The following is a 121,896-nucleotide window of genomic DNA, read 5'->3' as shown; positions in this document are numbered from 1 at the left end:
ATTACAAGTTCCTGTTCTAGAATGGAAAGATACTTCTTACCTGACAGCCTTACCACTCCTTTGTATATTTAAAAGGAGCACAACTTCTTTGCCTTTATGATTATCTCATCCATTCTTGGAATACTAGGAGAACTGAGCTGCCCCTGTGAGATGCTGCTGCTTCTCCTGTATCCTCCACACCACTGAGCCTGACCTTTGAGTTTCAGCCTTCACCAAGGAGACAATGAGCACATCAGAACAGAGAAACCATAGGTGATGTCATAATTGCCACCTGCAGAGGTGGGAGCAATGTGTCATCCTTCAGATGTAGAATGGAAATGTAGCTGATGGGCACCTAACTACATGTATGTGTTTTATCCAAGTCCTACCATGGAAGTTCTAGATTTCTGCCCAGCCATTCAGGAATTATTAACCTTTTCATTTCCCATTGATCCCTCTGGGGTAATTATCTGATGGGGCCCATGTTCAATTCTTGCACACAGGCCCCCTCAGAGCTTGTTACGCCACCGGCCAGAGAGCTTTCTGATTTGGCCCCCTTTCCTGCAACTTTCAGCACCACCAAGATCTTCCTGAAGTGAGGCAGTGTGGATCTTTTGAATCCATGTTCTGAACTGCTCAGGACCCTTAGCCACTTCTACAAATCCTGGTAAAGCCTATTTGCCTCCTTCTGCCCCAAGAAGGATAACTAATCACTTCAGAAATCAATACACTTCACCTTTGCAAAACCTAGGACGAGCATACAGATATAACTCTATCTTTCTTCACTTAATCTATCACTCCATCTCTCTCTCCTTCCCCTCTATATTAAGATCCCCTCAAGCTTGTATTTGATAGATCCTGATGCTCCATTTAAAAACCAACATCTTGTAGTTAGCTGTTTCCTCCTGGCTCCCCAAGAGGTTGCTAACTTCTGTTCTTTAATAAAAGGAATCTCTGTTTTCAAGAAAATACTAGCCAACCTGCACAGAGCATCTGTGCTCTCTTTGGGGCTGGCTGTATCCCCCTCCCTCCTTTCTGCCCCACACTCTTGCCCCTCTTCCCCTCCCCTCCCTCGCCACTCTCTCACCCCCTCCCCTCCCTCCTCTCTCTTGCCCCCTCCCCTCCCTCCCTTGCCGCTCTCTCTTGCCCCCTCCCCTCCCTTGCCACTCTCTTGCCCCTCCCCTCTCTCTTGCCCCCTCCCCTCTTCTCCCACTCTCTCTTGCTCCCTCCCCTCCCTCCTTTCTCTTGCCCCCTCCCCTCCCCTCCCACCCTCTCTTGCCCTCCCTCCCCCTACCAGCCCTCTCACCCTCCTGCCCCAGTATCTCCTGTCCTCCCCCTGCTCCTCTCTCCTCCCTCCCCTCTCCCCTCCCCTCCCCTCCCCTCCCCCACTCTCTCTTGCCCCCACTCTCTCTTGCCCTCCCCCCTCCTTTTTGCCCTCCCCTCCTTTTTGCCCACCCCAACCCCACCCCATTCTCTCTTGCCCTCCCCCCTGCCCCACTCTCTTTCCCTCCCCCTCCCCCTGCATTTCATTTCACAGTACCTCTGCCCAGGCGGCGAACACGGAAGTCCCGCCTCCCGGTTCCCTCTCACCCCAGCCTCCAGCGGGCGTCTGGCCTCGGCGGCCGGTTCCACCGCCGCCTGGCTGTGAGCCGCCTCCGCAGCCAGGCCCAGCACCAGGCCGAGTGCCGCCTTTGCGGCCGGGCCTACAAGGCCCGTTGCTGCTGCTTGCTGGCCTCTGCGGCCGGCCTCCTCTCCACCACCCTCTTGCCAGGCTGCCGGCCGAGTCCTGCTGCTCCGGCTGAGTCCCGCGGCTGCGGCCGGGCCCGCCGCCGCCTGGCCTGGGCCCGCCACCTCGCCTCCGCGGCCGGGCCGGGCCTGCGGCCACCATCGCCACTCGCTGCCTGGCCTGCCGCTTGTCAAATTCTCCTGGGTGCGCTGTGCCAGCCAATCAGGCACCTCCGCAGCCCAGCCAATCAGCTGGGCTGCCGGGATGCATTTTCCCTGGCACACCCAGGAGAATTATATATATAGATGACTGGAGTCCATTACTCTCACTCGAGTACCCTAACTCTGACCTGCCTTTAGCCCTGATCAGCTTTCCAGCTACCTTATACAAGATCATTGCTATATGCACGTTTGCACCAATTCAAGCTAAACAGATCCCAAAGCATAGTCACAGGGCATGATAGCATCCACGTGCCTGAGCAAATGTGGTAACACGGAGCTGTGTCCTTGTACCAGGGAGTTTGCTTTTAGTGCAGCTGGAGGCTTCCCCACTATTGGAGTGCATAGGCATGTTTTCCCTCCACCCAATTTATTGTTATATTTCATCCAGTTACCTGCAAATGTTTTTAATGCTTATCCATCCATCCATCCGTCCATCCAACACAGCCTTGATTACTGTTTCTAAAGTTACTGTAAGCTTACTTAAAGGGATCTAAGTTCTTTTTGTGTGAACACACACACATTTTAAGAGCACAATTTATTCAATTCAGTTCAAAATGTCTCTAATTTATCTGCAGTGCTGAGTCTGAAAGGACCATTTCTGCAAATATGAACTTGGCTGTACATAGTGCTAATTGGCTAGTCCCTGTAATGTCACCAAGTAACCTTGTATGCTGTTCTGCATGTTTTGAAACAAAGTTTCTTTTGGATAAGGTGACAGATGTATGGATGGATATATATATGAAAATTCTTCTTCTTCTTTTTTAAAAGGCAGATAGCCTGTCTCATAGATGGGTGGAGAGAGAGAAGTACGTGTGCAAACTGCCAAATTAGGAGAAAGTTCACAAAGCAGCTTCAAAATTTGCTGTGAACTCTGTTTTCATACTATGGCTATCTTTACATTATGCCCCCCGCCCAGTCAATTCTTGCTAACTAGCTTTTAAATAAGGCGAGTACTGCAAGATTTAAGTAATCAATCATGGGATTATGTGGAGTGTAATGCAGGAATTCTCATTATCCCTTTCCCCCTCTAAAAGCAAAGGAATTCTAATTCTTAGTATCCTGAATGTTTATTTTCTTTGAGGAAATGATGGTCTTTATTAATGTTAATTCCATTTGCTGCTCAGTTTATTTGCTTAGTGAGGTCCTAAACAAGAATGGTTTCCTCTGATGGTTGCATTCTTAACTCTGTGTGTGGTTTATCTGCTCCAGATCAGGGGAAAAGACTTCTGTCACCCCTGCCTATATCTACCTAAATAACCTTTCTCTCTCTCTCTTCCCGCCCCCTCCTCCACCCAATATATTCACCATTCCAGTGACTTTTTGGTCAAGGCATTTCACAATAAAAATACAAACTCTAATAAATTAGTGCTAACTAAAAACATAGCCTATTGAAAATACAATTAAAATACCAAGAGCAGCAATAAAAATTAAATACTGATTTTGACCTAACAATCTCTCTCCTTTCCACCAAGAAGAGGATAAAGACGAGCTTAATTAGGCATCATAGATGGCCAGAAGGGAGTGCCAGAACTGGTGAGTACCACCAAAAAGGCTCTGTTGCCAACCAATCTAACCTGATGAGAAGAAACTAGAGCATGGATCTCCATTCTTGGGTTCCCAAATGTTATTGGACTACAGTGTTGGCCATCGTGGCTTGGGATGATGGGAGTTGTAGATCAACAACAAATGGAGAACCAAGGTTGGGGACCCCTGCTCTAGAGCAAGCCTTCTCTCTAATATCTCAAATGTATATGAGTGGACACATACTTAGAAATACATTCTACATGCCTTTGGCAAGTATAAATGTCATCTTAAAGTAAGAAAGCATATTTATGTATCTACTAATCAGCTACAAGATACAGAGAGGCTTATGGATAGCAGTTTTCTCAGTGTTAGAGGTCTTTCCCATCCCTCCTGCTCCTGAGATCTATGTGGAGATGCCAGGTCTTGAAACCTCCACCCTATACATGCAAACTATGTGCTTTACAGTCCCTTCCCATGTTACTTATGTGAATGAAAGAAACGCCACAACAGTTGCATCTGTATTTCTTAAATTTTTTCATATGTGTGTGAGAACAGGATATGAACAGAGCCACTGAATTATCTTTGTTTGAAAGGTCTTTGTCTTTTATGGTAATGAAAGGAATAAGGAACATGTGAAATGGATGCAATGGATTCCATATTTACAGATAGCCCAAAACAACATTCTCGAAATAAAATATTGCATTTCGATGGATGAAACTTTTTGATGTTCAGCTTGAACTTCACATGTTCAAAACGGATCTCACTCTGGCCTAATACATGGCTATTTCAGGGATGGATTGTTGCTATATATTCTATAAATATATAGCCTGAGAGAGTTGTGGGGAGGTAATAATTTCTGACTTAGTAAAGTGTGTGCCGTCAAGTCAATTTTGACTCCTGGCACCCACAGAGCCCTGTGGATTTCTTTTGGTAGAATACAGGAGGGGTTTATCATTTCCTCCTCCCTTGCAGTATGAGCTGATGCCTTTCAGCATCTTCCTATATTGCTGCTGCCCAATATAGTACCAGCGGGGATTTGAACCGGCAACCTTCTGCTTGTTAGTCAAGCATTTTCCCTCTGCGCCATTACTCTTATAATCTTTCCACAGGTTACAGAATGCATGACAGAAAGACTGGTCCTAGTGAAGTTTATGCAAAGCTAGAACAATGATGCTCCTATATAGATGAATAGATGAAGAGTGATGGGCAATGAAATATTTAGTGACATATATTTGAGAGGAGAAGAAGGGACTCACGTGACAAATGAACTCCACAAGTTACAATGTACAATAACACCGTGGGCTCTTGTACACGATCAGAAGGGGGTGGTTTGGGGCTTGGAAGAGTTCTTACCCCATAGTGAATAGACAAGCAGAGCCTCTTCTGGGTTTTGCAAGCCCAGTTCACACACAAGAGCTGTGGTGGCGAGTTCAGAGCCAGGAAGTCTGCTGAGAAGTGGGAGTACCTTCCCACAATGCACCATGTGCCTAGGAGGCAGGAAACCCCTTGGCATCAGCAACCACACTCTGTTTAACCACAAGGGGGCAGGAGGCAGGTAGGGATGTGCACAGAACTGGGTTGGGGTGGTTTGAAGGGGTGGGGGTCAGACTTGAAGGGTGGGGGAGGGTGCACTTACCCCTCCACCCACTTCCCCCCCGCCGTTGCTCGGTTCCTGTAAAATCCTTTGAGGCGGCAGTGTACCTCCCTGCTGCCCCTTCACCTCTTCGGCCAGAAGTGGCCAGAACTACTGAGCATGAGCATGCCACAATCATGCGTGAGCCCATCTGACATGCGCGAGTGTTTGTGTGGCATGCGCACCAGGTACTTCTGGCCGAAGAGGGGAAGGGGTGGCAGGGAGGTATGCTGCTGCCCCAAAGGATTTTACAGGAACCGAGCGACAGCAGGGGGAATGTGTTCCTGTAAAAGAGCCTCCGAAAAGGTTCATGCACTTCCCTAGAGCCTGGCCCAGACCTATTCAAGCCATTGCTAGCATGGGACCACAGAGTGTGCTGTGCAGAGTGGCACATTCACACCTAGCAGCCCCTCAAGCTGCAGCACACTGCTGGGACCTGAAAATACAGGAAAAGCAGACACATTGACAAGCCGAGGTATGAGAGCCCTTGCTCTTCACTAACCTAGATTAAGAGTGAGGATTAGAAACAGGGTTACCCAGAGTTGGACTATCAGGTCTTAGGGCATTTGTCGTGGTTCACATGTGCATGCACATCTGGGTTAGAGGCAGATAACTCAGTTTTAGCTGCTCGTGTGAAGAGACTTTCTGTGGGATACAACCTTTTTTGGTTTTTAGAACTTGATCATGTATGATCATGATCACTAGATCCCTCAGTGATGGATGGTTATAGGCCAAATCTCCCATAGTTGGACAAGGTGATTGAGAGAGTAGTGGCTAACCAACTCCAGGCAGTTTTGGAGGAAACTGATAATCTAGACCCATTTGAAACTGGCTTTAGAGTGGACTATGGGGTTGAGTCTGCCTTGATCGGCCTGATGGATGACCTGTACCAGGGAATCGACAGAAGGAGTGTGACTCTCTTGGTTTTTTTGGATCTCTCAGCGGTGTTCGACACCATCAACCATGGTATCCTTCTGGATCGCCTGGGGGAGTTGGGGACAGGAGGCAGTGCTTTGCAGTGGTTCCACTCCTATATCTCAGGGAGATTCCAGATGGTGGAGCTTGGTGACAGTTGCTTTTTGAAACGGGAGCTATTATATGGAGTCCCTCAGGGCTCCATTCTGTCACCAGTGCTTTTTAATATCTACATGAAACCGCTGTGTGAGGTCATCAGGAGATTTGGTGCAGGGTGTTATCAGTATGCTGATGACACTCAAGTCTATTTTTCCTTATCATCTTCATCAGGAAATTGCATTCACTCCCTAAATGCCTGCCTATGGGCAGTAATGTCACCCCAGTTTGGGGTGAAATTTCATTAATACGCTGATGACACTCAGCTATATATTGCCATCCCAGACCATTTCGGGGATGCTGTTTCTGTGCTTACTCGCTGCCTGGAAGCTATTCAGGTATGGATAAATCAAAACAAGCTCAGAATGAATCCCACTAAGACTGAATTACTTTTATTCAGCCCTCGTAACGGCCAACAGCTGGATGTGAACCTTGTTTTAGATGAGGTGGCGCTGCCCTCAAAAGAGCTTGTTCATGATTTGGGGGTCCTTTTGGACTCACACCTCCTGCTTGAGCAGCTGGTGGAAGCTGCGGCCAGAAGTGCTTTTGCCTAGCTTCATCTGGTTCGCCAATTATGCCCTTACCTTGATCGGCAGGCATTAATGACAGTGACCCATGCCCTTGTTATCTCCCATTTAGACTATTGTAACACTCTCTATCTAGGGTTACCTTTGAGGACGATCGGGAAGCTGCAGCGGGTCCAGAATGCAGCAGCTCATCTACTCATGGGTGCCAGAAAATATGACAGGGTAACACCTCTCCTACAGTCATTGCACTGGTTGCCTGTTCGCTTCCGAGCCCAATTTGGTTCTGACCTTCAAAGCCTTGCGGGGCCTGGCGCCTGTCTACCCACAGACCTGCCTCTCCCATCCAGTTACATCCCGTCCGGTTAGATCAGCTCAGGTGGCCTTTCTGTCGGTCCCTAATTTCCGAGATGTTCGGAGCTCTAGGACCCGTGAAAGGGCCTTTTCGGTTGCTGCCCTGCTCCTTTGGAACTCTCCCCCTACAGATTCAGCTAGCACCTTCCTTACCGATCTTCAAATCGCTATTGAAGACTTTTCTTTTTTGCCAGGCCTTTGCCCTGTAGTTCATTTTTCTGTTTTTTGGTAGTTACTTTAGTTCTTTAATAAGTTTTAATTATTAATGTAATGTAATTTTTAATGTTGCCTGTTTGCCTGTTGTTGTACACTGCCCAGAGTCTTCGGAGTGGGCGGTATATTAAATGTCTCTAATAAATAAATAAAATAAATAAAATAATGGGCTGGATTGGGGATAACAAATTGAAGCTGAATACAAGCAAGAAAGAGGTGCTCATAGTGGGGGATCAGAATTTGAGGGATGGTTCCTCCAGGCAGTTAACCCACCAAACTACCCCTCTTAAACTGGGTTTGCAGAGCGAGCACACCACAAACCTGTTTTTTTAAATTGTGAGTTGCTGTGGCACGGCTCTGCGCTGCGGCTACTCATGAGGAGAACCCCAACCAGGAGGCTCAAAAGCAGCCTTCTGGCTCGGGGGTCTCTCCAGCATGCCCTGCACACTCGTGCAGGGCATGCTGGAGCATCCTGGGGCCGCACAGCCCCCGAACTCCCCAGCCCCCACCGGCTTTGTGACGGAGCTGACAGTCATGTGGGTGGCCACTGTGGCCACCCAGAACCGACTGCTGCTCATCTGTGGGGAGAGTGGGCTTAGCCGGCTCTCCTCACAAACCCTCACCAATCGTGAGAAGAGCCTCATATTCTGTGTAGATAACAACTCATTTCGTACTGTTTAATTCAGAATAATGGAAGTCTATACTTCTAGGGCAGCACTTTTCTACTTCCCATCCTTCCTATGGGAAGGCATTTGACAGATGCAGAAATGAGACCTCTCAGGGATTTTTAAAAAAGAAATATTTTTTGTATCAAAATGCCATATTCAGGATGGGGGTTCACTATCTTACATTACACATCAGTAAGCACTGGAAGTTAAATGGGGGAAAACATTTTCTCTGAATCATTGCTCCTTTGTACTGTTCCATCAATCAATTATACTGTAGATTTTGAGATTCTGCTTCAAGACATTCAAGTCAAGGACTTGACTCCCACTTGCAAAGAAAACATTTCTCCGTAAGACAAAGCAGAAAAAAAGTTATAAATAATCCCATGACTTCCTAATACTTCTGTTTGACCTCAAAGCCAGTGTCTGCAGTAGTCTAATTTTTGTAAAGTCTGCTTTGTTCAAAACAATTTCCTAAAGTAACAAATATTTAGAACACATGTATTTAGACTATCTCACTCATCCGTTGGTTTAACAGTTTTAAATTTCAAAACTTATATAAATGTCAAACAGCTCAATCTGTTTGAAGATTACTGTTGTCATAAAAATTTTAAAAGGCAAGAAACAGTCACATTGTCCAGCATCCTAACACATGAGTCACCTTCCGAGTTTTTAATTTTGGCAAAAGGACCTGCTTACCTGTCAAAGGTAACTTTGTACAGGGCCTGTGTTTTGCTTCTGCAACAAAATTTTCTGGTCACTTTAGGTATACATGCTTCCTTGGAGTTTTGAAAGAGGGATGGAGGATCTGTTGCAAAGGTGATGGTGGAACAGAAAGCAGAGAAAGAGTGAAAATTCTAGAGGAATACAAGGCTGAGTTTGAAGCATGGAAGACCCAAGGGACCACAAATCTGATGAGGAAGAAGGCTGTTGCAGGGATATGGGATGAAAAGGTGTCTGTGAAGGAGGAGGGATAAGTGAAGAGAAGTCTTAGGAAGTTTTTCCCATTTTATATTTCACCTAGTTCCTGAAAAAGCCCTGGCCACTTGGACTTCCAGTCGCTTTAAGTCTGCTATGAGAGGGTGCTGTTGAGCCCCTTTGGGACTGTGTAAGTGTGGTTATAAAAAAGGCAGTTTCCCAAGAAAGTAACAACCACAGGTTTAAAAGACCAATTAAACCATATTTTATTGAATACAGAGTGAGGCTTCAATAAAATAGAACACACAGGGTATTCCCATGTGACAAAGAACACACATGATGATTCATGTGTCTGGGCACTAATACTTGACTTCTGCTATTCCTGCTATTTAAATGTGTATGCTACAATTAGGAGAGGTGGAAGGGAAGAAGGCAGTGGATGTTAAGAGATTGGGGGGTGGGGGAGAGACATATCCAAGCAAGATCAGGTATGAAGGGAAGGTGAGGTTCTGAAAAGATCCTGAGAGGGAGCAGAGGACAGAGAAAGACAGACCCAAATGAGTTTGCGAAAGAAAAGTAGATTGGATTGGTCCAGAGAACAAAGGAGAGGGCTGAGTGGAGTGATCAAGAAGCCCAAACCAGATCAGGCAAGGAGAGAAGGAGAGGCCAATCCATAGAATCAGGAAACAGGCAGTAGGGGCAAGTAGAAGAACCTGAATGAGTTTGGGTAAAGGAGAAAGGATGGCCCACACTTAAGAACTGGTCAAGCATGGGATGGAGGGAAAGGGGAGGGAAAGGTTAAAGGTTGCAAAGTGGGTGAGGGAGGGAAAGTTGACTAGAGGGGGACTGGCTTCTTTTACAGTGGAGAAGAATAGTGGTCAATTCTCCGTTGAAAGACGAATCTGGGGCTGAACTTGTACTAACATTAGGTAGCTGCTGGAAATCAGGGAGTATACATGAGGAAAGAAGCCACTCCCTGTGCTGTTGGAGGCCATCAAGGAGAACGGCTTGGGGCCAGTGACAAAGAACAGAAGAAATGAAAAGGCTGTGTGAGCAAGTTTATTAGGGTCACTCAATGGATGTTCCTGGCTGGTAGATTCAGTTAGGGGTGATTTCCTGGGGTTTATGCCCTGGGTTCTGGCTTCCCATGGGAGGGGAGAGTCTTCTAGATCTAATAAAACCTCAGCCTAGCCTGACAAGTCACAAGCACATGCACACAGATCCATGGGAAAGGAAAGGGGGAATTTAGGGAGGGAAAAGGAGTAGGGATGTGCAAAACTGGTCCATGGTCCAGCGGTCCAGCAGTTTGGTCTGGAGGTTTGGGGGTTTGGGATTGAACCGAATCCCACCCTGGTTCCGTCCAGACCGGAACCAAACTGCCAGACAGGTCCGCGAATTTTTTAAAATAAATAAAATTAAAGCTAAATACTTGTAGCCCCTTCTGGGGGCTTGCTGTAGGCTTTGTGTGTGTGTGTGTGGGGTCCACGAGGGTTCCCTCTCCCCCTGCCAGCTTCCCTCATCACCGCTGCGGCTGGGAAAATGTATTTTTGGCCCTTTCGGGCCTCCATAAAGGCGAGCGGCTGCCATTTTCACTGCCGCCGCGCATGCACAAATGCCCTCTGTGAGGCCTGGCCTGGCCTATGGCCTTGCAGAGGGCATTTGCATTTGTGCGGCGGTGGCCAAAATGGTCACCGCTCACCTTTACAGAGGCCCGAGAAGGCCAAAAATACTACATTTGCCCGGTCGCAGCAGTGATGAGGGAGTCCGGGGGGAGACAGGGAACCCTCACGGACCCCCCCACGGCCTACAGCAAGTCCCCTGAAGGGGCTACAGGTATTTCGCTTTAATTTTAAAAAAACTTAAATTTGCAGACCCCCACCGGACCAGACCAGTGGGGGGGGGGTTGATGGGGACCAGACCGAACTGGCCCGGTTCCATTTGAGGCCAGTCCGGCCTCAAACCGAACCGGGCCAGACGGTTCCGTGCACACCCCTAAAAAGGAGAATTCCTGGGAACAGAGGAGGAAAGAGAAAAAGTCTGCCTAGACAACCTGTTCAAAGTGGAAGAGGAGAAGCCGGGTTCTTCGGGATGCAGCTGAGGTGTGATGAAGCAGATTGGCAACAGCCTGGGATGGATTCCAAAGACTGTTCACCTTGGGAGGGGCCTGGTGTCAATGTTTAAGTTAGAAAGGAACACTGAAAAAGTCTCTGGTGAGTTACTGATTACCTGGAGGTGATTCCCATGTAAAATAATAGAAAAAAGGAATAAAGAAGGAGCTAGACAAAGAGATAGGCTTATCTTGATAGCAAATACTGGTTTCGGGAAGTTGTCCTATTTGCCTTTGGGCATAGAAAAATTTAGAGATGATTCAATAACATTCCTGCCTGGAGGAGGAATGTGGGGATGTGTTGAGAAAAAGGAAGGCTATGGAGACCTGGTCTATGAGTCTCGGAAATGCCTTAGAGGGGCTTTGCAGGAGTCTGGGAGCCTTTTGCCGACTCCCATAGAAATAGGGGGTGATAGTCATGCCTCCTTCCTTGCCCAGCTCCCTAAGCTGCTCTTCAGCTTCAGTGCTAAACACTGTTCTTTCCCAGACTCTACTGCTCTTAAATATACATCAAGCCATGCCAAGCACCTCTTGTATGGGTGCCAAGAGAGTGTACAGACAGGTCTAGATTAAGACCCTGTCACAAGTCAATCACTGCAATCAAGTCAGTTACAGACCAACAACACATAACCAGCACAGATTACTTAAGTCCTTAAAAACTATGTGGTGCTATAGAGGTGCAGAAGACTTTAAGACTGTCTACAGCTCTGATGTCCTGGAATGAGGCAGGGCCCACCCCACCCACAACATTCCTAGCAAATTAGCTCATACAACAGAAGAATTGCAACTCCACATCTGTAAAATGGCAACAACAGTGACTTCATGGGAATGCTGTGGGGATATACGAGAGGCATACTGTAAATCAATTCATACATTAAAACAGTCTATGGAAATGATATAACTCCTCAAGTTGATATGTAAAATGATATATATTGGCTCACGCTTCATTGCTTTTGAGGGCAGCGTGACTCAAAGCAAAGTGGCGAATTACATGGGGAAATGAATCCTAGCCAGTGAAAGTAAGATTCAGATTCATGCCATCCTTTTTTCCAACATCCTTCTAATTGTCCTTTATAAGAAACATATGACAACAGGCAAGACTTCCCTAAAATGCAATGTGTTATGAATTTTAACATGACATTGGGTAAGTCTAGTAATGGGGATATTATACCAGGATTAATAGCTGGGTAGCTCTCTCTAAACATTGCCCTAAGCTATGTCTCTTTCCCAACAACCTCAGAATTCAAAGGTTTCAAGCAGGAAGACTGCCACTACCATGTTTTTTTCTATACGGCAGCCATTTTCAAAAGGTTTGAGTTCTAATTCTGGAAAAGCTGTGTTTCAAAGCTACTTAAGGGCTCTAGTGTGGCAGTACCCCCCAGTGTTTTCCGCATGGAAGATTTTCCACATGGAAGATGCCATGTAAAGTCTTCAATCCCTCCTAGCTTGTTTGGCTGTATGAATACTTTTCTACATATTTTTACATGGATGTCACTTGGATTTGGTGCAAAGGAATCTGGCAAGGTGATGCAGTAGGAGAAACATCTGGTTTTTTGTTTTTGTTTTTGTTTTTGCTTGTGTGGTTGCTGGTTTCCTGTGAAATTGCTTACATGCTTGCTGGTTGCCTGTGAAGTCCAGACAAGGAAGCTGGAAGATGGAGAGACATTCATATTTATGCAGCTTTGTTCCAGTCACAGGCCTTCTGTGAACTGTATTCTGGATTTGCTGCTGATCCTGCTGTGCGAATAATGTCAGTTTAAAATCTGCCTTCTTACCCAGAGGCAGTTCACTACACATGACAGCAAATTCAGGTATCTTTTACCGTTCCCACACCATAAAAGGATGTGAGGTTTCCTTTCTACTTTTATTTATTTAAAATATTTCCTTTTCACTGAAACCTAGTTGTCAAAGGTGATAAAACAACATTTTAAAATACCTAATAACTCTAAAATTAGGCAAGAGCAAAAGTGGACGTTCTGTTAGGCCAGCCACCATGAAGGTGCTATGCCTGCAACAATTGCTATTAGGAGTATCCACACTCCCCTAGCCTCTTTAGGTACTCTTAATTCTCAATGTACCTAGAATGGATAAGGTAATGAACTAACTCAATGTGGATAGCTTGAGGCATCTATGGACTTGGAAAATGCACAGACCTGATAGAGAAATGACAACTTTGAGGAAACTGACATTTTAAGTCTGTTCTCAAGTAGCCAAGGCCAGGCGGATCTTCATCGGCCCGGTTCAGGCTTCTGCGCACATGTGGAAGCCATTTTAATGACCCCCACGCATGTGCAGAGGTCATTTGCCATTGCTATTCTGGAGGAGGCCGGTGGGGGTGGGGTGGGGGAACCGCCCCCGCCGCCCTCTGCAGCTACCACTGCAGCTGGCAGTGGCACTTGTAAGTAGTTACCAGTTTGTGTCTCTGATTTGGGCCTCTGCGCACATGTGGAGGAAAATGGCCTCTGTGCGTGCGCAGAGGTCACTAAAATGGCCTTCACATGTGTCCAAAAGTGCTAAAATGGGCCGCCGCCAGCTTAGCCTACTCTGTGGGAGGCTGGCAGGGGTGGGGGGAGCCACTGCTGCCCCCCTGCGGCTGCCACCACCCCCACCATCAGCACTTGTAAGTAGTTATACTCCTCTCCCACCCACTCTACCCTTAAGCAAATCCCCCTGCCCCTTTATTGGTAAATACTACTAGTAAAGATTCCCCTTTACTAGAAGAGCTCTGGGCAGGTTCGAAGCAGCTTGGTTTGAACTCGAACTGTATCCATTTCGACTGGGTCCAAGAATGAACTGGGCTAGGTCAGCTTGAATCCAATTTGGATTCGAGCTGAACTGGCAAAAATGGTTCAGTGTACACCTGTACTGATCTGTTCATTCTTTCCACTAAGGCATTGCCTCAAGGATGGTACAAGGAGGTTGGCTTCACCAAACAATCAGTCTTTAGCACCAACTCATTAAGAAGGGAAAGCTCACTTGCTACAAGTTGTATGTATGGTTGAAGATGTCAGTGTACCTTGCTTTTGCATTGTTATCCATTAATTATGTAAGGTTTAAGTTCAGTAAGCACTTGATCAGTACTGAGGGCCGCTTTCCATTCAGAAGACATTATCATTCCATGAGTGGATGAAGCTATTTGCACAATTACTACTCTTTCATCTTCTTCATGATCTCCTCTTGGCCTGGAAGTGGAAGTCGAGATAAACAATAGAGCAAGATGTGCAGAGCTTCCATATCAGAGTAAGTATCATTTCATTGATATTGGGTAACTGAGTTCACATCTCTTAAATCTCTTAAGAGACATGTTTTGGGCGGTATAAAAATGTTTTAATAATAAATAAATAAATAAATAAATCTACATGCAGTCAAAGTGTACCATTTGATTTTTGCATAAGAACAATGGGAGAGACACATTCTGATGAATCGGTGTTCTATGTTGTCAGCATGCTGTAGTCTTGAAAACTGCTCTTTATGTAGTTGGTGCAATGCGATGGGTATGTTCCTCACTTTGTGTTGTACAGATATTGCATTTGCTTTCATCTGAATTTTATGTTTGAAATTTATGGCAGTGTCAGGAGAATCAGAAAAAAATATATCCAAAAAATGAGCAATCATTTAAGCATATGGATTCTTCATCATCTATAATACAGATTCGGTGCTATTTGTATCTAATACTATCCGTAGATCTTTCTGATGTTTCCAGACCAATAGAGAAACTCCTTTTTGTGACACATACACTTTCCTTTCTGCAGTATGTCCTTCATATTCCAGGACAGCAGTGAAATATCAATTTATGGCAATAAGGGAAACCCCCTATCCCCATGGGTGGATGTCTGAAGGCTGCAAGTGCAGATCTGATGTAGTAAGGAGTTTCTTGTGAAGCAGAAGGGAAATGTGCTCCCTGCTGAAATAAGAGCATCCCCATCTCTGACAACTTTTTAAAAGCCCCCAAAGACTCATTTTTTCACCCAAGCTTTTTAATTTGACTGTGGTTATAAATTGTTTTAAGGTTTTCATTTTAATTTGTTTTATGTTGTAAATGAGGTCAGTGACCGACTAATATCAATTAGATTTTGTGGACAACCCTTTAACATGACAGTTTTTCAAGTCTATGCCCCAACAGCTGATGCAGAAGAAGAGGAAGTTGATGAGTTTTATGCTCAAGTTCAATCTGAAACTGACAGAACATGCAAGCAAGATGTGATGCTGGTGGTTGGAGACTGGAATGCCAAAGTTGGAAAAGGTAAGGAACAAAACACGGTCAGACTATATGGTCTAGGAAACAGAAATGAAGCAGGAGAACAACTTTTTAGTTTCTGTCAAGCCAATGATCTCTTCATTCCTAACACATTCTTCAAACAACTAAAGCGGTGCTTATACACATGGACATCACCAGAGTACACAGAAATCAAATTGATTACATTGTTGGTGCAAGGAGGTGGAAGAGCTCAGTTATAACAGCAAAGACATGGCCGGGGGCTGATTGTGGAACAGATCACAAAGTGCTCATGTGCAAGTTCCAAGTCAAGCTAAAGTGGAAAAACAAAGCTATCCTGCTTCCATGATATGATCTTGAGAATGTACCCACCATTCTCAAGGAGAACATCAGGAACCGCTTTGAAGTTCTGAACCTCATTGATTGAGGACCAGAGGAGCTGTGGAATGAAATCAAAGAAGTTGTGAAGGACGAATGTGAAAAGAGACTGCCAAAGACCAAGAAACAGAAGAAAGCAAAATGGATGTTAGAACAGACGGTGAAAATTGCCAAGAAGAGGAGAGAAGCCAAAGTCAAGAAAGATAAAGACCTTAGGAAGGAACTTAATAGAGAATTTCAGAAAGCTGTTAGAAGAGACAAGGAGCAATACTACAAAGACATCTGTAAAGACCTTGAGGATGGAAATGGACACGGAAAAACAAGGCAAGTTTTCCAAAAGATCTCTGAACTCAGAGGGGGGTTCCAACCTCGAATTGGTATGTTAAGGGATGCCAAAGGACAGACAGCAACTGATTCAGAGATGGAAGGAGTATACTGAAAATCTGTACAGCAGGGACGTCAACATCCAAGATACTCTAGAAGATATTCCCAACTGTCAAGAACCTCTAGTACAGGAAGATGACGTTAGATTAGCACTCTGGTCATTACCAAGTTGGAAGGCTACAGGAATTGATGGAATAGCAACAGAAATATGGCAGGCAACAGAAGAAGAATCAGTCAAGGCTCTAAACAAACTATGCAGGCAAATTAGGAGAACGACATAGTAGCCAACAGACTGGAAAGGTCAGTATACATGCCCATAACAAATAAAGAAGACTTAACAGATTGCGCAAACCATCATACAATATCCTTAATTTCACATGCTAGCAAAATAATGCTCAGGATCATCCAACACAGATTAGACCTCTATGTGGAAAGGGAAATGCCAGATGTTCAAGCTGGTTTCAGAAAAGGCCGAGGAACAAGAGACATCATTGGTGATGCATGCTGGATAATTGAGAAAGCCAAGAATACCAAAAAGAAGTCAATATGTGTTTTATTGACTAGAAAAGCCTTCGATTGCGTCGACCATGTCAAGTTGTGGAATATCCTTAGGAAAATGGGCATTCCAGAACATTTCACTGTTCTAATGAGAAATCTATAGAAAGGACAGGAAAGGTGAAACAGACTGGTTCCAGATCAGCAAAGGAGTAAGACAAGGCTGTATACTCTCTCCCTCTTTATTCAATTTATATGCTGAACATATACTGAGAGAAGCTGAGTTGGAAGAAGACAAGCGTGGTTTTAAAGCTGGAGGAAGAAACATCAATAACCTGCGCTACGCTGATGACACCACTCTGATAGCTGAGAATGCGGATGATCTGCAAGCTCTAGTAATGAAAGTCAAGGAGCACAGTGAAAAAATGGGGCTACAATTAAATGTAAAGAAGACTAAACTATTGACAACGGGTACAGTAACCAGCTTCAGAATTGACAATGAAGACATTGAAGTGATGGATAGCTTCTGCCTTTTAGGATCAGCTGTCAACAGTAAAGGATTCAACTGTCAAGAAATATGCCACAGACTATACTGGGTAGGATTGCCATGAAGGCCTTGGAAAGGATATTTAGATGCCGTGACATGTCCACACCTACAAAGATTAGAATTGTTTGGACCATGGTTCTCCCCGTGACACTCTATGGATGCAAAAGCTGGACTTTGAAGAAGCAAGATAGAGAAAGCATTGACGCTTTTGAACTTTGGTGCTGGAGAAGACTTTTGAGGATACCATGGATAGCCAGGAAAACAAACAAATGGATCATAGAACAAATCAAACCAGAATTTTCACTTGAGGCACAAATGACCAGGCTCAAACTATCATACTTCAGATACATTATGCGAAGACCCAGCTCCCTTAAGAAGTCCATAATGCTGGGGAAAGTTGAAGGGAAGGAAAGAAGAGGATGACCAGCAACAAGGTGGATGGACTCGATTACAACAGCAATGAATGCACTACTGAGAGACCTTAAAGGCCAAGTTGAAGACAGATTATCCTGGAGAGAATCTATCTATGTGGTCACTAAGAATCGAAACCGACTTGACAGTACTTAATCAATCAATCAAACCACCCAGTGATGGAAGTTGGGGGCGGTCTACAAATTTGGGGAATAAATAAATCCTAATGTATGGAGAACCAGAATCAGCCATCATTCACACTTCATGGCTAATAATTTTTACTTGACAATGTGGAGAAACAGGCTATGGGTCTGTCACACTTAAAATGCTGTCAGGAAGTGGTTCATCTGCCTCATCCTTATCATATAGTGAATCAGTAATGGAGTGGACAGCAGAATTGAAAACCTTAGCAAAATGTCATCTTTTTTTGTACCTGTTGTAAATGACCTTCCATGCAGGACAGTGAGCAAATTGACTTTATGGACCAAGCCTCCACATTGATAATAGCGGTATCTCTACCTTTCTTGTGAAACCACTTTCTGGGGCAGTACCATATGAGAAGATTGGGTTTGGAAGGATTTAGACTGAACAGCCTGGATTTCAAGAAGCTGGTTTTGAAGTACCAAAAAGAGTGATTTGGCACAGTGAAGAGCATTTCCCACCCTCCTAGCCATCTCTATAACTTTATCTAAGTTACGTTTCCGGTCCAATAGCAGTTTTTCACGCAGTTTGGAGCAGTTTGTTTTCATAACAGTCAGATTCCTGATCATTTAATCAGTAAAGCTGGCTAACTCACAGGTTACACTTAAGGCATGCAATGCTGTGACATATTGATCGATAGATTCACCAGGCAGTTAGGCTCTAGAATAGAACTTGTAACGTTCAGCAATCACATTCAAATTAGGGTTGAAAGGATAATTTAAGGCTTTGTAAGGGTTGTTATCCCTTTCCAAATTGTTAGGAAAGGGCAAAAGAGGAGGAGGTCCCCCCCCCATATAACTCAATATACAGGAGGACCTCAATATATGCGGAGGTTCCGTTCTGCGGTTTTACCATGGATACAGAAACTGCTAATATTGAGGCATTGTTTCAATGCAGAACTGAGGTTTAGGTTCCTGGTCAGTGGGGAAATGCCAAAAAATGCCGATTTGGGGGGAAATGGGGGGGCATGGGGGAAAGCTCCTTACCATGCTTTGCTGCCTCCCCTGCATTGCACTGTGCTCCCAGAATGCCAAAAATCTTCCAAAAATTGCCTTTGTTTTGTTTTGTTTTAAACAGGAGTCATTTTGTGGCTTGGAGAAACAAAATGGCAACTGGAAATTACCTCTACGGTAATTTCTGGCCACCTCCGACCGGCAGATACACGTGCCCCCCCTTCCGCTTATGCCAAAGTTGGGTGTCTTTTACTTGACCGTGGATATACGAATCTGCAGATAATGAATCTGAGGTAACATGGTCTCACCATATATTCATTGGCCTTCAGGGCCCAGGCAGTGAAGCAATATAGCCTTCTGCTTTGCTGGAGTAAAACCAGGGGTCTGTATGGTGAGGAGGTAATTGCAGAAACAGGACCTCAATTGTTTCCAGGGAAGAGCAGGTTCTTCTTGGAAAAATGGTGGTGGTGGGATATGAGCCATGCTGCAGTGGGTATCCAGTGAACAAAAGAGTCCAGGATTGAGAAGGAAAAAGTGCCTTCAGGGGTTGTGCAGGTCAGGAAACCGGAGAAGTAGAATTCAGCAGTTCAGGAATGTAGGCCCAGTGATGCAATGAAATGAAGATGCAGGAACCTGCACAAGCTTTGCAGGCTCACGTGCATAGCTGGTTCAAAATCTCATCACCAAATGTTTTATAGCAGCTTCCCTCATAAATGCAAAGCAATTTTATGCTTATTTAACTAAGACTTTATTCCAGAAACAACTTCACTTTCTCTTTTCCTCCCTTTTCTTTCTGACTTCTCCTCCCACACCCTCTACAGGATCCCCACTCGGACAAACTTCTAATCAACAAAGCATAAATGACTGCTAGATAGAATATAAGCAGCATGCAATGTGCAATAGCACAAGAGGTGAATGTTTCCGGTACTGCCCTCTTGTGCAGCAACATGAATGTGAATGTTAGAACCCTGCAGTGGTGTGGGTAGTTCTGCAACACCCATATTATGCTTGGGGCATGTAAGGCAGAGGGAGCTACTTATAGGAAAACATACAATGGATGTGCTGCACATGTGTAATTACAAGTTTTGACTGCTGTAACTCCTTCAGCCAGTAATGCAAGCTATTTGCCTCAAGAACTGTAAATGATGTAGCAGTGAGAACTACACAGAAAACACCAATTGCACACACAATTTGTTTGCTCTTAAAAAAAAAAAATACTCTGCCTTCCTAATAAAAATTCAAGGGGGCTTAGAAGAAAAGTTTTAAAACACAGTATCAAATCAAAATGGTAGTTTTTATGAATACAAAATACATAAATCCAGATCCAAAGCAATGAATTATCTACATGCATATAAATAGATGCTTTATAAGCTATGGATATAATCTTCATAGAAATGAATGGGCTGGTCTTCAGAGTGATTTTATAATATAGGTGCAAGTCAAAAGAACTGTCAGTCAACAGGAAGAAGTCAAAAATTCCACTGGAAAGGTCTAAGATTCTGGGTGGTCTAACATGGCTCTTTGGCTCAGTAAAAACCATGTACTGTATATTCAAAGGCAGAAATACACATACACACACCATTAAATTGTTGCAAAGTGATCAGAAATTTATTTGTTTATTTTTACACTTATATCCCACTCTTCCTCTGAGGAGCTCAGGGCAGTGTACAAGGTTATTATGCACATAGGATTCCCAAGTTGAAAATTATGCAATTTATTAATTTCAAAGGATCTAAAATGAAGGATCCATTGTGGCCTGCTGGCTTAATGCCTAGCCTCTACCTAAAAAGGCAATAATAAAAAAGCAAGAAAACTGAAGTCCTAAACGCAGTAGAGAGTAAGTCCCACTGAAGCAGTAGCAAATCCATTTTTCCACATTTGTGTCTTATGCTCCCTCTAGTGTTTATTTTTGGATGCAAAAACAGATAGGCCTGACAGAGAGAGAGAGATCGAGAGATCCTGGAGTCTTAATCACAAAATGTCCCATTAATAGGATTAAGTACCTTGTCATTAGATAAGCGGTAGATGGTAAAATCTGTGACACTCATGGAAATTAGAACAGCACAGAACCTTGTTCTTTACTGAAGCTGGAGACAGGTTTGCAAGACGAATCATCAGCATTTGTGGTAAATATGATATCTTGGGGGTGATATTACTAAATGGTACCTTTTTCACAAAATGTGCTGGCCACCTGATATTGTTGGGTCAACAAATATAAATCCATGACCTATATCTGTATGTTTGTATGTAACCTTGTAATTGATTTTATTATTGTAAATTTGAAAATGGCACACTTATTTTAAAAAGAGACTAAAACAAAGTTGTAGTATTCCCTTCAGTGTTAAAAGATACCTATGTGATATGTTTTAAAAAGTAAAATGTTGTTTAGATCTATATTAAAAAGGAAATAGAGACTATGAGCATTATCAAGTTAAGTCAAACATATTCACGTCCCATTCATTTTAATGGAAAAATTAAGCAGGTGCTTATGGTTCCCACATGGAAATCAATGGGACTGAAAAGATGTTGGATCATGTCCCAATGAATAATGCATGTAGTCCAGTAGTGTTACAATTAAAGGAGGTTTTGTCATTAACCTCAATAGGTTAGTTGTATCGGGTGCATTTTTACTGATAACTACTTATATGCCTCTTGTAATACAATTAGCCTTATCTGGAATAGTAGCGACAGTAGTATTAGGACTTGGAAGAACCACTAATTTTAAAATAAATTAAGAAATGAGCATGGCATTGTAATATGGCATGTAGATTAGGAGATACATCTCTCATTAGCAATTAGGAATCCTGTGGTTTTAATTTTTACATCTACTTAACCAGAGAACAGAAAGAGCTTTAATTAAAATTTAATATACATTATGAAAAAATAAGTTTTTATGTTAAATGCTGACTCTAGCATAATTTATAACATGGCTCCTCCAACATGGAACATTAGCTTGCAACACTTATAACATTGCTATCATCTTGTTGTAGCAGGATTTGTATGTGTACAAACTATTGCACTGCCATGGATGTCTAAAGTATTTTATGTACTGGCACAAGAAGTCTTTTACTCCTTTTACAAGAAAGGCATTTCTTTATTAATCCTCCTTGACTAGTATATAAGCTCTATCTGGAATTGTAACTCAGATCCTATTGTGTTATAATCATTCTCAATATAGCAAACATGAAGTCTTTACTGCTCTTCATAACATACTTATTATTGCTGAGAGGACATCAGTGTGCACCTACTACTAAGGAGGAAGACATACATGTTGTGGAAAACTTGAAAGGTATGTGTATACCATAAACACTGATATGTGTCCTATACCTTGCCTGTGTGATAGCCACTGAGGCTGTTCTCGCTAGCAGCCAAGACCGGGCTAGGGCAGCTAAGCCCGGTATTGGCTTCCTGTGAGAACCACCAAGAGCTGCCTGGTTCCCGGTGGCACCTCGGCAGCAAACCCATCTAGGGAGCCGGTTGCTTAGCCAGGTGAAGGGCACAAGCACACCTTTCACCTGGGCTAACTGCTCGGCGCTGGCTGCACCCAGCTGGTGCTGACACAAGAGTGGGCTCCTGGCTCTTGCTGGAGGGATGCCCACAATGCACCGTGCACTCGTGCGGTGTATTGTGGGATTTCCAGAGGCCGGGACAATGCATCCCGGCCCCTGAACCTCCGTGCTGCCCGGGGCACCAGCAGCTCATCGGGGTGTGTGATCTGCGTGCCCAGCAACTCTTCTAGATCCGCATGCCCAGTAACTCTTCTAGTCTGTGCAGAAGGTAAGGTGCTGCAGCCTTCCCTCAAGCCCGCTTAGAGGATCGTGAGAAAGAGCTCACTCTCTTGCCAGAAATAAGGGAGTGAAGAAGGGAGCCTCAAAGTTAAATGCACAGATGTCTCTTCTTGACATAGATTATGGACACATACTCAGAATGACTTGATTAGTTATCCCTTCACATTATTTTACTGCCCTACTGTTTCAATAAATGCATAGCGCGTGAGGATTCTAAGCCACGTTAGTGATTGTAAGAATGGAATCGGTGTGTTAGCTATTCTAAAATAGACAACTTGGAATACAAGGGAGTTTGTCTATTACCTGATGATAACATGCTAACATCACTTCCAGTTCAATAATATACTTTCAAATAAGCAAAGTGCGAGGTGACCATATACCTCTATGGTTATTGACCAGATCACAATTTTAATACCTAGCATTATCAAATGTGTGGTTTCTGTTACCATTTTTAATTTTTTGACATCATCTTTAAAATCTGACAGTTGAAAATAATATTATTCAGGATTTGCAGAGAAATTGCAATGTGAACAGTTGTCAAGTGATGATCTGCATCAAATCATCCTGCTTTACCACCCTATTTCCTGCTTCTCATATAGAAAATTTTCTACATGGAAATCATCCCATGCAGGAAAGTGCTTATGTGTACACCACAACTTGTGACAAAAACAGATGTGTGTCTCTTTTTGTTGTGTCTTGGGAAACTATAACTGGTAGCAAAATTGGCTGTACAGCACAGTATACATTTATATGATCAGACTGTGAGCCTAATTCTTGTACCATTCACTGCTTATACCTGTCAAAAAATGAGTCAGCACAGGCGCTTCGTGAGATGTGTGTACTCTGTACCTTAGATTTTTAACTGCAAGATTTGAATCCAAGTTCTGTGCTAGATAAAGGTTGATGTTTTAATGTGCTGAAGAAAAGACGTTCCCTAAAATTATTTGCTATTATGCAGCTATTATTCTACAGAAAGCACATGTATTTTTATGCAACTGAATCCATGGGGCAGGGGATACGGTACAATGCTATTAGTGTTTATTTGAATCGGAAGTAAGCACTTCTCCAGTATCTGTCTTTAAGATTACAGACTAGGAAGAGTGTATGTGCATGCGTGCGTGTAATAAATCTGACTGAGGGGGGAAATATGTGCAGATATAGGGGAAAAAAATGAAATAGCAATTTGCAATTTCATATGTTATATATTATGTACTGTTTGGTATGTTTTTCTTTGAAGATGATGGAATTTCAGTTAAAAGGGAATAAATAGAAATAGGAAGAGGAGAGCTGGTCTTGTGCTGGCAAGCATGACTTGTCCCCTTAGCTAAGCAGGGTCTGCCCTGGTTGCATATGAATGGGAGACTTGATGTGTGAGCATTGCAAGATATTCCTCTCAGGGGATGGAGCTGCTCTGGGAAGAGCAGAAGGTTTCAAGTTCGCTCCCTGGCTCCTCCAAGATAGGGCTGAGAGAGATTCATCCTGCCTGCAACCTTGGAGAAGCTACTGCTAGTCTGTGAAGACAATACTGACCTAGATAGACCAATAGTTTGACTCAGTATATGGCAGCTTCCTATGTTCATATGATTCAAAGTTCTGTATAATAACACATTGTTTGGTCAAAATGGCCCAGCTGAATTTCTAATAAAGTCTATGGATATTTTGCTTCTGGGAACAATGCCAAAGTACCTAAATTCTCATGACAATTTTGCTGACATGTATGAAGTATAATTTACAATATGAGGATTTTGTCACTTTATTTGAAAACAGGTATGTCAGTAAGTTAAAACATATTAGAAGCATGAAGTTAATTACACATGGTCAAAAGCAGATCCTAGTCAAGATTCTCAGCTTGTAGATACATTGAAGATTTAAATCTTATTATCAGTTCAGAAGCACAAAGACCCATTATTATTTATTTTTCCTAATCAGAGTATATTAAGCATTTAGATCTCAACCTAAAATAAATTTCAATTAAAAATATCAAATGACATTTTTTCTCAGTTTTATCTGAAGTTGGGGAGAAATATGTAGATGAAGAAGTAAAAAAAGCACTGGTTGGCATTAAGCAGATGAAAATTATGATGGAAAGAAATGAAGTTAAACACGTGGATCTGATGAAAACCCTAAAGAAGAGCAGTGAAGAAAAAGAGGTAATTTGTAAATAGCAGTCATAGTTTTAGAATTAGTGTGATGGAGATGTATGCCACGCTTAATTCCAGGGCTGGTCTAAAGGTGTTGTCACTAATATATGTCACTTATAAATGTAGTTCATCCTCTATAATAAAGCCCTTGGTTGTAATCCTGTGTCTTTGCGGCCCGTGTCTTTCTTGGCCGTTCTGGGCATGCGCAGAGCGCATGCCCAGAACGTCCGAGAAAGATACGGCCGCAGGGACACGGGCGGCCATGTTGGGAGCAGGGAAAGATGGGGCAGGGAAAGACGCGGGGCAGGGAAAGACGGCGGCGGTGGCGGAACCGGCCTGACCGCGGGGGGGCGGGGGGAGAAACGGCGGAAAAGGGACCGGCCTGACCGCAGGGGCGGGGGAACGGCGGAAAAAGGCGGTGGCAGCGGGACTGGCCCGATCAGAGAGAGGAAACAAACAGCGGGGTCAGGATCCGGACCGAGCGCGGGGAAGGAGGGCAGAAGCGGCCGACTGCTGAGGAGGGCAGAGGCGGCCAAGGGACGGGCTACGGGGAGGGCAGAAGCGGCAGCTGGGGGGCCGGGAGGGCAGAGGGGGTACGCACGCTGCAGCCAGAGGAGGCGGAGATAGGCGGCACCAAAGTACTACTAGCGCCCATTAATTTAACGGGCCTAAAATCAGTAGTGTGACATAAAAGGCAGAATAGAAACATTTTAAATCAATTGTAAGTTCTGGTTGAAATGGCTGTTTTATCTGATTTACAAATGTGAGCACTCAATTCTTAGCTGTAGTCCTATGCATAATCACATGAGAGTAAGTCCCATAAACACAATGGGACTTACTTTTAAGTATATATTACGTAAAAACATTTAATTTTAAGTAAACATTCATAAGATTGGGCTGCCATTAGAAAGATTAGTTTAGAAAGTAGCAGCAGCTGCATTTGTTTGTATTCAATCCTGTTCCTCCTGCCTACTCACCTTCAGTTTTCTATGGTGTCTACTCCATTCTGGATGATTTACTGTCTGGTTTCACAAGCAGACTCTACCCATCAACATACCTTTAAACATTACAAACTTAACACTGGTTAACACTGGTTGAAAAGTAATTTCCTCTTTACATGGAATCCTATGAGCTGTACATGCAAAGAGGGGGACAGCTGAGAATTCTCAGAACTTCAGATTCTTCAGGGATCTCATGATACTTAAAGAGATGCAAAGCCAATGGGTTGGCTTGAATGATACCATCTGCTGGCTCCACCCAATCATATGATGAGGGGTGTGAGCATGCATGATCCTCCCATGGCACACCATCCCACCACTGCATAATCATAATCATGGGTGTGTGTGTGTGTAACCACTCATCTACTACTTTAACGTAGCAGTTAAAATCACACAATAAGGGTGGTCTGGATGTTCTATTCCTATATGTGAATGCAGAATAAAATCACATGCTGACAATTACTTAGGGCTTATAGGTCATAAATAAGCAGTTTGGTACCAGTTAAGCCACATCAAAGCACATGGTAGACCAAATTCAGGCTGGTAGCAACTAATAGCCAAAGGAAGTGAAACTGACAGGCCTGCCCAAGGCAATCTCTTAAGAAGTAGGTATTTAATTGTGTCACTTGATGTCCTGTAATAAAATATTTCAAATAAACAAGTGTCAGGGCCTGGCTGTCATATACGAATCTAGCCCTTTCAGTTCAGGATCTGTGAGTGAGGTTAAGTTATAACTTGAAATGCAACAAGTAGAAGATACAGGTGGCCCTCTTTATTTATGGGGGTTCTGCTCTCACCTATAACCACGAGTACGGGAACTGCAAATAAAGTAACTTTACCCTTACGGGAATCTAGGGTTCCTAACAACAATAACAACAAAAGTCCAAAAAGGTGGGAAGGGCAGATAAATAAGAGTAGACATGCACAGTGCCTTGCTCTCCAGGACTCCAGAAATGCCCCCTCAAACCCTCAAATCAGCCGAATCTCAGAAAATATTTGCTAAAAATGCTTTTTGTAAAAGAAAGAGCCTCAAAATGGATCCGTGCTGTAAAATGGCGCACAAAAGTGATACCGGAAGTAATATCTGGGTCATTTCCAGCCACTCAGCAACCGCAAATAGGCAAATTTTAGCCTATTTTTGTACCACAGATAAAGAAACTGGGTCTCTAAGATCTGTCTACAGATATGCGAAACTGTGGGTGCTGGGACTGTGGATAACAAGGGCCACCTGTTTTGCTCTGTTGACTGTGCAAAGGTAGAAGGCCAGACTTCTAATATTTATACTGCTGGCCAACTGCATGAGGCACATCTCTTTTTCCTTTTGTACCTGCATGGGAGGAGGCAATGGTAAACCCCTCCTGTATTCTACCTAAGAAAACCACAGGGCTCTGTGGGCACCAGGAGTCAAAATCGACTTGATGGCACACTTTACTTGAAGAGGACTCTGAAGCTCTGAGGTTCACTAGATTATACTCTGGTCTTAAAAACTGAAGTTGGTTTGAGCCTGTAAGGCTATGAGAATATGTTAGAAACAGGCAAGCTATGTCATGTAGGATTAAATGGGAACCCTTCTCAGATTTCTAAATCAAATAATGGGAAATCAGAATAAATTATGCATGCAACACATGCAGTCTATGCGCCAGGGGAGTTGGTTGCTTTCTCCTGGAGAGACAAAGGCACCTTATTATTTTGGACAAATTTAGTTAGTCCCTTGGCCTTCTCTTGAATATCACTACATATTCAACCATGCCCCTGAATTCACCAGTGGCTAGAATTCTCCAACTGTGCCCAGGGACTCTACATCAATCACCTACAAAACCTTTATTGGTTAAGTCAGGACATAAGATAGTCAAGCATCTAAGCTTGCTACTGCAACAAACAGCATTCAGTTAATTTCATTAGTTTGGCATTGGCAGCTTCTTTAGTTCACTTCATCAATTCACAATTTGGAAGCACTCACTTTTACTGAAATATTTGTTGGCATCATATTTTAATCCCCCAGTTCCACTATCTTCTTATATTTTAACGTTTGTTGTATAAGCATTAGCAACAAAGAATTTCTGGAGATATCTTAGGCCAGTAAATAAGACAGGGTCCCATATATTTGCTTACTATGGCTGCTGTTGGCAAGTGGGACACACTGCCCTTCGGCGGACATGATGAACAAGCCCCAGCCTTCCAACCCTGAAGCTGCAGAGGAGGCAGGGAGAGTCCTGCAGTTGCATAGCAATCTCTGCCTGCCCTCTCAACAAGGCTAGAAGAAAGGCAGGGGATTGTTGAGTTGCTTTGTTGCTGAGGGTCTCTGAAAGCCTCAGCAGCACAGGGCCAAGCTGATGGAATCCCACTAAATAAGTTCACTGTGTACTCTTACAAACAATTCCATTTAAAATACCTGATGTTTAATCCCTTTACGTGCATACATGCATGTATCAGTTCTAAGAAACCCTCACCCCATAATAAATAAACTGTCCAGGTCTGTCTATATTTGGAAGATGGGTCACTAGAAAAACAACAGATGGGTACCAGATGGGATGAAGCATGGCATACCTGCAAGTCTCTGACTAATTCTTCATATGGCTGCTATTAAGATGCAATCTCTCACTGTAATAGTAAAGTGGATGTTTTTGAGGGCTGACTTAGAGAATGTCCAAATGGGACTAGGGAGATGGCAAGAGAGGATTCCTGCAAACCCTCTAGGAGATCCCAGAGTATGCAGGAACCTTATGGTTTGTTAAAATCCCAAACCTCACCAAACTTCCCAGAGACTGAAGACTGTGAATGCACACTGGCCTCATGCTGCCACGAAACTCAGGCAGCAGAACACAGTGCACAGGCACTGTACTCAATTGCCCACTAGGTGCTAGGCTGAAGAAACACAAGAGGCCCACTCCTTGCTTTCTTTCAGCCTCCTTTCCTAGGGAGGGAAATTTGTCCTTGGAGAATGCATGTTCTCTAAGCCAAATACCCCCACAATGGTTTTGATGACTAAAGGGGAAAGAGAACAAGCTCTTTCACCATCATTTTGGGCCTGATCCCACTGAGTGCCTTGGACTCATGCCCTGCTATGCTCAACACCTCACCTGGAGCAAGGAAAAGCCTCAACCATGGCTCCACCATGTAAGAACAGCCTCTATATATGAGCTTATTCCCACCCTTTGGCCCTTAGGGTCCCAAAAAGTGGAAATTCCCTTCTCTTTGCCATGCCATTCAACTTCACCTCCACAACATTTTGCCACAGGACCCCACTTGTAGTTATGTGTTTGTTGAAATTCCAGTCAGGAACATAAATACATAAATAGCACCATCATTCAATATTTAAATGCAACCACCCGCCCACACACACACTTCTGGAGGATTATTAGCACAAACACTTCATATGATCAGGCCCTAAGGTGGACCAATATTTCAGAATTGAACATGATTATGGAGAAATAATTTATGATTGAGCTCATGCAGATGTTCAAAGTGCCAATATGTACCCTGAAATAAATAACTCTGATGTAAATCATGATTCAGAAAGTATAAATAATTCCTTAATTAGGAAGCTCTGAGACTCATGAATGAAGTGAAAGAGAGACTGGAAGAAGAAGAAGAAATATGCCAAGGGTCTCTGAAATATTTATGGGATGAATGCAAATCTTGCCTAGAAAGTAATTGCATGAGATTTTATACAACCTGTCGGCATGGTCTGTCCACATTTACGAGCAAGGTAAGGAAAATGTATCTTGAATTCTACTAGTGGCCAGGGCTGTGTTCAGTCCATGAAACTTTTTATTGCCTAGGTATTTAGCCACCTAATGGCACAGCGAGGAAATGGCTTGACTGCGAGGAAATGGTTGCCGGTTCGAATCCCCACTGGTATGTTTCCCAGACTATGAAAAACACTTATATTGGGCAGCAGCTTTATCAGAAGATGTTGAAAGGCATCATCTCATACTGTGTGGGAGGAGGCAATGGTAAACTCTCCTGTATTCTATCAAAGACAACCACAGGGCTCTGTGGTCACTATGAGTCGACACCGACTTGACAGCTCACTTTACCTTATTCTTGTCTTACTGACCATATTATTTTAGGATGCTGAGTTTGTTAAGCATTGTTAAAATGGTTATGGGTGTTAAACATTTTGTGTTTCTGTTTTTGTTGTTCATGATTATTGATGATGATGATAATGATGATGATGATGCCCTTCACAAGATAAAAACAGTAATAAAGCTTCAATTAATAATAATAATAATTATTATTAATAATAATAATAATAAAACAAACAAATAATAAAACAAATGGCTAAAATAAAGCAAAAACATAGCTATGTATTAGCTAGAGTATCTAGAGCAGGGGGCTACTCATTGCCCAAAAGCTACTTTAAAAGTGGCAGTCTTCAGATTCCTCTGAAAGCCTGGGAGAGAGGGAGTCATGCAGATCTCAACTGTGAGCAATCTCCACCGCCTGGGAGCAATCACTGAGAAGGCCCTGTCCCTCATGATCAACAAATGAGCCTCAGTAGGTATCAGCACGAGCAGCAGAGCCTTCCCTTTTTATGTAAGCCACCTGAAGAATGGGATCAAAATATAAATAAATATAAATGATTCTGGAAAAACACCGGGGGGAAAGTAGCAAAATTCTGCATACTGGGGGCTAAACTAGTAATGTTGTTGGATATATGTGAATTTTTTGCTGTTGTTAATTGCAGTGGCCAACATCCAAACTAATAAGTCACTAGTGCAGTGATGCTGCACGTGCTATAGGGGAAGGGCAATTTTAATCTACCTTGCCCTCCTTCTGAAGAAGACTGTGTCTCCTGAAAATATGCCCCTGAGGGCCATACAGCCCACAGGGACATATTTTCAGGAGTCAAATTTGGCTTTAGAGGGAAGTGAGGATAAGCTAAAATAGCCTCTTTCCCCCAGGACCAGCACAGTATTAGCAACACAAGTGCAGCTTTAGTCTGGGTGACACTCAGTGTATGGCAGGTGGGGCTGCTTTAGATCACGGCAGCAGTGCAGGGGAGTTGGGCAAAATCCTTTCCCCTGTGCCAGTTTCCCCCATCCAAATATTTTCTCCAGAACTGCTATTAGACACAGAGGGGAAAACATTTAGGCACAATACAGGGGCATGAATGTTCTGCCCCTATGCTCAAGGATACAGAGTGATCTGCATTGGGGAACTGGCCTAGGGTGAGGGTTTTATCCAGCTTCCTCCTGCCCTGTTACTATACAGGTGAAAGAAGGCACTGGAAGATACATTCACACAAATCTGATGCCTGACCCTGAGACTTTCAGCTTTTCCTTTAAAAAAAAAAGTTTATTTCCTGTTCAGCTGTGAAAATAGATTAAACAGTGTGCAGCGATACCTGGTGACAGCACAACGGTGAAGCAGAATTTCCAGTAGCCAGGGATGTGGCTACAGTGCTTTGCACAGCTACTCTGAGTAACAGGAGCTGACCAAAATATGAGCAACACTGTTGGATTAATAATATACACAGCATTCACTTTTTGGGGTGTGTGTGTGTGTAGAATTTGAGTTCGCTTATTGCAAAATGTTGACTGAAAGTCTTGAAAGTGCGGAACAGCTCTCTTAATCCTTTGTGCCACTTGTGCCTACCCATAGTTAGACCAGAATTATCAGTGATTTTGTTGGTCATTACTCATCATCAAAATAGGCATATTTGATTATTTGATCCTCAATTAATTTACGATGTTATACCAGTGTTTACATTTTTTAATTTTAGGTAAAATTAACACAACTGTCCTGGTATAGTGTGATAGTTCTTTATCATATAATAAGTAGGGTCAGATTTGACTCTAAGGAATTAAGGGTGTGTTATATGTACATTTGAAGCAGTCCTTTATGGGTATTTCAAAGGACAATTGATCTTTGTTGATGGCTATTTTTTTCCCCATGCACAGGTTGAAGATTTTTTCAGAAAAATTACTCCATTATCATTTCCCATTTATGATGCTCCAGGGCAAGATCTCCAGCTCAATCAAAAGCCTGAGAAAGAAGATGCCCAGCTAGTGTATATGGAAAATGTGTTTAACCAGCTGTTATCTGACATGGGAACCATGTTTGAAAAAAGCTTTGTTTTTTTCAAACAGATGCAAAAAGAATTTGATCAGTCTTTTCAAATCTACTTTATGTCTAATCAAGACTTAACAGAGCCCTATTTTTTGCCAGCTGTTCCTGAGGATTCTATGAAAACCACAGGTGCCCCAAAAGATGCGGGGATACCAGGCTTCCTTCAGCTAGTTTTTGATTTCAGCAAAACTTTCCTGGAAGGTGTTGGTGAAATGATTACTGAGGCATTTGAAGGATACACAGAGAATGTGAGAGAGATTGCAGAACAAATTAAAGGCAAGTTTTAAATGATATGACAACTGACATTAATATCAGTGGCACTGACTTATTTGCATAGATTCATTTGCAGTAGCATATATGCCTGTGAGACTAGTGTATGATCACTGCACTGCCAGCATAGTACCAGTGATTTGGGGACATTTTTGGAATGATTTGATTCCAGTGTGCATGGCTCTAAAATACCATATTTAATATGATGAAAAATGGCTTGCATATAAAATTAGGTCAGTAAAGACAAACTAGCTGTGGCAGTTCCATGTGTCCAAATATTAATCTTTCTGGAGATTAGTTGCATAGAAAGAAGAGTGCAGGTCCCATTTTAAAAGCAAAGGTGCACATGGGGGAGGAGTATAGAACTCTCCCCCCATATTCCCTCCAGACACTTGTCTATCTGTGCCCAAGTCCAGCAGAGCAAAAACTAAGCACAGAAACATTAATCATGCACTTATTCTTATAACATGTAGTTTGATTCTGAGAGGAAAGTGCTTGGTGAGAAAAGATGAAGGGAGGTAAGGCACAGAAGGGATGAAGTTTCAGCTCTCCTCACCAAAGCAACCCTTCTGCTTTTTAAAATTGGATCCATCCCTCCTATAAGTAATCAGGGCAGTTCCACGTTCCTCAGAAATATTTTTTGTTGCCTTTTATGAGGTGTTTCCCTATCTGTTTTGAGTTGTAAACAACAAGGCCATCATTTAATTACCAGTAATGCTACTAAGTGGCGCAGCAGGGAAATGCTTAACAAGCAGAAGGTTGCCGGTTCGAATCCCTGTTGGTATGTTTCTGTGGGAAACACCATTGCCAATAGGATAGCGATATCGGAAGATGCTGAAAGGCATCATCTCATACTGCGCAGGAGGAGGCAATGGTAAACCCCTCCTACCAAAAGAAAACCACAGGGCTCTGTGGGCGCCAGGAGTCAAAATGGACTTGACAGCACACTTTAATTTAATACTTTTGAAGTTATCATTACAGTGGCAAATTCTGTCTGTGTTAATGATATCGAATGCATCCTGTATTCTTTTTAGATTCTGACAAAAGTGGAATGTTCTCTCAGATCACACCAGGCCATGAGAGAGCTCCATGCAAAAAGCTGCGTCAAAATTCATCAGGATGCCCCCAATTTCATGAGAGATGCCAGAAATGTCAGGATAATCTTATGCAAGGTAAATAATTATTCCATGTAGCCTGTTTATGTTCTACTGATCTGAGGAGCAATTCCGAAATGTGGGCATGTTACTTTAAGTATTTATGCTCTTGTGCAAAAGTGCAAGACTGCCAGCGCTTCGCTAAGAGCAATTCAGTACCCATCTGAACTGGCACCACTCACGTTAGGCTGCACAATATGTGAGCCAGTGGGATTTGTTTTTTACTACAAATGTGTAATCACATTGTGCCTCCCAAAATAAAAAGCTTGTATGATCACTGGAAGAGCATTTGCTTAGTTACGGAAGTGGTGAAAATTTCTCCATGCCCATTGGTAGGCATATGCACAAAACAACAAACACGAAACAATGTTTCGAGCTTGAAACATTTTGCACATCCCTACCCAGTGGGCATAAACTTATGCAGTCCTGCCCTTATTAATCAGCAAAGTACATGTGCCTGCTCATCAAATGTGACAACTTATTATATATGGGTTTCTGAGTGGCAAAAGCATCATATATATGAAACGGCCCTAATATTGATATTCATCTTGCACCAATTTACTCATTCCAACCTCTTGATGTTGCTAGTGTACTCCTAAAAATGAGAAGCCTAAGTTAGCTTGGCTTGAATTGTGTCTGCCTCTTCCCTTGGCTGACCTTAAACCTTTCCTTCTAGCTGGCCTTATCTCACCTGCTGCTTCAGGTTCAGCAAAGGTGAGAGCCACTTTAGTGGGCAGAATCATGGAAGAAGTGACCAAGTCACAAATAAGTTCTATACTAAAAAATTGGAATTATGATGACATGTCTCACAAAACCTTTGTGAGAATGCAAGATAAACATTAAAAAGTTATGAATATTTATTATTACATCTTAAGGTGCTGTCCAGCCATCACTTATGATGTTGGACTTTGCCTTAAGCTTCTTATGTAGGCTAGGTAGTAAATCCAGGACACACACTCTCTCTCTCTGATTATATACATGCCCTACACTACATATTGATAAGCTCATAACAGAATCCATATCAATAGGTACTGTTCTACCAAAACTGAAGATAAGACTCTATATTTGAGAGTGGATATATGTATTCTCATTAAAATAAGAGGCATTCAAACTAATGCTGCCCTTGTCTTGGAATGTTGCTCACACACAACTATTTTTCTCATTTCCCTCTGCTGTTTCCCATATATGCCCCTGAGAATCTCCCAGCTCTTAGGGACATAATTTCAGGGTAATGGAGGGGGGGCAGCAGAGGGAAGGATGGAATTGAGAAAAATCATTACACATGGGCAATATTCTAACATGAGGGCAGCATTAGTCTGGATTCTGCTTAATGATATTTATTTCCAAATGTGTTTAAAATTGATATATTGAAAATAAAGCAATTGGATAACTAACCTAATTAAATAGATACTATTAGATAAAAATTTCTATTATTATTATTATTAATTTACACAGTCAGACAGGTGTTATTGACTGGTTTGTTTTATACAGAGATCGAGTCCTTCCCAAGGACCTGGGATGACTGAATTTTATTATGATTATGATTATTTATATAACACTGTCTATGTGCATGGTACTTTACAAAGAATGAAAGGGCAGGCCCCTGTCCCAAAGGGTTTGTGATTGACAGGCAAGGGAGGTGGAAAGTGAAGAGAAATGAGAGGGAAAGGAGGTAATGAAACTTTTGTGGTAGCGGGGGGTGGGGAAGTATAGTAGAATATTTCTGAAACATCCTAAAAAAGTGTTCCACATTTTGTTTGATTCCTGAAGTGTGCCCCAATGTCCCTGAACTACATATAAAGTTTGATGATGCCTTTAAGTTGGTTAACATCTCTGGTGAGCAGTATCAACAGATTCTACAGGTGGCCCAGCGTCACACAGAAGACACATCCTACTTGTTGAATAAAATGAAAGAAAGGTTTGGATGGGTATCTGAACTCTCCAACATGACCATTGGACCAGATAACATTTTCAATATAGTAAAGGTAAATGCCACACATTAAAAATGGAAGAAACCATTGCACAATGACCTCTCTGTTTCACTGACATTTACTGCCTTAGTATACTTGAGGGAATAAATGTGTGTTATTTTTGTTCTTTAAAATACTAAGCTCTTACTGAGGTGGATTTTAAGTATACTTGATAATCCCTTGATGATCTGAAATTCCAGAGCTTAAACACTAGCCTACTCTAAATCCTTTTAGTGTGATGAGTAACTGACCTGTATAGCCACCTGAGAGGCATGAAATGGCACTAACAAGTTTGAATGGCAGTAGATTACTTTTCCAGATGAAGAACATTTTGCTAGTGCCTGACATATAACTCTGGCAGCTTCTTTAGATCACTATATAACAAAATCAGAAGTAAAGGAAGTGTTATGAATCCTATTGCCATATAGCTGCATGCCATATTGTTTCTGAAAATTTCTAGTAGTTGCTTTCCAAAATTATTTGAACTCATAAAGTTATAAAGAACAGGCCAAACAGTCAATTTTTCAAACTGTACATTTTCAGTTTGAGACCATTTTGCAATGTATGGAAGATTTTAGTTATGTTTTAAAAGAATGGCTATGACCCTAACAATTTGTTTCTTCACTCACTCCAATATGCCTTCTATAACCCTGTAAAGATATTTACAATAGTTGTTACTGGAATTCTAGAGAAAATATCATTAACTGATCTGACATGGTATCTTCTAATTTGGAAAAAGTAATTGGAGACCTGCTGTCAAACATCACGGAAAAAATAAGCAAGATTGACACAAGGGAATTTTCACACAATACCAAAGTCTCCCTCCATATTAAAACACAGCCTTTTAAAATTGGTCAAGAGAGAGAGTACTGAGATTTTATCCACTCTGGGGGCTGAACTAAGTGTTAAAAAACAAGCATACCCAGCCAAATGACATGGTTAATTTCACATCTGGTTTGACCCCAGGAGCATGATCCAGCCCCAAGAGCACAATCCAGTTAAGCACTTTGAATTCCCATGTATTTCAATGAGATACATGGAACCATTTCAATGATTCCCTGTGGAAAGCAATGGGTATTCAAGAGTTTAACTTGAGTTACATTGTGGTCTAATTACTCTTAATTACAAATGTTTTAGAAATTAACTCCCCAACCACCCCTTCAAAACACCACCAGATAACTTTTCTCCTTAATATTATGCTTAAATGGGAGGTGTTTTAGACAAATACCATGTTTAGTTATTGAACCCTGTGAGAATCGTTTCACTTGCTTGACAATATTGAAGCCATTTTGATAGCTTGATGCTAGAGCTGTCTGAGCAGAAACGCTTTGCAAGGAGAAACCAAGAAACCTGCTTAGCAGGCAGGTGTTGGCAATCTGGCCACCTAGAAAGGAAGTCCAGGAAGATAGTCCACAATACAAACTGGGCTGCAGAAACAAAACACAGCTCAGGAATAGTTCTCTCTATCTGGCTTGGGCTGAAAGCTGTCAACATGAGGGTTGACAAACATTATCTTCCAGCGGCTAACCAAAAGCTGTTGATGTGCTTTATAGTCCAAGCTGATAAATTTCAGCTGGCAGGGATTCAAGGCTTATCAGCCCTCTGCAAGAGGCATTTACTTCTCCTGATAGTTTCCAGCTGTGTTCTTCGTCTTGTGACATGCCTCTGTTGTGGAGTCAGTGGGGTTGCCTGCACAGCTCATCTTCTGATTTGTCTGTCGCTGTCTCTGCTGCCTCAGACTGCTGTGCCTGCTCTGAACCATCAGCCAGACCTGCCTCAGCCGTCTCTTGGGAACTGACAGCCGGGCTCTGCCCCTCAGGCACCCCTGCATCGGCTGAAAGGCTGTCAGCTTCCCCTTTCTCCTCGCTATCTGAGAGCGAGGGCATGACACTAGGCAGGAAATGGCAAGCTTGGGGTTTGGCTTGAAATAGATTTCTAGGAAAAGGTCCATAGAGATTTGAATAATGCTTTAGCAGGCAGTAAGGCTCTCCACACGAGCAGTGTGGAGAGCCTGCAGAGGGTTTGCAGGGAGAGCGGAGTTGACCCACTCTCCCCACACATGAGCATGCAGCTTGCCCTGGGTGGCCGGATTGGCCACCCACACGATTACTGGCTCTATCACGGAGCCGGTAGGGGCGATGGGGATCAGAGGCCTCCCAGACCCCAGAAGTCCCAGCATGCCCCATCCAAGTGTGTTGGGCATTTTTAGGAAGCCCCCCGACACTGGGAGGCTGGTTGTAGCTTCTCGGTTGGGGGGGTCTCCTCATGAGTCACCATAGTGCAGAGCCACGCCATGATGACACATGACCAGATAAACAGGGTTAGTGGAGCATTTGTTCCGCTAACCTCATTTAAAGGGGGAATTAAGAGGGCTTACCGTCAGGAGCTGCAAGGTTCCTGGCAGTTCACACATGCAGTAGAAACCGGGCTGGGCTCCCTTAGCCTCGTTTCCACCACGTGTGACAATAGCCTCAGTGACAGCAGCTGCACTTTGCAAAACCATGTCTGGAGCATACTAATCATGCAGAGAAAATATGGCCTGTTACTGTAACTTCCTTGTTTCAATGTACATGCGTAAATGTCCTGCTAACTGATACTTAAGCAACTTGAGTCCAATTATGTAACTTCCTCTTTTGCCCATATAAGAGAGTGTTCTGTATTTTGCAAGTGGTCTTTGGGATCTGATCAGGTTTGTAGCCTGCACAGGCTCTCTCTCACCCATTTTCAGCTGAAACTGTCTTTATATCAATAAAGCAGTTACTTGGATTATAATAAACACAGCATGAAGGCAGCATTTCTTCCACAACCCCATACATCTGTCTAGTTTGCATTTCTCATAAACACATTTGTGAATTTTCTCATAAACACAGCTCATTAATACTTTTGAGTTTGAGTTTTTGAGTTGTTTGAGTTTTGAAGCTCAAACTTAGGGGCCTCAGTCCAAAGAGTATTTGTGCCTAAGTCCTGTTGAAATCATTCCAACTTATATTTGATCAAAGACAGAGTGTCAACAAAAATGGCTTTAATTAAAGTACACAGATAGAATAGACTCCATCTCTATTATATAATAATAATAATAATTATTATTATTATTAATTCGATTTCTATACCGCCCTTCCAAAAATGGCTCAGGGCAGTTTACACAGAGAAATAATAAATAAATAAAATTGATCCCTGTCCCCAAAGGGCTCACAATCTAAAAAAATTAGATCCAAAAATTAAATCCATCTCTAGCCAAGCAGGCAAGAGCAAGACAAGAGCAACTTAAAATTCAAGAACAAACATATAAAGCTGGAATAATGGGATGTAAAACTTTTTCTTTTCCTACCATACATACACACATCCACTGATTTTTATTTTGGTGGATTTTAATTGTAAGTAATTTTAGGAGCCATTCTTGGCCAAAAAGTATAATGTGGATATAATAAATACCTACCCACATACTTCTGAATCTTGGATCTAAGAGAATGCAATAATATGAACCGTCATTTCAAAACAAGAATTGTTACTAATATTTTTAAAGCAGTATTCACTCATTATTTCGAAAGGAAAATATTTCATAAAACTTCATTTCCCTCCTGAAATTTCCAGTTTTCTATGGGGAGGGGGAGACCTTTAAAAATAACCCTCCCCAAAGCACTAGTCATTTTTTCCTTAGGTCTTTATATCATTAGCAATATTCTCAAAGTTACATTTTTTTTCTTCCTGAAAATATTCCATGTGGAAAGCTGAAAGGCAGACCAGATAACCAAACTAAAGAATATTTCTGACTTGTTTAAAAGCAACTAATGTATTGTGCCATCCATTATTCCTCATCTTAAAACCTAAGAAATTATTTTTAAAAGATTAAAAAATACTGGCAGACATCTTGACTAAATTACTCCATAGTACTATTCAGGAGCTACTGTAAAGTAGGCATGTGCCCGAAATGTTTCGGAGGCCTTTACAATGGCCTCCGAAACATTTCGGATTTGGGGCTGTTTCGGCGCCGGCGGGGGTAGCGCTTTAAGGGCGGGGGAGGGTGTAGTCACCCCTCCCGCCGCATTCCCCCCTCCGGCGCGCTGTCGGTTTTAAGCCCCTCGGGGCAGCAGCGTTCCTCCCTGCCGCCCCGTTTCTGCCATCGGCCAGAAGTGGCCGGAAGTCACAAGTGCGCGTGTGCCCGTCGTGCGCGCGCGCACACACAACGGGCACATGCGCACTCGTGACTTCCGGCCACTTCCGGCCGATGGCAGAAACGGGGCGGCAGGGAGGAACGCTGCCGCCCCGAGGGGCTTAAAACCGACAGCGTGCTGGCGGGGGAAATGCGGCAGGAGGGGTGAGTACACCCTCCCCCACCCTTAAAGCGCTACCCCCGCCGGCGCCGAAGATCTTCGTGCACATCCCTACTGTAAAGGTCTACTAAATTTTAATAGAACTTCTTCCAATAAATTTAGTCAGGGTCAACCACTATTCTGAGAAATCATGTACTAAATGTCAAATTGTTCATTTTCAGGTGTCATCAAGTGCTAAGGGAAATGAAGCTACCAATCTGAATGAAACTGTGGTAGATGTAAATATTTTGACTTCACCTACTTTCACAATTAAGGTTCCTCGAGATCTAGACACTGAGAGTTCTGAATTCATTGAATATGTTGCTGGGAAAGCTTTACAGCTTTACAAGAAGAATTTCTAGACATGGCAAGTTGATTCTGTTCTTCACATAATAAATTTAACCTTTAAAATTACATTCAGTTTTCTATGGGTAGGTAGGTAGGTTTATGTTGTATTCTATCTAGTAATATTTTATGTTTTGTTGTTGAGAAGTTTGTCTCAGTGGCAGGGGCATAACAAGGCTGGAGTGTGCCCAGAGACAAAATTTTAAAACGGGCCCCTCGCTGATACACAAACACACACACACTTCACATGTGACTTGCCTCTGGGGGGGCCCTTGAGGCATGGGGGCCCCCAGGCAGCTGCCTCCCCTTGCCTAATAGTAGTTACGCCCCTGCCCAGTGGGGATCCTGGAGAGAGAGAGAGAGAGTGTGTATGTGTGTGTGTGTGTGAGGGGGTGGGGAAGTCAGAAAGGAAAAGGGAGGGAAAGGATAAAGTGGAGTTGTTTCTAAATAAAATCTTAATTAAATCTGCATAAGATTACTTTCTGTTTCTGAGGGAAGCAGCTGGAAAATATTTGGGAATGAGATTTTGAACCAGCTATGCACGTGAGCCTGAAAAGCTTATGAATGTACCTGCAACCTATTTCATTGCATTACTGGACCTACATTCCTGAACTACTGCATTCTACTATTGCTGCTGCTGATTGTTCCTCCAGCTTCCTGACCTGAACAACCGCTTAAGGTCCTTTTTCTCAGTCCTGGACTCTGTTTTTGACTGGGTGCCCACTGCAGCATGGCTCATATCCCACCATCACCATTTTACTTGTCCACCCAAGGAGAACCTGCTCTTCCCTAGAAACAATGGAGGTCCTATTTCTGCAATTATCTCCTCACCATACAGACCACTGATTTTACTTCAGCAAAGCAGAAGGCTGTATTGCTTCACTGCCTGGGCCCTGAAGGCCAAATAATATATAATCATTTCCACTTTCCTGCCAGTGGAAAGGGGATGCCAGTGGAAGGGGATGCCAGTTCTTATTAAACTGCTTTTCAAGCCCTTAATGATCCTTTCAACCCTGCTTTGAATGTGATTGCTGAACATTAAAAGTTCCATTCAAGATCCCAACTGCCTGGTGAATCTATCAATCAGTGTGTCACAGCACTGTGTGCCTTAAATATAACCTGTGAATTTGCCAACTTTACTGATCTTTACTGATTTACTTCAGAGATCAGATTTTTATGAAAACAAACTGCTCCAGTTTATGAAAAACTGCTATTGGAGTAGAAATCTACCTTGGATAGTTATAGAGATGGCTAGGAGGGTGGGAAATGCTATTCACTGTGCCAGATCACTCTCTCTGGTACCACCAAACCCACCTCCTGAAATCCAGGCTGTTCAGTCAATCAATCAATCAATCTTTATTACAGTCCCAGACCAGCACAGGAATAAAAAGCACACAAGGGCATGGGAAGGCCATTCAGTCTAAATCCTTCCAAACCCAATCTTTTGATATAGCACTGCCCCAGAAAGTGGCAACACAAGAAAGGAAGAACTACCACTGCTACCGATGTGGAGACTCTGCCCACAAAGCCAATTTTGCTCACTGTCTTGCACGGAAGGTCACTTGCAACAGGTGCAAGAAAGGGGGAAACTTTGCTAAGGTTTGCAAGTCTGCTGTCTACTTCGTTACTTATGGCAGCTGAACTGCTTCCTGGAAGCGTTTTAAGTGTCACAGAATCAGAGCCTGCTTCTCCACATTGTCAAGTTAAACTTAATGGCCATGAAGTGTGGATGCTGGTGGTTTCTGGTTCTCCGTACACTATCATTTCCCATATGATTTACAGGAATCTCCTCATATATCAGATCTGCACTTGCAGCCCTCAGACATCCACCCATGCGGCTATGGAGGTTCACCTGTTGCCATAAATGTATACTTCACTGCTGTCCTGGAATACAAAGGACATACTGCAGGAGGGAAATGCTGCTTACTCTGAAAGAGGCCTCAGTGTTCACAACTTTGGACTTGTCTTCAGCCTATCATCAAATTCCTCAGCTCAAAAGTTCTCACAAATACACAGCCTTCATTACCCAAGAGGGTATTTTTCAATTCAAAAGACTGCCCTTTGGATTAGCCTCTGCAGTTTTGGTATTTTGAGGAATGATGCATGCAATTTTGGGGGCTACAGATGGCATCACTTACTTTCAGGATATTTTAGTGTATAGCAAAACCATTGAGGAGCATGCAAAACTGACATAACTCCGACAACACAGATTTACTATCTCTGCAGAGAAATGTCAGTTTTGCACACACTTGGTGATGTACTTGTGACACACAATATCTCAGACTGGTGTACATCCCAAAACATACTTGGTGAAAGCTATTCAGGAAGCACCAGAGGCAGAGCCACAAAACAAGGATGCACTTTGATCATTTTTGGACTCTGTATTACTCTAAATTTGTTAGACAATTTGCCTCCAAAGTTGCTCCATTGCATCTTCTTTTAAAAAGGAATATAGCATTTAACTGGGATGCATCATGCAAGGCTACTTTTCAGATTTTCAAATCAGTCATTGCTAAAAGCCATGCTCTCACTTCTTTTGACACCAACAGGCACACTATTGTAACTACTGATGCTTCTGAATATGTTTTGAGTGCTTTCTTGACCCAGCAAAAAGGGGAAAGGGAAGATACAATTGCCTTTGCTTCCATAGTGTTTATTGCTTCAGATAAGATGTATTCTGTCACTGAAAAAGAAGCTCTAGCATATTTTGGGGTGGTGAGGAACTTCAGGACTTACTTGTGGGTCAGAAAATTCACTTTACAGTCAGACCATAAACCCCATCTGTTTTATTTACTACTCGGGGATCAAGTTGAGCAATCCCAAGAATAGCCAAATGGATCACCACTTAGGGATTTTGATTTCCAGGCCTGGAATATCTGCCAGGCCTTTGGAATACAACTGCAGATTGTTTATCTCAACTTCCACTTTCAGGCCAAGAGGAGATTCCAGAAGATGAGGATGAAGGAGTCGTAACTGTGCAAATAGCTTCATCCACTAATGGAGTGATCACGTCTTCTGAATGGAAAGCAGCCCTCATGCTGATCAAGTGTTTACTGAACTTAAAACTAACATAACTAATGGATGACAATGCAAAAACAAGGTACCTCGACATCTTCAACCATATATGCACTTAGCAAATGAGCTGTCTCTTCTCAATGAGCTGGTGCTGATCGTTTGGTGGTACTAACCTCCTTACAAGCAAAAGTGATCAAAATTGCTGACTAAGGTCACCTGGGCATGAGCTTGACTAAAAGGCACATCAGAGAAAGTTTCTGGTGGCCAGGTAAGGACAAACACATTGAAAATGTAATCAGGCACTGTATGGCTTGTGCTGTATCTGACAAAAAGCAGAAAATCTTTATCACTCCCTTGACTCTGGTAGAGTATCCCAATGGTCCCTTTGAAAAATGTGCTCTGGATATAATGGGACCTTTTGATAACCAACTCACAAAACAAATATTTGTTATAGTGATGGTGGATTGCTATTTCAGATGGCCAGAAATTTCATTTGCTGCCAACGTTACTACAAACAAGGTGATCCAGTTCATGGCTACAGTTTTTGCCAGAGAAGGTCTTCCTAAAGAACTAATGAATGATAATGGGACACAGCTTACCTCCTTTGAAATCAAGCAGTACTTGCACAATCATGGGATAAAACACAATACTCTTTCCTTGTATCATCCTCAAGGGAATGGCTTACTGGAAAGAATGAACAGATTAGTGAAAGAAAGTTTACAACTGGCTACTATGCAACAACAACCCTGGAAAGAGGCAATCCTTGAAACTCTATTTCCTTATCAAACTTCTCCTCATTCTACTATCACCTTTTGAACTGCAGAGAGGATATAAAGCTACCTTCAAACTTACCCAATGGCAACAACTGATAGGGCTTCCCATGCCATTTCACTCTGAGATGCAGAGATTAATGCTCGGGTAAGGGAGAAGCAACAAAAATATAAATTGTATGTGGATCAGAAATGGGGTGTGAAACAGCAAACATTGCAGGTGGGCAACTTTGTTCGAGTACAGCTGCCTTATAAAGTGAGAAAAGGATATTACTGATATTCTAGACCAAAACAAATAATCAAAATCTGAGGAGATTCCATCATATTGGATGATGAAAAGAAATGAAACAGTTCAAGGTAGTCCAGCATGCATACCATGAGAAAAGAGGGAAGGGAGTCTGATCTCCAGAGAGCAATTGTAGAGAAATTTCATCTTGCCTCCAGTTTTGATCTCACAAGGTTGATGGACTAACCTCTGTACCAGAAAAACCATAATTAGCAGTTCTTGTGTCAGAGATGCAAAGAATTAGAAGTGTGAGACCACCTAAAAGACTTCAAGACTTTGTCACCAGTTTTAACCAATTCAATTCCATTTTGTTATAAAGAGGAGGAATGTGTTGGATTCCATCTAGTAATCTTTTATGTTTTGTTGTTGAGATGTTTGTCCCAGTCGAGATACTATAGAGAGTGTCGGGGTGGAATCAGAAAGGAAAAGGGAGGGAAAGGAGGAGAAAAAGGCGTTGTTTCTGAAGAAAGTCTTAGTTAAACAAATATAAGATTATTTTGTGTTTATGAGGGAAGCAGATATTAAACAGTTTTATTTTTTCCACCTGCACCCATGTTTATGTTGTCATCTATGGGAGGCTATAGACAATCATTGTTGCACATATGTTGCTACACATCTCCACTAGACGAAACAAAATTATCATCACTTAGTAGGACACTAAGTTATTCCAGGATGATGGAGCTCACTGGCAGTTTGGTTGTCTATACAGTTGCTATGCCACAACATCTCAAAAGTTCAACCACATTGTACTGCAGTGTCTGCTAGGACTGGAGAAAGATTTGCAACTTGCTGTGAAAAAGCATGAGAAGTAGATCTAGGTCCGTGATCGTCCCTGTTTTTCAAGCAGGAGGCTCTCTGGCCAAAAAAACCAAAACCAAAAACCACCTTTCAAGTTAAGAGCCATTTCCCATTGTGTTGACTTCTGCACAGAATTGCACTTTTCTCATTGCTGGGAGGGCCCTTTAAGAGAGATGGAGCCCTCTCTTAAGGGCTTTATAGGGAAAGTGCTGGGAAGGGTTTCCCAGCACTCCATGCACACCTTCTAAGATGGTGCAGGGGCTCAAGAGGGCTCTATTCTCTTAAAAGTACTCCACCAGTACTGGGCAAAATGTAGCACTGCACAATGGCGATGTTCTTTTCTGCATTGTTCCAGGGGAACAAGCTATTTGCCAAAACTTCACACTGGGTGGGTCAATAAACAATCAGTCAGAGGGCTGCATTTAGGGTTGATGGGGGCCACCACTGTCCCCTGGGCCTTACAATGAAGAACACTGATCTAGGCTCTGGAAAAGCACATTGGTCTGATTCTGCCAGAACAATCACAGATCTTGTGTAAAATACACAAATATGGAAGTTACTGAAATTTTTATTGATGACAAGTGAATGAATGCATCCTGCCTATGTGACTACAATGTACCACAGGATGGTATGGCACAAGAAAACCAAAACCAAAAAAGAGTAGCTCAGATCAAGCCCGAGATTCTAAAAAAGAGAGGGTGATAAACAAAATCAAAGATTATCTCTTCCAGTATGTTTAAAATGAATATGTTACACAAATTGAATCAGAGGTCTACTGTGTTTTGCTAAATTAAGGGTCATGCATTATTGCTGGAGAAGGGAGTGTTGCATTAATATGCTACACTGGGGTTATATAATTTTTAAAAAATATTTAACGCTATTAAAGGTTTGTTTTAGAGCTGTTCAGCAACATTAGTTACCCTGGTAAATGTGGTCTTTTTCTTCTTAGACAAGAAGACTTGAAAACCTACTTCACAGTCATCATATTCTCCATTAGCTAACTATGCCAAAGTTCAACCTACATGATCATGTTTAAGAAATATTGCATTCAAGATCGATAAGAATGTAACTCCATGAGCTCTATTTGTATTCTGTTGAAATTAGCAAGTCTAGAGATACAGCTGATTTAAATATTCTTAGCATTTGGGTTGTGTGTCTGAAAGCTGGGATAAGAAACGTATGCATAAATAATTTCAGTTGTATTCTGCACTCTACTGTTATGCAGAATTATCTTCAAACTCAGACACACGTCCTTGCAGAACTCAATAATGCAGTGCCAGTCAATTCAGGGCAGTTTTATAAGTGTGCTCATAATACAGAATTTGTTTTATTTTGCACTTCCACCTCAAGATGGCACAAGACCAAAATATGATAGAATACTTCCACATGACAATTCTTGAAATTCCTGAAAGAATAGACTGTAGCCTTTTTCTGCATGATGGGCATTACTATGCAAAGGAAAACATAGTAGGTATCATATGTGCAAAGTCATCTTCTGCCAAGTCCAAGTATACATAACACGATCCAACCTAGAACATGTGCTTTTTTGGTCAATGTATTTTATATTTATTATTTATACTTTATTCCCCAGATAAACAAGCTCTTCAAACCTCTTATAAACATTATTTGTAGTGTGAATAATTTTATATCTAGAATAAAGGATACAATCATGGGGGGAAGCTCACTTTGTTTTATTAGCCTACTTTTCTTAAGTAAGCTTATGAGATCACCCGGCATTTTGTATGTTTCTCCGTGTGCCCCCCCAACGCCCCCATCAACTTAGCAATGCCTGGACCAATATAAACCAAATTGGGTACAGTTGTAGGGACACATAGGGACACCTCAGCAGCATTGTTTGTGATGATGTCATCCACCCCAATTCAAAATGGTGGATGCATAAATGTTTGAGGTGCAAAAGGGCTAACTTATGAACCACCTAACCAATTTGAACCAAATTTGGTACAGTTGTAGAGGCACATAAGGACACCTCAATGGTGTAGTTTGTGATGATGTCATCCACCATGATTCAAGATGGCAGATGCATAGATGTTTGAGGTGCAAGTGGGCTAACTTGTGAACCACCTACCCGATTTGGACCAAATTTGATACAGTTGTAGAGACACATGTGGACACCTCAGTTGTTTAGTTTGTGATGATGTCATCCACCATGATTCAAGATGGCAGACGTGTAAACATTTGAGGCATAAATGGGCTAACTTGTGAACTGTCTAACCAATTTAGACCAAATTTGGTCAATTTGTAGGGACAGTGAAGAGAAAACGGGCAATTAGTTATTACCAGAACAACTCGTATTTTATGTTTCCTTGGTAAAATTTGAGCAATTTTCCATTGTAAAGTGGCATCCAGGCCACCACTGCACTGGTGCAACAGTGCCTGACATTTACACTAACATTGCACTGTCACATAAGGGAGGGGGGTTAAATTACGACAATCTCCCCTTCCCTTTGAAGCCTACTATGCATCCCAACAATATGTCCTTGGGGCTCACACAACCCTTGGAGTGCAGCATTAGTTTGGATGCCGGGCCTTGCAGCACTAGTGCAGTGCTAGTCTGAATGTCAGTCACTATAAAGTAGACAGAAACATTGTCTTTGTAATGCACAAATAAAGTGTGACTGTTCACATTTGTAATGTGCAAATAGTCATATGTGTAACTGGGGTGGTGGTGGTTTTGAGAGCTTCACTCAGCGGCATATCTCACTTGACCATTCATCATAAATGTATAAAGTTCCTTTGTTTTATTACTTAGAGACATTCACACATAGGAGGAAAAGGAAAAACAATAACATCTTACATTACTAATTCACTTGTAATTACAGCAACGGAAGCATAATAATTGTAATACAGATTCAAAAGAGAACCAAAACCACCACATTACTACTACTATGAATATTTATATACCTCTCTTCAACCAAAGTTCTCAAAGTGGGTTACATAGAAAAATAAATAATACATAAAATAAGATGGTCCCCTTTCCCCAAAGGGCTCACAATCTAAAAAGAAACATAAAGTTGACTCCAGCAACAGCCACTGGAGGGATGCTATGCTGGGGCTGGATAGGGCCAGTTGCTCTCACCCTGCTAAATAAAGAGAATCACCACTTGAAAAAGATGCATCTTTGCTCAGTTAACAGAGGTTCTAACAACACAAATATTATTTCAATAGGAAATAAAAATACTGCCTTTATCAACACATTTGTCATCCAGGTGTTTTTGTTCTTTCACTCTGACCAATTAGTCCAGGGGTTCTCAAACTAGGGTCCCCAGATGTTGTTAGACTACAACTTCCAACATTCCCACCTGAAGGTCATTGTGGCTTGGGATGATGGGAGCTGTAATCCAACAACATCTGGGAGCCCAAGTTTTAGAACCCCTTATAGTTAAATATGATGGGCAGCATCCAGGCTACTCAGTCATAGAAATGTTAAGGCCTGGAAACCCCCCCGAAAAAGGCACCCTCCCCCCATTTTTTCCAGGCCTTCACATCTCTAGTCAGTCATGAGTAAGCAAGCACCACTGAATCAAGGAAGCAATTTAGTCATGACTAACTGAGACATGATTTAGCTACCCATTAAGTCTCAAACTTGGCTTAACTATTTGTACCAGTTGGGAGATATTAGTTCCCCCCACGACCGATTTTACTGACAGCGGGCAGCTGCCGTCAGAAAATCATGCTCAACCTGCGGGCTCTGATTTCAACACAATACATCCTGGTGCCAAGAATTCCAGCTGCAGCCCCACTGACCTGCCACACACATACACTGTGTACACACTTGCGTTGTGCTAGTCAGCACCAACGGGATACCCGAGTAGGCAAGAGCCGATATATAAGACAGACAATGAATCAGGCATACGCAAGCAATCCGCATTCAGCACACAACATCACGGGGGCAGGAAGGAGCTACTACCGGCGCACATTGAGTAACTAAGGCTCCTCAGCAACTCACCGGCATGATGGAAATAGTGGAAACAGGCGTGCCAGTATCAGCAGCAGCGCCCGCCCCTTCACCTCTCCCATTGGCTGAGTGGGAAAGCAGACTCGGCGAGTCCCGCCAATTCGAAAGTTGGCGCCAAGTTACCAGCGGGCGGGCGTTTGTGGAGTAGACGGACAGATTCCCGCCAGCCAGGCTAGCCACTTCCGTGGTGTTCTTCTCTACCATTCCTTGCCATGCCTGCCGAGTCGGATGTGCAGCAGAGCCCCGCGGTTTTTCTGGACTCGGAGGAGCCCCTTAGGGCCGCCCCGCCGCCGCATGGGGAGCTTCAGTACCTTAGCCAGGTCGAGCAAATCCTGCGGTTCGGGCACCGAAAGGAGGACCGCACCGGGACCGGGACCCTCTCTGTCTTCGGGATGCAGGCGCGGTATAGCCTCCGAGGTGAAGAAGCTCGATCTCTTTTCCTGCCGCCCTTTCCTCCAGATTCCTCCTCCAGTTCTTCTGCCGGGGTTTGGGCAGGCTCAGGCGGGTCTGCCTGCCGCCTCTGCGGGGGCTGAAGGGGTCATGGCGATTCGCCTCTCGCATGAAGCCCTTCAGTGTTGTCTACGAATGAGGTTTTATGAAACTGACGAGAGTGTATATTTATCCTTTTTGTAGTCTTCACCGAGTTAGTTTCTGTTTGTGGGGGGTGGGGAGTGCAGTTAGGAGAGAGGGGTAATTCTGCTTCCTCAAACGGCGGTTCTTTCCAACGATAGCAGGAGAGGGAAGGGCACGGCGAGTACCCGCCAAAACTGGGCTATTGAGCCAAACAGGGTGTGGGGGGGGCAGCATGCCCCTTAGCGCCCCCCCTTCCAAGACTATCGAGGGGAGCAAAGTTGGACATCAGGAACACTGGACGTAACAAAGAGGGTAAAGTCTATCCCGCGCACTGGTTGTGTTTTCTACTGTCTTCTTCATCAGATAACGTTTAGAATTGTTGCCACACATTCATTTTAGAAAATTTCTGGAGACAACCGTCAAAAGGGGGTAGGAGGGGCGCCAATTTTAAAGCTTCCCCATTTTTGCTCCGGATTGGAAAGTGCTTGTCAGCTGTTTCAGGTGCTTCAAGTGCTTGTCAGCTGTTTCAACCTATAGAGGTTGTTCTGGGGTTTTTTTTGCCGAGCAGGAGAGGGTTAGCAGTGTTTCACTTCAATAAACGCAACCGTGTATGTGAAATACTGCAATCATACAAATGCAGGTGAAAAATGAGAGACCTGTATTACATGTTGATTTTGCTTAGTAACAGTTTATAAAATAAGATACTTCCTGCTGGCTAAAAGGGACCCTCACAAGGCTGCAGGTGGTGCATCAGGCAAAGAGGGTTCTAGAGAAAAGTGGCACTCCAACAATGCCATTAGAGAAAAGGGGGCTCCTTCTATCCATAGACTTCAAAGCTCATCCCAGATGCCCACTACCATCCTCACTGGCTCTAGAGATAATCCAGAAAGGTGAGGAAGGCTCTATCTGTCTCTATATTCTGAGCCATATACAGGGGTGTAGCTAGTGGAGAGGGGCCCTGTTCATCTCTCTCCCTGGCGGCCCCTCAGAGTGAGGGAGATAATGAAGAAAATAGGGAAGGGTGGAGCTAGGGGGCCCTCAGAAGCTGGGGGCCTCTTTGCACCCATAGTCTCAATTATAGCTATCCCCCTGGCCATATATAGAGAACCAACCTAGCCAGTCAGCAGCATTGGTTCCAGAGTAAAGGTAAGAACATGGGGCTTTTAAACACTAACATCATGTAGCTGCAGTGCCTGCAGAAAAGCGCAAGAAAGAAAGAAAAAGTGTAAAATACATCAAAGCATGCTTCCCACACCAAATTCCTGGACACTTTGTATCCAGGATGACAGTTTTCCTACATTCTGGATGTCTGATTGCTGGACTGCCTATCCTGGACACATAACTCTATATGAAATATGCATGGATTTCTTAGCCCAATTATGCTGCAACAGATGTGTTCATCTTTAAGGTGACTTAAGACTCTGTTGCGTTTGCTGAAACAGACTAACACAACTAACCCTCCAGAAGCGCAACAATTCCTGGACACAAAAGGTGTAGCATAGGACAATAATAACTAGATTTGGGGCAGGAACTCACTTGATCCAGGGTATAACTGCTCTGAAACCTTAAAACTTGAAACTAAAGTGCTTAAAACTATGATAACAATGGATTATTTAGGATTAAGATATCCTCAGACCTTGCTCTGTAGCTTACTATTGTCTTCAGTTTGTATGGTAGCACCCAGAGATCAAGCTTTTTCAGCTGTGGCATCATGTGATGGAATGCCAGCCCTGGGGAGATCAGACAGGCTGTGTCTCTGACAGTGTCTAAAAAGACAGCTGAAGATTCTTCTTTTTAGAGAGCCTTTGGCTTTAGCTGACTTAGTTTGAAATTGTCTGCCTGGCTTTCAGCATTATGTTTTAGTCATAGTTGCTGTGCCTTCTAAAATGTTTTTATATTGATTATGTTCTTAATTACCCTTTGCAAGTTACCTTGTGGAGTACTGTGTTTGTATTAATAGTAAGTGGCCTACATTAAAACTTACATTAAAACTTGTGCACAGTGAACACTTCTGTGCATGTACAGAGGGAAGGGGCAACTTTTGACACACTGTGAACACTTCTGTGCATGCACAGTTTTTGGCTATCTGCCCCCAACTTTCTTCCTGTCGCTCCTATGGCTCTTGAAAATATGATTCTGGGGGTCCACTTTAGAGAACACCTATGTCCATGGCAAAGTGCTGGATAACTGTTGAGCTTATGGTTATGGGCTTATTTGGCAGGCCATGGATGAAATGACAATGTTTTGTTGACTAGAATATTATTTTCACACTGCTGAGTTAAAAAGGAAAAGGTAAATGAAAAAGTAAGGTAAGGAAAAAAGCAAACTTCTTTAATACACTTAACTTATTTTCAGATAGCTTTCCATTGCTAACAACAAAAAGGGTGTTCTGGAAAGGAGTACTCGAAGAACTACTTTGGTTTATCAAGGTATGATTTTATACTGTGTGCGTGTGATATTTCTAGCACATTAATCAATTCCTAATGATTACTTGTAGTTAATATAGTGGCTGACATCCTGACTAATGAAGTATGCATGCTTAACTGTAAATCGCCCAGAGATTTTATATGGGGTTGTATATAAATACAAATGCTTCAAGGGACTGTGGGCACATGATGAGAGCCTTTGTGCAACTTACTCTTACCCTCTGTGCAAAAGCTGTTGCACAAGAATCATTAGACTTGTGAGTGCTTCCTGTGCAGAAACATGTCGCTGAACTCAGTAACATCAGAAATCAGAAACATGACGCTGAACCTCAGTGCATTTAAAACCTTTGTGTTCCTGGGTTTAATAAGGCATAGTGAGGGTTTTTCTGTGTTTTAACTTCTGTTTTACTAGTTCCTCTTGAAAACAAGTCTTATGTTTTGTCTTGTTACAGGATTGTAAAACGTTTTGTATTTATTTAGCACATTTCTATATTGTGAACAGAATGAACCCCATTTTGTCAGAATGTTCCAGCCCATTCCGAACACCATTATGGGATTCAAAATGGTGGTCTTCTGGCCTCTGAGAATGTGCAGTGGCCATTTGCGTGGTGGTGCTGACCACACTAATGGCTACTGTACGTGTGCAGAGGCCAGAAGAGTGCCATTTTAGATTCCAAAATGGTGTTTGGAACGGGCTCTGTGCATGTGCAAGCATTCTAGTGTTCAGAAACTAGTTGGGACGTTCTGCCTTAGAACACCTAAAATGGCCCTTTTTGAGGTGGAACATTCCAACCACAGAATGTTCTGCATACCCCTAGTATGAAGTTCTCGTATATTTAATATTGCAACACAGATCTTCCAGGAGGTCTTGTTCACTCTTTCACATAACACTAGAATCAGGTGTCATCCCATTAAACGGATTGCCAAGAAACTTAGGACTGGTAAAGGGAAGTACTTTTTTGCACAATGTATAACCTATGGTCTGCTGCAAGATGTGGTGACAGCCAACAGCCTAGATGGCTTCAAGAGATATTTAAACAGATTCATGGAGGATATTTAAACAGATTCATGAAAACCCCAAATCCACAATCCCGGAAAACTAGAATATTACATGGAACCAAGAAGACAAGGATTGTAGAATAGAACAATATCAGACCTCTGAAAAGTATAAGCATGCATATGTATTCAGTACTTGGTTTGGGCCCCTTTTGCAGCAATTATTGCCTCAATGCAGCGTGGCATGGATGCTATCAGCCTGTGGCACTGATGAGGTGTTAGGAAGACCAGATGCTTCATTAGCGGCCTTCAGCTCTTCTGCATTGTTTGGTCTCATGTCTCTCATCCTTCTCTTGGCAATGCCCCATAGATTCTTTATGGGGTCAGGTCAGGCGAGTTTGCTGGCCAATCAAGCACAGTACATTGTATACCAATCAAGCACAGTACGCTGTACGCCATGATCATCACAATTATAACAAATTAAGGCTTGACTTATCTCGCTTTGCATGTAATGCGTCTGTCTCATATATCAGTTTCACCTTTTGATTTGCATTACTGAAATTAATGGACTTTTGCACGATATTCTAATTTTCCGAGTTTCACCTGTATATGGGGTGATATAAAAATGTGCAAACTAAAATTTAGTGTTGGAGAATTAAAAAGAATAAGTAGCTGTGTTGGTCCAATAGAGAGAGAGGACTTTTATTGGGACTGGAAAGCTCGCACTCTACTTTGTTTTGGTTGGTCCTAATAAAAGCATTGTTTGATTCTTCCTATATAACCAAGAGTTTTGTGTCATCTTAAATTCTACCAGATTTATTGTTAAAGTATATTCAATGAGAGGAAGTCCACTTTGTTAGATGTGTGAATGCAGTGGGCTCTAATCTTTATCAACATCTATCTGTTCATCTGTCAGAGGCTCCAACACTCCTGGTTATTTTTGCTGGAACAGATTTTTTTTCCCTAGTCCTCTGGATTTTGTCACTGTCATTTTCACATTCCCACAAATGTGCCGTTTTTGCAGCCCTCAAAGTGTGAATTGGCAAAGATCTCGTTAGGGGGCATTCACCCAACTATGTCTTGTAAGGGCAGACCTCAGGAACTTCAACCCTGGAACTTGGCTTCCCCATAGGATTTATGTGCCACTCCTCAAGGGGATCCACCCTTTAGTTTGAGAATGAGTTATGAGGGGAGGCAATATTTAGGAGCGTGCCATTTCTGGTTCTGGGTGGAAGGGGTGAGGTTGCGAAGGTCTTCTTGGAAGGGCCCCTGGACTCTCTGAGGGGGGCAGCCACTGCAGCCTCCCGTCTTCCCCTGCAGCTGTTTGTGTGTGGGGGAGCCGCCAGCGCCTCCTGCCCTCCTCTGCCCCCAGGCCGCCAGCTTCAGTCTCTCTGGGCTGCCAGGGTGGGGGGGAGATCTGCTGTGCAGGCACTGCAAACCTAGACTTACTTGGTTTCATCAGTTGTATTACGTGTCTTCAAATCACACCCTACAATCAATTTTAGAGTTTGAAGATATTTTATTTCCTGAGGGCTCAAGTATAATAGTTCTTCATTTGGTGCTAGCCAGCTGTTTACATGGTAGATGACTACATATTGATATGTTAGGAGGTAAAGCAAAACCCACCTTCTCACTTCCAAGGGAATCAAGGAATATTTTAAATTGTGTTAAATATTGCTGACTAGCATCAGAATCATCCTTGATGGATATGGATAGGAATCTGTTTGTTCTTTTCCTCACACAGGGTTCTACAAATGCAAAAGAGCTTTCTGCCAAAGGTGTCAAAATCTGGGATGCCAATGGTTCTCGTGAATTCTTAGACAAACAAGGATTCTTTTCTAGAGAGGAAGGAGACTTGGGTCCAGTTTATGGCTTCCAGTGGAGACATTTTGGAGCAGAATACAAAGATATGAATACAGGTGAGGATACAGAGTAAACTTTCGTTTACTCTGTTCATGTATCTTCAGTCCTGGAGACAGAATTTATTGCTTAATTGGAAATCCAGTACTCTAGGATAGTGAAAGTTTTATGAAACTATAATAACGTTGCATTAATATCTTGAGCTAGAATATGCAAATTTTGCCTTTGGGGTGCTTGAAGAGAGCTCTTCTCTTAGAAAGAAGTGATGTTCTTGGAAGGATGCATTTCTGTCCATTTGGACAGAATACATGAACAAATATATAAGCTGCTAATATCCAACCTTACCAAGAGCGAACTAAATCACCTGTCATTCACACTAATGGCTCAAAAACATTCATGGATTCAATTCTTACATTGTTTAGGTCCCGCGTAGAATATTCCTGGCTGTTTGGGCAGAATTTTAAATGTATGAGAGTTTTTCACTGTATAATTCAGCATTATAGCAATCCTGTGAGGCAACATTTTTATGGTTAACATGAAATGAAATATTTCTGTAGACAATCTTCTATTTCAAACATTGCCTTTGTATGTCTGGATAGACATTTCCAAGAGACTGTAGTGCAGGCATCCCCAAACTGCGGCCCTCCAGATGTTGCTGAACTACAACTCCCAGCATACCTAGCCACAAAAAATTGTGTCTAGGGATGCTGGGAGTTGTAGTTCAGCAACATCTGGAGGGCCGCAGTTTGGGGATGCCTGCCGTAGTGGGACAGTACCAGCATAAGGGGCATGAATTGCTTCTTAAGAGTGGTTCATTGAACATGATATATCAATTTTACAGACAATTACAAATATACCAATTATTGTACTCTTCCCTCCACCCATTTCAGATTACACTGGACAAGGAGTAGATCAGCTGCAGCAGGTAATTGAAACAATCAGAAACAATCCAGATAACAGAAGAATTATCATGTGTGCATGGAATCCCAAAGGTATAGTATGGCATTAATAATGTGATGTGATTGTATATTATAGTTGTATACACGAAGCAGTTCTCATACATCAAAATATGCTAGTAGTCTATTAAACTTATCTATGCTCATTTCAAGGATTGGCATGTCTTTCAAAACTGCCACTACAAGTTTTCTATGTGGAAGACATTCATGCATGTGAACTGGCTACTCTTATGCTGTTTAATAGCATTTATTTGCCTATTCTAAGACTGGCATGTCACTTCATTGGATACTGGCTAGCTGAGCCAACTATGGAAGGGCCAATAAGATTGCAGTGGGGATTGTATCTTAACCATTGGGTATTCTTATTTCTTATTTATTAAAACAAAAATTGCCAGAGATGGGGAGGATCGTATCTCAGCAGGGAGCGCATTCCACAATCTCGGGGCAGTAGCCGAGAAGGCCCGTCTCTGTGTAGCCACCAAACGAGGTGGCAGCAACTGGAGACAGACCTCCTCAAGTGACTTCAATGGGCAGTGGGGCTCATAGCGAAGAAGACACTCTCTTAAATACCCAGGGCCTAAGCCGTTTAGGGCTTTGTAAGTTATAACTCGCACTTTGTATCTTGCCCGGAAACCTATTGGCAACCAGTGTAGCTCCATCAACAGAGGAGTAATGTGGTCTCTCCGAGATGACCCAAAGACCAACCTGGCTTCCGCATTCTGAACCAACTGAAGTTTCCAGACTACGTACAAAGGCAGCCCCACGTAGAGCGCATTACAGAAGTCAAGTCTGACATTTTTCTGACGTTTATTTTAACGGAATGTTTACTAAGTCTATTTCTGTCCTTGCTTCTCAGATGTTTCTGCAATGGCCTTACCTCCTTGTCATGCTCTCTGCCAGTTCTATGTTTTAAATGGCGAACTCTCTTGTCAGCTGTATCAGCGTTCTGGAGATATGGGACTGGGAGTGCCTTTCAACATTGCCAGTTACTCACTGCTCACTTTGATGATTGCCCATGTTACAGGTTTGAAGGTACAAAAGCTTTTAACTATAAGGTGGTTTTTTTGTTACAAACTATGAATTAAACAAACTGCTAATGATATGGAAAAGAACATAATATTTAAAGACTTAAGCAGGGCGGATTTGATTTAAATCAAATTGATTTAAATCACTAGTCAGTAAGACTAGATTTAAATAATAGTTTTTTTACATAGACTCATTCTTTCTGATATAATCTTAATATTTACAACCAGATGAAGGCTTCATTTTTGGTCCTCCTCTAGACAGAAAAATTGCCCAAAATAATCTTACAGAAACCTCTGGAAGAGCATGATATTGTGAATGGATTAATGGAATTCATTTACCAAAAAATTTAAACATTGCATATATGCAGCCTCATGCTACATAATTAAAAACTAATCTTTATTTCATGATGAATACCTTTGGACTATAATGTATCTTAAATAGAAAACTATCTTTAGATAGATTTTCTCCTCAAAAAGCATTTTATTTTAAAAAATCAGGTTTAAATTTAAAAACTGATTTTTTAAAAAAATCATTGGTTTTTATCCACCCTGGACTTAAGAATACTTGCTTGAAAGGGTGCTATATAAATGTACAACTTGATTAGAGGTGTACATGAACCAAAAAAACACTGTTCAGTTCAAATTTGAACCAAACTGTCTTGTTCTGAACCAGTTTGTTTGAACCAACCATCCAGTCCAGTCCATTAGATCGCTCTGACTTGGGTGGTCTGTGTTGCCAATATACTTGTGAAGGGGAATCTGGTGAGGTACCTGTTCACACATTACAGGGGTGGGGGACTCTGCTAACAGTAAGGGATACCCAGGCAGGGGTGGCGAGGGAGGTAATAAGTAGCTTATGTGGCCGGTGTGACTGCCACTCGCCCTTCCTGGTGCGGCCTCAAGTTCACTCCCACACTCTTTTTACCAAGGTGCCGGCTTGTTCATGCACACCCCTACTTTTGATATCTTGTACCTTGTGTTGGCCAAGTATGTGATCCTTCAATTCAGATCAAGTTTCACTTATTTCTTTTGATTACTATCCAGATGGTCACTTTTTACCACTAACACCTGTAACGATCGGCCAGCCAAACAGTTCTAGCCAGCTAACTCATGAGGGAGGATTTACACTATGATTCACCCCTCCCTGCATCTTAGCATGCTGACTGGATGGTTTACTCCTTATTTTTAAGACAAAAATGTAAAGCAGAGGTTCTGGTAGTTTATTTTGCTGCCACCAAATCACCCATTAATAATTTCTCTTAACGGGAATTGGAGTGACTAAAAATCCCCGTTTCAACTTTGCTTCCCCTTGCTAAGAAGCAAAATTTAAAATAATTGCTTCCCCACATGTATGCCTGCACGTGGAGAGGTAATGATAGATGGGCTAAGCAGCTCTCTTTGAAGATGTTTTGCACTAGAGGATTCTCTCCTTCTCCTTTCTGTGAGAGTTAATCAAATACTTGGGCAGGGCTTTTAAAAACAGAGAAAAACCTTTTATTAGGTTGCTACGAATGAGTGGGTCTTAGACTACAGCTTTTTGGTTGCAATTAGAAACGCTTAACTTGGTTACAAGAATATTAAAAATGCCCAGATCTTCTCAAAGTAATGAAATCTTAGTTACTAGGTTACAAGGAACAGATATTTAGAAAATGTAAAGCAACACACAAAGTAAAATAACTTCTAACACAATCTTACTAGAAATACTTTCTCCTGCACTAACTTCTGAAGCCTTGTGGGGGGGGGGGAATTAGTGGCACCCCATGTGCCAACTACCCCCCAACCTGCAAGGCAGTGGGGGTACTCAGTTTATATCTTAGGAATTTGAGGTGTTTAGACTCTTTGGTGTGTAATGAATCTTCCATAGGGATTCATTATAAGGAAACATTATTACACACCAAAGAGTCTAAACACCTCAAAAATAGTGACTGCACATTTTGCTCCATAACTCCACTTCTACAAGGGCTAGACTTGGCTTTTTTTTTTTAATTTAATGAAAGCTGAAGATCTGGGTTAGGGTTAGGATTAGTGCTGCTTCAAATTCCCATTATTCCTTATGGTGGCAATATAAACAATCAGTAAAAACTAAAAAAATCAGCTGAGTGCCCACTGCATACATGCAATCTTGGGCTGTATTAATAGAAATATAATGTCCAGATCATAAGAATTGTTCCCCTCTATTTTGTACTGATCAGACCTCACTTGTAATCCTTTGTCCAGTTCTGGACCCTAGCTATTAAGGACAATACTGATAAAATGGAACAGGCTTAGATGAGGGCAACAAAGACGATGTAAGGTCTGGAAACCAAGTCCTATGAAGAATGGTGAAAGGAGGTGGGTATGTTTAGCCTAGCGAAGATAAGGGAAAATATAACGCTCCTCAAATGCACATTCTTGCTTGATTTTGTTTAATTCAGAAACCAATGATGTATTTCCTTTTCATATAGTCTGGTGAGTTCATACATACGTTAGGAGATGCCCATATATACCTAAACCATATAGAGCCTCTGAAAATCCAGGTAAGTGTGGGCTGGCTGTTCACATATTTCCATTTTAATAGCTCTACTAGTATTCCATTTCTATCCATAACTGTAGAATTTTGAGGAAGCTGCAGGTAAATTCTCTGATGTAATTCAGTCTAAGCTAGAATATCACTAACCTTAGTTTAACACATAGATCTAAAACTGGTGAGCCTCCTGGTAGTTGTATCTAGATTTTGGATTATGGAATTGGAAGTACCATTCAGCGTGGCCAGTTATTGCTTTGATTATTCAGTTATGGCAAGCTTTACACTTCTCAAATGCTAGTACATGTCACATCTACTCTATGGCATAAGACCCCACAATATATGGCCAACATCCAGACTAACCTTCTGCAGATGCACCAGGCTTTTCCATTGCATGAGGGGCAAGGGAGTTAACTTTGGGAGGCACAGGGGTTTGTAGAGGGAAGAGGAGAGCCAAAAATTTTGTGGAACAGAAAAAATCTGGTGTATCTGGACGTTAGCCACTAGGTTGAAGAATTGGCTTTCTTTCCTCACCAGGATTGCTGTGAAAGGAAACTTTCTTATTCCTTGTACAATGGAGTAGATTAGTCAGAATTCCTGCCACACAGTCCTCCCAGGAAGATGGGAGCTTCTCTTCACTGACCAAAATGCCATGGGTTTTGTAAAGTTTAAATGCCTCTTGCTGGCAAGGCAGGAGACTATAATATTTTAGGGTGCTGTAGTCTGTGGAGACAGAATCTGGTCAAGCCTCAGCTTTCAACATTGATTATTCCCTTGTTGACTACTTTGCATCAGGTTGCAAGATTTGTAGGTACTAAGCCTGCTGTAAAGCTGTTTTTGTAGGAAAGCATCTGATTCAAACATCTGTGTAAAGAACACTGATGCAAATATAGCTTTTGATTGACTATATGCAAGCATTAATGTGCATTAGTTCAGACCAAAAATATTTATTCTAAAATGTATTCTGAAATAATGAACTTTTGAATTAGTTGTCAATTCTACAATAATACTGTATGATTTCCACCTCTGTGGAATAGTTCTAATTCATTCATCCTAAATTTTAGCTCCAGAGGGAACCAAGACCTTTTCCCAAACTCAAAATTCTCCGTAAGGTTGAAAGCATCAATGACTTCAGAGCAGATGACTTCGAGATAGAAGGCTATAATCCTCACCCAACTATTAAAATGGAAATGGCCATTTAGTAGACTTGTCAAAGGTATATTACTTATCTTAATTTTAATAGTATTCAAATCTCTTAGGTCAAAAATATGGCCCATTTTTGTAGTAAATGATCTTGGCTTTCAAATGGATTTTGAAGCTTAGGCATAAATTAATATGTGGTGTATTGTATAGTTCATGTAGCACTTGCTTGTGCAGCAGACTCATTTCAATAAAGTGTGAAAGTTTTGAAGTGTACTGCAGTCAGTGTTTATGAATAACATGCATACACGTTACAGAAACAAAGTGCATTTTCCCAATGTTCTAGTTGATCCTATGAAAAGGTGATGGGCACTAGTGTACTAATCAAGGTTTGGCATATAATGTTTTTTATATATGAAAGTTCTATATTTACAGGTCTTTTTGTACAGCTGTGTATTCTGGTATTTATGAATTCTTCCCTATTTAATGAGATGGAACAGTTACAGGTACTGCAGAATTTCCTTCTCTAAATGTTAGGTAGTAGACAACTTCATCAGGTGTCTTTCTACTGCAGTGTTGGCAGAAGGTACACCCAAATGGGGTCCATCTTAAAGAATACTGGAGTCTTCCCAGGATCTGACAGTAAACCTGTACAGGCAGTGTAGTGGTGTCCTGTTCAGAGGGAAGAGGTAGTTACATCATCATAACTACACTGCAAGAAAGGGCTTGTCCTAGGTCAAATGTTTTCAACCTAAAGTCAAAAATTCAGAGATACAGCTCATCAGAAGTAATCTTTTTCCTCCAGTCTTCTTTTTGTGTGTGTGTGGGTCTGGAGCAATGTACCTGACAGGCCCTCTAACACTCTCATTAGCATAGCTGGAAAAACCCAGCTCTTCCTTCTCCTGGCATTACTGATGATTAGACAGCAATTTATCATGCTTGGCTCTTCGTTCCTCTCCATTTGAGGCTGCTGGCTTGCAGCCCCTACTTTGCTTGAAGCCAGATGAGATCTTTTCCTTTACAATGATAGCTGATTTCAGTCTTAATTGTTCACAGTAGTATGTGTACCTCTAGACTCTGCTTTAGAATTGTAATGATCTATGAGGATACAACACCAAAAGATACATAGATTTATAGCAAAACAAAGCTTTTGGTCCTCCAGCTATTTTATTTGAAACTTCTAAAACTAGCAGACAACACAGAGAAAAGTAAAATCTTTTTCATTATATAATCCTGCAGTTTCTGGAAAAGCTCCAGGAAAAATGAATCACGTATCCCTTAAGCATAAGTATTAAAAGGTTCCTATTTTTTTCCTTAAACTGATCAAAAGTTCTATAATTGGGACTGAATCTATTTTGATTAAAGCTTTTCCTAGCTTACATAAACACATACTTGAATCTGAAATTTTCATGTAGATTCAGCAAAAGCAACTACTTGCAGTTGTAAAAATAGCTCTGGGAAGTTTAATCTTCAGCCTGAAAACTCCTAGGGTTTAAGCTTATTTCAGCTGTATTTTATGTTCAGATAAGAGCTTCTGCCAGACTTCTCCTTGTGGAAACTGGTATTTCCTTGCAGAATCTTCTTTCATTTCAGTGGAATATCCAGCTGCCTTTATAAAGAAATAATTTTACATTTAAAATACATTGCTAAAAGCAACCTCAGATCTTCAGACTAATGCACTGCAGTTTTTGTAGAGTTTATCATATGTGCTCTAACATCAAAATAAGTAGAAAGTGTTACTAATTTTGCCATGCATTTCTGAAACAGTTATCTGGCATTTTGCTTTTAGGAAGTAACCACCTGAGCCTGCAGAGACAGGGGAAAGCTATTAGGAGTAATGTATCTTTTTCATGGTGTGTACTGCAGTTAAGCAAGACCTCATGTGTTGGATTTTACAGGGGGGAAATGATTTTGGATTAATCATGTAGCTTTAAAATGTGATACTATTATAACACTTTATTTTTTTTCATAATGCCCAAAGACAGAACATTCTGCTCCCTCAGCCATCCATGGCTTTGACCATGGTCAGCTGGGCTTCATTAATTTCTAAACAGGTTGTAAAACCTGTTAAAACTTTAATAATTTTATTCTTTTTCTATTGTCATGTATTTTAATTTGTGACTTAAATATTTTAAATTTTGTACACTGCCTAGAGATATACATATCAGGCGGTATTAAAAAAGTTGCTGCTAAAGTATATTTATTCATATTGGGGCCATTCACACGACCTACCAGGCATGGGGAAGGCTTCCCAAACCTTGCCTTTCCCCCAGATCAGAGTTTCTTAACCTTGGGCCCCCAGATGTTGTTGGACTACAACTCCCAGAATCCCCAGCCAAAAAGGCCATGTGGGGATTCTGGGAGTTGTAATCCAGCAACATCTGGGGGCCCAAGGTTAAGAAACCCTGCCCAGATGATTGCTGGTACGGGTGGGATCACAGCATGCGCTCCCACATGATCAGCCCTGCTCCATGCAATGCGGAGCAAGGCAGACTGATCTGAGGCCAGGATTCATCCTGGCCTCCGTGAAGCCCACAATGCACTATGCTACATTTGCAAGGCATTGGGGGATTCCCCCAGGAGGTGGGTGCTCTAAGTGCCCATTTGTCTGCTAGGGCTAAACATAGCCCCCAATGAACACATGAGTACTCCCTTAACCTTTAACAGCTGGGCTTGGGAGCGGGCTAGGTGGCACTGCTCTGCAGGGATTGGGCTCGATCCTGACAATTCTCATGTACAACCTAGCCCGGGCTGGGCAACCCTAGCCCGGGTTAGGCTGTGTATGAGAACAGCCTCACTATCTAAGATACGTATAGATTGAAGCTAGATCAAACCAAACAATTTAATGCTTACATTTCCTGTAGGGTAACTTGGAAAGAAAACCATGAGGTAATTAACACAGTGGGAGCTGTATATGCTCCCAGTTTTTGGTTGTGTGGAAGCAAGGTAGGAAGATGTATAGAAGTGGTTGTGTGGAAGCAAGGTAGAAGGAAAGCCTGGGTAGCTTTCCCTACCTTGCTTCTACACAACTGAAAATTGGGAACACACATGGCTCCCAAACCCAGGTGTGCAGTTTGATTGTATGAATGACCTCATAAGTATTAAAGGTAAAGTGTGCCGTCAAGTCAATGTATTGGGTCAACTCTATTATAGTTTTATAACATCTACTTGAAAACAATGCATTCGAAGGAGGAAAAAAGTTTATCTACAGAGCTGATCTAAGTGCCCCGATAGACAGAAAAGGATATATGCTTTAAAATTCATGACAAAGACATGAGAATGTTCTCGCTAAGGTTCATCTAGTCTTTCCTCTTGCACTTATTAAGGATCATGGGGACACCTGTTAAAAGAACAATGAAGGTATTCTGACTGTCAGTGCAAATACCTGGGGTGGCATGTAAGATGCATTTTTGATTGTCACAGGATACTTGAAATGTTCGTGTAGGTGATCTACATATTCACACATCCTGAAAGGAAAAAAAGTGGAATGTTCAAGATCTATATAACATCCAATATGCTGAGGACTGTCTACAATGCCTACCCAAGTTCACAGTATTTCATGACAGACTAATCAGAACTGGGGAAACTAGAATGTCCTTCCATTACAAAAGTGGGGGTGGGGGGGAAGAACCTACAATATCTGTTGTTAAAGTTATGAAAAGGAAGAAAGTTCATCCTGAATGTATCTAGCCATAAGATGATTGTGATTCAGTCAAATAGGGTATAAGTGCCCTAGTCCTTCCCAACTCCTTGCAATTGCATTACAAGACTGGAAAATTAGAGAGAGATTATTTATTATTATTATTATTATTATTTTATATTTATATCCCGCTCTTCCTCCAAGGAGCCCATAGCAGTGTACTACATACTTGAGTTTATCTTTCACAACAACCCTGTGAAGTAGGTTAGGCTGAGAGAGAAGTGACTGGCCCAGAGTCACCCAGCTAGTTTTATGGCTGAATGGGGATTTGAACTCGGGTCTCCCCGGTCCTAGTCCAGCACTCTAACCACTACACCACGCTGGCTCTCGTAGTTATATTACTCACCTGTTATTAAGGCTACCAGATACTGATATGTAGTCAAATATTATCAAGTGCTGTACCAACTCACAGAGCCCAACCCCTCCAGCATGAGGACAAACAGGGACTAAAAGAAAAGTGATATGAAATTTATTGGTATTGATGACAAACCAGTATAATCCAATATGAAATTACTTTCTGGTACTTATTCATGTCTCCTATTTTACTATGCTTTTTTTTTTAGCAATACATACTCAAGACTAAACTAAATACTATTTCAGCTATAGAAAGGGTTTCCAGAAAAATATAGCAACAAATACTGTAAAAATAATTTACATTGTACTCAGCAGTAAATTATGACCAGTCTAGAAAGAAACAAGTGCAACTTCAGCATTTTCGAAGAGCCTTACTTTGAAACCTCTTGGCCATCAGCAACACAGACAAGTTCTCATTGACGCTTCCCAGCCTGCAACTATCCACCTGGACATAGCTCAAGGCTTGAGCTTGTAGGAGCTGCTTAAATATCACTCTATTATGGCACTGTGGACAAAAAAAACCAGCCACCTAAAAATTGCTTAACTATTTTCTGTACGATTTTATAAGAATATACCAAAGAGGCAGAAATTCAAAACAGCTGTTCAACTGTAGAGGCCATATGCTATTGTAGAATTTCAAAGGAGTCTATTTTAAACTTGTATGCATAAATTGTGTACTTAAGACATCACAAGAGATATATACCAAAATGGATTTCCCTAACATGAAGGCTTCACATGATTAGGGACACACCATATAATGTGTGATGTACCTGCTGAAGAATACACAACACTTGGCATAGCTATGGAGACAGGAGGAAGAATAATATCTTCAGGATTCTCAACTTTTCTGAAATCTAATAGACTATACCTTGAATCTAGTTTATGCTGTTATATGATTTACATTTGATAACTCATCTATTTGATTGTATACACAGGCACATGGCTGCATGGAAATAGATTAGCCTGAACTAAGCTGAACATATGGGGAGCTATTTATATGACTGGCTGCATTTTTTCCAGCAGTCATAAGCACAGACACCTGCTGGATCACTAAATCTCTACTCCAGCCCAATTCACAGTATCAGCTGATATACCATCCAAAGGTACCTCAACCTGGTAACACTGAATGTAAGTTGCATAACTGATATTACACAAGAATAAGCTACTGGACAGAATGGGTTTACTCCTGTAACATTTGCGCAATGTGTTACTGGGCTGATGTATATTTGTATTGTATGTCAGCCGCTCCTCCCCACCATGTAGTTATGTACCATATAGATCATGGAGTAATTTGATAGTACTTAAAATTCAGTTTAATCAGTGTGTTATACAATGTATAGTAATCTATCTAGCATCTTAACTACTCAAAATTACAATATAAATTTGAAAAATGCATGGCATTTTATGGTTGACATAACATGCAAGGAAATGTGGCTGAATGAAGCACCACTTACACTGCTCCATCTGTGCTAGCGGTGTTGCAGAACAAACATGTTCTCAGTCAAAGTTGTGCAAATGCAGTTGCATGACACAGGAATGTGTATACAGGAAGTGGGGGTTAGACTTTTTACTAACTACACATCTCAAGGTAATTGGAATGGCTTCCAAAACACAACGAAAATAAAACATTGGTAAACACACTTACTTGTTCTCCTGTAGCAACACCAATCCCTAATGGTGTTAAAGCCTAAAAAACAAGAACAGCTTATAACATGTCATGGATTTTTCTGTTTTTTTCCAAATTCACAAGGGAAAGACAAAAAGTTATGGTTTGTTGGTCATTCTGTATTATACAGTTAGAAGAAAGCTGAAGGAAACTATGTAATTGTTAGCACAGTTCATTTATTTTTCTTTTGTCTTATCAATTAGGTGTGAAGAATTACATAAGAGGGTGTGTGTGACCATAAGGAATGCACTTGGACTATAACTTACTGCAGTTCTGTACATTGAAATCTGGGGCTTAAGCATGCCTAACTCTTTGTTGGATTTTGGCCATGGTGTACATGTGAGACCTCTGGTGTGCTAATAGGTTTTGATCACACATCCTTGGATAGTATCATATTTCTAGTATAATTTGAACTTTAATCCATACACATTTAAAAGTGGATGAATCACATGCATTTTAGGACCACTGCTAGTTGGCTTGCACATGCAACCATATATATTTTAGCCTTTTATTATAGCCCTCAGGAATACGTTATTCATTTAAGTTTAATGGAACACATGCCATGTGTGTGACAGGATTTTGTAGCAAGTATGTTTTAATGACTTTTGACAACTTTCAGCCTAAACTTTGAGTATTCCAGCAAAACACACATCCCACCACCCCAATCAATAAATCATCATCGTTCTCTGGTGTGTTATCAACTCTGTCACATGACTGAAATGAAAAACAACCCCTCTGACCTTAGAAATGGTTGCATGTCCAAGAATATCATCAGGGGAAGTTGGTTCCTCAATCCATAGTGGTTTGAATTCAGCTAGTTTAGTGACCCACTCTATGGCTTCTTCTACTTCCCATCGTTGGTTAGCATCCAGCAGCTGAGAAGAGTTACAGCCTGAATTCACTCTATGATGGTGTTGAACTCATTGTTATAACAACCGTAAAGTTGATCGGAGAAAGATGGAAAGCAATGAAAATTGGGGCCAAGTTCTTATGACACAATCTAGCTTTCTCCTGCTGAAGTATTAATCAATCTGATGATGTAGTATCTACTGGCTAACATCTCTTAAAATCCATTATAAAAGAATAAAATAATGAAATGAACCAAGCATACAGTTTTAGTAACCTGGTTATCATCAGGGTAGATTTAAGTCATAAAAATGGGAAAGGTTTTTCTATGCCATATATTGTTTAACCCAAGATCAGACATCTAACTGGAAAACTATAGCTGTCAATGGTATTTCACCTAAAGCAAAATTCAAAACAAATGTGGAAATTATTCCTGGGGCAAAACATCTGAGGAATTTTGAGGGAAGTCAAAGATTTTAAACAACACTAGCAAACCACAGTGATTTCAGACACAGCTTTGAAAAACCCTAGAACAGTCTAATGTTTAAAAAATCCCCAGAGATTTATGGCACCATAAAGACTAACAGATGAATATGTTGACTTGGAAATTAGGTGTCACAGAATTAAATGAAATATGCATTTTAGCAAGTAAGTAAACAAACACTATCGGGTTAAACAATCCATTATGAACAAACAATCCCATTTTGATCTAAATTTTCACAAGCCATATTACAACTGATAATGAAATTGATAAAAATTGATAATGACTCTCAAAATATTACACTTAAAATAGAATTTGAGGAAATTTTTGCAAGTTTTTCACTCAGTCTTTTTATACATTTCCCAGTCCTTTTTTGTCTTGAGTTAATGCAAAATCCTGTAATCATGCAACTATATGGAATTTTATGTACACGAAGACAACAATCTGGTTTTTGCTGTTATCTACTCATTGTACTGGGATGTGTGTGTCTCTCCCCCACCCCGAGACTGAATTTAGCAACACTTTTCATTATTTGCAAGACAAACATTCAATTTCTAGTTAGGTATAATGACAGAAATTTGGAAGTCCAGTGCATCCAACCTGACAACAGACTCCAAAAGATACTCCAAAGACAAAGGCCAAAGGATACTTCTATACATTATGTCAGAAGACATGGCTAGCCTGTTTCCAGAGCAAAGAACAGCATTTCCAACCATACACAGGTAATATTATTCAGTTCATCCCCATTACCAACAATGACAGCATCAGTTATTAATATGGCTATCTCGTGTAATTTATACTTACGTACATACCAGTATGTTTTCAGGACCAATCATTTGTCTAACAAGCCTGCATCTTCGAATGTCATCCTGGAGATCTGCTCCAACTTTTACTTTGAACCTAGAGACATATTTGCAATAAAATGGAGGCAATTTCTCAAAGACCAACAAAGCTGTGACAACATTGGTTTCTTCTCTATGCTCAGCTTTATGATAAGGTGATGCATCATCATCTGTAACTTTCATCCTTAGATCCTTTAACAGCAGAAAAAGAAGAATTATGATGGGTGGGCCCTCTGGGCTTGAATCCAAATGGGCTTGCCTAAAACAAGCTAATTTGGGTTTATTTAGATTGGACCCAAATTAGCTTGTTTAAAGTGTGGCCCATTTTACATTCTAGGACTTTTTGTATGCCTCTCCCAACCCCTTTGCACCCGCCAAAAGAGGTTTCCCTAGCCCTTTAAGAGCATCCCCTGCTGTCGTCCTTGCTTTTCCTTCAAAACCTTACCTAGTAGTGATGACAAGAATAGTTGCTGCAGCAGTACTGATTAAGTCATTGAATGCTTCAACAGCAGCAGCATGAGCATCAGGATCTTTGGCAACTGTAGTCTCCCAAAATCCAGCTCCTTACTAGAGACCTTGAAGCCCTGGGGGAACTACATTTCCCAGGGATCTTGGCACCCACAATGCTGCTGCTGCCGCCACCTAAAAAAGGTCACAGCAGCTCTTCTCACTGCCTGCTGCTTCACTAGGCAAGTTTCAGCAGGCAAGGGAAGAGAGTGGCTGTGGCAGTGTGGAAGGTTGGTGCTGGGGTCAAACTAATTATGAGCTGAGTGTTACTAATTACGAGCCAAAACTTTAGAGAGGTTTGGAATCAGATTGTAATTAATCCAGAAATTCTGAACTGAGGAATTTTGCATTCTAAATTCTCCATTTCCAGACTTGAGCAGCATCACAGTTAAGAACAAGTGAAAATATTTCAAGTGAAGTAGTGCCAGTGAAGCAGTGCCATCAGTACAGAAGATTGTTCTGCTTCAATAGGACTTGTATGAGCAACTAGGCTGCAGTCCATTCCCTGATTCAGCAAGAGAGGTCCACAATCTGTAAACAGATTTTACCTTCTAAGCAGGTACTTTTTATTTTTCAAATTTGTAGCCCCAAACTTCTGTCTCTGGGTGGTTCAAAACAACATCAAACAGATTAAAAATGGAGAACCTTAAAACCATAGTCCCATTAAAAAGCTTGGGCGAAAAAATAAGTCTTTAGACAATTTTTAAAAGTCTCTACTCTTTGCACACTAAAGAGAACTCTGCAGAAAAAAAACCCCACATCCATGACCAGCAGTGTATAACATGCTCCTTTATCCCATATAACATATTTAAGAAGGGTGCTGATCACTTGTGTGAACGGAAGGGGAAATAATTTCAGGCACTAAAAAAACTAAGCAGTGCTGTCAAAGCTGACAGTGACAGCTCTTTGGTAGAGAGAGTAAGTGTGTCTGTGAATATGCATGAACATGCACATAAAGCAGCATTTCTGTAACTCATCATAAGAGCAGATCAGTAGCCCAAGACAAGGCCAAGAAAGCATATATGACTCCCCGCCACCCCTATGTTCCTGTTGGAACTTCTTTCTTATCAACATAGAAGGCTGCCATATCCAACTAGCTCAGCATTATCAACACTAACTGGTAGTTGCTCTTCAGGGTTAGGATTTAAGACAGGAGTCTCTTCCAGCACTATCTGGGAATGTTCAGAATTGAACCTGAGACCTTCTGTATATAAAGCATGTGCTCGTCCACTAAACTGTATTCCCTCCTTATAAAACGAAGCAGTGAAGTTTTATAAGTTTACTATACCTGGTCCATCCATCCTTCAGCGCTTCAGTACATAGCTGCCAAGAAAGTTAAATTTGTTACAGTGTATACAACCTTTATCCAATATAATCTGCTATAAGTCATCTCTTGTAGTAGTATATTTCACATATAAATTACACATTTAAAAAAAGTTGTACTGCCTTTTAGCTTCATTGTCTTAAATGCTTTTGCACAAAATGCGTAAGAACATAAGAACAGCCCTGCTGGATCAGGCCCAAGGCCCATCTAGTCCAGCATCCTGTTTCGTACAGTGGCCCACCAGATGCCGCTGGAAGCCACAGGCAGGAGTTGAGGGCATGCCCTCTCTCCTGCTGTTACTCCCCTGCAACTGGTACTCAGAGGCATCCTGCCTTTGAAGCTGGAGGTGGCCCACAGCCCTCCGACTAGTAGCCATTGATACCCCTCTCCTCCATGAAGTTATCCAAACCCTTCTTAAAGCCATCCAGGTTGTTGGCCGGCACCACATCTTGTGGCAGAGAATTCCACAAGTGGATTATGCGTTGTGTGAAAAAGTACTTCGGTTTGTTGGTCCTAGATTTCCCGGCAATCAATTTGATGGGATGACCCCTGGTTCTAATGTTATGGGAGAGGGAGAAGAATTTCTCTATATTCAAAGTACTTTGGTTTGTTGGTCCTAGATTTCCCGGCAATCAATTTGATGGGATGACCCCTGGTTCTAATGTTATGGGAGAGGGAGAAGAATTTCTCTATATTCACTTTCTTCACACCATGCATTATTTTATAGACCTCTACCATGTCTCCCCACAGTCATCTTTTTTCTAAACTAAAAAGCCCCAGGTGTTATAGCCTTGCCCCATAAGGAAGGTACTGTAGGCCCCTGATCATCTTGGTTGCCCTCTTCTGCACCTAGTGTGTAGGGTGCTTGAGTGGCAGGAGATAGACGTGAGTGTTGGGATTGTGTGCCTATTCCCCCTGCATGAGAACAGAAGCAAAGTTTACATATGTGAATTCCCACACAAGTATGCTGCTTTTCAGGAGATCTGTCTGCCACTAGAAAAAAAGAGGGGCAAATAGGCAAAAAAGAGGGGCAAAGCAGGTACATGAGCTGTGCCTGCTTGTGAAGGTCTTAAGCAGGAATTCACAAATTTAGGCATAGCATACTAAAGTAAAGTGTACTTTACTTTAAAAAGTAAAGTAAAGTGGTCGCCAGGAGTCGGTGTTGACTCCTGGCGACCACAGAGCCCTTTGGTTTTTCTTTGGTAGAATACAGGAGGGGTTTACCATTGCCATCTCCCGCACAGTATAAGATGATGCCTTTCAGCATCTTCCTATATTTCTGCTGTCCGATATAGATGTTTCCCATAGTCTGGGAAACATACCAGCGGGGATTCGAACCGGCAACTTCATGCTTGCAAGGAAAGTCATTTCCCGCTGCACCATTAGGTGGCCTAGCCAGCCATTATTTGTGGTCTCCACCAATCTCCTCTCTTCCTTAGATCCTTTTTCTGGCACACAGGCAGAGGACTTAGGGGAGAAGTGGGTCTTCTGCCATTTGCATTGGGATATGGAAATAGTAAGAGACAGTGGAAGTCCTTTCCTATACCTCAGAAAGAATCCTCACTCTTTTTTACCTTCTCAGAAATGGCAGTGGAAATGAGACCTCTGGGGCAATCTGTGTGGTGCTGGGTATCCTGCTTACCAGAGAACTGGGGGCATTTGCCACTGGAGACCTGGCAAGTGGATTTGTAGATGCCCAGTCTTTAGAGACATAGGCCCCGGTTCACACTCAAGGCTTGATGCACAGTAGGAAAGAACATACAACTCTTAGGCTTGCTCCTACATCCAACCCCACATGCAACTGCCAAGGCCAACTCTAACACTGACTCACAGGTGTACCAAATCAGGCAACATCTGGAAGCAATAGTTTACAAAGAAGTGCTTTTATCCATTCTTTGAAATGCCTAAACCGGTTCTTTTTGCTAAATATTTGTGCAGCGGGATACAAAGCAGAAGTCTAAATGGAGAGAGCATGGAAGTACCAAACCTGTTTCAGTTGCTGGTCTGGATAGCCTAACCAGGCACACGATGTGGTGTAAGCTGGGTAGCCGTATTTTAACATGTGTTCTTCTACAAAGATATAGAATGTCACCAGTAATCAAATGTGATTTCCTTGCAACAGAAGCACTGCCTGGGGAAAACAACGGATTTCCTACAGCCACTATGCATTAAAGTAACTATAAGGAAGGTTCCCTAGAATAAATGAAAATCCTGGGACCCCAAAGGGTAATTTACCAGTGCTTTTGCCAGGAAATAGATGTGGTTTCTAAAAGCAGCATTTAAAGAAGAGAATATTGTTTCCTAATGCACACAGTGATATAACCACCACAGTGCAAAATCAACTATTTTCCAGTCCTATATTGACAAAGAGTCTTGTGGCATTTTGAAGGCTACCAAATTTATTGTATCTATAGTCCACAAAATCTTAATCGACACCTGATGACGTGGGTTCCAGTCCACAAAAGCATAGGTTACAATAAACTGGTTAGTCTTTAGGATGGCACAACATTCTTTGTTGCTTTTGCGGCAACAGACTAACACAGTTACCCCTCCAGTAGAAGTCCCATTCCAAGTTTTGGAAGAACCTCTTAGGATGGAAATAAATAACTCAATACTGCATATGAAAGCATTATGTTGCTTACCTCTCTCTTTTTTCCCTGTCAGACCATTCTGAAGTATCACTAGTGGGATTAAAATGGAAAGTACAGCATTAAACCAAAATAAGCAACTGAATTCCTATTTCCAGGACTAAGGCGCTACTTCTATAAAGCAAAGTTCGAATATGGATCATTTTCTAAGTATATTGGCTACACTTGTCACACAAAGAATTATGGAGTCTGTACAATGGAATTATTGCAGTCATGATGTTAGGAGCAGAGAGTTCCCAGTTCAAACCTCAGCAGTCATGAATGCATTGGGTGATCCTAGGCAAGTCATGATGCATCAGCTTCCTCCCCATTTAAGAAAGGCAGCATGTTGAGCACAGAGGAAAATCACAACAGAAGGAATAATTGCTAATTATTACACTTCCAAACTTGCTTATTCTAGACAAGCATATAGGACTAATCTGAAGCAGCAAGCAAATGTACACTTTATGGTCTATTAAAAATAACTTACTATAAGCTTCTTTTTCTGTCAGTGCATCTGTAATATACCTGAAATCTATGCAAGACAACAATTGTTTGGGATCCTGGAAGCAGAAGAAAAAGAGGGTTAGATCAGATAGTGAATGAGAAGCCACTTCATTAAGTCCATAAAAAATATTCAGTGAACGTTTTTGTCCCAATCCAGCAGGCATGGCTTCCTGGTTGAATTGGGAACAGTATGTGCAACCAATATGGGATGTGTGTCCACACTGTAATGTTCATCCAGGATGACCGTATATACAGGCAACCATATGGTACAATACCACATCTGTACATGTTACATGACTAGCTTGACCGGCTTTATGATCAAGTCAGTTTGCTCTAAGAAATGAGCAGACAAATTAGTAGCATCAAGCAGCAAATGCCAAAAACTTGCACGATTTTCAGATGTAGCAACTGACATGTATGGGCCACGATTCTTACCATGTCAACTAGCAGCTTCCAGAGAGGCTTGAGGAAAAAGAAGAAGAAAAACCCTTATATCAATGTTTTTGAGCATGTATAGCAGTTACTAGGAAAGATTTATAGATTGCAGTCAGCTGCTTATTTCATTTTCTCTCTGCATGCAAGAGCCAGGACCTAGTATAAATTGGCTCTAAGGCAGCCTTTTGTATGAAAACCAGCATCTGGCAATTGGATGATCCCCACAGGCAGGGAAGACCTGTGGGGAGGGAGACAGGAATAGGCTCTCTCTGCTCTGTTCAGATTGGGGGTTTCTTGCCGCCTTCTGTCAAGCTGGACATAGTGGTGGGGAATTCTGCACATATCCCACTCTTGGGAGTGGGAGTAGGCAAGTATAAGTTGCTGGTTCTCCAGAGCTTAAGGGAAGAAGGAAGGAAACAGGAATGGTGCAATAGCAGTTTACTAAAGTGTAGATCCTGACTAGTTTTGAGTAGAACTCATCTTCGGGGGAAGTGAAGTAAGCTAGTTAACAGCTTACTAACTAGCTAAGCTGTTAAGTTCTGTATTGTGCCTTGTAAACCACTTCTGCTGAAGAAGAGTTCTACTCGAAATGCATTGGGATGTACTCTTTAATAAACTGCTATTTCATCGTCCCAGTTTCCTTCCTTCCTACCTGTTGGCATGGTGCTTTTGCCTCCTGTGTGCTTCCAGAGTTTCAGGGAACACTCAGAGCCTCTGGATTTCATCTTCTGCAGGGCTGTTTCTATTATTTGGACATCATTCTTTTTCTATGAAACTGATTTAAAATTGTATCAAAATACTTACTCTTATGATTTTATTCACTTAAAACTGTATCCCTCAATATATCTTCAGTACTATATCTCCATACATTTTAGCTCCAGGTAAAAAGGGATCTTCTAATATTTGGAGGAAAGGTTCTAGAAAAACTCTCATTCCTTAAAAAAAACCAAACCCCACAAATACTTCAGTAGAACAATGCTTTTGTATTTGTGGTGCACTTGTAGTCAAACATTTACCTTTATTTATCACGTTATACTGTTTATACTGAACCAAGGAAGAATAGTATTTGGAATTTGCTAAGTGGTATACTCAGTGCAGATTACTTATCTATCTTGATTGGTCAGTAGATGGACAATTTCAGCTACATTATACACAGAGCAGCTGGATTTGGTATTGTAGCTCAAAGCTCACAGAAGGAGGTACGTTGACACTGATGCTGTGAACTGTAGAAATACTGAGAAGATTTCACCTGTTTTAAAATTATTTTCCAATAAATATCCTTGTAAGAACAACAACAACAACAACAACAACAACAACAAATATTTATATACCGCTTTTCAACAAAAGTTTCCAAAGCGGTTTACATAGAGAATAAATAAATAAGATGGATCCCTGTCCCCAAAGGGCTCTCAATCTAAAAAGAAATGTAAGATAGACACCAGCAACAGACACTGGAGGTACTGTGCTGGAAGTGAATAGGGCCAGTTACTCTCCCCCTGCTAAATAAAGAGAATCACCACGTTAAAAAGGTGCCTCTTTGCCCAGTTAGCAGGGTTACATGCAGGTCTAACAATGGTTTTACAACTACTGCAATGATCATGTTGGCTGAAACAATACACCTTATACCATACATTATTGAGGTAGTTGTATTCAAGTGCTTAGCAACCCACTTACATAAATCTAGGCAAGTGTTATGTGCCCACTCATACAAGAACAGAATACTTGGGAGATGCAACACAATAGTGTTTGCTAAGTTACGGGGGTGATATTCATCTCCACTTGCTCCAGAGCCATTACCTTTCTTTCCTGTTTAGCCCACAAGTCCCAGACAGCATTTAGAATGGCAGATGTCGCCAAATGCACAGCTCCTTTCTCTGGACCAATCTGTTGAGAAAACAAGCAATGCCACCAACACATTATGACAGAGACTTCTATGCTTTCCCCAGTAAAATATCTAAATAATGTAGATTATCTAGCTAAAGTAGCCTCAAAGTCTCCAGGCAAAAGACAGGTGCCCGCTGGACATATATTAAGGGAAAGGAAAGGTTGTCCGTCAAGTCAGTGTTAACTCCTGGCAACCACAGAGCCATGTGGCTTTCTTTTGTAGAATACAGGAGGGGTTTACCATTGCCATCTCCCACGCAATGTGAGATTATGCCTTTCAGCACCTTCCTATAGCGCTGCTGCCCGATATAGGAGTTTCCCATATTCTGAGAAAAACACCAGCGGGGATTCGAATCAATAGCCTCCTCCTCTCTAGGAAGGTTACTTCCCCAATGCACCATTAGGTGGCTGCTTGGACATATATTAGGTACAGGTTATCCTGTTTTATGAAACGAATAGGTCCCTTGATTCCTTGAAACTCTATAAGCATTAGCTACCAGTCATGTCATTTGCATATTCATATGAGGACACACAGTGAGATTTAAAAAAACTGAGCTCACTTTTATTCATAGTTGTATGAATTTATAGTAGTATTCACTAGCATGCTCTCTCTCTCTCTCTCTCTGATGTGTATACACACAGGTACAAACACACATATGCACAGGAATGAGATTTCTAGGCACAGGAATGAGTCTTTCTAGGCAAGGTTATTAAAATGCATGATTTATTATCCCCAGCTCAGGGGTGGCCAATAGCTGTTCTCAAGCGAGCAGTCTGAAGGCCAAGTATGCACTTTCCTTCCACTTCCAAATTCTCAGGCACATTATAAACTATCAGTTTGGTTTTTCCAGCTAAGAAGCATATGCACTCAGGCATACAATTTCATACACGTGTGTTTATTTGTTTAATCATGTGCATCTCCTTCTTTTCCTCTAGAGGACTCAAGTGGTCTGCCCTCCAGATACTGACCAGACCCAGACCTGCTTAGTTTCAGTAAGGTTGCTGCTTATGCTTTTTTAGACCATATACAGAGGCTAGCATCCAGAGCAGCACTTGCGCTATTGTGTAAGTGGTAGCTGTATTCCACCCTTCCTTGCCACTGTAGCCTCCAGAATGGCCAGAAAGTCTATTCCCAAAGGTTGACCCTTGGTAACAATGTGAGATGAGGCATGGGGTGGCTGCAGAAAGAGGGGGAATTCAAAGGAAAAGGGCGGAGACAGGAAAGAGATCTGCCCTGGTGAAGCATCAGGCTGCATGCCACCCCTGTTACATAGAACATCAAAACAGAAATGTAATATTAGAATGTGCATTATCTTTATTACAGCTTGAAAACATCTCTCTTTTCTTTAGGAGTGTGGATAAACTGTTGCCAAAAGGATGTGAATAAATTGTTGCCAAAGGCTAAGTAAAACTGTCTCAGGAGACCAGATTTAGCCCATGGTCAACCAGTTGGCCACCCCCTTAGCATAAATGAGGTTATATTTGTCTAGATATAACTATCAAAAAGTGGATGTGTGATATTTGTTATGGTGGGTATTAAAAATGTGGAGACTGTTGAAATTACAAAGGACTCATGACAATCCTAAAAGCAATGTCTTGAATTGGGAGTTAATTGTGAATGCAATTCCTGATTTTGTGGGTGTGGATAGTCACCAGATGCATGAGGGAGGGATTGTCAACATTTATTTGTGATTCCTGACAACCCCCTATATGACGGAATTCACTGGAACATACTCACAGAGGAAAAAAGCTGGTGGCGAGCATGGTGCAGGTTGGACTAGGACCGGGGAGACCCATGTTCAAATCCCCATCCAACCATGGAACTCACTGGATGACTCTGGGCCAGTCACTTCTTTCTCAGTCTAACCTACCTCACAGGGTTGTTGTGAGGATAAACATAACCACATACACTGCTCTGAGCTCCTTGGAGGAAGAGCAGGATATAAATGTAACAGATAAATAAATAACCCTAGCAATCAAAATTCTAAGATTTCTGTTAGAAATTGGAAAGGCAATCAGAAAAGGCTGACATATCAGTAGACCTCTTGTCATTTTACCATAATGACAGTTGTATTCTCCTTGCTAGGTTGTCATATCATTAATTTTCAAAATAGGATAGTATTAACTAAATGTGCAAAAATAATGATATATTGTATCACATAATGGATTCAGTCTACCCAGGAATGTCCCTGCAGTCTCTGGGGTTTGAAGAAAGCAACATTCTCAATATGTAAACATCAAGAGAAAGAGGTAGCTGTGGATAGCATCTGATCTTTGCATACATATAAGAACTCAAGCAAAGCTTAACCTACCGTGTGTCTTAGTTTGTATCAAGCAAGCCCTGTCATTTGTTTGGATTTCTGCACTAGTGAGTATTTCTGCGCTAGTATTATTGATTTTTCAATCAATACTAAATAGCATTTCGGTTAATTTCCTCATAATATGTATTTTAAAAACCCCAAATTTGCATTAATCCATTCATCTTTAACCCACAATGTTGTACAAGATCTTACCCATCGGAGCTGCCCATCACTGGTGAGCTGCCTGTAGAATCCTCGAAAATTGCCAATTATTTCATCCAGGTCTTTATTAACCACATGAACAGAGAGTGCATTGACTGCACAGACAACTGCAAAATAAACCAATGAGTTTAGGGATTTGATACATTGTACTGATTTTAGTGACTCCTAAAATCTTCTAGTTTATATTTATTTACTTGTTTGTTTCTTCAGTTTTTAATACTGCCTTTCATAAGACAGCCCAAGGCAGTTTACAAATATTAAAATACAATGCCATAAAAATTGCATTTAAAACCTTAAAACCTTTATTCAGCAGGGAGAGAGTAACTGGCCCTGTCCACCCCCAGCACAGTACTTCCAGTGACTGTTGCTGGTGTGTATCTTATGTTTCTTTTAGATTGTGAGCCCTTTGGGGACAGGGATCCATCTTATTTACTTATTATTTCTCTATGTAAACCGCCCTGAGCCATTTTTGGAAGGGCGGTATAGAAATCAAATGGTGGCAAGTGGGCAACGGGACTCAGGATCTTCAGTTGAGCAACCAGGGCTGGAGACAACAAAGTTACTGGAAGAAACGTCACTTAACCGAAAAAGAAAATACGAAAAATGCCAACAAGGAAATAATGATCTGCTATTACAAGTCTAGTCCAACTAGAAGAGGTTATTTTAAAAGAATGTACCAAATTTGGAAAGAGAAGCATCCAGACACAGAAATAACAGAACAAAGGCTAGCAGACCAGAGAAGATTCATAATAAGAAATAAAGTATTCACAGGAGTTGAGCTGGAAGAACTGCAAAGAGCAACACAGGCTCAAGATATGGAAGAAGAATTATCACCAATTGAAGAAGTTGCTCAGGCGCAGGTGGAGGAGGAGTTGGAAATCGAGGATGCCACTGTTGCTGAACTGTTTCAAAATCAAAACCAGGCAACCTCCCCTTTGCCTTCACCTCAAAAACCCAAATGCCATTTAACAGAAAAGCAACAAGAACTAAAGCAAAAAATAACTGAGCACATGAACAAAACAACCACCAGGGTTCGACTTCCAGCTCTAAAAACAGTTGCCAAAAAACAACTTGCTCAGGCATTAAAAGATGTCAATGCTGCACTTGCAGAAATAACAACCAAGAATTTGCAAGAAACAAACCAACTAATGTACAGTGCAGCAACAATAACAACACAAGAGCTCGGATATAAGATCAGTGGACCTGTCAAAAAGGAAAGCAGTACATCACCAAATGGAAGAGTCGATTAGAAAATAAAATCTCCAGGCTTAGATCAGATGCTAGTAAATTGAAAGATATGAAAGACAAGAAGCTGAAGAATGAAAACACCAAACAGTATCTGATCCAAAAATACCACCTAGATTCAAGGAAAATTAGAGAAGTCCTGGAAATAATAAAGCAGCAAATAACAGCAGTGTTAAAGAAGATTAGCAGATATGAAGCCAGAATTACACAACACAGGCAGAATCTCCAATTCCAGTCAAATCAGAGATGTTTCTACCAAAGCATAGAAGGAGAAACTGCAAGAAACCTAGAAACACCAAATAAAGAAGAAACAGTGCAATTCTGGGGAAAATTATGGGACAATCCAATAGATTATAATAAAAAAGCAGGCTGGATGAAAGAGGTCAAAAAATGTAACCAACAAATGCAAGACCTAATAATAACACCAGAATTAATAAGTGAAAGAGCAAAGAAAATTAAAAATTGGACTGCGCCAGGCGACGATGAACTGTATGGCTTTTGGCTTAAACACCTAACAAGCCTTCATAAACAACTATCAAAACACTTCAATCACGTTATGAAAGGCGGTGATATTGAACAATGGCTAACAACTGGGAAAACTCATCTCATCATGAAAGACCCAGCAAAAGGTGCAGTTCCAAGTAATTATAGACCGATCACCTGCCTGCCAACCATGTTCAAATTATTAACTGGAATATCAGATGAAGTGATGCAACACTTATTAACTAACAAACAGCTTTCAGTTGAACAGAAAGGAAATTGCCCAAACACCAGAGGCACAAAAGACCAGTTGCTGATTGACAAAATGATTTTAGAAAACTGCAAGAGAAGAAAAACAAATCTAAGTGTTGCATGGATTGACTACAAGAAAGCCTTCGATTCATTGCCTCACACATGGATACTAAAATGTTTAGAAACAACTGGTGTCAGCAACAACATTCAGATATTTTGTTAAAAAAGCAATGAGCAGGTGGAGGTCACTGTTAACAATCAATGGCGAGGCACTTGGACAGGTTAGCATTAGAAGAGGCATTTTCCAAGGGGACTCACTATCCCCTCTTTTGTTTGTAATCGCCATGACCCCACTTTCACAAATACTACACAAAAGAGGCCTCGGATACCAAACATCTAAAACATCAAGTAAAATCAACCATCTGCTGTACATGGACGATCTAAAGTTGTATGGAAAGCCCCAGTCAGAAATCGAATCACTGCTAAACACTGTCCGTATATTCAGTAGCGATATAGCAATGGAGTTTGGACTAGACAAGTGTGCTGCATTAATAATGAAAAGAGGAAAAATAACAAAAACAGAAGGAATAGAACTGCCCAATGGAAGCGAGATCAAGAACCTGGAAGAGAAAGAACGTTACAAATACTTGGGCATTCTCCAGGCTGATAACATCGCACACACTGAAGTTAAAAGAAAAATTGGAAGTGAATACATCAGGAGAGTTAGAAAAATCCTCAAGTCCAAACTCAATGGCGGGAACACCATACAAGCCATAAACACCTGGGCTATACCTGTTATCAGATACACTGCAGGAATAATAGACTGGACCCAGGCAGAGCTAGAGACGCTAGATCGTAAGACCAGGAAAATCATGACCATCAATCATGCTCTGCACCCCCGCAGTGATGTAGATAGGTTATACCTCCCTTGCAGCTCAGGTGGAAGAGGAATGCCACAAGTCCATCAAACAGTAGAGTAGGAGAAAAGAGGCCTTGCAGAATATATCAAGGACAGTGAAGAAGATGCACTTCAAATGGTCAAGAACGCGAAACTATTCAACACCAATGAAAGAAAGCAGGCCTACAAGAAAGAACAAGTCAAGAACCGAGCAGAAAAATGGAGAAATAAGCCCCTGCATGGTCAATATTTGCACGATATAAGTGGAAAATCAGGCATCACCAAGACCTGGCAATGGCTTAAGAATGGCAACTTGAAGAAAGAAACAGAGGGTTTAATACTGGCTGCACAAGAACAGGCACTAAGAACAAATGCAATAAGAGCAAAAGTAGAAAAATCCACAACAAACAGCAAGTGCCGCCTTTGTAAAGAAGCAGATGAAACAGTGGACCACCTGATCAGCTGTTGTAAGAAGATCGCACAGACTGACTACAAACAAAGGCATGACAAGGTAGCAGGGATGATACACTGGAACATCTGCAAAAAAGACAAGCTACCTGTAGCCAAGAATTGGTGGGACCATAAAATTGAAAAAGTTGAAGAAAATGAAGATGTAAAAATATTATGGGACTTCCGACTACAAACAGACAAACATCTGCCTCACAATACACCAGATATAACTGTAGTCGAGAAGAAAGAAAAACAAGTCAAAATAACTGACATAGCAATACCAGGGGATAGCAGAATAGAAGAAAAAGAAATAGAAAAAAATCACCAAATACAAAGATCTACAAATTGAAATGGAAAGGCTGTGGCAGAAAAAGACCAAAATAATCCCAGTGGTAATTGGCGCCCTGGGTGCAGTCCCAAAAGACCTTGAAGAGCACCTCAACACCATAGGGGCCACAGAAATCACCATCAGCCAATTACAAAAAGCAGCTTTACTGGGAACAGCCTATATTTTGCGACAATATCTATAATAACCAACAGTATTGATGATAAGATTCAGCCATCCCAGGTCCTTGGGAAGGACTCGATGTCTGGATAAAACAAAACAGTCAATAACACCTGTCTGACTGTGTAAACAAGAAATAATAATAATAATAATAATTATTATTATTATTATTAAAAATAATAAAATACCAAAAAAAACCCACCACAAATCAACCCATAAAAAAGGCAAACAGAAGCAGGAAATAGAGATGTGCATGAACTGGTTCAGAGGCCCTGTTTGCGGACCTCCAAACCAGTTCGAAGGTCTGGCGGTTTGATGGCAGGGGGATTACCTTTAAGAAACAGGGAGGGTGCTCTTATCCTCCCAACCACGCTGCCCCCACTGGCATGGTCTTTAAAAATGGTCCCACGGGGCGGCAGCGTACCTCTTTGTCGCCCTGGTGCATGTCGGACCGGAAGTGCCCAGTGTGCGCATGTGACATCCCTAGCAGGAAGGTTCTGTGCACACTCCTAGCAGGGGAGCTGAGAAACCCGGAAGCCCCTAAGGGGTAAAAGTCTGAACAAAGAAAAAGGTCTTTAGTTGTTTTGTAAAAGCAGCCACAGTTGTCAAGGAGCGGACATTCACTTGGAGAGCATTCCAGAGCCTGAAGGCAACAACAGAGAAGGCCTTGTCCCATGAGCAGTGTTCCCTCTAAGAGGGATTCCCAGATGTTGACTACAACTCCCAGAATCCCCAAGCAAAAGCCATTGCAGCTGGGGATTCTGGGAGTTGTAGTCAACAACATCTGGGAATCCCTCTTAGAGGGAACACTGTCCATGTGCCCAACAATTTGGTCTCTCTCAACATCAGCACATGGAAAAAAGGCCCCTCTGACAATCTTTTTGGGTGGGCAGAAACCCTTGGGAACATGCGGTATCCTTCAGGTATCCAGGACCCAAACTGTTAAGGGTTTTAAAGGTAACTAGCCAACCCCGTACAGAGCATCTGTGTGCTCTTTGGTTCAGTGGTTACTTCTTTCCTCCCACCTTCTGCCCCAATCTCCACTTCCAGGCCCAGCCGCCTCTCTTCCCCACCACCACTTCTGCCCCCCTCCACCCCCCCACCAGGCCTTGCCTCTGCAGCTGGGCTGGGCCCACCGCTGCCTCTGGCCTCTGCGGCCAGGCCTGCCACTGCCACGGCAACCAATTCTCCTGGGTGTGCCTCAACCAATCAGGCCCATCCGCCGCCCAGCCAATCAGCTGGGCGCTGGGATGCACATTCCAAGGCATACCCAGGAGAATTATATATATACAAGCCGACCCCCCACAGAGCATCTGTTCGCTCTTTGGGGCCGGCTACCTCTCTCTCTCTCCACCCCCCCGTCTCCGGCGGGGCCGAGTGTGGCGGCCGCCGCCACCAGCCACGGCCTCGCCTCCGCGGCCTGGCTGGGCCCGCCAGCCGCCGCCTCGCCTCCGCGGCCTGGCCTGAGTGCGGCCACCGCCGCCAGCCGCCGCCTCGCCTCCACTGGTCTCCTCCAGCTGGCGGCCCGCTGGTGCTGCCGCTCTCTCCTCGGCGGCCGGGCCCGCCGGGCTCCCCGGCCATGACCGCCGTTGGTCTCCTCCGGCGGGCAGTCCGCCGGTGCTGCTGCTCTCCTTGGCGGCCGGGCCCGCCGGGCTTCCCGGCCATGGCCACCGCCGCTGCCGGTCTCCTCCGGTGGGTGGCCCGCTGGTGCTGCCGCTCTACTCCGCGGCCGAGCCCGCCTGGCTTCCGGCCATGGCCGCCGCCGCTGTTCTCTTGGGTGCGCCTTACCCAATCAGTGCCCCCGCAGCCCAGCCAATCAGCTGGGCTGCCGGGACGCACGTTCGAAAGGCACACCCAGGAGAATTATATAGATAGATAGATAACCAGCACCTTGAATTGGATCCGGAACAACACCCCCAAGTTGTGCACTTGCTCTTTCAAGGGTAGTCCAATCCCATCCAGAGCTAGTTGAATCACCCTATTCCAATTGGCTTTTCTACTGACCAGCAGCACCTCCATCTTGTCTGGATTTAATCACAGTCAGAGGTGCACCTAGGTAATTTTGGAGCCTGGACCTAAAGGCCTTTGGAGGCCCCTCCCCCCCGCTGCAAGTTAAGCATCATTTTTTAACATGTGGGTTCTTGAGGGAACAAACCACACCACCCAGGACAGACTAAAGATGATTTGGGGGCCCCAGGGGATAAGAGGTTCAGGGATAAGAGTGCCCCAAAGTTCAGGGATAAGAGTGCCTCTGACCACAGTTTGCTAGCCCACACCCAGCCCATCACTGCCTTCAGCCCCCAGTTCAGGACATCCACTGCTTCCCTAGGATCTGATGTCATAGAAAGGGACAGCTGAGTGTCATCAGCATACTGATGACCGTTCAGTCCAAACCTCCTGATGACCTCTCCCAGCAGTTTCATGTAGATGTTAGACAGTATGGGGGACAATACTGAGCACTGTGGGACCCTACTGGCAGAGGCCAAGGAGTAGAGAAGAAGTCCCCCAGCACCACCTTCTGGAACCTCCCCCCAAGAAAGGACCAGAACCACACAAACAAACAAACAAACAAACAAACAAACAAAATCTATCTATCTATCTATCTATCTATCTATCTATCTATCTATCTATCTATCTATCTATTTGCATCAAATGCACTTCCCCTGATCCCTATACCTAAGAGGCAGTCCAGAAGGATACCATGGTTGATGGTACTGAATGTCGCTGAGAGGTCCAGCAGAACCAACAGGGATGCATTCCCCACTGTCTAGTTTTCAGTATAGGTCACCAGGGAAACCAAGGCAGTTTCAGTCCTAAAGCCAGGGTGAAAGCCAGATTGAAAAGGGTCCCTATCATCCAAGACCCTTTGCAATTGCACAGACACCACACAGTCTATTGCCTTGCTTTAAAAGGGAAGATTTGAAACAGGCTGATTGTTATCAAGGTTGATGGAGTCAAGGGAGTGTGGTCTTACCACAGCATGCTTGAGGCCCGATGGCATCTTACTCTCCCTTAATGAAGCATTAATAATTGACTCCAACCACCTACCTATTCCTTCCCTGGCAGGTTTTACTAGCCAAAAGGGCAAGGGTCCAGAGCACATGCTGTTGCTTGCACACTGCCTAGGATCTTGTCCATTTCCTTAGGCTGCACTAACTGAAAATAATCCATCATATTTGGATCAGATAGTTGCCAGAGCACATCTGCTGGAACTGCCAAAATCCTGGAGTTCAAACTGGCATGAATGTGAGCAACTTTATCTGCGAAGTGACAAGCAAACTGGTCACAGCGGGCTGATGATGGTTCTTCCCCTGTCATATGGGGGCCTGTGAAGCAGTGACTTTGCCACACAAAACAGCTCCACTGGCCTACACTGGGCAGACTCAATGGAGGTGGAGAAAAAATGTTTCTTCACCGCTCTCACCACCACATAGTCTCTAAAATGGGCTCTAGCCCATGTTTGGTCAGATTCATTACAAGTCTTGCTCTAGCATTGCTCTAGCCGTTGTCTGAGTTGTTTCATTGCCCTAATGTCCAAGGAGAACTAGGGAGCAGAACAGGCTCCATCAAGCTGGAGAGGGTGTTTAGGAGCGATCATGTCAATAACTCGGGTTGTCTCCACATTCCAGAGATTCACCAGTGCCTCAACAGAGTCACCAGTTCTGGAGACATAGGAACATAGGAAACTGCCATATACTGAGTCAGACCATTGGTCTATCTAGCTCAGTATTGTCTTCACAGACTGGCAGAGGCTTCTCCAAGGTTGCAGGCAGGAATCTTTCTCAGCCCTATCTTGGAGAAGCCAGGGAGGGAACTTGAAACCTTCTGGTCTTCCCAGAGCGGTTTCATCCCGAGGAGAATATCTTGCAGTGCTCACACATCAAGTCTCCCATTCATATGCAACCAGGGCAGACCCTGCTTAGCTATGGGGACAAGTCATGCTTTCTACCACAAGACCAGCTCTCCTCTGGACTGGAAACTTCCCAAGACAAACTACATGTGTGCAGTATATAATTGTGTTAGAGTAGTTTCCAATGGAAGAGAAAAACTGCATGGCTTAACTAGGCTGACTGTGGCTACTAACCTATCATTGAAATAAGAGAAACCTGGCATTGAACTGATGGGAGCAGCTACCTCAGAAAGATGTTGTCGTGATTGATTGTGCAACATAATCTGTTGGTCAAGTAGCCAATTGCTGTAGAAGAGAGATAAATGAAAGCTACTGTAAGTTGTTTCCAATGGACACTGTCATGCTATCATGGGAATACAACTAAATGTTATAAGAACATTTCATAAGAAAGTTGAGAATTCCCAATAATACAAAAGAACAACAAGGTTCAAAGTATTCAACTCATATGTGATCACATCATATCAACTGAGAAATGTATTACTTGGCCCAGAAATTCAGTGGCCAACATCCAGACTGACACATGCACACAACGGAGGAGGGGTGATTTTCACTTATTTCCCCTTCCTTCTGCAGCACTCTGTGCCTTTTGAAATTATGTCCATGAAGGTCTCACAACCCTTAGACACATTATTTTGGAAAGCACAGAGAGAAGGGGCTGGAATCAACCAAAAATGCTCCACCCCTATTATGTATGCAAAATGTTCTTCCATGAGTATGTTGTTAGTCTGGATGTCAGCCAACCTTTTTTTTTTTTTTTTAAGAAACAGGTTTCTAGTCCTTATGGTTGCAGGAATAAGCCTAAAAAGTGTGTAGATAATGCCTGGTGAAATTACAGATTATTATTATTTATATAGCATCATCTATATGAAGATGCATTTACATAACACATGTATAGCATTTTACCAAATAATTAGAGGAGCACCCATTCCACAAAGTCTTCAGTCTAAAACAGCCCCAAGAAAGACAACAGAGAAAGGGGAGAAAAACAGAGGCAGAGACAAACAGAGGAAGAATATACACATATTTCATTTATGTGTACTTCGACTTTGTAACAATAGAGTATGGTGACTAGGGAGTTGGGCCAAAGAGTTTATGGGGAAAAGTGGGTTTAGAAGGGATCTGGCAGGAACTGTTCTGGGATTATTATTATTTTTTAATTTTAAATTAAAAATTCATACCCTCACCTTTCATAAAAATCCCAAAGTGGCTGGCAACACCTATTAATTTATTTACTATATTTATATGCCACCCTTCCTCCAAGGAGCCCAGAGTGGTGTACATGGTTATATTTATCCTCACAACAACCCTGTGAGGTAGGTTAGGTTGCGAGATAAGTGAATGGCCCACAGTCAAGTCACCCAGTGAGTTTCATGGCTGAATGAAACAAACATTATTTATTTAAATTTAACTGGTTAAAATTATTTTTTAAAGTTATCAGAGCAGTTGACATAGCAAAAAGTATGGGAAGAGGTTCTCTGTCCCCCAAAAGCTCATAATTTAAAAAAGAATACAAATGGAGGCACCTGCAAACAGCCACTGGAGAGACACTATGCTGGGCTGAATTGGTAATATTGCGACATATAAAAGGGACACCACGTTAAAGGTGCTTCTTTGCTCAGTTTAGGAAGGGTGATCATGTATCTTAGAGATATCCATTCTAATTTCAAGCACTTTCTGCTTCATTGAAAATCCAACAGGAGCTCACTGGAAAAAGCCTTCTTTTCAAGGGATTCTTGCCACATCCAAAACTAATTATTGTTCTTAGGACAGAATGGCATTAGAAATCTGGATTCGCTTTATTTAAAAATACCCCTTTATTTAAAAATACCTAAAATACTTAGGCAACACCATACCCAACATCCCCAGTAGGAGAAGAATGTTGGTTGAACACACTATCACGTTTCAGAAAGGAATTCCTAATGTTTGGTATATAAACAGTGACATCCAAAATGATTGGATGTCACTGATGTATTATTTCTAGCAGAAGTGGGATGAGAGAGGATTTTGGTAGATTTAAAAGTTATTTGCAGTTGTATGAGCCAAATTCCCCTTGTGTCAACTGAGGGGAGCAGAAGTAGTAAAGGAGACCAAGAGAGAATAAAGAACATAATCCGATTACAGGTGTCACCGCTGTTTGAGGGACATCAAGGCTTGTAATGCTTGTAACGCTTTTACTGAGGTGAGAGGCTGCAGTGGAATGGCAAGGCTTTAACGGATTATGATTTTGTCATTGTTACACTGTGATTAGAAGAAGCTGCAGGTGGCTGAAAGGTTACTTTGCTAAGCAGAAAGCAAAATGAATGGGAGAATTGCTCAGTGATTCACACTAGCAAATTACACAAAACACAAAGAAGCCAAAATGAAGGGCGGGGCAGGAGAGTCACTGATATTTCCACTGTGTGTGTTAAATTCCTTTGCTCTAAATACTGTTCAGATTTTCTTTATTAGAACATGCCTATGCTGCCTTTCAATACAAGATTCTCAAGAGAGCTTACAGCATGCCTTTAAAAAACTAAAATATAGCAACAAAACAGTACATAGCAACTACAATACAGCAACAAAACAGTACTCAGTAATAATCAGCTGTAGTAGTAAAGCCACATTACAAGCTTGGGAAAATAGAACTGTTTCCACCTGGTACCTCAAAACCATCTAATTCAGGACTATTGAACAACAAAGGGATAGAGTTCCTTAGCTAGAGCGCCACTTCCATTGTGGCCCTCCTTCTGCCAAATACCTACCTTTCTTTAGGAGGCAGGAGTGCCCAGACCTGGGCCTTGACTGCTTCTACCACTATCTTTTGGAGATGCAGCTCCTGATGGCATCAACTCTTAGTACCAACAACCCTATTGACCACTAGGGGTAGAGAGAGTAAGCAAGAGAATCGCCTCTCTGACTATGCTTTCTCTACTCTACTTCCCTTTGTTAGACTTATAGTCTTTGGTTTCATGCTTTCACCTGAGAGACAGACTTTCAATTCCTTTCTCCCCTTCCTGATGCAATGAGCAGCTAGGCATGGAGGCCTCTCCTATCTCTCTGAAGCATTTCCTAAATAAGCTCTTTTTTCTTAGAACTTTAATTCCAGGTCTTCAGACAATATTAATTAGCAGTGGTCTCCTTACTTGTGCACTTCTGCTGTGGGTGGGGTAAATGATCTCCCCTCCAAATCTCTAACACAATCTAGCCATTTCCGCTCATATCACCATTTATAGGTGCATGCTGATAAATAAAATGGATATTGATGCTGACTGAGTATAGTACCTATATAAAACACATGCTTTCCAGTTTCTCCTTCAAATGTAAAGCAGAATACTGAAGAGCAGAGGAAACTCTACTGTATCTTAAATTTTAGCCAGGCTGAACTCCATAGCTAAGCATCAGGCAAATCTATACAGAGAGGTATTTCTCAAAATGGAGTTGGAATGGGGTGGCACAAATTATCCACCAATGTACCTATTGTGTATGAACATTTTTTTTAAAAATAGAACATATACAGTAAAATGCCATCAAAACAATACATGATTTTTCCAGGCACATACTACAGGCTCTGTAATATCTGCTCAATAAGGCATAAAGTGTAACAACCTTCAAGATAAACTGAGTGTGCAAAGAGCAGAGGCAGATAGTGTCAGGATTACTAAAGCACATACTTCAGCAAGGTGAGTTATTTGCAACCTGGAGAAGGCAGTCCTTGCATCACACAGAGAAGCAATGAAGGCCAATAGTCAAGGATTACATTGCAATATGCAAGCATTAAACTACTAAAGTAAAAGCCACACTAAAGAACAATGTACAAGTGTTTACAGTCTGCAAGTACATCAGCATTCCACAAAACTAGTTATCACTCACACCACTGTGATAAGCACCCCCCCTCCACCCCCCCATCCCAACTTTTGCAACCTAAAGGAATGAGCTGATAACAATAAGGCTCAGGAGGAGTTACATTTACTATTGGCTTGGCACATTAGCACAAATGCTAAAGAGGCAGAACACTGATCAAGTCTCTCTGGAAGAGCATTGAACATTTGGGGTTGGGAAAAGCCAATAATCCTGTCTTTACTCATCAGAGCTAGAAGGGATTCAGGTTAAACCCAAAGGAAAAGGAGGGGATGTACAGAGAGGGAAAGTGAGAGAGATGGAAAGGAAAGAACAGAGGCAAGGAAGAAAGGACAGAAAGACTCGTGCAAAATGATGTGCAATGTAGAAAGATGCAGAAAATTTTATTCTACCATTATAGTCCATGCTGGACCATTCAAGACAACTCTCAAACAGTGTACCATCATCATTTAAAAAGAAGCAAGAAAGAGTGGCAGATAAAAATTAGGAAAATGGACATAAAAAATAAGGTGAGAACCAGCAGAAGCAAGTAACCAATGTGCAGACCAATGACCTATCTGATCAACAGCAACAATCCAGAAGGATTAAAAACAAAAAAACAAAACCACCAGAGAATGCTCCCATGAAGATGGTGGGTGTTGTAGTCAAACAACATCTGGGGACCCTAGGCTGGGAACCCCTGGCCTAATGTATTAGCCCCCTTCATACCAGGGCTACCTAACCTGGTGAATGCTGGCGTGAGCATATTTGGGTTGATATACAGGGTAAGATTACGCCTATCTCATGTGACACTCTGCTTGCAAAAATGAGGATGCCAAAAGCTCTTTTTGACAGCTCCCACATGTGATGACAATCAGGCCTTACGTGTCCCATGTTATTCAACAAAAAAGTGACAATAGCTTTGCAAGGGTTTTTGCTGCTGAACCTGTGTGAATACATAGAGACCAATGTATGTCTCAATGTATGATTAGGAATAATTCAGGGATTCTCAACATTGGGTCCCCAGATGTTATTGGACTTCAACTCCCATAATCCACAACCAAAGGCCACTGGGGCTGGGGAGTTGAAGTCCAATAACATCTGGGGACCCAACACTGAGATTCCCTGTAAAACTCATGCCCTTTCCTGCCTCTCTCCATGGTCTGACAGAACAGCAGCTCTAATATGTGACTTATTAGAACAAAGATCAAGGAATCTCCTGAAACTGCACCTTGTACAGTCATGCTAGGATGGAGGCTGCCCAAGATAAATCATTTTCAAGCAAAGCATGGACTTCACGGGGCAAGTTCAGACAATATGTTTGAACTGGCCCACCTACCGCATAATTAGGGATGTTCATTAGCACATTCTTCTCCTCCTACTGGTGCACATTACACATCTTCTAATTACACAGAGCAGGGGAAATTTGTCTGAACTGTCCCATGTGATCTAAAAATTATTATTACTACTATATACTGCTCAGAGCGGTATATAGAACAAGAATAATAAGGAAGAAATTGCTCCCTGTCCCCAAAGGGCTCACAGCTTAAAAAGAAACACAAGGTAGACACCAGGGTTCTCTCTAATTTTTTTCAGCTGTGTGCGGAATGAGTTTTGTTCTCGGCAGCAGTATCAAGGCAGTATCAAGGCACATGCATTCAGAATCGGACCTTCCTGATTCAACCTGAGCGGGATGTAAAATTAACTGAGCATGTGCATGTACTCACGCCTTAGAGGGAACACTGGAGGGATGCTGTGTTGGGTTTGGATAGGGCCACATTAATGTGATATTTAGTTAGACCATGCGTAGGATGGTTGGTATGAACCCTCCCCGCAGTGGGATTAGATGGGTGATGGTGAGCCAGGAGGCAGAATGGGACATGCTCAACATCATTACTTGTGTGGTAAGTGGGCCAGTTCATAGTAGTAGTAGAAGTTTATTACGGCCGTTGACCAATCATTACAGTTTGCATAATAGGTTTTACAAAATTTTGGAGTTAATAGTACAAGCTTTACGCAATTTGCAAGCAATAAAACAAAACTTGGCCCCATTAATAGAAATCACAGGTTTAAAATTTGACAGCAGATATTCCAAATAAAAAAGATCAGAGTGGCCAGGATATTTCTTTATGAGGGGTAAAATAAAGTTAGAACGACTATCCCTGTAGAATTGGCAGTAGAAGATTACATGAGCAGTTGTCTCTATGTCCCCTGAGCCGCAGGGGCAGCAGCACATTGAATAAGGTATTCTATTGTATTTTCCCTCCAAGACCGCAGTAGGGAGAACATTTAATCTGGCAAGGGTCAGACTCAGGGCTCTCCTGAATTTGGATAAGAGAATGTGGTCTAAGTAATCGGCCGGTTTGGAAAGAAAACTCTGAGTGCCTGTATACAGTCCCCTTGTCAAGAGTGCACATTCCTCTTGGAGGTCTGTGTCTAGGAGGCGCTGTTTGATAAAATGGGTAGCCTGATCGAAACCCCGGCCAATTAGTTCTCCCTGGGACGTAGCCAGTTCAGATGTATCACCTATCTGTGATGTGAAAATAAAATAAATTAGTTGAGGTTGAAAATAAAATAAATTAGGCTGAAGGGTAGGCAGAGGGCAGTCCCTCCTAACTCTAGTGTCAACAGCCACAAGCCAAAGGAGGTCATTACTTTCATTGGGACCAACTACAGACTCAGAACAGTAAGCAGTGAGCTTACAATTTGCCCAGAAACCTGAAAACTCACTTCTTACTATTTTGTGACTTTCTAGTTGGGCCCAGGAAAAGTACTGCACTACTTCAACTTGTGGAGAGCTAGTCTTGTGGCAGCAAGCATGTCTTGTCCCCTAAGCTAAGCAGGGTCTGCCCTGGATGCATATGAATGGGAGACTTGATGTGTGAGCACTGTAAGATGTTCCCTTAGGGGATGGAGCCACTCTGGGAAGAGCAGAAGGTTCCAAGTTCCCTCCCTGGCTTCTCCAAGATAGGACAAGACTTTTTTTATAGGACAAGATTTTTTTATTGAACCAACAAACTACCAAAGCATACAGTACATTGCCAAAGCACAATTATATACAAAGTGGTTGTTTGTACATGATATATCTACAAAGATTTACACACAATGATTTGGAAACCGAAAAGGTTATGAAGTATATGCAGGTAGTACTGTAACTCGGGGGTGGGGGATTTCAAGGCACATCAGGTAATCAGGGGGAGGGGGGGTTACATCCGATGTCCATTTCCACAATTTGTCCCATGATAGGGCTGAGAAAGATTCCTGCCTGCAACCTTGGAGAAGCCGCTGCCGGTCTGTGTAGACAGTACTGAGCTAGATGGACCTATGGTCTGACTCAGTATATGGCAGCTTCCTATGTGGATCCACACCTCCATCCCACAATGGACCAGTACAAATTCCTACAATTCTGTAGTTTAGGTGAGAGGGAAAGCTTGAGGTGCAACTCCTCACTTATTTTTTTACAGGAGGAGGAAAGGCAGTTTTTTGGGTTTTTTTGTGGGCGAGATACATGGATTCTTAGGTTCACGGGCAAAGTTCAGTAAAATGAGTGGCGGGGGGGTACTACTGAAATGCTTAGCTGGGGGATCTGCACCCCTGAACAGTATAACAACTTACCCACTTCTGTGCCTTTGCCCAGTGTAAATGTTAAGCCATAACCTTTGAGTCCATCAGGAGCATCAGTTTCTATGACAACATAGGCTGCAGAATAGTCTGGGTCAGGATGCTAAATGAAAGCAGAATCATCCAATAAAGGTGCAAGTAACACACATTAGGGATGTGCATGGAACCGGGCTGGGGAGGCTCGAAGGCGGCAGCGGGGTGTGTGTGTCTGCTTTAAGGGCCAGTGAGAGTGCACTTACCACTCCCTCCGCTTTACCCCTGCCGGCGCTCTGTGTTTTAAAAATCCACCACGGAGGCAGCATATCTCCCTACTGCCCCGTTGCCTCCTTTAAGAACATAAGAACAGCCCTGCTGGATCAGGCCCAAGGCCCATCTAGTCCAGCATCCTGTTTCACGCAGTGGCCCACCAGACGCCGCTGGAAGCCTACAGGCAGGAGTTGAGGGCAAGTATCCAATGTGCCCGAGTGCACTAGACGTGTGCACAGGCATGTTGCGTAATGTGTCTGTGCCCACGCAGGCAGGTCAGATACTTCCACCTACTTCCGGTAAAGGGAGCAATGGGGCAGCAGGGAGGTACGCTGCCCCCTCGGTGGACTTTTAAAGCACGGAGCACAGGTGGGGGCGGGGAGCGGAGGGTGCACCCTCCCCCGCCCTTATAGCAGAACCCCCTCACCTTAAATCGGCAGAACCACCCGCAGTTCAGAGGCCCATAAAGGGCCTCTGAACTGTTTCCATGCACATTTCCAACATACACATGTATTACTGAGAGCAGAACTTATGATGGCAGCAGACCTGTGCCCATGGGCAGTGCCAACTGTGGAGGGGGAACAGGTCACACATAAGCAGCTCACCTCTTTTCCATCCCTCCACAGCAGGACCCATTGCTGAACCATGAACTGAACATTGTCATAGGGCTGCAATCCTAAGCATGTTTTCTTCAAAGTGATCTCCATCAGAGTCAACAGTATTGACTTCAGAGAGAGAATACGTTTAAGATGGGTGCACTATCGTGAATGTTTTATGAACTGAGCTAGAATTCTTAACAGGTGAGAAAACCCTGCCGCCCCCTCGCCATATATTTTATTAACCTCCAGTATCTTTTCCTGCTTCCGCCATTGCCTGTGTCTTCTAACATATGTGGCTGTCAGACACCTGTAAACGCTATCTACTCATCCAAAGCTGGCTGCAAGGCAGGCAGAGGACAGTCTCTCCGTCCTAACTCTAGTGCCAAAATCAGGACGGATCTTACAATGGAACAAGTACATGTGAATATATCCCTAAGGGAACCAATTAGCATACCAACCCACTTAAATCTCGGCGAGGCGTCTTTCTCTGCTTTGTTTAGCTTGGGAATAAGGGGCGGGGGTAATCAGAGAGCTTTACAGACGACGACGGAGCCCCCGCTCAGCAAAATCTCGCTTCCATCTTAATTTTGCTGCAGCCAAATCACTCCCCTCTATAGTGTTTGTGTTCGATTATATCTGATCTACTGAAAGGGAGCTGCCACTCCGACCAGCATGCCTACAGTCTATGCTGTTGCTTGGCAAAGAGCACACAGAGGCACTTGGCTACAGCGCTTACCATAGCATCAGAGCCATGGTGGGCCAAAGATGTGGGGAAACGGATGTCGCTCACGGTCAGCTCCGTGATCCTCCCTCTGCCCATCGCTGCAAAGACACTCAGTCTCAGGCGAAGGCTCTAGTTAACTTAGGAAGCAGCTACAGCCCACCCCTTCCCAGGCTCTTCCTGAGCTCGGTTTAATGCTGATTGGTGTACGGAGCATTCCTGGGTGTTGACATCCGACAAGCGACTGGAACGGGAAGGAAGCCGAGCAAACGCGGACGGCGGCACCGAAGGACAGGGGAGTGTCAGAGAAAGGGGCGTGTTCAAAAGGACAACCTGGCAAAGACCCCTCCCCTCTCGGCCTGCAAGGCATTAACGTTTTCAGGTACCTATGCAAACAAAGCCCACATTCGGTCAAAGGATAATGTCTCTTGCACACGGTTGCCAACTTTTGAGTTTTGTACTGGCACTTTAAGCAGGAGTTCCAGAAAAACTAGGCAACAGTTCTAACCTTCTGTCACAAGGCAATGACTTCCTTTTGAAACAGGGATGTTGGGAGTCGGGAACTACAAGGGGAAGGGGGGAAAAAGCAAACCAAATTTTCCCTAGGTAGAGTCCCCTTTTAGGAGGTTGCATACAGGTATAAGAATTATTGCAATTCACATCCTTGTCATTCAAAAAAATATTTTCCTAAAGAGGACTGAAAATGCCCCTTTAACTGCAGCCCTCCCATGTGCTTAAAGTTGCTTCAGTCAGCAGTGGACATTTAGGACACAATGAGGCGATTCTCATGATCGCCCAAAAGTGGGCTAAGGGAGCCTAGCCCGCTTTTGGGCGATCGTGTGCTGCAACGGGAGCCATGCGGCTCTCAGCAGCTAACCGCCCTAAATACTCCTCCCCTAAGAGCGAGCGCTCTGGTAACCTACTCTTTTTGCTCGTGTGTTGTCGCGGTGAGTGGCAACATACAAGTAGACCCCCAACCAGGAAGCTGGTAGCAGCCTCCTGGGCTCGGGGGTCTCTCCAGAATGTCTCGTGCACTCACGCGGGGCATCCTGGAACTTCCAGGGGCCACATGGCCCCCGAACCCCGCAGACCCTGCGGGCTCCGTGGCGGAGCCAGCAGTCGTGTGGGCGGCCGATCCAGCTTCCCAGGGCTGCTGGCTTGATCGTCTGCTAAGCCCGCTCTCCCTGCAAACCCCTTTCCAGTGAGTCTCACTGATTGTGAGACTCGCCTCAATGAGGTTGCTCTTACGTTCAGCCTATACTGGGCTAGGAAAACCAAGCCCAGTCTTTGCTGATTGTAAGAACCACTGGGAGCTGCGCGGCTCCTGGTGGCAGCACAGTGGCAAAGCCCACAAAGTGGCCACCCTCTTAAACAGGCTGGGACGGAGGCACCATTTGGCAAACGGGTTCAAGTAACCCAGGCCGCCGCCAATCAAGGGCTGCACCTTATAGCCCCGAGACGCCCCCCGCCTATGACGTCAGACGCAGGGGGCGTTATTTCACTCCCAAATGGGACCGCGCGACCCCATTTCAAAACAAAATCAGCCCATGCTGCATTGGCAGGGAGAGTTGCTCCAGCTCGCGCTGCCCAACGCAGCATGGGCCGATCTGCCTTCCAAATGGGGCCACTTGGCCCCGTTTGGGAGGGAGACCACGCCCCTGCATCTGACGTCAGACACAGGGGCGTGGCTAGCCAGGTTGGGTCAGATGTGGGATTGGGGCCAGGTGCCATGGCGGCAGTCGAACACGGCCGCCAGCCTCGCTCCGTCGCTGTAAACAGGGTTAAGAGAACTAGCACTCTGTTACGCTGGTTTTTTAAATCTTCTGCCAGCCCCGGTTGTGGACTCCCAGCTGGCATGGGGGGGGGGGAACCCCATAATGCACTCACACGGTGCATTATGGGATTTTGGGGGTGTGGGGGGCAATGCTTCCCAGTCCTCAACCCTCCGTGCTGCCAGGTGCAGGCAACAGTAGTCTTAGCGGGCAATTCATCCGCCTAGCAAATCGTCTGCAGGGAGGTAAGTGCTAGCAGCCTTCCTCCTCACTCTCCCTTGAGCCTCGTCTCATTGATAATGAGAAAGGGCTCAGTGCTGTAATGTTTTGCATCCTTGATGCAATCTATAATGTATTTTCACGACATTCAATGAAACAAGTCAGAGCACCTTTATATGTCTTTGGGAACGGTAACATTGTGCCTTGAATTTTTTCAAACAGACCACCATTTGGCCCAGTGGAAGAAGGATGCTTGTATTAAAGCTATTAGAGCTGTCAGTTTCGAAGGTCACCACGATATAAGAACTTAGGTACTGTAATCTGTTTTCAGGGTAGGGATGCCAATTGTGGCCACAGTCCTTGTAAGCAGTTGCACTGCTTAAATCAGCTGAACTTGCAAGTATGTGGTCATGGGAGGAAAGCCAAACCCTCTTAAGTGAAAGTCCTTTTAAAACAGATGCAGTAAAAAGCTTTGTAAATTAAACCACCCATTGCAACAAGGTTGTTGTTTTTTTTAAACCCTATTAACTGCTGGAAAAGTTTGGCTGGGCATCACACCAGCATTTAGATAAAAACATAAAATAACTCCAAAAATACCTTAAGTGGATGTTCTGGATAGACAAACAGATCAATAAGAAGACATAATCAGCAAGCCAGAATGACTGATAAGAGGCTGACAAGTAGAAAATGAATTAAGATGTCAGAATACAGTATTTGTTCTCTCCAGCAAAATGACTAATGAGGACAAAATGCATACATTGCTCATAAGTCATTGCTCATCTGTAAGCAATACAGATACATCACCCTACATTTATGTTTAATTAAAAATCATAGGAACTGTTCATAAAATACCATTCTATTAAAATTTAGTTAATTACAGTTCTGAATATATTTTCATACAGTTAAAAACAAGTGCAGGCTGATATTATCATCTGACTATTCTACAAAAAGAAAAGGTGATAAAATCTTCACAAATAGATTATGTCTGGGCTCAGGCTCAGCCTTATATTCTTTGCTAGGGTACAATCCTGTACCCCAGTATAACAATAATAAAAATGAAGTTTCCCTATTTGTTTTTTCCTGGGGTTTTCTGGTTCCTTAGGTTTACGCTTATTTGGTTTTTCTAGTTTTCAGAAAAATCATTGTTCTCATCCTGGAAGTTAAAGGACAACAATTAACTATCAAAATAATCTTTCTAAATTTTAAAAACAAGACAAGCACAACTGTATTCATGATTTAGCATATTCATCCCTATGGTATCCATCTCTACGGTAAACATAACCATCCTTTCTCTGGATCTCTTTTACTAATTGTACTTGCCTGCTGAAATAACAGCACTGACAATATGCTGAGTGCCATTACCTCAGCACGCAGCAAAATTGCTGAGTTAAATCTTCTTAACAAAACCCCCTGGGTTTTGCTGTTGCCTCCAGCCTGTGCAGGCAGTGGAATGGAGCATGGAGGACCAAGCCAAATTATGTTTCTGTGGTTTTGATTTTGTAGCCAGTATAATATTGCAGACTGGATCATCAGATCTTATGCTCTTATGGCAAAAGTTGAAGTTGCCACACTAAACCATGTTCCAATTTTCCTTTAATTGAATCTATTACCATAATACAATAGTCTACGTAAGAGAGAGCTACATAAGGAGAGCTGGTCTTGTGGTAGCAAAGATGACTTGTCCCCATAGCTAAGCAGGGTCTGCCCTGGTTGCATATGAATGGGAGACTTGATATGTGAGCACTGCAAGATATTCCCCTCAGGGGATGAAGCCGCTCTGGGAAGAGCATCTAGGTTCCAAGTTCCCTCTCTGGCTTCTTCAATTTAGGGCTGAGAGAGATTCCTGCCTGCAACCTTGGAGAAGCCGCTGCCAGTCTGTGAAGACAATACTGAGCTAGATAGACCAATGGTCTGACTCAGTATATGGCAGTTTCCTATATTCCTAAGGAAGGTTCAGGGGACAGAAGGAGCACTTCCAATTGTATTGAGAGCTAGTGTCCTGCATACTGTCTGCAAATACATGTGACTCTAACAACTAATAAAAACCTTATCTTGTGCTTCAACAGTTAGGTATCTTTAGGATTTGTATCAAATCTACTAAGAAAGAAGTTAAGAGTTTGGCACTCATGAAGTCAAAAATAAATAGTGTTCAATGGGTAAAGAAAATAAACTGAAGAATATAGGGTTCTCTTTGAATTCTACTGTAAGTTAAGCCATCTATTTTGTGTAAACACATACACAATTATTATACACAATTATTATACTTTGGGAAGTTTAATTATGCAAAAGTAATAAAATATTAAAAAATACGCAAGCTTGTCAACACAGCATGATAGGAAAACTGAACAAAAAAGTGGAAGGTTACCACACAATGTAGCTTCAACAAAACTGATGGGCAAGGCTCGCTGTACAGTTTTGATCAGAAATTTTACATAATTTTTTCCACTAAAATATCAAAATTATTCTTAATTGATAAACATTGATTACAGTACAGGAAGTGCTGATAATACAACAAACATAGTAGTTGAAAACATGTAAAAAGTTTGCATTATCATTTCTGATGTTTAGAAAACAGTATTCTAGCAATACTACAGTCCTAATATACAGTGGCACTTCTATACACTAGAGATGCTGGAACTGAATGTACAATATTGACTGGGGCACAGTCCACCAAAACTTTTATGTGGACCACATTAAAAATGAATGGAGATTGCAAGTTAGTAGTGGTAGACATTGTGCCATTGAGTACAATCTATCAGGAACTTTTCTGTTACAAACCCCATTGAAATGAATGGGTGCTACACGGACATGGTGGTACCTACTCTTTTCAACTGCGATTGCTCATAAATTTCTGATTAATTGTGCTTACTGCTCATTGGGGGCAATCCACATACAGAAATTTCTTGCACATGTGCAAGAGTCTACCATGAGATGCAAAAATTTCCACACCCACCACCACCTCATACATGTGGAAAAAAATGTCGGGAGAATGCTGAGACACACATGAACTCTGTGGTCACTGATCTGCTCATGGAGTTCCTCCATCCACTACCTTCCCCTTTGGAATGTGGGATACAGTCCAGACATCATCTCCCTCTGATCTGTTGATATGGATGGTGTAGGGCAGGCCTGCTCAACTTCGGCCCTCCTGCAGATGTTGGTCTACAACTCCCATAATCCCTGGCTATTGGCTACAGTGGCTGGGGATTATGGGAGTTGTAGTCCAAGAACAGCTGGGGGGCCTAAGTTGAGCAGGCCTGGTGTAGGAAGTAACTATAAGCAGGAATTCATTTATGGATCTCAGGATGGGGGCTTACTAAAGTTAAGGTTACTCAGATATCCAAAGAACTGAGATGTAGTTATTTTAAAATGACAGTTGATAATGTACAAGATGCCTCCAAATGCAGTAAAGTAATCATTAGTGTTTTCTACATGTTAATGGAGGAAATACTTTACAATTTGTTTATGGTGATACAATTGCTCATAGGTGCAGAGATAGGACTGGCTAAATTCTCTTGGGGGCAGGGGGAAAGCCTAATGGTCCAGAAAAAAAATCTTCACAAATAAACCACGACTTGCCTAAGATGCACGCAGGATAATGTGTTAAAAATAATCCAAAATAAAACATCAATGGTACAATTCTCTAGAATCCTTAAGTGATGTTCCCATGATGAAGACCTAACAAAGCAATTTGAAAACCGGTCAGGTTACTTTTAAAAAAATAAGCTTCTGTAATTAGGGTGCCTTTTATTTTAAATCAATCCTACAAAACAAATTTAACACCATGCTTTATAAAAATAATTACACTTTAAAATGTATTACTATTTATAGAAAAGTGTTTCTTTCAATGCTGAATTCTCATTTATCAAGATAAGCTCACATCAAAGTCTTGAGGTAAAACATTACAAAGAAAAAATCTTAGATATGGAAGCTAATCTTGCCTTTTAAAATACATAATCATTTTTCATGAACAAGCTCATTAAGTTAGTGTTTTTTATTTCCTTACTATACAAATGTTACAATGAATTGTTCCATTTATTAATTAAAATCCAATCAATACCAGAATAATTTTCTGATGTTTTTGTTTCAATTGTATTATTACATAAACATAGCTGTATTACTCATTCTAACATATATTTAGAAAAAAATACAATCCCATAATTATTTTTTACATAAAGCCCTTTTAAAATTTGATAGGGATGTAGAAATAATAGGGTGAAAATGCAACATGATTGCACAGTTTTACAAAAATTGTTCTGGGAAAATAATTCAATATATCTTAACAGTTATATTTCCTGTATCAGGAACCAAATCTGTATGATTTGTCTGATAACATGACAATTATGTTGTTAACTTACACAAAGAAGCTTGTAGTGCAAAATGAAAAAAAGTTAAGAGTATAATTGGCAAATTCTAACAATGCCAATAGGATTTTATTGCTTGATATGTCAGAGATTATAGCAAAAATAAAATAAAATCTTACTCCTCAAAATACCTAGTGGCAATATTCATGTAGAAGGCAACTTCTGCACCTGTCTCACTAGCTGTGTGCTCTTGATCCAACAGTTGTGGCTATAGGTACATAGGCCTTTAAAAAAATATTATGCACGTGCAGCCCCTGCTCTTCATATGTACTCTGTTGTTGGATTGACTCTCCACTAATAGTTTGCCATTGGTAACTCAATATTAAATATATTGAGTCTCTCAACTTTTCATACTTTAATTTCTTTATAAATAATTTGTTGTTGATACATATGACTGTCCTTTTAAGAAAAGCAGAAGTGGTGCAATTATGTGAATCCCTGAACTTGTGATATTTTACCTTGGAAGCACTTAGAAGTAATAATCACATCTCTCCCTTTCCCAGACCTGTCTCTTCTAAAAGAAATCCCAAACATGCAAAACTGGAGCACAGGACATTGCTCTCTGCAAGGTTACATCTTAAAAGATTAAGGAGAGTCCCTCTTTTCCCTACAGCTTCATGTTATGGCTTCCAGTTTGTACATTCCATCCCATTAACATAACCATATAAAATATTACCTCACTTTGTAGTTACCTTCATCATTCTTAATTAACCTATGCAGGAATTTCTTAAAAATTCCCTTATGCTACTTTCCAGTTACATTAACATTAAAGTATTAACACAGTGCATTATGCTTTTCAGTTCTACTACTGAGGTCAAGCATTTAATCAAGTTTATCATAAATCATCTGCTTTTGTAAATAACATTTTAGCTAACCTAATTAAATCCATGTAAAAGGAACCTCAAGATTAGGATTGAACTGCTCTCTCAAATTTTAGAAACCCCATTTTACTCTGAACACAGGGCATTTTATTAAACTAGAATTGAATTGTTTGGTCCCATAAACTTAGTTATTCCTTGAACATGTCCATTTAGAGGCTATGTAACTGCTGATATTGCCTTTAGCAGTACTGATGAAACGTTAGAAGAGGAAAAGATATAGATTAGCAGCTCTGTTCCTATAAACTGTCATGGTAATGTTCATTTTACCATCCTTCTTTTCTCTTTCTCGGTATGCTTCCTTTGGACCCTGATATAATAAGGGAGAGAAATATCACATCATTGGTATATTTGGGCAAAACACTTTAGAAAGTGGTTTTGTGCAACTGTATTATGGAATTCCAGTTTGCTAGCCATCAAGAACATGCAAATAGCGGTGATTTGCCTTCCTTTGAGTCCTTCAAATCAGCAAGGAATTTTTTGAAAGTATTTTACATTTGGCAGATTTGTGCATGGTATGCAAGTTTATAAATTGTCCCCAGGCTGGTACTGTGGTTCTGTAGCAGTAAAATAGTCTTCTAAGAAAGACTGAATATATTCAAATGTTGGTCTTTCATCAGGATCTTTCTTCCAACACAATTTCATTAATTCATGGAGAGATTCTGGACATCCTTGAGGACAAGGCATTCTATAGCCACGTTCTACTTGTTCCAACACTTCCCGGTTCACCATGCCTAAAATGATAAAGAGTATTTGAAACATTTATTCAGTATAAGACAGAACAGTTTGAAAAAAGTTGTCAAGGGTTTTCTGGACTCTAAACACATGAACAGACTTATCTAAAACAAGACATATTTGTTTAACTATTAGATATGATTAATTCTGCAAAACTACAAATAAAACAATTTACTCAAATTATCTGTCATGCCTTCCTATAAAATAGTTTTTGGCTTTTATTTGGAAATATCCATTTTTTCCAAAAGGGGATTGGAGGTAAGCTTATCCCCACTGAGTTACTTTCGCTTTTAAATTTGAAGAATATATTTTAAGAGCTCCATCATCATAATTACATGAACAACTTACCTGGAAATAGCCTTCATATATTCCTGTTGAAAACTGCATATTTGAAAAATCCCACAGGTATTGTGAACAAAAAATGAAAAGTTTTTTAAAAATATATCTGCATCAAATATGTGGTTTTTAATGGGAACATATGAATTAATATCTTGGACCAGAATTAATGGTTTGCCTAGCAGCATTTTGTTTGTTGACAGTGTTCAGCAATAAATACTTGTTGCGCTAACACAACAGAAATTGTACACACTAAAGTTTGTGGAGCTGTGTAATGTTGTGTGCCAGTAGAAGAATACCTTCCCCAGAACACACACTACACATTATGCAAGGCATTGCACAAGGTCTTGTGCAACAACCAAGGCAGTCTCCACCCCATAGCCCACCTGAAATCCTGTTTGAAATGGGTCTAGGACTTTAAAGGTCAAGACAAGCACTTTGATTTTGGCCTGGAAACATACTGGTAACTAGTGAAGCTGCTACAGAATAGGCGTAACACTTATTATGAATTGTTACACTTCCATGAGCATTCTTGTGGGAGCATTTTGGACCAGCTGAAACTTTTAAACTATATTCAAAGGCAGCCCCACATACAGTGCTTTACAACATAGGCTTACTTCACAATCTACAGACTCACCATCCACAGTTTTGTATATCTGTGGTCTGGTAATGGACAACTGAAGTCAGCATATGCAAAAAAAATCTGGCTAGAAGGGGGTTAATTCTGCGTATATCCACAAGTCGGGGGTGGCCAAAATGACCTTGGAGATCATTTCCTCCCAGGAACCATTTTATGGCTCATCTGTGTAAAAACAAACAAACCCCAAACCCCTACAATTTTCAGCCGAATTTGGGGGACCATTTTCACTTGCAGGGGGCTTCCTTGGACTCCTGACTACAGCAGAGCACTGTCCGGCAGTTTATTTGGCCTGTTTTCACAATTTGGGGATGATTTGGGGTTGTGTGTTTTTTAGAGTCTGGGAACCTAAACTCCGCATTCCCATAGACTCAATGAGGCTATTCTCACAATTGGGGAAAATCGGGCTAAAGAAGCCCAGCCCGGTTTTCCCCCATTGTGAGAACCAGTGGGCGAGCCTGGTGGTTCTCTGGCGGCTAGCCCGCCAAAGTAGCCCTCCTCTTAGCCCAGGTTAGTGGAGCGAGTGCTTTGCTAACCCGGGTTTTCTGATCGTGTGCCGCCACGGTGTGGCTCCGCACCATGGCAGCACATGAGGAGACCCCCACTGGGAGGCTGCAAGCAGCCTCCTAGGCTTGGGGGTGTCTCCAGGATGCCCTGCACGCTTGCGCAGGGGATCCTGGAACTTCTGGGGGCCACACGGCCCCCGATCCCCGCAGCCCCCGCTGGCTCCGTGATGGAGCTGGCAGTAATGTGGGCAGCCGATCTGGCCACCCAGGGATGCTGTTTGATCGTCTTCAGGGATAGCAGGCAAGGCTGCTCTCCCTGCAGAACGTCCTCCGGCGCTTCACACCAATCATGTGAAGCACCTCTATGACTCATTAGCCGTGGTTTTGTTACCTGCGGTAATCTGCAGGAACAGAACCCCCGTGGATAATGAGGTACTCCTGTAGTCTAACCTGCTTAATGTCATTGCCCCTCCAGTTCTTTCTGTGGTTATCTGAAACTTCCCAGAGTCCTATGACTTTGCCTCCACTCTGCTTTTTGATCTGGCTCTACCACAATAGTCATGGACCACGTCAGGCAGGACAGACATGGGGCCCCTAAGAAAGGTAAACAAGAGCCAATCTCAAAGGTGTTCCTTGTTGGAACAAGCAGCAGCATGGAAAAGTGTCCTTTCCCTTCCAGCCTCAGCAGCAGCTGGCTGCTTAGGATTGTTCTGTATGTTTCAACCAAGCTGAACTGGGAGTGTGCTTGTATAGCTGAATATGTGAAAAACAGACAAAAATGTGCTCCCCACAAATTATTTCCTAATGAGGATGTTCAGCTTTGTCATCACTTTTATAGCAGAATCTTTTGCCTCTTTAAAGTTTTTTAAAAATATGTAATCTCTCCTTTGATTTCAGCTGAATTCTTTATAAAAAGAATACAACTGTGATGCTTTACGTTTTTTATTCCTTCTCTGATAATACATTATCACCTTTTAATAAGGATCTTTCAAAAACCAAACCCACCATATTTTCTCTTTAACTCTGTTTTTCCTCCGCCATATGTGCCTTTGAGCAGATAGCAGAATATCCTGAGTAATTCTTTTTGTTTATTTAGACTCTAACCCATGCTAGAATATTTATTCCCAGGTTTTAATACTAACTATTGCTTTACACACTGTGAAATGAGACCTTTATATCAAAATAGCAGTTTGCAGGCTTTATTCTTTCCACATAGCAGAACCACCTTTTTATATTAACCAAAACACTATTTTATATCTTTAGTTCAGTGGAGAAAACAAAGCTCAATATAGTCTAGTTTTGATTATTTTCTTTTTAAGATTTCTTTGCACTACAGGAATTGATATGTAGAAAATGCACAATAATCAACAGAATACATGTAAACTGATAATGCAATACAGAAATAAGCAGCAATATTATTTATTTTTCTATTATGCCCCAAACTTGCATCTTCATATTCTTATGAAGGCCTGTTAAGATCTCTTTTTACCTGGATATGGCACTCGACCCTTTGTTACAAGCTCCGTCAACAAAATTCCAAATGACCAAACATCAGATTTAATTGTAAACCGACCATATAATGCAGCCTCAGGTGCTGTCCATTTAATTGGAAATTTGGCCCCTAGAAGATAAAGAAAACACAGAAGAACCCCTCCTTTAACATACTTTATTTACAATTAACTTTTTGAAAATTGGCTTGGTGGACACTCCACATAGACAACTTCTGAATCTCATGTTAGGAAAAATATGGTGAATATCCCTTTGCCAGGTGCTATAACATATTATTTATACTGAGGTAAGAAGCGATTTGTTGTCTCTGCTACAGGACAGATTTGGGTTTCCTCCCTGCTGCTCAGAAAATTTCAATAAAGATGTGAGCATCATGTTTTGCATGTCTGCTTCTAAAGTTAGGATTAAAATCAAATGCTAACGAACTCTGCTGTGATAAATTGTGAATATGTTTTGCAAACATATTTTGTAAAGTTATTCTATGATGCCATTATTGGCACTGATGCCAATCTATGATGCCATTCAACCGCCCTGAGCCATTTTGGAAGGGCGGTATACAAATCAAATCAAATCAATAAATAAAATTTACAGGTCACATAAAAAGCCCTTTCTCAAGATCCGTAAGAAGGGCTTGTCGGGCAGGGAGGAAGGTTCACTAACCTTCCCTTCCCCGCAGAAAATCCGTCGAAGGAGCTGGGTGTGCAGATCGTGCACCCAGGCAACTCTCTGCTGCCCCAGGCAGTGTGGAGGATCAGGGGCCCGGATACGTCATCCTGGCCCCAGAAATCCCATGATGCACCATGCAAGTGTGCGGTGCATTATGGGTATCCCCCTGGCGACGGGTGGGAACCCCTAAGTATCTCAGCCCTGGTTTCAAGCAGCCGGTGCCGGAAGATAATTTTAAAAACCCCCAAAAATGGGGCTAGAGGAGTGCTTGCACCCTTAACCCAGTTTAAGAGGCTGGCCTCTGGTGGATTTGCCACCGAAATGCCACTGGGATCTGCCACAATCCCCGTGATTCTTACAATCAGCCAAGACTGGGCTTGGCTTCTTTAGCCCAGTTTTGGCTGATCGTAAGAACAGCCTCAAAGACTATTTTAAAGAGTATTTCTGTATCCGTGACCAGATTAACGTAAAAACAAACACAAAAATTAAGTTTATCTATCCAGATAGTTGAAATGATCTTTGGCTCTAAATAACAAAACTATTACTTCAAATATATGTTGGGGAAAAACTATAATTCTTCTAAAAACATTAGCTTGGTTGGCTAGGTTATATCTGACATACCAAAGGACAACACTTGAAGAAGTGCTTAGGTCTAACTGAAAGTGGATGTGATCACTGCATTGGCTCTTTGAATATCAGATCCTTTAAAGGATGTCATACATGTCAGTGCATGTGCGCGCACGCACACAGAGACAAACACCTCTCTAACAGAATTAAAGTATCAGAAATGCCAATTCATTGGATTATACTGATGAAGTATCCAGATGTGGTACTAAATATTAATTGAATATACTGTATTGATATACCTTGTCTGGCAGTGTATTCATTGTCCTCTATTAACCTTGCTAAACCAAAGTCTGCAATTTTGCACACCAAGTTGTCCCCCACAAGGATGTTAGCTGCCCGAAGATCTCGATGAATGTAGTTCATTCTTTCAATGTAGGCCATACCATCTGCAATCTTAAAAAAAAAAGTATTTAAACCAATGTATTTAAAATATGTATTTAAAAAAACAATGCTCAGTTCATTAAAAACATAAACTAACTAAAATATTCAATTCTGTTGTTTAGCTAGAGGAAAGCAAAGCTTGCGCCACTGAGTCGGTGTCGACTTGGTAGAATACAGGAATGGTTTACCATTGCCTTCTCCTGCGCAGTATGAGATGATGCCTTTCAGCAACTTCCTAAATCGCTGCTGTCCGATATAGGAGTTTCCCATATTCAAACCAATAGCCTCCTACTCTCGAGGCAGGTTGCGTCCCCACTGAGCCATTAGATTTAGCTTTACAAGTTACAAATGTAAGACTGATACTAGATGCTTACTATTCAACAATATATATTCTGCTCAAACATATGCAGTAATAATAATTAGTCTGCAACAGGTTTAAAAGATTACAATAACACTGTTCTTGAAAAAGTTGTACACTCAAGTTAGAGCAGATAGCTACTTCCATGTTTTTCTACAGGTTAAGATTTTAATTGATTTAAATAAGTACCTGAGCAGCCATATCCACCAACTGTGGAAGCTTTAAGTATTTCCCTTCTCCTTCCTTAAGGAAGTCTAGTAAGCTACCTGTAGAAAGATATTAATGCAGTAATTTAGGTATAGCTTAAACTTCTAAAGGAGAATTATTAAAAGGAAAATATAAGGAACTGTCCCCCCCCCCCCCCGGCCATAGGACCTCTCATTGTAAATATTGTTCTTTTTGATGCATGATAATGTCTGATATCCTCACAAATGGTGTGGAGGCTCAGTGTTCAAAGCACTTCTGCAAAGAAGATCCATCCCACTAAGATATTTAGTCCATAGTCCATTGTTTCTAAACAATGACAAACCAAACAGTATGACTCATACAACTGTTTTCAATTTTTTATTTCTATCTAATAAGAAACATACCCTTTGTCATGAATTCAGTGACTATATAGATTGGCTCCTCAGATACAACAGCATAAAGTGGAACAAGTTTATCATGCCTTAGTTTCTTCATGATCTGAGCTTCTTGTAGGAAAGCTTCTGGCATCATTGTACCCGGTTTTAGTGTTTTGATTGCTACTTTTGTAGTTCCATTCCATGTTCCTATGGAAGCAATAAAGTTCACTGCCAGTTACAGTAGAGAGACAAGTCCTATTCAGACATTATATTGAACACTCATACAATGAGTGTACCATCTACATAGGTACAGTTATACATGTTATGCTGAACACTGTAAAACAGTACACTTCCTATCTGTTGCCCTGCATTTGGGTGGTCTCTACCCAGGTTCACTTTAAAAGTGAATGTAATTACAGTCATTAACACCAAAACATGTATGAGTGTACAGACATATGTACACTCGTGCAACATGATGTCTGAATTGGGCATCAGATAACTACATGGTATGATAACTATTGTCCATAAATTGTTCTCTTTTTAATAACCCTTTAAAAATCCGATTACAATTAATTTTTCATGCCATTGTAGTCTATGAAGCTGTCTTAAACAATGCCATAGTATATTTTGTATGCCATAGTATATTATGTCATACTATAATATACATTATTGTATATTATAACTAGAAGTAGCTCTCCAAGGCCAACGGAGGGGGTCTTTCCCAGCCTCATTATCTAAAATCCACTTAAAACTGCTCATGCCATGGATCACACCTGGGATTTTATGCATGCCAACCATATGCTCTACTACTGAGCACTTCCCCATGCAATACTTACCCATCCATACTTCACCAAAGCAGCCTTGGCCCAACTTAACTTCTAAACGCAAAGATTCTCTAGGAATTTCCCAGGCATCTTTTGCTAAACCCTGTGTCTGAGGTTTCACAGTTGGACACACAGTCGTTAACTTATGACACAGGCCATCAGCATGCTCTGGGGGGAAAATAAAAAAAAGTTTTATTTTCATAGTCGCATATCTATTTATCTAAGATGGGTAATATTCACAGTTGTCCTTAGTCTGGAAAAGAATTCCTTGCTCTAGAGTAAGGACAACAGCAGACCCAATATTTGTACACTGCCCTTAAGGATAAGCCTTCCCAGGGCAGCTAACATATTCTAAAACAATCAATTGCCTTATTTCGAGAAATAATCTATTCAAATTCTCTCATCAAATCAAAGGTGCTTTCTATAATTTTTAACACACATATTTAGGATCAGACAATTATATTTTTATTCCAATCACAACATATAAATCAACATTTGGCAATTTCAAGACCTACCTGTATAGTGTTTGACCAGCTTTTGTAAAGATTCAAATTGTGCTCTAGTTGTTATGTAATATCCACCATTGTCAAGTTTTCTAATTTTGTAGTGTTTCACATTATCACCTCTGACTTCATCCCAGTCACGTATAGAGAGGGAATAAGCACCTAGGAAAAAATACATAATTAATATTTTGATGTTGTCAGCATATTTATAAACAAATCAACCTGATCATTTACCTTATGGAGTAACAAATGTAAGATACATACCTTTTGTAGTTTCACTCTCTCGGACTAAGAATATACCACGTTGGTTCCCAGGATTTAAAAGTAATCTCTCTGCATCTTTTCTGCCCATTTTACCAAAATACCACCTAGAGAATTCAAAGGGGAAAAAATATGTTGTTAACAATATTCTGACTAAAATAGCAATATAAAGACAATCCATTACAAAACAAGCCAAGATATGTCACTGCTTTTAAAGTCAGGACTGATTCATTATGGCAGGGTCTTCCACAGAGAACTTGCTCCATCTAGAGCTCCATTTATATATCTTTAAAATGGAATTGGAATATTTTCTAACAGGAGTTGTAATTTGTTGGGCTCGGATCTGAAAATCATCCATAATTCCAAGGGCACTTTAGTCTCTCCCCACCACCTGAATATCAGTCCCCAAATCACATGGCAAACTGCTTTTAAACCTGATGGGAATTTCAAAAGCAGTTGTTTCATGGCATCAGGGCCACTTATTCAGACAGAATAAGACAACATTTTACTTAAGAAAGTCAAAGCAGCTCTTTGATTGATTCCCTTCCAATTTAAACATTAGTTTTAACATCATTTCACTGTAGTTTTATTGTATTTTTAAAACAAAAAGCATCTCAAGCACAATTTCAATGGGAACCACTACATACAATTGTTTAAAAAATTGATAATTTAATTATATTATTGTATTCTAATCCTCATGATGGGCAAACAATAAAAATACGAAGTTATGGAACTGAATATTTATAGATACAATTCTATAAATACAGGCAAGGTTTCTTTTCATTTGTGCTGGGCATGTGGAGAAGGTAAGAAATAGTAAGGATCTCTCCCACTGTTTTACTTTCTGCATATCCCTGGTGCAAATAAGAGAAGATCCTAAGCCTATTCATATAATATGCTCAATGCATGTACAATCTGTGGACAGAGTACATATGCATTCGTACATATGTATGAATCTGTACACACAGAGTTATTCACACATTATATTAAACACATGTATTACAGTATCCTTCCCATTTTTAACTGTATTTTAACTGTTTGAGAGGGTCTAACACAAGTACAACATAATGTCTGTGTAGGGAATTATGGCGAACACAAGTATAGATGGCTAGTATAACTAGCTACTATGCCATGCCAACCTTTGTGGAATCTTGATCATAGCATTTCAAAACAGCGGCAATACAAAGAGAACTGCTACCATCCAAGACTCAGATGACAAAAACCAAGGCTCATGACAAAAATGGAACATGATAAATAAATGCTTGAAGCATTTATACTGAAGAACTAGTTATCATATGAATCATCAACTGTTATTCATTTCCACCCACTGTAACTTAATATAAGGTTATTTTCATAATCTACAAGTACTACTTCAATGCTATCCAGATGGAGATGCATCCATCTAATTGTGTTCCATAATGCTGTTGCCCTTAGTAACTAGGATAAAAGTTCAGAAGTTACTGGTTAAGTGCATTTTAAAAAACCTGCTAAATGATGCTAACACTGTAGACTATTCTTCTATGTCAACCCTTCTTATAGCACTAGATTATTCATACTGTATATGATAGAATTATGCAGTTCTAAATAATCCATATAGACATGGTTGCTGTGAAGCCACCTTTGACGTTTAGCCCAGCTGGCCCATAGATTCTATCTATCTATCTATCTGATTTCTATACCACCCTTCCAAAATGGCTCAGGGTGGTTTACATTAAAACAAAACAATTAAAATCAACTAGCAGTTAAAAACAGAGATTGTAAAACACCATAAAACAATAACAGTTAAAACATTCAAAACAGTTTAAAAACCCTGAAAAACCAGGTTACGATGTTAAAACCATTTACAACAATTTAAAAACACTGGAAAACCAGGCCAAACAGATAGGTTTTAAGGGCTTTCCTGAAGGCCAAGAAAGAATTCAGATTACGGATTTCTGGAGGGAGTGCATTCCACAGCCCAGGAGCAGCTACAGAGAAGGCCCGCCTCTGAATCACCACCGGCCGCACCGGTGGTAGCTAGAGATGGACCTCCTCAGATGACCTTAACGTGTGGTGAGGATCTTGCAGAAGGCAGCACTCTCTAAGGTAATGCATTTGATTGCCTTGTGAGCAAAATACAAAATCAAAATACAGAATTTTGCACACACAAAATGTGTGCAAAATCAATGAAAGGATTTCCCCACACACTCTGTGACTTACTTGTCAGGAAAAATAAGCTCAGCTAAAGCAGTCTCATGATTCTCAGATGCTAGCCCATGTATGCTGAGGCACCTGAGGAGCCACATTCAGCCCTCTGCTGCCCCTGTGCTCCAGGGCAGTGCAGCAGAATGTAGATATTAAAGTTACTAAGGTGGATGTACAATTCAGGCAGCAAGGGTATTTGCAGGAGTGGCTCGAACACGAGGCTGCTTCCCTCACAAGCCTCTCTTTGCCTTCAGCTTCTGAGGTGCACTGCTGCCACTTGCTGTTTGCACGCTGGCACAAGGGAGCATGGCATATTCCTCCAGCAGTGCTGGCTGGCCTCTCTTCATCGCCACTGCGCTGCAGCAGGGGAGAGAGAAAGAGCTGGTGCCAGTGGTGATGAAGAGAGGCCAGTCAGAGCAGAGCAGTGGTGATGAAGAGAGGCCAGTCAGTGCTGCTGAAGGGACACTCCATGCTTCCTTGTGCTGGTGTACAAACAGGAAATGCTGGCAGCATACCCCAGAAGCCAAGGCTGATGGTGAAAGAAAGAGGTGGCTTGTTGCAATTCACCTCAAGCAGCAAACAGAAATGACTCAGCCCATTTGTTCTCTGCTATTTAAAAATATATTCACTGAACATAGTGCCTGTTTGGATGGTCTCCTAGCGCATTTCTAGACAGCCATGCTATCTGTTTGCAAATAGTAGAATAGCACTAGCTTTGATCAGATCCAGTGAAGCACTGCTGCATATGGAAAGACAACATGGTAACCTTGCTGCCAGGATGATAGCCATTCATGTAGAAGGTGTACAACAACATTTAATACTATCAGCAATAGATTCACCAGCATTCCTGCAGTTGGACTTTTTGATCTAAACAGTTCAATCAGGTCTGCCACCACCACCAAAGTACTTGGAACACATGTAATAGAGGTTTCCTTTGTTCTTAACAGAAAGCTGTTCCTTCAAAAAGTGGTATAAATGTCATTAATTAATGGTTTGGCTCCAGTCACTTTCCTAATATATCCAGGCTGTGATGGGCTAATAATGGTAGCAGCAGCTACACTTGCAAACACCAGATTTAGAACTGAACTGTTTCTGCTAAACACTTGGCAAAACATTCCTCTCTCAACACCCACATATTTTACATACATCTCTGTTACTTAAAATACAATCAGCATCTGTTAAGGAATTCATTTTATTCTACCCATGCCATAGGTACTTCAATTTGAGTCAATTAATGTTGGTTTACAATTCTTATGCCTATAATTCGGTTGAGAAATTATGGGAGAAATGACTGACAAAGGATGCAATAATGCCTTACTCTTCTGCTTGAATTGAATCTGCAGGAGCTACATAATTGCTAGGGATGTAGCCACTCTTTCCAGTTGCAATAGACCTTGCTTCCCACCAGTCTCCTTCCCTGAAAAAACAAGAGTTGTTATACTGAATATGCATGAGCAATGGATAACTTTGAGTGAAATGACACATACAGATGAATGTCAGTTCTCTTTTCAGTCCTAGTTTAGCTAGTTTGGTCCATTTGAAATTAGAAAATGGCTTTTTAACTAGACTGCACCACAAAGTAGTACATTTTTCATTTAAGGGCAATAGAAGGGAAATGGAAATTTTATTTTTAAAAAAGCTGAAAGGCTCTAGTACTTCAAGTTAGAAAAGAGGGGAAATGTCCTCCTAATCTCCAAAGAAAACAGAAATTTGGCATAGATATGATGGGAGGGTGGGGAGGGGAAAACTCATCTTCCAAATGTGAAAAAGCTAAGGAGATTATGGATCCCATATTATACCAAATTGAACTTTCGGAAGTACCCTAACTGCAGGTTCTAGAATGACAAAAATATCAATATTCACAGTTAAGATGACATTGTACATCTAATGGCAATACAGATTGTACAGATAATGGTAATATTTTGGAGACATTCCCAGTAAAAACACAAGGCCCAAGCTAGATACCTTTTGCATTCTTCTCACTGCCTCCTGCATATGCTGCTCTGCATGCAGGAGTTTCCTACTTCTGATCCCTTTCTCCCCACTGACAATCATTCTAACAGCAAACAATTGCACTATTGGGACAGTTATACATGCTTAATAGCATACCAAAGGATTCAACTTGATCAAACCCACAACTAAGAGACCACGTACGTGTTATTTATTATCTGGAACCGTTCACCTTTCTTGAATGAAAGATCATCTGTAGTTCTCGCTTCATAGTCATATAAAGCCACAAAAATAGTAACACCACCTTAGGAAAAGCGAAGAAATGGCAATTATGTATTTTGCTAAACACAGCATAAAGATGCAAATCAAATACACATGAAGTACATAAAAGCGATTCCCCAATTTAAATTCTAAAAATAACTAGATATTCTTCTTAAATGATAATGATTGTTTGCAAACGTTTTCAAAATATGACATTGCCCAATTTCTGTTTATGCAATGTAAGAACAGAATTCTGACCAGTTTTTTTTTTTAAACAAAGAGGGAGACACTACCCAAGAGCTGCTTGTAAAGACAAGATGTCATGTTTCCACAGCGCGCCTGTACTTTCCCTCACAGATATACTAATATATGTGCTACATACAGTGTTATGGCATGTGTCTAAGTGGAGGCATTTTTCCATGCTGAGAATCAAACTCTTCTCCTAGATACCTCTGGGTTTTCCATAAAGGCCCTCCTACCTGCAGTGCTTGGCAATTTGGCAGTGGCAGGTGGTGGTGTTGTGGTACGTTCTTGTTGTTTGTTGAATGCATAAGGCTGTGTGTGTGCGTGCACATTTACACATCATGTAAATGTTGCTGTGTATTGATTGGTGCCTTTCATGGCTTACTAACCTGCTGGCATGCAATGTGGGGCAGACTTTCTAGAAGAGCAGTCGGAGTGCCAGTGTTGCTTCGTTAGAATGTATTTCTATAGCTATGGTTGTGCTGTTCACTCTGCTACTGGATGGGCATAGGATTGTGACTGTGTTATACTGGGGTTAGCCCTGGCTTTGTTGCCTGGTGCAGAAAGACCATTCAGTATATGTTAATCAATCATTTGCAAACATATTAATTATATACGTCATCATACTTTCATGATGAAAATATTGCATACTACTAGAAATTGTGCCACCTAATGGCACAGCGGGGAAGTAATTTGCCTAGGGAGCAAAAGGCTGCTCGTTCGAATCCCTGCTGGTATGTTTCCCAGACTATGGGAAACACCTATATTGAGCAGCAGCGATATAAAAAGATGCTTAAAGACATCATCTCATACTGCATGGGAGATGGCAATGGTAAACCCCTCCTGTATTCTACCAGAGAAAACCACATGGCTCTGTGGTTGCCAGGAGTCGACACAGACCCGACAGCACAACTTTACTTACTAGAAATTGTATGATTCCCTTAGCTGTAAGGCTCCATCCCCCCCCCACTTTTGGGGGGCAAATTATTAACAACTTCACTTTAGGGTACAAGCTCACTTATTAATTTATAGCTTTATAACGAGAACGCTGATCATACCTTTTGGAAAACAAAGCATACCTAGGAATGAAATTCAGAAATGTTCACATAATAGCAGCTTTCTTTAAAAGTAGCTTACTATATTCTGTCAAGTGTCAATATCAAACTCTGAATGTAGATTGTAAATTTCAGTTAAAGCTGACAAGAACAAAAACAAAATACCAAGAATACTTTGTTTGTTAAAATGGAGTGTAATGTACATTTTAATTGATTTTTCTACAGATGGTAGTTATATAATCTCTTTAAATTCATAGCTTTGGCATATAGTTTGCAAACATATATATTATTCTGCAGATACTGCAGAAAATCTATGTTTTGCTTTAAAATTCTACTGCAGGGTATTTCAGGAGAGGGCTCAAAGTAGCATTTGCAATCATCACATTTCAATAACAGCATGTAACAGCTTGACAGACGATGCAGGCTATAAACTGTGCCAAACAAACAAGCAAGTGCCCCCATCACACCTTCTCAAAAACAAATAACCTCTTCTTAGGGGTTTTTTACCGACAAATCCATGTATTTTAACAACATGTTGAAGTTTAGGATACACTATATATAGTCAGATTAGGAAATACATGAATCTTTGTAGCTGCAGTTATGCTAGAGTCCACAAACTAACACACCGTGTACAGATGATCATGTCTGCAGAGAAAGGAGTATGATTCCCCCTTACTGCTAACATAGTACTTCCCTGATTCAGTAGCAGTAGCATAACTGACTAAACATAATGTGCGTGTGGGGAAGCGTGCAGGTGGAACACCTGTTGCAGAGGAAAAAGCTTTTTTAGTGTATTAATTTAGGATAAAGATGATTAATGTGGGGGCATGATAGAGGTTTACAAAGTTATTAGTAAATGAAGCTGCATCCTGCAAGCATAGATGTGTGTTTCAGATTGCTACAAGAAGCACCACCAAATCCAAGTCTGAAGATGTAATGGAATTCTCACTTCCACTAAATTCCATCCCACATGTGGCTTGGCTTGTTCTGTGCTGGAATATTGGACTCATTATGAGGTAAACTTTTACTGTTATGTGTCATATCTTGAACCATGTTTATTTCTACCTTCAGTTTTCTGGGAGGCCTGGAAGTACCTTAACAATTTTGGGATATACTTTGATCCTTTCTTCTGAGGGAGAGAAGTACAAAGCCCCCAGCAAAGGTGTCTTGGACCAGAGGTGTACCAAATTTCAGCCCAAGAGTCCAGTTCAGGGCTGGCAGTCAGCTCCAAACCTGATTCTCTAATACTATATAGCACAGCAGAGGAAGGTCTCAAGTGAATGTGAAGGTATTAAGTGAGTGAAAAGGCGGGGAGGGTGAATCTCCCCCCTCCCCACACTGCCGCCAGATCTAAGCAGCACTTCAAAACACCTTCTTCCAAACTGGCTAAAGCCCTGAACAGGAATACTTCTTTTAGGGGTTGGGGATACCCTGAAACCAGTAGGGCAAATAGTAGGGTTACCCCTAGACAAGATACTCACCAGTGTAATCCCACCCCCCAAAACATATCCCCCATTGGAAAAGTATGTTAGAAACAGTAAAAATGACAATGACAAAAGGATGAGAGAGAAAAGAGAACTGGTCCTTTCCCACCTTCAACACTGAGAAAAAGGTATTTTCCAGACACCTGGGGAGGAGAGGGAGAAACTTGTCCCACTGCCATACTACTCAGGTTGTGAGCTGTTCAGCTTGCCTTGAGACTTTCCTCACTAATCTACAATGCTATAGTGCTCATATTCAGGGATGACTTGCAGCTTTTTGTGCCTCTAGTCTTGAGCACTCAGATACAGTGTGGAGGTTAACATTCCCCTGTAATGTATCACTCAGGTTGAGGCTGACTAAGCAACTGAATCTTCACCCTCTTTGGTGCAATGCATTCAGGTTTGGAGCTGGTGATACAGCATCTCTCTTGCTCTGTACTAGTCAGAATGGTAGCTATCCCCACTGTCGTCCATGCCACCAGTTTCCCCACAACAATCACTTTGAGGGGGAAAGGAAGTAGAACCCCCTTGTGCCCTCCACCCCAATTTGCGTTTGAAGTAAATTTGTGTGTATGAAACCAATATTTTTACAGACATATCTGTAAAAATATGTTCGGAGTTCCCTTACAATATACACCTTACAACTTGAGTATGCTGACAGTTACACTAAATCTTGATTCTCCCCATCCCTACTACTTTACTTTGATATTCACAAATTATAAATGTTTCAGTACTTTCTGAGTGAGGGCAGACAATAAGAATATATGAAAACATCATTTGAAAGGTAACATGAGATTAATTTCAAGACATATTTTTGACAGCTTTTCTTCCTGTCATAACAATACAGTATTCCAAATACGAGGTCATCGACTAGTTAAGCAGAGGTAATTTCTAAAATGATACCCACCTGTTAAACCACTAGGATATGGACATGGCACAGATGAAAATGAGGAAGATGCTCCGCCAAAAGGTGTCATACCAGATGACCCACCAAAAGGAGTCACAGAATGGCTGTTAAAATTAACTGATGATCCCTTTGCTGCAGCAGGTGACTGGTTTGCTTGGGATGAATCTGACCCATAATGGCTGGCATGGGAAGTAATGGGTTCTGGCGTATTGTCAGTTCTGTATTTCATGGTTGGACTTTTATCTTCCTTACTTTTAATGCAGCCCATGGTCTTTTCTGTTGAGAAGAAGAGGCAGGTATCACTTTAATGTGTCAATAATTAAATAAAATTTTGTCTCCTATCATTAAGTATGCATTGAAACAAACTGAAGATCTAACTGTTGTGAAGTCAATAAGTCTAACTTCTAAAACAATATTATTTATTTATTATATATTACTAGGCAGGATCCAGACTAAACATTCCATCAACATAAACCCTTCCACTCATACAAGAACCCCTTCTGCATGTGCAGTGCTCTTTCAGTTAACGGAAGACAATGCTAATAAACCACATGGCCCTTTATATGTATTATATTTTAAGTGTTTATATCCTACTTTTAGTTAAAAACAAACAAAGCAGTTTACAAAATAAAACATAGGCATAGACAAAAAACTATGCTAACACAACATTAAAGACTTCAATCTACAAGTTAGCATAAAAGAGTATTTTCAGTAGACAGTACGTTTCAAAATTTTTAAGGCTGAGATTGAAAGGTCTTCTTATACCCAAAATCCATTAATCTCAATCTTTAAAAACTCAGCTGGGGAAACAGGATGGTGGACTACATAGGTCTTGGTATGATTCAGTAGGGTTCTTTTTATATTATATATACAAGAAGACTGACAGTTACAAGGCTTGTAAGCCAGATTGTCATGGAAAGCAAACCTTTGTAAGAAGGGAGTATAGTGTCATGGCTAAATGATCATCCTTTCTTAAGCTGATGGTTTGCTAATGGGAGAGCTAGTTGACACACATTTCATCAATGGAAGCGAAAGGTTAGGAAATGTTTTTCTGAATGAGCAATTCAACTGCAGGGGATGGGGTCCTAGATGAGCACTACAGAGAGAGAGAGAGAGAGAGAGAGAGAGAGAGAGAGAGAGAGAGAGAGAAGGCGGCAGTTTTCCTGTTTGAATTTAGAAGAAATGAGACAGAAATGGACAGAGACAGAGTGAGCCATGTGTTGGATGACAGCAAAACATCTTTTAATTTTATTTATTACATTCAGAGCCCAATTTGTCTCCAAGGAGCTTTCAGGGCAATGTACGTATTTCTTCATCCTACTTTACTCTCAGTCTAATCTATAAGGTAAAGTAAAAGTAAAGTGTGCCGTCAAGTCGATTTCGACTCCTGGTGCCCACAGCGCCCTGTGGTTTTCTTTGGTAGAATACAGGAGGAGTTTACCATTGCCTCCTCCCATGCAGTATGAGATGATGCCTTTCAGCATCTTCCTATATCATTGCTGCCTGATATAGGTGTGGAAACATACCAGCGGGGATTCAAACCGGCAACTTTCTGCTTGTTAGTCAAGCATTTCCCCACGGCGCCACTTAAGGTGACATGAGATAGGTTAGACCAAAAGACTGTGACTAGCCCAAGGTCAAATAGTGAGGTTTATGGTTAAGTGGAGATTTGAAACCAGGCATCTCCAGTCCTAATCAGGCATTCTAACCACTACACCACAATGATTCATCCTAAGAGTGCAGTGGCTTTCGCTGGGGATTTGCTGTGATATCCTAAGACCAATACTCTCACATCGAAAGAAAAGTAAAACGAGACAAAACAAGATGTTCATATTGCTGTAAAGGAGATTAATTGTGGAACCTTTATACTCAGCTCGAGGGGACACACAATACGCGGCAGCCACTGTGGGTTCAAGAGCGCACCCTTAACCTCGGCTAACAGCCAGGTTGTTTAGGAGAGTTAAGCAGACGGGCAGCATCAGGATTTGTGGAGATCCACCACTTCTCTCACAACTAGCCTAACCCAGGCTGGGCTGCCCCAGGCTGGGTTAGGTTGGTTGCGAGAACAGCCTCATTGAGTGCAATCTTTCACCAGGCTAGGTATAGGCTAGCTGCTACACAACAGTTCCATCTAAGAAAACCTTGTTGAGGATAAAACTGCCCTGTAGTTCCATATTAGAAAAGGTCACAAACAGAAAGCAATTCAGATTTACTTGCTTTACTATACATTTAATTTATTTTATAGTAGTGCTTATGTAGTTCAGCCAGATAAGATGGACAAATAGTAAGAACATAATCCAGTGTATGGTGATGATAATTTAGAAATGTAAGTAGTATAAAAGGTAGAAAAAACTATATCAATTTCATTGATAACATAAATTAGACTTATTCAGGGTGTGGTTTTTCCCATGACACTCTATGGATGTGAAAGCTGGACTTTGAAGAAGCAAGAAAGAAAAAATATTGATGCTTTTGAACTTTGGTGCTGGAGAAGACTTTTGAGGATACCATGGACAGCCAGGAAAACAAACATATCAATCTAGAATTTTCACTTGAGGTACAAATGACCAGGCTCAAACTATCATACTTTGGACATATTGTGCGAAGACCCAGCTCCCTTGAGAAGTCCATAATGCTGGGAAATGTTAAAGGAAAGAGAAGAAGAGGACAACCAGCAGCAAGGTGGATGGACTCGATTACGACAATGATGAATGCACCACTGAGAGACCTTAAAGGCCAAGTTGAAGACAGATCATCCTGGAGAGAATCTATGTGGTCGCTACGAGTTGAAACCAACTTGATGGCACTTAATCAATCACTCAATCAAGGATGTGAGCCTACATGTATGCATGTGCGCACGCACACGCACGCACACACACACACACGGACTGTGAGAAGAACCATATCCTGAGTTTGGAAATGTAACTTGATTTTAAGAGTCTGTTGCTACTCCCCCAGCCCCCAACACACACAACGGCTCACTCATATTTACTATGTTGCAATGAAGGTCAGAAGTTACTTAGAATAGTCTTGTAATTAAACCCCACAAACAAAAATACCCATAATTTTTTTTTACTTGCCACTTGAGGAGGCCTTAGTCTTATTAGTGGCAGCTTATCTTTATAAAAAAAAACCTTGAATCATCTTTTTGCTGTGCTTCTGTGGGCAATGACAACTCAAGATATTTCCCAGTGGCTGGTCTCTGCCAGTCACCCTTTTGGGGGGTGGGGGACTAGAATGCACTGGGAAATTATCCTGTTGCAGAAGCTTCACATCATATGCAGCTGCTCAAACACATCACATACAGCTGCCATCCAAATAATCAAAGCCCCCCCCCTTCATGCTGCTGAACTGGGAACTGGATGTTTGGAAATCCACAGACAGTAGAGCAACCATGACATGTGACTTATTCCCATTCAGTACTGCAATGGACAACTGAAACAAAATCCTTGGTTACAGTACTGAGAACATAAAGGCTGCTAGAAAGTTGTTATTTTATTGAATTGGCAAGGAAATCAATGACAAAAAGAAAAAGCAACATTACTGCTTGACAATGCCTATACAGAGATTAAAAGTTTAAAGTGTGAATGTGGTTTTTAAATGGTCAGTAATAACTTCAAGATTGTTTCAATATGCACTTTTTACATCCAAGCTTGTGAGAAAATGCTGTCCTTTCCAGGGATTGGTTGCAAGAGTTCAAGTGCTACGAGGTAGGTCATTAATATTCTTATTTTTAAAATGAACAGATAAATGCAGTGACTTGCCCAAGGCCATCCAGTGATCTTGTAGCAAAGAATAAATTTTAAATCCATGCTCAAAGGCAGCACTCTTCAGAATTTCACTTGCAAGATAGTAGCTGGCAAATAATCTTTTAGGGCTTCAAGCAACTTTATCTAATTCCTGAGAATAAGAGCATATGTATTGGATGTTTTGTTGCTGTTTAGTAAGCAGAGATGCATTCAAGGGTCCATTGGGTCTGATTTGAATTTTGGAAAAGAAAGTCTGTTAAGCCACATTTACAATAAAATAAAATAAAAAAAATCTTCGGAGCTATCTTTTCTAGCTTTGTAAGCAAAATACAACTGTTCACCTTCTCTGGAATGAAAAGGAAGCATGCACCAGGAGCACTCTTGAATGTTATCCAACTGCTAACTTGGCAAAGAAGCACCTTTTAATGTGGTGATTCTATTTATTTAGCAGGGGGAGAGCAACTGGCCCTATCCATCCCCAGCACAGTACCTCCAGTGACTGTTGCTGGTGTTTATCTTATGTTTCTTTGTAGATTGTGAGCCCTCTGGGACTGAGGAGACCCAAGTTCAGATCCCCATTCAGCCATGATACTA

At 41.8% G+C, this 121,896-nt stretch overlaps 4 protein-coding genes and 4 long non-coding RNA genes across 21 annotated transcripts; 5 read left to right on the top strand and 3 right to left on the bottom strand.

The window, feature by feature from the left end:
- The first annotated feature begins 314 nt into the window (after positions 1-314).
- LOC128322168 (uncharacterized) lies at positions 315-9,102 on the top strand. The gene is made up of 3 exons (XR_008305571.1): positions 315-344; positions 3,402-3,459; positions 8,677-9,102. It is a non-coding gene; the product is annotated as an uncharacterized LOC128322168 (long non-coding RNA).
- Positions 9,103-13,589: 4,487 nt separating this feature from the next.
- CLUL1 (clusterin like 1) lies at positions 13,590-46,106 on the top strand. 4 transcript variants are annotated; one of them, XM_053242932.1, is made up of 11 exons: positions 13,590-14,175; positions 15,044-15,178; positions 19,342-19,431; positions 21,699-21,809; positions 24,310-24,458; positions 28,989-29,156; positions 31,354-31,798; positions 32,827-32,964; positions 34,717-34,931; positions 39,409-39,593; positions 45,390-46,106. In XM_053242932.1, the coding sequence occupies exons 3-10, from the start codon at positions 19,413-19,415 to the stop codon at positions 39,586-39,588; spliced, it is 1,425 nt and encodes a 474-aa protein (XP_053098907.1). In that variant the 5' UTR covers positions 13,590-14,175; positions 15,044-15,178; positions 19,342-19,412; the 3' UTR covers positions 39,589-39,593; positions 45,390-46,106. The 4 variants fall into 4 exon arrangements, with proteins under 4 accessions (XP_053098907.1, XP_053098908.1, XP_053098909.1 ...); XM_053242933.1 differs by lacking the exon at positions 13,590-14,175 and having other exon boundaries at positions 14,981-15,178; XM_053242934.1 differs by lacking the exons at positions 13,590-14,175; positions 15,044-15,178 and adding an exon at positions 18,923-19,075.
- Positions 46,107-47,178: 1,072 nt separating this feature from the next.
- Positions 47,179-48,416, bottom strand: LOC128322166 (uncharacterized). Its single transcript, XR_008305569.1, has 2 exons — positions 48,206-48,416; positions 47,179-47,541 (listed from the first exon to the last, which is right to left on the bottom strand). It is a non-coding gene; the product is annotated as an uncharacterized LOC128322166 (long non-coding RNA).
- An 80-nt stretch (positions 48,417-48,496) lies between these two features.
- Positions 48,497-65,940, top strand: TYMS (thymidylate synthetase). Of its 2 annotated transcripts, XM_053242948.1 has the most exons (8): positions 48,497-48,833; positions 51,345-51,418; positions 54,156-54,330; positions 55,162-55,263; positions 56,084-56,259; positions 58,697-58,768; positions 59,820-59,971; positions 65,819-65,940. In XM_053242948.1, the coding sequence occupies exons 1-7, from the start codon at positions 48,629-48,631 to the stop codon at positions 59,955-59,957; spliced, it is 942 nt and encodes a 313-aa protein (XP_053098923.1). In that variant the 5' UTR covers positions 48,497-48,628; the 3' UTR covers positions 59,958-59,971; positions 65,819-65,940. The 2 variants fall into 2 exon arrangements, with proteins under 2 accessions (XP_053098923.1, XP_053098922.1); XM_053242947.1 differs by lacking the exon at positions 65,819-65,940 and having other exon boundaries at positions 48,498-48,833; positions 59,820-60,171.
- ENOSF1 (enolase superfamily member 1) lies at positions 61,044-94,618 on the bottom strand. 9 transcript variants are annotated; one of them, XM_053242937.1, is made up of 16 exons: positions 94,349-94,610; positions 92,762-92,870; positions 77,582-77,697; positions 74,982-75,068; positions 73,185-73,211; positions 72,733-72,805; positions 72,258-72,296; positions 71,603-71,685; positions 69,580-69,614; positions 67,755-67,842; positions 66,356-66,490; positions 65,595-65,636; positions 64,325-64,454; positions 63,942-64,041; positions 63,281-63,362; positions 61,044-61,504 (listed from the first exon to the last, which is right to left on the bottom strand). In XM_053242937.1, the coding sequence occupies exons 1-16, from the start codon at positions 94,430-94,432 to the stop codon at positions 61,394-61,396; spliced, it is 1,341 nt and encodes a 446-aa protein (XP_053098912.1). In that variant the 5' UTR covers positions 94,433-94,610; the 3' UTR covers positions 61,044-61,393. The 9 variants fall into 9 exon arrangements, with proteins under 9 accessions (XP_053098912.1, XP_053098914.1, XP_053098913.1 ...); XM_053242939.1 differs by lacking the exon at positions 66,356-66,490 and having other exon boundaries at positions 94,349-94,618; XM_053242938.1 differs by lacking the exon at positions 73,185-73,211 and having other exon boundaries at positions 94,349-94,613.
- On the top strand, positions 67,828-72,742 carry LOC128322165 (uncharacterized). Its single transcript, XR_008305568.1, has 2 exons — positions 67,828-68,850; positions 71,554-72,742. It is a non-coding gene; the product is annotated as an uncharacterized LOC128322165 (long non-coding RNA).
- LOC128322167 (uncharacterized) lies at positions 94,564-117,695 on the top strand. The gene is made up of 3 exons (XR_008305570.1): positions 94,564-94,715; positions 116,060-116,181; positions 117,569-117,695. It is a non-coding gene; the product is annotated as an uncharacterized LOC128322167 (long non-coding RNA).
- On the bottom strand, positions 100,304-117,821 carry YES1 (YES proto-oncogene 1, Src family tyrosine kinase). Of its 2 annotated transcripts, none has more exons than XM_053242930.1 (11): positions 117,554-117,821; positions 113,811-113,910; positions 112,975-113,073; positions 109,476-109,579; positions 109,224-109,373; positions 108,721-108,876; positions 107,912-108,091; positions 107,511-107,587; positions 106,822-106,975; positions 105,270-105,401; positions 100,304-102,300 (listed from the first exon to the last, which is right to left on the bottom strand). In XM_053242930.1, exons 1-11 carry the CDS (start codon positions 117,819-117,821, stop codon positions 102,092-102,094), a joined length of 1,629 nt encoding a protein of 542 aa, XP_053098905.1. In that variant the 3' UTR covers positions 100,304-102,091. The 2 variants fall into 2 exon arrangements, with proteins under 2 accessions (XP_053098905.1, XP_053098906.1); XM_053242931.1 differs by lacking the exon at positions 117,554-117,821 and adding an exon at positions 115,169-115,281.
- Positions 117,822-121,896: the final 4,075 nt, after the last annotated feature.

Source organism: Hemicordylus capensis, chromosome 4, assembly GCF_027244095.1.
Source record: "Hemicordylus capensis ecotype Gifberg chromosome 4, rHemCap1.1.pri, whole genome shotgun sequence".
NCBI lineage: Eukaryota > Metazoa > Chordata > Lepidosauria > Squamata > Cordylidae > Hemicordylus > Hemicordylus capensis.
The sequence above is the reverse complement of the archived record's forward strand: the minus strand, read 5'-3'. Positions and strand labels throughout refer to the sequence as shown.

What these genes read in the sequence shown, in the direction of transcription:
- CLUL1 (XM_053242932.1), top strand. An exon ending in AGAGCAGTGAAGAAAAAGAG is followed by an intron (nt 24,459 to 28,988) that starts GTAATTTGTAAA and finishes TTCCTTAATTAG; the next exon opens with GAAGCTCTGAGACTCATGAA. An exon ending in ACATTTTCAATATAGTAAAG is followed by an intron (nt 34,932 to 39,408) that starts GTAAATGCCACA and finishes GTTCATTTTCAG; the next exon opens with GTGTCATCAAGTGCTAAGGG.
- TYMS (XM_053242948.1), top strand. Translation starts at nt 48,629, where the DNA reads ATGCCTGCCGAGTCGGATGTGCAGCAGAGCCCCGCGGTTTTTCTGGAC. An exon ending in GGCGCGGTATAGCCTCCGAG is followed by an intron (nt 48,834 to 51,344) that starts GTGAAGAAGCTC and finishes ACTTATTTTCAG; the next exon opens with ATAGCTTTCCATTGCTAACA. An exon ending in TAGAGCCTCTGAAAATCCAG is followed by an intron (nt 58,769 to 59,819) that starts GTAAGTGTGGGC and finishes CCTAAATTTTAG; the next exon opens with CTCCAGAGGGAACCAAGACC.
- ENOSF1 (XM_053242937.1), bottom strand. Translation starts at nt 94,432, where the DNA reads ATGGGCAGAGGGAGGATCACGGAGCTGACCGTGAGCGACATCCGTTTC. An exon ending in GATGGCCAAGAGGTTTCAAA is followed by an intron (nt 64,042 to 64,324) that starts GTAAGGCTCTTC and finishes CTTTTCTTTTAG; the next exon opens with TCCCTGTTTGTCCTCATGCT. An exon ending in CATCTTACATGCCACCCCAG is followed by an intron (nt 61,505 to 63,280) that starts GTATTTGCACTG and finishes TTCTTTATAAAG; the next exon opens with GCAGCTGGATATTCCACTGA.
- YES1 (XM_053242930.1), bottom strand. Translation starts at nt 117,821, where the DNA reads ATGGGCTGCATTAAAAGTAAGGAAGATAAAAGTCCAACCATGAAATAC. An exon ending in GCTGGTCAAACACTATACAG is followed by an intron (nt 108,877 to 109,223) that starts GTAGGTCTTGAA and finishes TTTTCCCCCCAG; the next exon opens with AGCATGCTGATGGCCTGTGT. An exon ending in TGGTGGATATGGCTGCTCAG is followed by an intron (nt 106,976 to 107,510) that starts GTACTTATTTAA and finishes TTTTTTTTTAAG; the next exon opens with ATTGCAGATGGTATGGCCTA.